Genomic DNA, 119238 nt, shown 5'->3' with positions numbered 1-119238 from the left:
AAACTAGGTACAAAGGCTTTCAAAAACGCAGGAGCCTTGGGACATTGGAACATACTCCCCTTTCCCCATTCACATTTTCTCTGGGTTAGGACACTAATAAAGAAGGGGAAATGGCAGCAGCTTTGGGAGAGCCTGCAGCAGCTCCAGAGTTAAACTGGAACCCAGTACTCAGTCTGCTCCGACTGCAGTCACCTAGCCAGATACAGGCCTTCAAGACAGGCACATGCCATATCCTGGAGGGACCTGTGTGCCAGGGCATGCACAGGGCTCGCAGACAGTGCTCCGGGAATCTCATGCACCTGCACATTCTCTCCCTTGCCCCCAAAGACTTCAAATGTAGGTCCCCAGAACATACTTGGGGCTTTCCCTTGCTCTGCCCCTTTCTCAGCCAATTCCTCTTGGCCCTTGCCTGTCCCAGCCACTATGTCTTCAAGGGGTAAGCAGGTTAGCTAGCCAAGACACGTGACCTGAGCTTTTAAGTTCCCACCTGTCACACAGCAGAGATGATGGGAGGGAAGGCTCTGAGGCTGCTGCTGCGACTGCCACCGCTGAGACTTCTCCTTACTGCAGCCGTTGAGAGGTTACTAGCAGTCAAACCTCTCCACTGCCAACCACCTCGCCACAGCCCTAAAAGCTGGTGGTCCCTGGAAGATTTCTCTAGGCCCCGCCCTGAAACAGTGAGGTTTATGTGGGGTTTGGATCCAGTCTTTCCTGTCTTCCCCCAACTCCATGCCCCACCATCACCACCATTCCTCAGGACCAACCTCCTATTCTCCAGATGGACCCTCCATTCTCCAAGTCAACCTCCCACCAGCTACTATAGACCTCCCATCCCCCAACAGTTGCATTTATTAACTACTTTGTACTAGGCATTATCTCATTTAATCTTCACAATATCCCTATGAGACAGGTTTTACAACCCCCCTTTAGAGATGAAAAACTGAGGCATAGGGAGGTTAAGCAATAGTTGGTGGCAGAGCAGGGCTTGAACTCCAAAGTCCCAGCTTTTACCCACCCTGCTAATTGGGCCTCTCAGAACCTTATTCCCAAAGGGACTGTCTCCCTCTGTTTTCTAGACAGGCTCTTCATCCTCCTGATATAACCTCCATGTCTTAATACCACCCAGTTTTATTCTTTGGCACACAACTTTCTTTTTCCTTCCTTCCTTCCATCCTTCTTTTCTTTCTTTTCCTTCTTTCCTTCCTTCTTTTCTCTCTCTCTCTCTCTCTCTCTCTCTCTCTCTCTCTCTCTTTCTTTCATAGTCTCGTTCTGGCACCCAGGCTGGAGAGCAGTGGTGAGATCTCAGCTCACTGCAGCCTCTATCTCCCGGGTTGAAGTGATTCTCCTGCCTTAGCCTCCTGAGTAGCTGGGACTACTGGCACACACCAGCACACCTGACTACTTTTTGTATTTTTTGTAGAGATGGGGTTTCACCATGTTGACCAGGCTGGTTTCGAACTTCTGACCTCAAGCGATCCACCCACCTCAGCCTCCCAAAGTGCTGGGATTACAGGCGTGAGCCACCACACTCAGCAGATTACAATTTTTCATTCTCAAGAATAGACTATGGCCAGGAATGGTGTCTCACGCCTGTAATCCCAGCACTTTGGGAGGCCAAGGCGGGTGGATAACTTGAGGTCAGGAGTTTGAGACCAGCCTGGCCAACATGGCGAGATCCCATCTCTACTAATATTAGAAAAATTAGCCAGGCATGGTGGCTCATGCCTATAATACTTTGGAGGCTAGGGCACAAGAATCGCTTGAACCCGGGAGGCGGAGGTTGTAGTGAGCCAAGATCATGCCGCTGCACTCCAGCCTGGAAGACACAGCAAGACTCTGTCTCAAAAAATAAAATTAAATGAATAAGTAAATAAATAAATAAATAAGCCAGACGTAGTGGCACATGCCTGTAGTCCCAGCTACTCGGGAGGCCAAGGCAGGAGGATCACTTGAGCCTGGGATGTTAAGGCTACAGTGAGCCATGATCATGCCACTGCATAGACCATACATTCTTACTTCCAGGTCACACCATGGTTCAGGCTCATTTCCTTCCCCCAGATGAATCTTCCTTTCCTTAGCAAAGAGGGGAAACTACATTTACTGGATGCCTACTACTTGCTAGGCACATAGCATAGAGCTATGGTTGATATCTGAGTCAAGGGCTGGGCCAGTCTCTTTCTCCACTATGTTCCTAGAACTTGGACACAGAAATTGCACTCAAAACCAGGTGTGGTGGCTCATACCTGTAATCCCAGCACTTTGGGAGGCTCAGGCAGGAAGACTGTTTGAGCCCAGGATTTTGAGACCAGCGTGGGCAGTATAAGGAGACCCCATCTCTACAAAAAAAAAAAAAAATTAAAAAATTAAAAATTAAAAAAAAGAAAATGAACTCCATAAATACCCATTAACCGAACAGTCTAACCAGTCCTTGTAACAATGTTATGAAGTCAGTATTATTCTTCCATGTTTTAGATAAGGAACTGAAGCTCAGAAATGTTAAGTACAAGTATGAAGTACGTAGCTAGTGTGATGGATGTAGGGATTCAAATCCAGGTCTCAGTGATCCTAAACCATGGCTTTATGTATGATGTCAGACTTCCTCATTACCTGTTGTCACCTTCCCACTTTATAAAGCAGATTTTCTCAGTTCCCCTCAACAGACCTTTCTCATTCTAGGATATAGAACCTTTCCAGCCTTCCAGAGGTCCACTAGCACAGACCCTTTCCATCCTAGAGATACTCCCCACTCCCACCACGTATCCCCCAGGATGGACCTTTGATTCCTGAGAACACACAGTTCCAACTCCTAGAGTAGACCTTGTAACTCAAGAGCAGTGGTCCTCAAATTTGAGCGCACATCCACATCATCTAGAGAGCTTGTTAAAACACTGATTAGATTACTGGGCTCTACTCCCAGAGTTTCTGATTCAGTATCTGGGGTGGAGCCAGAGAATTTACATCTCTAATAAGTTCTCAAGTAATGCTGATGCTGCTAGTCCAGGGACCACCTTTTGAGAACCGTTGCTTAAAAGAACCTTCTTTCCTTAGTCTAGATCTCCCATCCCCAGAACAAGCCCCCTATTTCCCACCACAGACTTTCTCCAATGTCCAGGTGGATCCTCCTCTATTCCTCCAAACAGAACTCCTCCCATTCCCTGAGATGGATTCTCCCCCTCCTCTAGGATTCTCCCAACTCCCACCCCAGACCTCCTCACCCCCACCACCAAGACAGAGCCTCCATCCAGGGCATGTTTCCCTAGGCCCAGACATGACATGTAAGGGTTGATGATAATTGGCTTAAGAGGAGCAAGGCAGAAGCAGAAAATTCCCATCTCAGCTTAGTGCCAGGAGCTAATCTAACAGACGCAGGCTGCTCTGGGCAGGGATTTGTGGGAGAAGCAGTTGGTAAGCAGCTTTGTGGGCCTATGGAAAAAAGGAGGGTTACCAGGGTCCTATGGGAGCTGGAAAGGAATTCGACTGGGGGGATATTGTAACTGACCAGTTCTGCTTCCACCGTCCCAGGTCCCTCTTCTACTGTGCCTCCCTTGAGCCCCATGACAGTCTGTCACCTCTGGACAGAATGGTTTTGAAGTGTATTTGTTAATGAAGGCCCCTCTGCGGGTCACTTGGAGACATGCAGCCCAGGACCAGGAAGGAGAGGGGTGGATAAAGAGGAGACTGAGGACAAACCCCCACCCTGCCCCACCCAATCAGCTGGCTTCAGGGTTCCTGCCAGTATGTAGCAGCAAAGCTCTCCAGTCCTCCTGTGGCTCCTCAAGGCAGGAAGGAAAAATGTGCATAGGCGCTGCATGGAGGCTGTGGAGGGGTAACTATTGATTGCCTCTCCTGACCCCTTAGAGACTAGGCAGAGTCTCTGCTGTTGCTGTTGCTTTTTTAAAAAATTATAGGCTGGGCGTAGTGGCTCACGCCTGTAATCCAGCACTTTGGGAGGCTGAGGCGGGTGGATCACCTGAAGTTAGGAGTTCGAGACCAGCCTGGTCAACGTGGTGAAACCCTGTCTCTACTAAAAATACAAAAATTAGCTGGGTATGGTGGCACATGCCTGTAATTCCAGCTACTTGGGAGGCTGAGGCAGGAGAATCACTTGAACCTGGGAGGCAGAGGTTGCAGTGAGCAGAGATCGTGCCATTGTACTCCAGTCTGGGTGACGAGAGTGAAACTCCATCTCAAAAAAAAAAAAAAAAATTATAAAAACAACGAAACAAAATGAAGCAATTTTAAAGTGAATTTTTAAAGTGCAGTGTTTGTCTCTCCCTCTCTCTCCTGCTATGTACCACCATTTCCTTTGATAAGAAGAAAGTGGGGTTCTCCAAAGCTGCAGAATGCCAAGGGTCTCTGCCCAAGTCTCTTATCTCTTTTTCTTCCTTCTCTTAAAACTTGAACTCGCACCACACCTCTTGGTTGTATCTTTTGGGTGGAACCAGCTTTACAGATCAGGTGTCTCCCCAGCTTTTCTCTGGGCCCTGTTCTCCTATCCTTAATATGGGTTGAGAATATACAGAAATAAACAAACTCAGTTTCTCTCACTATATTCTCACAACACACTTCTGACGCCAGATGTGTGGGTGTTTTGCCCTACACTTTAAGCAAGCAATCAGTTCTGCAGTGGACGCCAGCTGGTTGTCCTCCAATTCAATTCCAACACTACCTGCCTGGAGATCGTGTCAGATGCCACAGGTTGAGGGCTCCGTCCCACAGACTACCCCCCACTTCCAATGCCAATCACAAGCCGCAGGTTGTTTCTGTTCATGCTTCTGACCAACTGGCTATAAATCATGGTTCCCTCAACCCTCTCGTTTGGTTTGATTAATTTGCTAGAGTGGCTAATAGAACTTGGGGAAACACTTTACTTACACTTATCAGCTTATTATAAAGGATATTACACAGAATACAGACAAAGAGAGGCAATAGGTGAGGTACGTGGGAAGAGGGTGGAGAACTTCCTTTTTTTTTTTTTTTTTTTTGAGACGAAGTCTCGCTCTGTTGCCCAGGCTAGAGTGCAGTGTTGCGATCTCGGCTCACTGCAACCTCCACCTCCCGGGTTCAAATGATTCTCCTGTCTCAGCTTCATGAGTAGCTGGGATTACAGGTGTATGCTGCCACACCCGGCTGATTTTTGTATTTAGTAGAGACGGGGTTTCACCGTGTTGCTCATGCTGGTCTCAAACTCCTGAGCTCAGGCAATCCGCCCACCTCAGCCTCCCAAAGTGCTAGGATTACAGGCATGAGCCACCGTGCCCAGCCAGAGGGTGGAGAACTTCTATGCACTCTCCAGGAACTCTCTAGGAACCTTCACAAGTTCAGCTATCCAGAAGCTCTCTGAACCTCCTTTGAGTTTTTATGGAGGCTTCATTACATAGGCATGATTGATTAAATCATTGGTCATTGGTGATCAACTCAACCTTCAGCCCCTCTCCCCTTCCTGGTGGTTGTGGGGTGGGGCTGAAAGTCTCAACCCTCTAATCCTGCCTTGTTCTTTCCAGTGACCAGCCCCCATCCTGAAGCTACCTAGGTGCTGCCAGCCCTCAGTCAACTCACTGGGTCACAAAAAGACACTTACACTGTGAAGCGTCCAAGGATTTTAGAAGTTGTATGCCGGGAAATGAGGGAAAAGACCAAATATTGTACATTTGTACAGTCATCCCTCAGTATCTGTGGGACATTGGTTCTGGGACTCCCTTCGGATAATCGAAGTCCACAGATGTTCAAGTCCCAATATAAAATGGTTTAGTATTTCCATATAACCTATGCACAGCCTCCCATATACTTTATTATTTTTTTTTCTTTTTCTTTTCTTTTCTTTTTTTTTTTTTTTTTTTTTTTTTTTTTTTTGAGACGGAGTCTCGCTCTGTCGCCCAGACTGGAGTGCAGTGGCCAGATCTCAGCTCACTGCAACCTCCGCCTCCCGGGTTTATGCTATTCTCCTGCCTCAGCCTCCTGAGTAGCTGGGACTACAGGCGCCCGCCACCTCACCCGGCTAGTTTTTTGTATTTTTTAGTAGAGACGAGGTTTCCCCAGGTTAGCCAGGATGGTCTCGATCTCCTGACCTTGTGATCCACCCGTCTCGGCCTCCCAAAGTGCTGGGATTACAGGCTTGAGCCACCGCGCCCGGCCTTCTTTTCTTTTTTTTTTTTTTTTTTTTTTTTTTTTTTTTTTTTGAGACGGAGTCTCGCTCTGTCGCCCAGGCTGGAGTGCAGTGGCCGCATCTCAGCTCGCTGCAAGCTCCGCCTCCCGCGTTTTACACCATTCTCCTGCCTCAGCCTCCCGAGTACCTGGGACTACAGGCGCCCACCACCTCACCAGGCTAGTTTTTTGTATTTTTTTTAGTAGAGACGGGGTTTCACCGTGTTAGCTAGGCTGGTCTCGATCTCCTGACCTTGTGATCCGCCCGTCTTGGCCTCCCAGAGTGCGGGGATTACAGGTGTGAGCCACCGCGCCCGGCCTCTTTTTCTTTTTTTTTGAGACAGAGTCTCGCTCTGTCGCCCAGGCTGGAGTGCAGTGGTGCGATCTCAGCTCACTGCAAGCTCCGCCTCCTGGGCTCACGCCATTCTCCTGCCTCAGCCTCCCGAGTAGCTGGGACTACAGGTGCCCACCACCATGCCCAGTTAATTTTTTGTATGTTTTTAGTAAAGACGGGGTTTCACCGTGTTAGACAGAATGGTCTCGATCTCCTGACCTCGTGATCCGCCTGCCTCAGCCTCCCAAAGTGCTGGGATTACAGGCGTGAGCCACCGTGCCCAGTCTATACTTTATTTTTTTAAATTTCATGTATTAAAGCAGACTTTGCAGTAGTTTTGATCTGATCATTGAAAGCTGGCTTTGAATTCCCTGCACACTTACATAAATATTATATATAATATATACTTAGATAAAAATATATACTTATATATTTTGTATATACTTATACATAGGTAAATATATACTTACATATTTATATATACTTAAATATATACTTATATATAATATATATTTATACATTATATATGCTTTTATATATGTGTGTGTGTGTGTGTGTGTATATATATGTATTTTTTGAGACAGTCTTGCTGTGTCACCTGGGCTGGAATGCAATGGTGTGATCTTAGCTCACTGCGATCTCAGCTCACTGTGATCTCTACCTCCTGGGCTCAAGCAATCCTCCTGTCTCAGCCTCCCAAGTAGCTGGGATCACAGGCATGTGCTGCCATGCCCAGCTAAGTTTTGAATTTTTAGTAAAGACGGGGTTCTGCCATAATGGCCAGGCTGGTCTTGAACTCCTGGCCTCAAGTGATCTGCCCGCGTCAGCCTCCCAAAGTGCTAGGATTACAGGCATAAGCCACTGCGCCCAGCCCTTCCCATATACTTTAAATCATCTCTAGATTAGTTATAATACCTCATATTAGGTAAATGCTATGTGAATAGTTGTTATACTATTCTGTATATTTTCAGGGAATAATGACAAGGAAAAAAGTCTGTACACGTTCAGTACGGATGCAACCACCATTTTTTTTTCTGAATATTTTCAGTCTGAAGTTGGTTGAATCCATGGATGTGGAACCCATGGATATGGAGGGCCAACTGATACGTTTCACAATATCATAAAGATCCACCCCACTGATGGATGGGTCAGAAAGGTCACTCCTAGTAGGCATTCAAAATGCTTTATTTCTCTTGGTCTATTCTACTCCAATGACCTGGCTCCACTCAGCAGCCTACTTCCCTGCAGACGTACTCTGGACTCTGAATAGCTCCATTTAAAAATGTCCCCTTTCTGGGAACGCTAGTACACTGTCGGTAGAAATGTAAATTAGTACAGCCACTATAAAAAACAGTATGGGCCGGGCACGGTGGCTCATGCCTGTGTTCCCAGCACTTTAGGATGCCAAGGCGGGCAGATCACTTGAGGTCAGGAGTTTAAGACCAGCCTGGCCAACATGGTGAAACTCCTCTTCTACTAAAAATACAAAAAATTAGCCAAGTGTGGCGCCACATGCATGTAATCCCAACTACTTGGGAGGCTGAGGCAAGAGAATTGCTTGAGCCCAGGAGATAGAGGTTGCAGTGAGCCAAGATTTGTGCCACTGCACTCTAGCCTGGGTGACAGTGAGAATCTGTCTAAAAAAAAAAAAAAAAAAAAAATCAGTATGAACGTTTCTCAAAAAACTAAAAATAGACCTACCATATGATCCAGCAATCCCACCGCTGGGTATATATCCAAAATAAAGGAAATCAGTATATGGGGGAGATATCTGCACTCCCATGTTCATTGCAGTACTATTCACAATAGCCAAGAAATGGAATCAACCTCAGTGTCCATCAGTGGATGAATGGATAAAGAAAATGTAGTACATACACACGGTGGAATACTATTCAGCTATAAAAAAGAATGAAATTTGGCCAGGCACAGCAGCTCATGCCTGTAACCCCAGCACTTGGGGAGGCTGAGGCAGGTGGATCAATTGAGGTCAGGAATTCGAGACCAGCCTTGCCAACATGGTGAAACCTTATCTCTACTAAAATACAACAATTAGCTGGGCGTGGGAGGCTGAGGCAGGAGAATTGCTTGAACCTGGGAGGTGGAGGTTTCTGTGAGCTGAGATTGTGCCACTTCGCCACTGCACTCTATCCTGGGGGACAGAGCCAGACTCTGTCTCAAAAATAAAAATAAAAATAAAAATAGGTCAGACGCGGTGGTTCATGCCTGTAATCCCAGTACTTTGGGAGGCCAAGGCAGGTGGATCGCCTGAGGTCAGGAGTTTGAGACCAGCCTGGCCAACATGGTGAAACCCCATCTCTATTAAAAATACAAAAAATTAGCTGGGTGTGGTAGCAGGCGCCTGTAATCCCAGCTACTTGGGAGGCTGAAGCAGGAGAATTGCTTGAACCTGGGAGATGGAGGTTGCAGTGAGCAGAGATCACGCCATTGCACTCCAGCCTGGGCTATAGAGCGAGACTCTGTCAAAAAAAATAAAATAAATAAATAGATAAACAAATAAATAAATAAAATAAAAATAATGAAATTCTGTCATTTGCAGCAACATAGATGGAACTGGAGGACATTGTGTTAAGTGAAATAAGCCAGGCACAGAAAGACAAATGTCTCATGTTCTTACTCATATGTGGGAACTAAAAAAGTTGATCTCATGAAGGTGGAGAGTAGAATTATGGTTACCAGAGGCTAGGAAGGAAGGGTAGTGAAGTAAAGGGTAGGGGATGAAGAGATTAGTTAATGTCTACAAAAATGTAGTTAGATGGAAGGAATATGTTCTAGCATTCCACAGTACAGTAGGGTGATTCTAGTTAACAGCAGCTTATTGTGTATTTCTTTTTTTTCTCTTTTCTTTTTTTTTTTTTTGAGATGGAGTCTCGCCCTGTCGTCCAGACTAGAGTACAATGGCGCGATCTCGGCTCACTGCAACCTCCGCCTTCTGGGTTCAAGCAGTTCTCCTGCCTCAGCCTCCTGAGTAGCTGGGATTACAGGCACACGCCACCATGCCCGGCTAATTTTTTGTATCTTTAGTAGAGATGGGGTTTCATTGTGTTGGCCAGGCTAGTCTCGAGCCCCTGACCTCGTGATCGCCCGCCTAGATCTCCCAAAGTGCTGGGATTACAAGAGTGAGCCACTCTGCCTGGCCGCTTATTGTATATTTCAAAACAGCCAGAAAAGGATTTGAAATGTTCCCAACACGAAGAAATGATAAATGTTTGAGATGATGGATATCCTAATTACCCTGATTACACATTGTATGCAAGTATCAAAATATCACATATTACCCATAAATATGCATACTTATTATGCATCAATTAAACAGAAGTCCCCTTCTTGACCACAACCTTTCCTGTCTGCCCACTAATCTTCAGAAGCCTCCCTGGAATCTCCAGTGGTGTGACTAACTGCTGTACTACCTTCAGATTCCCAGGCCCTCACCGTCCAGTCTGGACTTGATGATCCATCTCTAGCTGCTCTAATTGCCTTGCTCCTTGGCCCTGTGCAACCCATGTCCTGGCCACCACGCCATTGCTGTGATACACCCAGTGGTCTGTCTTCTGTTTTTGTTCCAGGGGTGCTCCTGTCTGCTAAAAAAAAAAAAAAAAAAAAAAAAAAAAAAAAAAAAAGGCTGCGTGCGGTGGCTCAAGCCTGTAATCCCAGCACTTTGGGAGGCTGAGACGGGCGGATCACGAGGTCAGTAGATCAAGGCCATCCTGGCTAACACGATGAAACTCCGTCTCTACTAAAAAATACAAAAAACTAGCCGGGCGAGGTGGTGGGCGCCTCTAGTCCCAGCTACTCAGGAGGCTGAGGCAGGAGAATGACCGGAACCCGGGAGGCGGAGCTTGCAGTGAGCTGAGATCCGGTCACTGCACTCCAGCCTGGGCGATAGAGCGAGACTCCGTCTCAAAAAAAAAAGAAAAAGAGAATTGTATGGTTGTATTGAAGTTGCCCCTGTCTGATCTTGGTCTTCAACCTCAGCTGGGTGGTCAGGTCTTCTATCTCATTCTTATATCTGTAAATGGCATTTCTAAAATGTGTCAATTCATATAAATCCTTAATCCAACAAATTATCCTCAATAACTTTAATTCCTACTTTATCAATGAAATAGAGACCACCGAGCATGAAATCCACCTTATGTCTATGAATAAAATCCATATCCACTCCCACTCCTACCTTCTTCTCTGTACTCCATTCCTTTCCAAGTTTTATTTATCTACTTGTTCTCTATATTCTTCCCACCCCAAATCTAGGGGCTTTACCCTATCAATATCCTCTCTCCTGTATTTCTCCTTTTTTGTTGTTGTTGTTTGTTTTTTTAGACAGAGTCTGGCTCTGTTGCCCAGGCTAAAGTGCAGTGGCATGATCACAATTCACTGTAGCCTGGACCTCCCAGGTTCAAGCCATCCTCCCATCTCAGCTTCCCGAGTAGCTGGGATTATAGGCACGGACCACCATGCCCTGCTTTTTGTAGTTTTTTGTAGTCTGGGTTCTGCCATGCTGCCCTAGCTGGTCTCGAACTCCTGGACTCAAGCAATCCTCTCACCTCTGCCCCTGCCTCTGCCTCTGCCTCCCGAAGTGCTGGGATTACAGGCATGAGCCACCGCACCAGGCTTCTCTTGTATTTTGAAATCTTCTCTCACTGGCTTCTTCCCTTTGGCTTCTAGTCTCTTTCCCTCAGGAAATTAGCCTTAAGTTCCACGAGGGGAGGGACATCCCCATTCCTTTCCAAGTTTCATCTACTTACTTGTCCTCCACATTCCCTCCCCAGCCAAGAAATCCAAGCTATTTAGCATAGTATGAAGAAGCTTTCACCATCTCCTCCACCCTTCCCTCAGCCTTAAGTCTCTCTGCTACTGTACATGAAGTGGATATGTTCCTCATTTGATTCTTGGTCTTGAGCAAAATTCATTGATTCATTTAACATGCATTGAGTGTCCAAATTCACTAGGTCATAATCTTACAGTAATGATTTATTCCCCATGACCATTCATCATTCCTCTCTCTTCTCATCTTGGAGAATCATTTTTCTTTTTCTTTTTCTTTTTTTTTTGAGACACTGTTCTGTCATCCAGGCTGGGGTGCAGTGGCACAATCACAGCTCACTGCAGCCTCGACTTCCCTGGGCTCAGGCAATTCTCTCACCTCAGCCTCCTGAGTGGATGGGACTACAGGCATGCACCACCACGCCTGCGCTAAATTTTTGTATTTTTTTTTGTAGAGATGGGGTTTCGTTATGTTGCTCAGGTTAGTCGTGAATTCCTGGGCTCAAGCCATCCACCCACCTTGGCTTCCCAAAGTGCTGGGATTATAGACATGAGTCACTGCACCTGGCCTGTTTTTGAATTTTCCTTTTTAGTTGACACTTTTTTGTTTGTTTTGTTTTGTTTTGAGACAGAGTCTTGCTCTGTCGCCCAGCCTGGAGTACTGTGATGTGATCTCGGCTCACTCCAACCTCTGCCTCCCAGGTTCAAGCAATACTTCTACCTCAGCCTCCCGAGTAGCTGGGACTAGAGGCATGTGCCACCATGCCCAACTACTTTTTGTATTTTTAGTAGAGACAGGGTTTCACCATGTTGGCCAGGCTAGTCTCGAACTCCTGACCTCAAGTGATCTGCCCACCTCAGCCTCCCAAAGTGCTAGGATTACAGGCATGAGCCACCATACCCGGCCATAGTTGACATTTTTTTATATCCACCCAGTTATTCTAAGTCATCTGTGGTTGTGGACTTGTCCCAAATAAGAGAAAATAAGTTATCTGCTTCCAACTCCTGGACCGCCTGCCTTCTCTCCTATCCCTACTCACTTTAAGGAACACTAAGACAGGGTGTCTTCTTAATCTTCAGACACCATGATGCTGGGACCAGGGTTGACTTTAGGTGAAACTCGAAGGTAACCAAATTAGTATCATCACCCTGCTTCCTCCAGGAGCCCACTGTCACCCACCACAGCCTTTAGTATCCTTCCAGAGGCCTTTGGCTGCCTACTCAACAATGACCCCTCACTCCTGGCCCAGTACTTTCTAAGCCATGCAAACTGAGTCCAGGATCCCAAGTCACCCCTCCTCCTAGGGAATGGAATCACATGGTAACAGACCAGAATCTCTTCTTCTGTCTCCATGGTCCAGATAGAGCAATGGGATTTGGTGTGGGCATGACTGAGACTAGTAGGGAAGGCCCTTTTCATAGAATGCTGGCCTGTTCCCAAAGACACTGCTCATGGAAGAATGGATAAAGTCACTAGTGTGGTATTACTCAAAGGGCACGCCACGTCAGTGCTTAGAACACCAGCAAAACAGGGGAACTGAAAAATAAAGGAAAAAATTAGAAACAGAATTTGATAGTCAATCTATACAGAGCATATGTTTTAAGTATAATCATGTTGAACTTGAAATATGTTTCAGGGCTTAATATTTTCATTCTGATTACATATGAAAAATGGGACGCCACAATCTTTTTGGAGTTTAGAACCTTTAAAGTCTTCATCTAGTCTTGGTTAGGTGGAAGGTCTCTTCCTGGATGAAACCTTTCCTGATTCCTTGCCCAGGTAATACCATCTACTCCTATTTGGAGCCTTCTAAATGTACCCTGATAAACTTCTATCACTCAGCTTACCTAGTCTTTCCTTACTTCTACATTGCAAGTCCCTCCAGGGAAGGTCCTGGGTTTTATTCATCTTTGTATCCTTAGCACCTGTGCCTGGACTATAGTAGGAACTCAGTAAATGGCTGATGGGATTAATGAAGATATTTTTTTCTTTCCACAAATAGACACACAGTTTTTCTTTCTTTGTCTGTTTGAGATAGAGTCTCGCTGTGTTGCCAGGCTGGAGTGCAGTGGCATGATCTCGGCTCACTGCAACCTCCGCCTCGCGGGTTCAAGTGATTCTCCTGCCTCAGCCTCCCAAGTAGCTGGGACTACAGGTGCACACCACCATGTCCAGCTAATTTTTATATTTTTAGTAGAGACAGGGTTTCACCATGTTGGCCAGGATGGGCTCAATCTCTTGACCTTGTGATCCGCCCGTCTCAGCCTCCCAAAGTGTTGGGATTACAGGCATGAACCACCACACCCGACCTTAAGTTTTTTTAGTAATAGAATTGTCTTTAAAAAAAAAAAAAAAAGGCCCAGAGATCCTTTTTGGGTAGCTTCCTGTCCACCCAAGACTATTTCCTTGACCTCTCTAGTATAGCAGTAGACCATAAAAATGGACACAGGGTGCTGAGAAGTAGCTGAACCAGACTAAATGATTCTTATTTTGCAAGGTTTCAATCTCTTTGAGAATCCAGCAAAAAACAGATCCTTTCCCCAGGAAAATGCACAGACACATAATTTTTTAGTTTGGTTCCTGGACCATTTGATTGCCTCCCTTCCCTAGGAGGCTTTCCAATCCACTCTGTACCCCCAGCTTCCTTCCCACTCCCAGGTAAAGAACCCCTACCCTAGAGGCACTGGGTTCTAATCAGTATTCAGAGTGAGGCCACGGTCAGCTGTCCTATCCTCCTGGTGAGCCCATTCCTGTTCATTCTATAGTACCACTACTGCCCACTCACAGCCAAAGACCTGGGACCTCCATGGAAATGGCATATACTCTAAGAAGAAATAGTGAAGTTTCACCAAGGGGAGGAGGAGAGGACAACAGGACAGTTAAGCCAACAAAAAACCAACCACCTGAGTCACCAGAAGGGGAACAAGCCTAACTATTCAGCTCCTCTTCTGGGTGGCTATTCTCCTCATTACCTTTTAAACTGCCACCAAACGTAAGAAGAAATGAGTAAGAGTCCAAGCATTTCTTTTATTACCAAAAACAATTTGTTAATAAACACGCTCAATGCCTCCTATCCTGTCCCTGAGGATAATCATGAAAGTCCTTGGGGTTGTAGAGGAAACCTTAAGAGGAAAATGGCTAATTGGTTCTCAATGCCTTGGCTGGCGACAAAGAAAGGACCCTTGTAGGGACCAGTCACATGCCATCTTTGGGCCTAAGGAGCCCTAAAGATGGGAATGGATGTGAGCTAAGGATTTAATCACCGTCAAGCATGTCTTGAGGGTTATGGTTAAGCCTGATAACAGCCTCTTTAACAAGAACACACACACACCTAGGATCCCCTCAAAGAATCCAAAGTCCTCAGGCTCCCCACAAAATGCAGTCTGGCAGAAAAGGGAAGTCTTTAGAGTCCATAGAATGATGCAAACCCAGACCAGAGTGGACCACACTGCTCTCAGCACCACTCCTAAAGGCATCCATTGGCAACGGCTGTCCACTAGGGGCACAACCACTTGCCTGGCTCAAACTCCAGGACCTGGAGAAGAAATGGTCTGGCTCTGCGGCCTTCAAACCATCTGGATCTCTGGCTCCTCAGCTATTCCTTGAAGCTTTTCCATGATGCCCCCTGAGGGTGGCTCAGGGGCTGGGGGAGGCTCTCCTGGGGCTTCAGACAGCACATAGTAGACAATCTCTTGCTGGCCTTGGGCATTGGTCTGATTCACCACATGGATGACAGAACTGGGGTTGTCCTGAGAGGCTGAGAGGGCTGTCCCGTCGCCAACCTTGCCCTCCTCTTCCTCTTCCTTACGTCCTGGCTCCCCTGGCACTGTTTCCAGAATAATGCCCTGCAGGCTGCTCTCGTTCAGCGACGTTCCCAGGCCCGATCCCTCCTGTGGTTGCCGCAGCAGTTGCTGTGTCAGCTCTACACTCTCGTAGCGAACCAGCTGCAGCCGCATATAGCCATCTTCATGTTCCTTGTACCTGGTGAGGTAGGAGCATAAAGGGCAGCAAATCCAGGCAGGGGGATACAGAAATGGCGTGGAGGCTGGCAAAGTAAGGAACAAACATGAGGGATGGAAGAAGTCCTGGATTCCAAATGACAGGAGTTGAAGACAAAAAAGGTCTTTATTGGAATATGTAGAAGAAAAGGCAAGAGGGAAAGATCATTACTCAAAATGGAAAGTTTTATGTAGAAACCCAACCAGAGAAACAGAGACTGACTGTGTTGAAGGGTGAAAGTGTCAAAGGATTTATGGGAAGGCCTTGGAGCTAAGGATCAGAACCCTTAGACTCTAGCTCTAGTTCCGGCTGCAGGATTTTTTGGCACGATTAATTGGGTTTGGCACCATGCCTTACAATCAAAAAACAGAAAAATAAGCTTTGCTCCACCATCATTCTTAGGATTCTTTGCATCTAAATGGAAATGGTAGACATAAAACCACCATCAAATTAAGGTTTTCACAACTTGTTGGAAAGGTATAAAAACAAGTGTGTTAATCTGGGAAGGAGGGCTGAGAGACATACCGAAAACGGGGATGCCCTGAGGGCCACTTGAACTGGTGCTTCTTGCGAAGGTGCACGGTGAGGTTGTTGCCCCGTGTGAAGCATTTGTCACACACATGACATTTGTACCTTGGCTCAGAGTCTCCCTGATGGGGAAGGAAGGGTAAAATGATACCAGTTCTTCACCCCAGGGTCCCCCATACTTCCACTAGCCCTTCGCACCACCAGCCCCACTCACTTCGTGTACTTTGCGGTAATGGGACTTGATAGAGCAGAGGGAGCGAGCAGTGAAGGTGCAGTTCTCAAAATCACACCTGTAGGCTGGCTCCTCACTGTGGGTATCCAGGTGCTTCTGGAGGTCAATAAGATTCTTGCAGCTGCCATGAGAAATCAGGAGGGATTGGAGGACATGGGGAACACAGGAACACGAGCTGTTTTCTGGTCCCTGGTCCCCCTTACCTGTAGTCACAACAGTCACATTTAAAGGGCCGGTCCTCACTGTGACGAAAGCGCATGTGGTTGCGGAGGGAGGAAGGCAGCGGGCAGGTCATGTCACACAGAGGGCACTTATAATGATTCACTGCGAGAAGCAGAGAGGAGGCTGTGATGTGAGAACTTGTGGAAGCTTGGAGGGTAGTAGGGAGGCTGGGGGCCGCAGGCCACTCACCATGGTTGCGCATGTGGTCCCGCAACAGCCGCTCCGTGGCAAATCTCTTGGAACAGTGAGAACACTGGAAGTGCTGCTCTGGGGTGGGGCAGGCAGAAGAAAGGAGGGCTGTAGGGGATAGTGGACAGGCACAGAAAGGAGAGGGGAACCATCCCAGGCAGAAGGGAACCACCCAAGGAGAAAAGGAGAGCTTAGGGAGCTATGAATGGACCAGTATCATGGAAAGAGCATGGGACTTGGAGAACCTGAGTTAGAATTCCAGCTTCACCACTTACTAGCTGTGTGATCTCAGGTAAGTGATTTAACCTCTCTGAGCCTCAGTTTCCTCATCTGCAAAAAGGGGGATAAGAAGCCTACCTCATGGGGCTGTTGTGAGGATTCCCTGAGTAACTGGTAATACACACAGTAAGTACTGAATAACAATGTCTACGAATCTGAATCAGCAAAGAGACTATGGGAGGTACCTGAGCCCAAAAAGAAGAGGGAGCCAAGAGGCAGGTCTCTTCAGCAGCCACCCCCGCTAGAAACATGCCCCTAACCCATTGCAAGCAGGATAGCCTGCATCTACCCCACTTCCTCTGACTACTTACGATCCAATGAGGTCTGGCGACGGATGTGATCTAAGAACTTGGTATTGTTGGCAAACATGCCCCCACAGGTGGGGCAGGCTACCACTTTCTCCTGGGTATGGCTGCGGAGGTGCTCCCGAAGTTTACTGCGGTCCTTGAAGGTGCAGGTACAGCCTAGAAAGGAAGCCCTGTCAGTCTCCAGCCACAAAACCCGTTTTGCCTAGGATCTGGTACCCCTGAGTCCCTCCAGCCAGCAGCCAACCTTGCCCCTGTAGGACCCCTATCCCTTTCTGTCCTAGCTCTTCAGCAACCCCAGGGTTTCTTCCAGAGACCAGAAGTTAAGGAGTAGCCCTACCTTTCCAGCCACACAGCACCACAGGGTTGTCCTTGCCGACTGCTTCGTATTCACAGCACAGACTGTGTGCTTCCACATGCCGATAAAACCACTCAGGATTGTCGAAGGAACTCTGTGTCAGGGCAACTTGGGGTGAGGACTGAGGGTGGGTAGAGGGACTCACCCCTATATGCCCAAAGAATTATTGGCTCTCTCCCAAATTAACTTGATGGGGATGGGAAAGTTTGAAGAAAGGCACTACACAGAAATGGAGGAGTGGCCAGGTGCGGTGGTGGCTCAACCCCATAATCCCAGCACTTTGAGAGGCTGAGGCAGGAGAATCACTTGAGGCCAAGAGTTCGAGACCAGCCTGGGCAACATACCCAGACCTTGTCTCTACAAAAAATTTGGAAGTTAGCAGGGCATGGTGGTACATGCCTGTAGTCCTAGCTACTTGGAAGGCTGAGGTGGGAGGATTGCTTGAGCCCAGGAGTTAAAGGTAACAGTGAGCTGTGATTGCACCACTGTACTCTAGCCTGGGCTTCAGACCAAGAGCCTGTGTGTAAAAAATAAATAAATTTTAAAGAGAGCAAAAGAAATGGAGGAGAGATACTAGCAGGAATCTTGGAAATAGAAGGCATCCCTGAAAGGGACAAGGCTTCAGAGTTAAGACCCCCAGCTTCCTTCCACCCCAATTACTGGCACTGCCTGCTGACCTCACAGTGCTCCCACAGACACAGGAAGTGGTCAGGGATATCAGGGATGACGTTCCGGCTCTGGAAGTCCAGGATGCAGGGGCCGAGGTCAGCCTGGCTTTGCAAGGCCTGCAGCCCCCACTGTTTCAGCTTGGTGTGGTAGCAGTGGAAGTAGACATGGCGGATGAGGTCAGCAGAATTGTCCAGAGAACAAAAGCCACATTCCTGCCACAAGCAGGAGAATTCTTCCTCTGCAGAAAGGGGTTTAAAAGGAAGAGTCGGACACTTTCCAAGGCTCAGGTCACCTTCCCCCTGCAGCACTAAACAGAGAGTAAGGAGGCTGGACTCTAACCCAATTACCTGGAGTTCATTTAGCAAATACCAGTATTTAATGAACATAAATTGTGTGCCAGGTAGAGGGACTATAACAAGTAAAAAGTGTCCCACTCCTTGCCCTCACATAGCTTTCAGTCAGGGAGAAAGCATATTCATCAAATAATCAGATCTATAAATATAAAACTGCAACCAGTGATGAGTGTTACAAAGTGGGGATATACGTGGTGCTATAAAAGTATTAAACAGAGATAATTTGATGTAGACATGGTGCTCTGAGTAGCGTCCCCATGTTGAACTCTGAAGGACGACAGATGAGTATCTGTAAATAGGTGAAGTGTGGTCTAGGCAGAGGTGAGAGTGTGTGCAAGGCCTATGCCAGAAACAGACAGCAGAAATGGCCGGCATGCAAGACCTCTGACATGTGTTTCTGCAGTTCCTGATGAAGATGCTGCCTCTCAATCTCAGACACCTCCCACTTCTTGTAAAACCACCAGTCCTCCTTCCCCTCATGTTTTGCTTAAGATCTGCCTTCTCCAAGAAGGCCCCATCAACTCTTCCAATCCATTTCCTATCTCTCTAGCATCTCTAAATACTGTATTTTCAGTGCTTTATGGAAGTTAACTTGTTTTGAAACACAGATACCTTAGAAAATATAATCATGTCCCAATTTTTCTTTTGTATAAATATGACTTGAATTTTGAAACTATCACTTATGGTTCACAGTCACCAGACTTAAAACAGAATTTGGGGTGGGAGGAGGAGAGCTGCCTCCATATTTCCTGTAGAATACAGTTTCTCAGACTGTGTCGTGACCCACTAGTGGGTAATGAAATCAGTTCAATGAACTATAAACCACATTTTTGGGCTGGGTGTGGCGGCTCATGACTGTAATCCCAGTACTTTGGGAGGCTGAGGTGGGCGGATCACCTGAGTTCAGGAGTTTGAGATCAGCCTGACCAACATGAAGATACCCTGTCTCTACTAAAAATACAAAATTATCCGGGCATGGTGGCGCATGCCTGTAATCCCAGCTACTCGGGAGGCTGAGGGAGGAGAATCACTTGAACCTGGGAGGCAGAGATTGCAGTGAGCAGAGATTGCAGTGAGCCGAGATTGCGCCACTGCACTCCAGCCTGGGCAACAAGAGGGAAATTCTGTCTCAGGAAAAAAAAAAAAAAAAAAAGAAAGAAAAAAAAAAGCCACATTTTCTTTTTAAATAAAAGAGAATAGGATAGAACATTGCAGAAAGCATTCAGTAAAAAAAGTATTATTTCAACGTTTTTTTTCTTTAACTTTGGTGTACAAGGTTGTAATACAAAATGTATTCCTTCGATACATGTTCTCAGAACCTCCTGAGGGCTGAGTCACAGGCAAAATAAAAACATTTAAAAAATAAAACAGGCTGGGCGCAGAGGCTCAAGCCTGTAATTCCAGCACTTTGGGAGGCCGACACGGGCGGATCACAAGGTCAGGAGATCAAGACCATCCTGGCTAACATGGTGAAACCCCATCTCTACTAAAAAATACAAAAAACTAGCCGGGCGAGGTGGTGGGCACCTGTAGTCCCAGCTACTCAGGAGGCTGAGGCAGGAGAATGGTGTAAACCCGAGAGGCAGAGCTTGCAGTGAGCTGAGATCCAGCCACTGCAAGGCAACAGAGCAATTCTCTGTCTCAAAAAAAAATAAAAAAATAAAACGCCGGGCACGGTGGCTCACGCCTGCAATCCCAGCACTTTGGGAGGTCAAGGCAGGCACATCACGAGGTCAGGACAAGAACATCCCGGCTAACACAGTCAAACCCCGTCTCTACTAAAAAATAAAAAAAAAAAATTAGGCGGTGTGGTGGTAGGCACCTGTAGTCCCAGCTACTAGGGAGGCTGAGGCAGGAGAATGGTGTGAACCCGGGAGGTGGAGCTTGCAGTGAGCGGAGATGAGCCACTGCACTCCCGCAAAAGAAAAAAAGAAAAGAAAAATGTATTCCTGCCAGATGCAATGGTCTATGCTTATAGTCCCAGCTGCTCAGCCTGCTGAGGCAGGAGGATTACTTGAGGCCAAGAGTTTAAGATCAACCTGGGTAACGCAGCAAGACTCTGTCTCTAAAAAAAAGTTGTTTTGGCCAGGTACAGTGGCTCACACCTGTAATCCCAACACTTTAGGAGGCTGAGGCGGGCGGATCACAAGGTCAGGAGTTTGAGACCAGCCTGGCCAATATGGTGAAACCCCGTCTCTACTAAAAACACAAAAATTACCCAGGCATGGTGGTGGGCACCTGTAATCTCAGCTACTCGGGAGGCTGAGGCAAGAGAATCACTTCAACCCAGGAGATGGAGGTTACAATTAGCCAAGATTGCACCACTGTACTCCAGCCTGGGTGACAGAGTAAGACTCCATCTCCAAAAAAAAAAAAAAAAAAGGTTTTTTTCCTTTTTCTTTTAAATCCTGCCACTTATTAGTACCATGACTTCGGACAAGTTATTTTATTCCTCTGTGCCTCCATTTCCTTATTTGTAAAATAGACATAATAATAGTACCTATCCCATCCTGGCTAACACAGCGAAACCCTGTCTCTACTAAAAATACCAAAAAAATTAGCTGGGTATGGTGGCATGCACTTGTAATCCCAGTTACTAGGGAGGCTGAGGCAGGAGAATTGCTAGAACCCAGGAGGGGGAGGTTGCAGTGAGCCGAGATCACACTACCACACTCCAGCTTGGCAACAGAGCAAGACTCAGTCTAAAAATAATAATAAATAATAAATAATAATAGTGCCTATCTCATAGGCTCTTTGGGAAATAGTGCTTTAATGTAGGTTTAAAAAAGTACTGGCCAGGTGTGGTGGCTCACGTCTATAATCCCAGCACTTTGGGAGGCTGAGGCGGGCGGATCACCTGAGGTCAGGAGTTCAAGACCAGCCTGGCCAACAGGGCATCCTGGCTAATATGGTGAAACCCCGTCTCTACTAAAAATACAAAAAAAAATTAGACGGGCGTGGTGGCACGCGCCTGTAATCCCAGCTACTTAGGAGGCCAGGGCAGGAGAATCACTTGAACTCAGGAGGCAGAGGATGCAGTGAGCCAAGATCGCACCACCGTACTGCAGCCTGGTGACACAGCAAGACTCCGTCTAAAAAATAATAATAGGGCCGGGCACGGGGGCTCAAGCCTGTAATCCCAGCACTTTGGGAGGCCGAGACGGGCGGATCACGAGGTCAGGAGATCGAGACCATCCTGGCTAACACGGTCAAACTCCGTCTCTACTAAAAAATACAAAAAACTAGCCAGGCGAGGTGGCGGACGCCTGTAGTCCCAGCTACTCAGGAGGCTGAGGCAGGAGAATGGTGTAAACCCGGGAGGCGGAGCTTGCAGTGAGCCGAGATCCGGTCACTGCACTCCAGCCTGGGAGACAGAGCGAGACTCCGTCTCAAAATAATAATAATAATAATAAATAATAATAGTGCCTACCTCATAGGCTCTGTGGGAAACAGTGCTTTAATGTTGGTTTAAAAAAGTACTGGCCGGGCGAGGTGGCTCACATCTGTAATCCCAGCACTTTGGGAGGCTGAGGCAGGTGGATCACCCGAGGTCAGAAGTTCGAGACCAGCCTGGCCAATATGATGAAACCCCGTCTCTATTCAAAGTACAAAAATTGGCCAGGTGTGGTGGCGGGCACCTGTAATCATGGCAAGAGGCTGAGGCAACAGAATTGCTTGATCCCGGGAGGTGGAGGTTGCAGTGAGCTGAGATCGCACCACTGCACTCCAGCCTGGGCGACAAGAGCGAGGCTCTGTCTCAAAAAAAAAAAAGTACCCAGCAATACTTGACACACAGTAGGTACTACAGAAGAGTTCACTATTGTTATTGTTTTCAGATTGGATTTTATTAAAATCCCAGTTATTTGCTATTGATAAAAGGCATACCTAAAACATAAGTCAGAGAAAGGTTAAAAAGTGTGAGATAGGGCTGGGCGCAGTGGCTCACGCCTGTAATCCCAGCACTTTGGGAGGCCAAGGCGGGCGGATCACGATATCAACAGATCGAGACCATCCTGGCCAACAAGCTGAAACCCCATCTCTACTAAAAGTACAAAAATTAGCTGGGCGTGGTGGCGCACGCCTGTAGTCCCAGCTACTCGAGAGGCTGAGGCAAGAGAATCGCTTGAACCTGGGAGGCGGAGGTTGCAATGAGCCGAGATTGAACTACTGCACTCCAACCTGGCAACAGAGCAAGACTCCGTCTCAAAGCAAAAAAAAAAAAAAAAAATTGGGAGGTGGGAATAGGGTTGGACTTGGTGGCACACGCCAATAGTCCCAGCTACTCAGGAGGCTGAGGTAGGATTGCTCGAGGCCAGGAGTCTGAGATCCGTGGGCAACATAAGCAAGATCCTGTCTCTAAAAATAATAAAAATTAAAAAAAAAAAAAAATTGGCGTGTGGTGGTGGTACATGCCTGCAGTCCTAGATACCCGGCATGCTGAGGCAGGAGGATCCCTTGAGTGTTGAAGGCTGCAATGAGCTATGATCATGACACTGGACTCCAGCCTGGGTGACAACGTGAAGAAGCCCTGTCTCTAAAAAAATAAGATGCATTTCTGACTGGTTGCAGTAAAAGAAAAAAAATTGGGAATACTAGCAGAGTAAAAAAAAGAAAAAAAAAAGAAAAAAAAAACAGGTTGCCAACAACTTGTACAGAATTATCTTTTAAAAAAAGCATATTCATCTGTATTTAAATATATGTAAACACATGCAAAGAGATGTCAAAAATAATGTTCAAAAATAATGTTCACTAAAGTACTGTCAGCAATTACTTTTTGATGGCAGGATGGCAGATTTATTCCTTATATCCTTGTTGACTGAGTTTTCTATAAATGAGTTTACAATGTTTTTATATACAACAAAAACACAATCAGGAAAATAAATCACCATTCTCTCAGGCCGCCTTCTTCCTGTAAGGAAAAGAAAGTCAGATTTTCCACCTTTCTTTGAGCTCCTCCCCTTCCTGTGTCCTGCTGTCTTACCAAGTGGGTCATCCTCCTCTTCCTCTTCCTCCTCCTCCCCAGGGCCGTGCAGGTGCTGCTGCAGGTGCTGAGTGACATGCTCGAAGAACTTTTCCATGGCTGAGCACACAAAGGAGCAGGACCCCCACTCACACTGGAGCCACAGATTCTCCTTCCGAGGAACTTTCCCAGGAGGCGGCATGGCCTTCACCCTAGAGGAAGAGGAAGAAATCCACAGCTGCAAGAATTCCACCCAGGTGCTGCTGGGGGCAAAAACCTGGGCAGGCAGCCTGCCTAGAATCAGCACGTGTTGTTCCAGTGACCCATGAGAAACCCTGCACTTTTACAGTAAGGATGGAGTAATTCCTTAAATCCCTGGAGGATGTCTGGTGTTTGTGGAAGGGAAAACAAAAACTAACACTACTGAGTGTGTGCCAGGCACTGGGCTAAACGCTTTAACAGACATTTTCTCATGAAGCTTCAGAGCAACCCACCAAGAAGGAATTATTCCTATGTGAGGAAGAACAATGCTCAGGTTCAAACAGATGGCTTTTGAGAAAGATCAGCGTTCAAATCCTGGCTCCATTGTTCACCACCTACTAGCTGTATGACCTTTGTCAAGAACTCAACTCATAACTCTGAATACTCTCATCTGCAAAATGAAGATAATAAATCTTTTTGTTTTTAATTTCACACTTATTATATGTCAAGCACCCTAGTAAGCATTTTATTTGCATTATGTCATTTAATTACCAACACCACCCTTTGGGGTAGGTGCTTTTTTTTTTTTGAGATTGAGTTTCACTTGTCTCCCAGACTGGAGTGCAATGGCTAGATTTCAGCTCACTGCAACTTCTGCCTCCCAGGTTCAAGCGATTCTCCTGCCTCAGCCTCTCGAGTAGCTGGGATTACAGGTGCCTGCCACCACGCCTGGCTAATTTTTATATTTTTAGTAGAGAGAGGGTTTCCCCATGTTGGTCAGGCTAGTCCCAAACTCCTGACCTCAGGTGATCCACCCGCCTTGGCCTCCCGAAGTGCTGGGATTATAGGCGTGAGCCACCACGCTCAGCTGGTAGGTGCTATTTTTAACCTCATTTACAGATAAACACCTGAAGTTCCAGAGGTCAACTGTCTTGCTCATAGCCACACACTAGTGGTAATGGTAGGGTCATGTTGAGCCGACTCTAGTCCATATATGGTTCTACTCCATATAGCCTGCAGATGAGCCCAGAAGCTCCTTATTTCTTACTGAATCATAAGTCCCCTGCCAGACTTTCAAAGTGCCATACAATCTGCCTTTACCTAACCTATCCAATGGTTTACTCCACCACTCTGCTAATACCTTGTTAAAATGTAGATTCCGTTTGAACATAAAAAGTCATTATCTATGTAGTTTATACGGCACCTTGGGTGTCTACACGCCGCTAGACATGCTTAGGCATTAACAAATTTTTTTTTTTTCTTGAGACAGAGTCTCACTCTGTCACCCAGGCTGAGTACAGTGGCACAAAAATCACAGCTCACTGAAGTTTCAACCTCCCTACGGTCAGGAGATCCTCCCACCTCAGCCTCCCAAGTAACTGGGACCATAGGCATGCGCCACCACATCTGTCTAATTTTTATTTTGTTTTTGCCATGTTGCCCAGGCTGGTCTCGAATTCCTGGACTCAAGCAATCCATCTGCCTCAGCCTCCCAAAGTGTTGGAGTTACAGGCATGAGCCACTGCACCCAGTCTGTAATAAATATTTATTGAAGAAAGATAAACACAGAACTGAAGGTTCTTGGCCAGGCGCAGTGGTGCACACCTGTAATCCCAGCACTCTGGGAGGCCAAGGCAGGTGGATCATCTGAGGTTAGGAGTTCGAGACCAGCCTGGCCAACATGGTGAAACCCTGTCTCTACTAAAAATACAAAAATTAGCCAGGCGTGGTGGCATGGTGGCACAAGCTACTCAGGAGGCTGAGGCAGGAAATCGCTTGAACTTGGGAGGCAGAAGCTGCAATGAGCCAAGATCGTGCCACTGTATTCCACTGTACTCCAGCCTGGGTGACAGAGTAAGACTGTCTCAAACACACACACACACACACACACACACACAAACTAAAGGTTGTCAATTTTATTTTATTTTTATTGTTTGAGACAGAGTCTTGCTCTGTCGCCCAGGCTGGAATGCGGTGGCACAACCTCAGCTCACTGTAACCTCCACCCACTGCAACCTCCACCTCCAGGGTTCAAGCGATTCTTCTGCCTCAGCCTCCTGAGTAGCTGCGATTACAGGTGTGTCACCACGCCTGGCTAAGTTTTGTATTTTTAGTAGAGACGGAGTTTCACCATGACGGCCAGGCTGGTCTCAAACTCCTGACCTCTGGTGATCCACCCACCTCAGCCTCCCAGAGTGCTGGCATTACAGATGTGAGCCACCGTGCCCGGCCGGTTCTTAATTTTAGATCTGCACCTGAATGTAGAGTTATCCAGCGCCTGCCTGAGAAGTTCAGATTCAGGAAGGCAGAGGTTAAGCCTAGAAATGTGCCCTTTTTACTCAGCACCCCAGTTGTGATACAAGCAGTTCCAGAAGCATACTTTGAGTAACAATAAAGACTAAACAAAATACAGAACAGAGGGTGACATTGCAAGCAAACTTTCTGGTAGACAGAGGACACTAGCTGGCCTTGGCTCTGTCTCCTGAGTGTCACCTTCTCCTCAGGAATTCTCACTGATTCTTGCTGACCCCACCATGTTGCTCTCTCTGGCCTACCTGAGACAGGTGGGGACTCTGAAAAAGGCCTTTACTGAATACTAAAAGGAAAAAAACAGAAAATACAAAAAAACAGAAGATCCTTCATGCCTCCAATACAGGCTTTTCTGAACCTACTATACCCACTATACCTACATAGCCTTTTCTCCTCCCCAGAGAAGAATCTAGTCATCCTTAACACTCTGGGGTGTATGTGGGGCTGCTGAGCTGCTCACAGACTAACAGTGAATCCCTATTACAAATGTTGACTGCTGGGCCGAGCGCAGGGGCTCACAATCTTAGCACTTTGGCAGGCCGAGGTGAGCAAATGGCTTGAGCTCAGGAGTTTGTGACCAGCCTGGGCAACATGGTGAAACTCTGTCTCTACTAAAAATACAAAAATCAGCCAGGCACAGTGGCTCATGCCTGTAATCCCAGCACGAGGTGAGCGGATCATAAGGTGAGGAGATCGAGGCCATTCTGGCCAAATACAAAAAAGCAGCTGGGTGTGGTGGCATACGCCTGTAGTCCCAGCTACCAGGGAGGCTGAGGCAGGGGAATCGCTTGAACCCGGGAGGCAGAGGTTGCAGTGAGCCGAGATCGCACCATTGTACTCCAGCCTAGCGACAAAGCAAGATTCCATCTCAAAAAACAACAACAAAAAACAGCCGATGTGGTAGCATGCACCTGTAGTTTCAGCTACTTGGGAGGTTGAGGTGGGAGGATGGCTTGAGCCCAGGAGGCAGAGGTTGCAAAAGAGCCAAGATCACACCATTGTACTCCATCCTAGGCGGCAGAGCCAGACCCTGTCAAAAAAAAAAAAAAAAAAAAAAAAAGAAGAAGAAGAAAGAAATATTGAACATTGACTGCTTTTATAATGTTGGGGTAAGAAAAGTAGAAAAAAAGCTTCCAAAAGTCATAAAATTCCACACCTCCTCTGACTCTCTATTACAGTATGAAATGCAAGGCTCTTCTCAAAGTGGTCTCATTTTTACTTCTCCAGGTCTAGGTAGGGAAACGAACATCTATTGAGAGGCTACAGTGTGTCAGCCCTGTGGTGAGTCCTCTCTACACTTCATGTGATGTAAGAGCACCCTCATTCCAATCCAGAGATCATGCTCTTTCCCCCACACGATGCTGTTCTCTGGCTTCCTCACCCATACTTCATTCCTTCTTCCTCCGATTCCATCATCTTTGTCTCTGAATACCCTACATTCTCCTATAACTCTATGCCAATGCAAGTTCTTTTTTTTTTTTTTTTTTTTTTTGGAGACGGAGTCTTGCTCTGTTGCCCAGGCTAGAGCGCAGTGGTGTGATCTTGGCTCACTGCAACCTCCGCCTCCCAGGTTCAAGCGATTCTTGTGACTTAACCTCCGACGTATTATAGCTGCGACTATAAGCACGCACCAACACGCCCGGCTAATTTTTGTAGTATTAGTAGAGATAGGGTCTTGCCATGTTGGCCAGGCTGGTCTCAAACTCCTGACCTCAAGTGATCCACCCGCCTTGGCCTCCCAAAGTGCTGTGATTACAGGTGTGAGCCACCGTGATAGGCCTGCCTATGCAACTTCTATTTGCCCTTCAAACCCAAAAGCCCTCTCTTTGATGACCCCTTTCCCAATTCATCCAGGTACAGCTGGCATATCCCATCTCCTGCCCACAGCATCCATCCACATCTTTGCTATCACTGCAATGAAACTTGTTTCCCCTAGACTAGGAGTTTCTCAGGATAGTAGCCATCACTTATTCATTTCTCGTTCCCAGATTCAGCACAGAGCTTTGCACACCCCAGGTACTCAATAAATATCAGGAGGTAATCACATTCCGGGAAGCATTCCTAAACTACCCCATCCTTGGATCTACTTCTGCTCCTTAGTTCTATGGCTGGCACAGCTGACACCATAAAACCTCAACCCTATTTTTATGTTGCCACGGTCGTTTTATATGTTCTAGTCTCGTTTACCCAACTGGACTATAAGAAGCTTCTGAGCAGAAACCATATCATACCTGCCTGTGTCCCTATACTGTGCCGAGCACAAATATTCTAAACATACACCTGCTGTTAGACTAGTGGGTAAGACCAAGGAGGCAAGCTAGCTGGAGATACAGAATGATCTGAAACCTAGGCAAAACTCCCTGACTCTCTCTGACTGTGCTCCTGTCTTCTTTAATTTCTCTTCCTGTGTCGCTTGTTTCTACTCTGAGGAGACAGGGGCATGATTATCACTCCACCCTCTTAACACTTAAGAGAGCATATATTGTAATGCAAGACAATGAATGAACTGTGGTATTCAAGAAAAAGAGGGTCCTAAACGCCTAAGAACTCATAATTTGGCCAAAGACATAAGACTGATATGTGAAGACAACGACCAAAACAAAGTACCCGATGAGGGAGACCAGGACAGAAAGAAACCTCCGCGGTCAGGCGAAAAGGAAGGCTCCCCTAAGCGATGGGGCCCGCACCAAGCCTCGAACGATAAGTAGAATTTAGACAGAAGGAAGGAGACCGTCCCGTTGGACAAAACCTCTCCACTCGCAGTCTCGCAGGCTTCCCGGAATCCTTCCCCCCAAGGCGTGGCAGCGACCGACCCTCAGCCGCAGCGAAGCCCCTCGACTAGAAAGTAGGGAGGTTCAAGTCGGGGTGAGGGGACCGGACCAGGGCAGACCAGCGTGGCCAAGCGGCAAGAAGACTCGCCGAAGCGGCTCGGGATGAGCCCGGCCTCCTGCAGCCTCTGCATAGCACATACCCGCGGTTACCATCCGTCGGCTCCGGGTCTCTTCAGCTCTTCTCCCACCTCAGACCATCTCCGGGGAGGTGCTTGAGGGACGGTCAAGGAAAGCCAATCGTCGTTCTCGGATCCGACTGACAGCCAATGGTAGTAGTGTCTGGCGGAACCCGTGCGCACCAAAACACGGAAGGGGCGGGAACGGCGGGTGGGGCTAGGCGTCCCGGGCGGACAGAGGGACGACCCGATACGTGCAAAAGGTAGCACATGACCGCGCCTCGATGCTCGGGGCGACGCAAAGGCGGGGAGCGTTTGGGCCTGAATTCCCCTAACTGCGCAGACTCGGCCTCCGGGACCCAACGGGCATGCGCAGGGCTCGCGCCAGGTGCCCAGTGGGGTCTCCCTCACGTGGTTCTTCGGTTTAGTTGGCCGGTTGCGTGGGCCTCGCGGAGGAAAAGGCGTGGGAGGCTGCCCAGCGGTGTCGGCCCTGCTCGGCTCAGATTGAAGGTTCTACCCTTTCCTTCAGCCTCTTAGTCTTACTATGTTTTAAATGTTGGTATTATGTTTCTCTTTCCCCCCAAAACTCGGCTTCCCTTCATCCATCCACTCGTTCAGGTCGGAAACCTGGCAGTCATCACTGATTCCTCTCACTTGTCACATCCAATCCATTGCCAAGTTCTGTGGATTCTACCTCCTTTTAAAACAGGATATTTCAAATTCATCCCCTTTTCTTTATCTTCACCGCCTCCTCCACCTCCCCTGTCCAGTGATGACCTCCAGGCAGGATTTATACATTAGTCTAACGGGTCCCGCTGCGTGCACACTTGCTTCCTTCCAAAGCATTCTCCACTTTGCAAAAAGTAGACCTGATCAAGTTACCACCTGCTTCAGACAATTCAAAGGCATTCTATTGCCTTCAGGGCAAAGCTCCAAAACCTTACTGAGGCTTTTTAGACCCTTCAGCATCTGGGCTCTCCCTACTTTTTTTTTTAGTCCCTCTCGACCATATTTCTTGCTCTCCAGTCACAAATTTCTTTCACCTTTTCCACCACACCAAGCCACCTTTTACCTCTCAAGCCTTGGACTTGTTTTCTTTACCTGGAATAATCCCTTTCTCCTCCTCCCACATTTATTTGACTGATTCCTACTAATTCTTATGGTCTCAGTGTAGACACTTTTTCCAAAAAGTCTTCCTGATAGTTCTTTCTTGTATTTAACAATACAGCTCAATCACATTGTATTCGTCTGTTTACTCTGCATTCTGCGCTAGACTAGTTCTTCACCTTTATAACTCCATCAGTGGGCCGGGTGTCGTGGCTCACGCCTGTGATCCCAGCACTTTGGGAGGCCAAGGCGAGTGGATCACATGAAGTCAGGGGCTCAAGACCAGCCTGGCCAACATGGGGAAACCCTGTCTTTACTAAAAATACAAAAATTAGCTGGGCATCGTGGCGGGCGCCTATAATCTCAGCTACTCAGGAGGCTGAGGCAGGAGAATCGCTTGAACCCAGGAGGCAGAGGTTGCAGTGAGCTGAGAGCTGAGATGGCACCACTGCACACCAGCCTAGGCGACAGAGCAAGACTCTGTCTCAAAACAAAACAAAAACCCATCACTCAGCCCAGTGGCTGAAACTCAGTAAGGGTTCAAGACATACTTGTTAAATAATATACCTCAGTAAAGTTCGTTAAGATTGATATTTTATTGCATTGTAGTTTTCTGTATCTTCTAATATAAAAATAAACCTCTATAATTTGTATAATCAGCGAACACATTAAATGTTGAATATATATAAAATAAAATTTTAAATGCCATTAAGATAGTAAAGTCATACTTGTGCATAAATTTTGGCTTTTGGTTTTAACAACAGTGAGTTGTAACTTGGTCCCTATTTTAAAATAGGGTTTTGCCGGGCGCTGTGGCTCATGCGTGTAGTCCCAGCACTTTGGGAGGCCGAGGCGGGTAGATCATGAGGTCAGGAGCTTGAAACCAGCCTGGCCAACATGGCGAAACCCCATCTCTACTAAAGATACAAAAATTAGCCAGGTATGGTGGTGGGCACCTGTAGTCCTAGCTACTCAGGAGGCTGAAGCAGGAAAATCGCTTGAACCCGGGAGGCAGAGGTTGCAGTGAGCCAAAATCACACCCCTGCACTCCAGCCTGGGCAACAGAGACACTGTCTCAAAAAAAAAAAAAAAAAAAGTTTTAAAAAATGTAATTCAAAAGTAACAGAATATATCTTACCAACTTTATTCATTCAAAAATGCATATAGTAGTACTTCATGAAATGCCAACCTCATTTTAATTCAGATTTGCTCCACTGAAAATAGCTTTTAGCTTTATTTAGCAATTTTATGAAGAAAAAGTTCATTCACAGAGCTGTGTAAACTCAAACATAGGTTACAGAGCAAAAATTTCAGGATTGCTCTGGGATCCATATATATGTTTCCAAAATTTAAAGCAGTGTCATGCTGTCTAGCATAGTTTACTTCTATCTCAATCTGCTTCTCTTGAAAACAAGCCACAATTTTGGCTGGGTAATTCAGACATATCCCGAGATTTGTTCTTTAAAAGCTGCCACAAAAACTGAAAGCATAATTCATACTCATTAAAAGCTGTGGATCTCTTCTGAAAGTGTGAAATGGATTAAGTTGATGAAAATATGTTTCGTATTTTTTTCATTCATTTAAAAATTCCCTATTTTTGAAACGTGATCAGGCTCTTCTTCACTAAAATATGTCATTCCATGGAACTCTGGGCAGCTCAGCACTGGAAGCTCAATACAGATTCCAGTTACCATCTACTCAGTCCCCAGGTCTTGTAGAAATCTGAATACCTGTTCTTCCATCAACAAAAGTTTCTTGTGCAATCACAAGTTCATTGTGTTTGGCTGTCCTGTCATACTGGTAGAAAAACTGTTCCTCTGTGAACCACTAGAGTTACATTTCTTAGATTAGGGGAAACAGCTTGAAAAACCTCTTTGAATTTTCATGACCTAGAATTGAACATTTCACTATATAAAAATCAACCAAATCGATGTGTCCATCAATGGAGGATTGGATAAAGAAAATGTAGTGAATGTAGTGAGTGATAAAATGCAGTTTATAAACTCCAACTTGACTTTAATAAATTAAATTCCAGGCTATCACACAGCAATGGACATCATGATCATCTCCCAACACACACACACACACACAAACACACACACAGTGGAATACTACTCAGCCATAAAAAAGAATGAAATCATGTGTTTTCCAGCAACATGGATGGAACCAGAGACCACTATCCTCAGTGAAATAACTCAAGAAACAGAAAGTCAAATATGGCATATTCTCACTTATAAGTGGGAGCTAAATAATGGGTATACATGGACATACAGAGTGGAATAAAAGACATCGGAGACTATGAAAGGTGAGAAGGTGGGAGGAGGGTGGGGGTTGAAAAACTACCTATTGGGTATGATGTTCACTATTTGGGCAATGCGTACACTAAAAAAAGCCCAAACTTCACCCCTATGCATGCAGTAAGTGCATGTAAGAAACCTGCACTAGGCTGGGCGCGGTGGCCCACGCCTGTAATCTCAGCACTTTAGGAGGCTGAGGCAGGTGGGTCACTTGAGGTCAGGAGTTTGAGACCACACTGGCCAACACAGTGAAACCCTGGCTCTACTAAAAATCCAAAAATTAGCCGGGTGTGGTAGCATGTGCCTGTAATCCCAGATACTCGGGAGGCTGAGGCAGGAGAATCGCTTGAACCGGGGAGGCGGAGGTTGCAGTGAGCCAAGATCGCACCACTGCACTTCAGCCTGGGAGACAGAGTGAGACCCTGTCTCAAAAAAAAAAAAAAAAGAAAGAAAGAAACCTGCACTTGTGCCCCCAAATATATAAAACTAAATTATCTAATTGAAAAAAAAACCAAATATCTATACTCTCCATTCTTCCCAGATATCTCATATTTGGTTAACAGTGTGGGCAGGAACATGGGGAACAGTAACAATTTCCACATGCTATCTACCCAAAGGCATGTGCCCTAAACACCCTGAGATGTAGGTAGCCATAGGATGTCAAGGCTGGAAGTGAACTGAATGATTATCCAGGTCACCCTTATTTTAGAGATGAGGAAGTTGAGGTCCCCAAAGGAGAAGTCGCTTGCTCAAGATCACTTGGTTTGTTTGTGGCAGACTCAGTTTTCTTGCTTTCTGGTCCTGCATTCTGCCCAATATCCTGCAGCAGCTTACCTGGTTCAAATCCTGTATAAGATCCCAAGCACAGGAACCAGGGACACAAGAGTTTGCTAGGATCTATCAATCCCTGAAATTTGCCCACATTTCAGAATGAGAGCTTTTCTATGTTGAAACACTTCTAAGACTTCCCCCTCCCAGTTTTTTCTGAGGCAACAGTTAACACTTACTCAGCACTTCATTAACTTCTCATCCACAGCCAAATGATAGCTATGATGATTGAAGTTCCCATTTTACAGATGAGAAAACTGAGGCACTTAAGAGGTTACATAACTTGCCCAAGGTCACACAAGTAATTAAAAGAGCTGGGACTCAAACCCAGGCAGTCAGTCTAGTTACAGGGTCCAAGGTCTGATCTCCATTACATCCTAGAAGGAGGAGCGTGTTCCAGAAAGGGGAATGAAGACTAACCTGTACTAGTCGATTGACTTTTTTGCTACAATTTCACACTCCAGAGCCTCCTGTCTCTTCCATTCTTTCTCTGCACGCCCCTTCTTCCCTGCAGGAACTTCTTAGCAGATCCACAATCTGTGTCATCTACCCAACCTCATTATCCGGGCCCCTGTCTCTCATCCTCCCACAACATCCATGTCACAGCCTGGCTGCCTACTGCCTTTCAAAGGATACCCAGTTGTCCAGTTTATAAACTCCAATTTGACTTTAATAAATTAAATTCCAAGCCATCACACAGCAATGGACATCATCATCGTCTCCCAACACACAGAGGTGCAGCCTTGCGTGGCTCCATCATCACAGTCTTTAAATAAAGCCCCTAAAGCCATCTCTCTGGGGAAGGCTTCCCAGCAGGCTCCTGGCTCCCTCCTTCCCACAGAGCCACTGCTCACAGAGAAGGCATCAAGTACAAAAAACGGTAAGAAAGGGGGAGGGAGGGATGAGGAGCAGGGAGGGAGGCAGAAAGGTGGGGAGTACCTGCCCCCCATCCTGGGCCGGCCCTGCTGTCTGTGAGCTGCCAACATTCTCAGAGGCAGACACTGGTGCTGGTCTGAGTGGGGACCTGAGGGAGGTGTGGGAGCCCCATCTTGAAGGGAATTACCCACCCTCCTGGGACAGAAAAGAAGGGTCACCTAGGAGAGATGCCCTCTATCATCATCTGTTCATGGAGGGTCCTAAGCCACACATATAAATAGAAAAGAGAATAAATAAGGGAGGAAGGGTCAGCTGAAGAGCTGAGCACCCTGGGACTCCACTAAGGGACCAGGCTCAGCAGGAGGCAAACGCTTCTGGGGAATGCCCACACATGCCAGACAGGGCCCTTCTCTCCCTCACAGCCACCAGTCCCTCGTCTATGTCCTCGGCAACGGGTGCCCACCTCTCATGTGCTTCCCATTCCAAATATCCTTCCAACCGGCCCCGTGGCCCAGGGTGGACAGGGCTTCCTGGAACCCAGAGGACGTTCCTGGCCCAGGCGCTGGAGATCCAGGAAGGGGTATGGAAGGGGAGGTGGGGAATGGGCTAAGAGAACTTGTGCCCTTTCCTAGCTCAGGAAGTGAGGAGGGTCCTCAGAGCTGGGGGCTGGGGTTACCATTGGCCTTGGGTTTGGATTTGAAGGAAAAGCGCTTGATAAGGCGGCGAGAAAAGCTGCCGGCCTTCTTTCGGACACTGGGCGTGGCCGTTGCGTTGGAGAGGTCATCGTGTGATTGGCTCAGGCCAGCTTCCTTCTGTCGAGGCCTCCGGCGGAAGATGAGCTTAGTGCCGCTGCGCAGGAAACTCACTGCAGGGGAAGAGGGGAAACTAAGGCAGAGAGGGGCACGGGGTGGGGTGAGACGGGGGCAGAGACATGACCGAGAATGGAGGGATCAAGGATGTGGACAGGATCAGTCCCGTGGCCCAGAAGCCAGGCTTCCTCAGGAAAAAAAGCAGAAACATACTTCTCCAAAAGGCTTCGTGGAAAAAAAGAAAAAAGAAAACGAAAGCATAAACAAACATGTGCTTTATCCTTCCTGAGGCAAAAATCATGGTACTTGTGGAGATCTGTGTACACTCCTAACTCTGCCCGCAAAAGAGTTATCACGGGGCTGGCTGCTTTGTGAGGACAAACTGGGATTGGGCCTCTTTCCTATGGGAAGACAAAAGCTACCAGAAGGTACTCCCAAAAGCCTATAAATCATGTAGGGAAAGGTGGGTTGACACTGACTTGTTAACCGAATTCCAGGCTGTGAGCAGGAAGTGGTGCATCTAGAAACTTCAAAGAGGTAAATTCAGAATCCGTATAATGAGCAAGGTGCTCACCCAGCAGGCTTTGGAGGTAGAAACCTCATTATCTCAAGAAGTGATGCAGGCTTAAAAAATAGATCGATCCATGGTTGATAGTCTCACTGGTAGAGGAATGAAGATGTTTTAGGGTGAGCCTCTCAACTTTTAAAGTTAGAAGAACTACCACCACTGGTCACAGCCTGTCTTGCTGCCAGAAGGACAATCCAAGGGTTGGCCTGGGGTAGGATTTCTTATACTTATGGGGGAGAGGGTGCAGAATGAAAGGGAAGAATTTTTTTTTTTGAGACGTAGTCTCACTCTGTCACCCAGGCTGGAGGGCAGTGTCATGATCTCGGCTCACTGCAACCTCCTCCCCACCGCTTCAAGCAATTCTCCTGCCTCAGCCTCCCGAGTAGCTGGGAATACAGGCGCCTGCCACCACACCTGGCTAATTTTTGTATTTTTAGTAGAGACGGAGTTTCCCCACGTTGGCCAGGCTGGTCTTGACCTCCTGATCTCGTGATCCACCCACTTTGGCCTCCCAAAGTGCTAGGATTACAGGCATGAGCCACCGCGCCCAACCACGGAAATTTTTTTTTTTTTTTTTTTTTCTTTGAGACAGGGTCTCACTCTTTGTCATCCAGGCTGGAGTGCAATGGCACAATCATGGCTCACTGCTTCAACCTCCTTGAACCTCAGCCTCCCAGGCTCAAGGAATCTTCCCACCTCAGCCCCCTGAGTAGCTGAGATTACAGGTGTGTGCCACTGTGCCCGGGCAATTTATTGTATTTTTAGTAGAGACAGGGTCTTGCCATGTTGCCCAGGCTAGTCTTGAACTCCTATACTCAGGTAATCCGCCTGCCTCGCCCTCCCAAAGTGCCAGCGTGAGCTACTATGCCCTGCCTGGGAATAAATTTTTATAATTTTTTTTTTAAAGGGCAGGAAAACTGGCACTTAGACTCAGGAAGAAAGAACAATGGAGGTAAAGGGAAATAATCTGGCATCCCTTCCTATCACAAGCATGTCAGATCTAGGCCAGGAACCAAGGCACCAAGTTCCCTCCTCTAGGCTAGCTTGGCTGAACTAGGCTGGGAACTCCGGCTGTCTCTTAGGGGAGAAGAGAAGGCACGTTGGCTTGAGGTCCCCCAGGTCATGATATGTGTATAAAAGAAGAGATGAGGGGCACCCTGCCAACGTCCCCCTACCTTTGTGATCCTTGAGGCTGCGGGTCTCCAGGGCACCAGTGGACCCCGTTTCTGACTCAACATCATCCACAGATGGCCTCTCAGAAATATCTGAACGGGTTGTCTCGTCTGCTTCCTGGACACTTGTAGGACTAGAGAGGGCATCTAGGGGTCCTGGAGACATGGCTGGTGGGTCTGAGGGAGGTGAAGAGGGACCTCCACTGGTCCCTGCATCATCCTGCATTGAGGCTTCCAGGGATGCCGCATAGCCCAGGGATAGTGCCAACTCGTCCTGAGCAATGGGCACCTGGCAGGAGGGATGAGTTTAAATGGGCAGGAGTGACCGACTCATTAGGGCTTTCTCCCTATCCCAGCTCCTCTCCCCAGAGCCCTGTTACCTTGGAAACACCAGAGATGATGAGAGTGCTGCGCTTGGTGGGTGTCTTCTTGGCCGCCCGCCCGCTGGGCTCTGTCAGCTGGCGAATCGCTGTCTCTGCTACAGGGTCCAAGCCGTTGGAAAGGTGGCTGTCCCCTGCTGGGGGTGCAAAGGATGGATAACCTGACTTCTCCCTGGCTCTTTCTTGGATTGGAAATCAAGAGTACTTTTTGATGCTGGGGCACCAGGGCCAACCCATACTCATGCACCCCATTCCCCACTCACGGCTGCTGCTATGGGAGGCATTGCTGGGGCCACTGCTCTCACTCAGCACAGTCGTCGTCTTCTCGGTCACCTCCACCTTGGACGGGGAGCGGGAGGGGGAGTCTGGTGGGTGGGGGAGGGTCAGTGAGCTGGGAGGTGCTTCAGAGTGGCCCCCACCCCTACTGTCTTTGTTGAGATGCAGACTTTGGGTGACTCAGAGGGCAAGAATGATTGAGGGGTGATTAATCACAAGGGTGATTAAGAAGATGCCGTGGGGACTAAAAGACACCCCAGGAGCTAATGGGAGTGTAGGAAAGTGCCATGGGGCCTGCTGAGGGTGTGGGGAGATGCTATGAAAATATGGAGGGGGGACAGTGGGGGTACTGGGGTCCCCTGAGGTTGGGGCAATTCCATGGGGGCCCCTATAATGGCCGAAGTACCATGGGGGCCCACTGAGTGGGGCAGAAATGCCACAGAGGCCTCTGGGTTAGCTGGAGGAACCCAGGGGGTACTGGAGGACTGAGGGTAGCAGGATGGACATTTATAGTCAGCTAGGGCTAAGGACACCTGTGAAAAGCCAGAGGGGAAGCTGGAAGGTGGGAGTGCAACAGTCCTGTGTGAGGAGGGGCACGAGGATCCAGAAGGGTGGTAGAGTGAGAGGAATTGCTGGGGAAATGGCAGAAGGTAAGAGAAAGTTTCAAAGAGACAAAGATTGGGAGGAAGATGTGGTAGGACTGGAATGGAATATCTGAAAACAGGGGGAGTTGGAATTAAGGCTTTTTCTCCTCTTTCACTGTCCCGCCTTGGGTCTGCAGTCCCAGGCCCCTGGTTAGAGCTGGGCTCCCAGGCTCCTTCTCTTTACCTAATTTGCCATCTATACGGGGCCGGGACTGGACGGTGGTGACTGTGGTGACAATGGTGCCATCAGGCATGATGGTCCGGTCAAGCTCAATCTTCTTGGTAGGTGTGATGCTGGGGCGTGGAGTGGAGGAGGTGGGAGTACCCAGGTTCCGGGGAGAGCCCTCCTCGTACTGAAGCTGCCCAGGGGTGGGAGAGAGAAGAGGCAGAGCCTCAGAGACTGCCCATCCCCTGTGTCCTCCCACTGCCCCAGGGGTCAGCTTCTTACCTCCACTGCCATGGTGGCTGCTGGTCCCAGGGCTTTCCCTGGCCCTGGGGTGAGTGGGCACACCTGTCTTCGAGAAAGTGGTCTGGAGGGGGAGCCCACAGGCAGTGTGGCCTGGCCTAGGAGTTCGGCTGGGGAAAGGGATGGCACTGTGAGCTGGACGCACGGCCAGGCTCCACTCTGTACCCACCCAGGGGTGCCCCTCCCGCCCCTCACTCACTGTCTCCACAGCTGCTGCTCCTCAGCACTTTGAGGGTCAGCTCCCGGCTCTGGGGGCCCAGATCCCTGTGGGACAAGAGGAGATGGGGCAGGAAGGGGAAGATTAGCAAGCTGAACCCACACTTGAGTGGATCACAGGCCAGAGGCAGAGAGCTGTGTACATAAATAAAACAGCACAAATGCTCCAATTCCAAATTCTCTCTCATCCCAAGAGAAAGGGACAGGGCCTGAGTGGGAACCATGCTCCTCAGCTGTGCATTCAAATCCTCCCTGGCCCTGTTCCTCCTGTCTTGCCAGTCTCTCAGTTGCAAGCCACCCTCTTTCATTTGCTCCAGCTCTTCCCTCTGCCGAGAATACTTTCACACTCTGATGAAATCCTACTGTTGCTCTAAAGTGTGGTTTAAATGCCATCTCCTCCATGAAGCCTACTCTGATCCTTATTCCCTCATGGGAATTAATCTCCCCCCGACCTAGGCACTGCAGTGACACATTATATAAACCTCAACTGGAGTGGTTATACCATCTTCTTTGTTTATACCCGTCTCTGCCTCAAGCTTGTCATTGACCCAGGGGTAGGGGTCAAGTCTGTATCCCTAAGACCCACGCCAGGACCTGGCATACAATAGGGGCTCACACCAAAGGCTACTGAAAACAAGAGCTGATTCCTGCAAGGGCTGTGCTGGAAAGGTTTGATCCTTTCTGCTCTGGAGCATGGGGTCGGGGCAGGGTTACTCCTTACAGTGCCAGGTCTTCTGTCCACTCCACCTGGGGTCCAGCCCTCGTAGGCTTGGTCCACTTCTGCTGCATGGGGTTGTCAAGTTCAGCTACACAGCACAGTTCCTCGGTGCCTGGGAGGAACCAGAAGTTAGAAGATGCTCAGATCAAAGATGGAAAGTCAATGCAGAATAAAGAGGCTGCACCCTTGGCAGAGGGGCAGAGAGCACCTGCAACCAGCCATAGCCTTGGCAGTCCCGCAGCCACTTCTAGCTCTCACCTTCCAGCTCATTTCCCAAGTGAGATGCCCGAAGCTGCCGTAGGAATAACCGGGTAGGTCTGGGAATGGCTGGCTGAGCCTGGGGCAACATGGGTGGCTTCTCACTGGGTACCTAAGAATAGAAGAAGGTCCAAAGAGCAAGAATCGTGACATAGCACACTGGGGACAAGGTGCATGCAAATCTTTTGCTTTGGGTGCCAACTCACCAGGCCTCCTGGGGCAGAGCACGCCCTGAGGTTGACCATCATGGCTGGCTGGGTGCTGACTATGGCATCCTTGATCAGTTCCTCAATTGTGGAGAGCTCTACTTGTTCCTCACCTCTCTGTAGAGAGGAGAAGGGAACAACAAGGAGGTGGATCCCCCACCTCTGCCTCCCTCCCTGTTCTGCCTCTTCTCTGCCACCCCTGTCTCCTTACCTCCTTGGCCTGCAGCTTGGGAAGCACCATTAGGCTGAGATCTGGGCGATCAGTGAAGGCCCATGATATGAGCAGCCCCTCACCAGGGATTTCTTCCAGGTTGACTTCCAACTACGGACAGGAACAAAATGACTGGACTGACTTGCCCCATTTCCCCAAGGACTCCTAATTCCTGAGGACCCTCCCTTCCTGAATTCCATCCCAGTGAGGAAACAAATGGAAGAAGCCGAGCCAATGGAACCGCCCCCTGCCCAACTCAGTTTCCCACATCCCCTTCTACCTGTGTTGGTGGCAGTGTCAGAGTGACGTGGTAGGTCTCCATGGAGACGGCAGCGGGGGACTGCTGGGTCACAGAGACTGGGAACCGCACCTCCTCAGCAGAGAGCTGGCAACGCAGCACCTGAGACCGGCAAGGTGGGTCAGATGTGGGGGAAGGGTGCTCGCCCTGCTTTGTCCTGCCCTATAATAGTTCAGCAGACCACTCCCCACTTCCATTTTCCTAGGGACTTCATGTCTTCAGAATCATAACTCCCTAAAAGAATCAGATAAATGCCAAAGACTCCTCCCCCCAGAAAAATGCAGATAAACACACATCCAACATTTTGTGCATAACTTCAATGGGATTTTCAGACTTCCTGAAGTCAATCCTTAGATCCAAAAGGCATTCACAGACTCCAGGTTAAGAACCTCTGGACTAAAGGGAGCCCTTGGGATCAGTCCTTTTTGGACCCCAAAGACTGCAGTGCCCATCAGACCCTTACCATGGTATGCTCAGATTGGTCTACGCAGGTCACATGACTGATGCTGGCTCTGGGTGGGAGTTGGGGCACCTCCTCAAAGGCGATTTGGATGGAGCTCTGAAGGAGTAATGTGGGCACAGGATCAGGTTTCTGGAGCTGCCCCCACAGGGCTGGCCTGCTCAGTTGCTGGCTGGACTCTGCCACTGCGGAGGCCTCAGCTGCAGGCTGGCTTCTGGCCCCTCCTTGGCTCAGGGCTTTAGGACAGGAGGTAGTCCCCTCAAAGCCTGCCTCTCCAGGGGCCTGTAGCTGCTAGAAGCCACTGAGCAATGGGGAGTTAGTCCACCTCAGAGACTAGATCACCTTGAGCTGAAGACCCTGGCTTCCTCCTGGAATACCAGGAGCTTCCTTCTTCTTCTCGCCACCATCCCTTTCATCCCCTACCCTACACCTAAAAAAGGTGTACATAGAAAAAAATTAAGGTGCTGGTTGCCACCTATATATAATAGCTGGGCAGAGAGGGAAAGGGCTAAGCCACGGGTAAAGGTGGTAGAGCCACCTTGTCCAAGATAAGAGCTGGAGAAATGAAGCTAAGCCTTCTTCCAAATAAATAGGATGTGGAGGCTCAAGAGTATGATGCTTCATATTCTTGGAGATGAAGACTATCATGGCCTTGGGGATCTGTACCGGGGGACTGGGAAAAGATACAAGCTCAGAGGACTCAAGAGTCCAGGGGCCTGGCTAATTCCTCAAGGCAGATAGCAGGAAGGTATTAGAGAACAGAAAGCTGCTTAGATCTCAAAAGAGCTGCTCCCTAATTCTTCCACAGTAATGGAAGCAACCTACCGCAGCCCCACCTGGATGGAGAGCAGTGCGGACACAGAATTGAGGAAGGAGCACAGAATTGGCTGGCAACTCTTCCTTGAGTCTTGAGATGGAGGAAACAAATCCACAGGGTTCATTTGCCTGGCAAACCAGGGGAAGCCAACTCCTTTGCTCTGGTAGCTGTCTCATTCAAAGGCTAGGCCAAGGAAGATGGGGAGACAGATGCTTGAAACCTCAATCTCCCCACCCTCTGCAAGGGAGGCCAATGTCCAGCTGAGTCAGCTATCCTGGGGAGTTGCTTCTGACCGAAGGGACAAGGTACAGGGAGAGTTGGATGAAGAGGTGGGTACAAGGTATTAACTGACAGATGCCATCTGGCTTTCAGCCCACCAGCTGGACAGAGGAAATAGAGCAATTTCTTCTGGCCATTTCTGTTTCCAGGCATCTGGGGAACTAGTAAGGTAAAGCCTCCAAATTCATAGTGACTGGAAATAGAGAACCCTCTGAGCAAGGAGCTGATGGACTGTGAGAGCAAGGAGAGATTGCTGGGCCAGGATGGGAGGGAGCTCCAGAAAAGAGAGACTTCTACCTCCCACCTTATCTCCGTCTCATGACCACGCTTCCTGCCCCACTTCCTGGGAGGCCAGATGCCCATGGTGCAATGGGAGGAAGTAGGCTGGACTGGTTTGTGACTGACCCTCAAGGGGCAGCTGCAAGCTCATCTACTGGTAAGGGTACTGTCAATCTGTTCTCCACCTGAACACTCCCCCACCCCCCAAAGAACCACAGGCCAGCATGGAGGATGTGTTTGACTGTAGCAGTGAAATTACTGTGGGGTAGGGGAGTGATTCAGGCTCTTTGGGGATCTGCCCGACCACACCAGGGATTTGGGGCATGAAATGTTAAATGGGTGTGGTGGCATGAGAAGCAGGCAAATTCCTTCTGCAGGTGCACCTGTCTCCCACGCCCCAACACAACCAGCACCCAGGCAAGGCGGAAGTGCCCTCAAGCACAGGGATTTGCGTTGCTATGAGAACAGCAACTTGTGCATGGGTTTGGAGCCAGAGTACCTTGCCCACAGAAATGGAGGTCTGGGAACCCACTTGGATTTCTACAACCCCCAGTCTTAGCGGCACCCTTTTCTCTGATCCGGGAGGGGAAGAGAAGCCATGGGGTTCCCCCGTTAATGCCCACCCCCAACTGGCCTCCTAGCATGAGCAGTCAGTCCCTCCCCTGGAAGGAAAGGCTGAAGGGACCACCCAAGCGCTTGGTCCAACTCACCCCGTTCCTGCAGGCCTGCTCGTTCAGCGCTCGCACCCAAGCCCGCTGCCAGTTCTCCCGGAAAGACTTGAAGGCGAAGAGTGACGCCAGGAGGCCCCGGACTCCTGGCTCCTCGGCGGCGCCAGCCCGAGTCGCCCGCAGCCTCAGCAGCGAGCGCCACACGCCCAGCTCCCGCAGGGAACCCGCGGGTTCCCCCGCTAAGGCGGGTCCCGGGCCCCGGTTCCCGCGGGCCCGCGCCAGCCACAAGCCCCGGGCATATTGCAGCAGCCAGGCGAACACCGTGAGCAGCGAGGCTGCGAAGAGGATCAGGAGGGCCACCCAGCCCACGTCCCGCTGCCCCCAGCCCGGATCCATGCTCCGCGCGGGCTCCGGTCCCGGTCCCGGCTGAGGCTCAGCCGCTACCCCGGGGGAGCATGGCCCGGGCTGGCCGCGGGGCGGGGGCGGGCTCCCCCGGGGCTGGGCGCGCGGGGTCGGGGGCTCTCCGCGGTTGAGTGCCCAGGACTAGTGTATGCCACAGAGCGAGGAGAGGAGGTCCTCCGGGGTCGCGACGCCGGGGTCTCTGTCTCCGTGGTCCGGGTCCCTTCTAGCTTGGTCAGCAGTCGGACCCTAGTTAGTTGCCGGCCAGTGGCCGACTCCTCCCAACGCGCGGGCCCCGCCGGACCCGGTAGAGGACTGGTCTGCAAAGACGCTGGGGCTCGCGGGCCGGCACCGGCTCCGGGAGGGCTGCGTGCGCAGAGCTGACACTGACAACACCGCCGGCGCCCCGCCCCCACCCGCCCTTAAAGGAGCCGCACCCGCGCCGGGCGGGGCCACGACAGCCTGGCGCTCCCTCGCTGGAGGAGGGCGGGAGGGCGAGCAGCCAGCGGAGGAGGTTCCGGGGTTGAAAATAGGCGGGATCTTTGATCACCTCGCCCCATCTTGCTATCGCGGTGCTCCCACACTCAGCTCAAGGCAAGAGTAACTTCACTTACCTAAGATCCTGCCTTTGCTTTCCCCTGTGCTTGTTAGATTTCCACAGGTCGGACGCCTGTGAGGTTAAGAAAGAGGTGACCCCTGTGGAAATCACCGCCCGCTTCTCCCAACACCCCCAGACTCAGCGACTTCTAGCTTCCCATTTCCTGGGGGAAGCGAGGCCCAGGGTAAGAAGGTGCAGAACATCCCTCCCAGATAGAAGTGTCTGGCAGAGGTTCAGCTGATGTCAACAGAGAGAAAGCAGAACTTGAAGCTGGGAGAGGTTGAGAGTAGAACGCCGAATTTTGAATTCCCCCCACCATCATCACCCTCCTTCCTCTTGGAGCTTGGACCCAGAAACAGCCCCATTAACCTACTTGCCCGTGTAGGTTTGTTCTGGAGATTCCCAAGCCCAGGCTGTGTGTCTGTTTTTAAAAATAATATATTTCCATAGTAACAGCTCCTGCCTATGGAGCACGTGCAGAGGGGGTGGTAATGACAGGGGAGCTGGCAATGTAACACTGGACTGAATAGATTCAGCCACAAGACCTTGCCACTCCGAGTATGTGATATCCCAACAAGCTCCCAAGAAATGGTGCTGTAGGTACACTGCCCAACCTCTGGCCTCAGGAGCCATCTTTTCCTAGACTCAAGGAGTTGATTCAACCTCTACAGGACTGGAGCTCATCAATGTTTGCTGAGGACAGGGGAAGGAAATACCTGCAAAAGGATTCAAAGGAATCCTGTGGGAATTCACTTTCTCCCATGAGCCCCTTCTTCATACATGTGGGAAGGTCTTTGGCACACAGTCCCTTTCTTAAAGAGGTAGGATGGAAAGGTGTTAAGTATCTTTCTCCCAAACCCAAATAGTTGTCCGAGGAATGAGCACATGAAAATAAGAGAATAAACAATGCCTTCTAAAGTGTGGGGTTGCAGGGCTAGGTAGAACCTGACAGGTCAGCAACAGGTTTGTCTAAGCCAGAGGAGGTGGTGGGGTAGGCTGGGCCTCCCTGGATTTCCCTGTAAGGAATGATGGGGAGAGGTGGGGATGAATGAAGTAACCTCCTGTGGCCTGCCCATGTACTGTCACTGGACTGCCAAATCAGTGGAGATTCCTAGAGTCTGGGTTTCTAATCTCAAAGGGAGGAGAAGGCATGAAATCAAGGGAGGAGAGAACTCAGGGCCAGAACCCAGGGATGCAGGAGGAAGCTGTCAGTAGGGAGAGCAGCTAGGGTTTAGGGGAGCAGGTTATGCAGGAAGTTGTCCAGGTAGAAGGTTTCCCTATGAAGACCCTCTTCCCCCAAGAATCCTTCAGGAACCCTCAGAACCCCAGTGATCTCCATTCTCCGACTTCTTTGATTTATTCCCTTAACTTCTCCACTGAGTGCTTGGTCCTATGCTGCCAGATACCACTTCATAATTCAGTCTTACATGAGTCTCCCTAGTTAGTCCTCCCTCTTTTTTTTTTTTTTTTTTTTTTCTTTTTTTGAGACAGAGTCACTGTTGCCAAGACTGGTGTGCAGTGGCGAGATCTCATCTCACTGCAACCTCCACCTCCTAGGTTCGAGTGATTCTCCTGCCTCAGCCTCCCAAATAGTTGGGACTATAGGCATGAGCCATCATGCCTGGCTAATTTTTGTTATTTTTAGTAGAGACAGGGTTTCACCATGTTGGCCAGGCTGATCTCAAACTCCTGACCTCAGGTGATCCTCCCGCCACTGCACCCAGCCTAGCCCTCCCTCTTTCATCCATTACTTGGACATCTAGCACTTACTTCTTTCTGCCTTAGAGTCTAGCTGATTGTTTATATGTCTGCTTTTTCCATTCATCAGGAAGCTGCCTAGGGGTGGGAACCATGTCTTAGTCATATCTCTTCCCTCAAATTCAACCAAGATGCTCTAAATATGCTGAGGTAGACTCCTTGGGGACAAGCAACTATATCAGTTTGTATCCTCCACCATACTGAAGAGCTTCCTATGCACATAGTAGGGATTAATAAACTTTGTAATTTTAAGAAGTCTAGCCAGGCGCGGTGGCTCACGCCTGTAATCCCAGCACTTTGGGAGGCTGGGGTGGGCGGATCATGAGGTCAGGAGATCGAGACTATCCTGGCTAACATGGTGAAACCCCGTCTCTACTAAAAATACAAAAATTAGCCAGGCGTGTTGGCGGGTGCCTGTAGTCCCAGCTACTAGGGAGGCTGAGGCAGGAGAATGGTGTGAACCTGGGAGGCGGGGGTTGCAGTGAGCTGAGATGGCGCCACTGCACTCCAGCCTGGGCTACTCCGTCTCAAAAAAAAAAAAGGGGGGGACTAACAGAAGAGAATTTCTATGCCATTTCTGTCTTTTGAAATATCATTCATGCCATACCAGTGGAATGGGAAATCCTGGGGCTTGCTTTTAATTAACAACTTTTTTTCTAGACTAAGAGAGGAGAGGTGGGAGGAAAAGGAAAAAGAGTGATTCAGCTGTCTGGACAGAGCCACAGATAGAGTCCTGCAAGTGTCACAGCCCCAGACTATCCAGAGGAGTCTCATTGTCTTTGTGGCACTATGAAACATTTTTGGGACAGGCTTTGTCTAGCAATCAGATTTAGTGGATTGACCTTGCTCATTGGGAGCCACTTAGGGCTACTTAGAAGAGAGGTGCATCTCAAACACTGTCTGCTCAGTCCAGGGCCACTGACAAGTCAGCTGGTCTGTGAATTCTAGGGCCTGCGTCAGCATTCAATAAAATGCTTTGAACTTTTACCAGGAAAGGCACACAACTTCAAGTGAAGCCAAAAATCATGTGTTTGTTTGTTTCTCCTTCTGATTAGTCTGATAATCAACTGAGCCTTTACCATCATGGGAACAAAAATACTCAGATTATCTGACAAGCATCTTAGTAACTATTTTCTGATGGTAACTTGTATATGTGGATGATGAATCCTTAGTATCTCTTGTCTTTGATTGTGTCCTCCCGCCCTCCCCAGGAGGGTGATGGTAGGGAGGGCTAATGATCTCTGGAGAAGAAAGAGACAAAGCTTCCCAATACCGGCCTGGGAAGGAAGATTTATTAGGATTGGCCTCCTAATAAAAAAGGAAATAGATACAGACTGGCTCTCAGACCTCCAGGGAGTCTCAGTATACTCATCATCAACAGGATAACTGAAAGCTGCCTCCTCTGGGATCCCACAAGCTCCTCCTTTCCACCTGCTTCTGGCGTCTCACTGTCGCCGCCTGTGAAAGGTCCTTCTACTCTTATAATCTACTGAAATGATACTTCTCTTCCTCAAGACCACTTAACTGTGGTCACAACTGATTGCTCCCTCCATATGCACCTCAGTGCTTCTTTCAGACTCAGCCTCATTACGTGTGATGATGCCTTCCTTGTACACAGATGTCTGTGTTCCTAGCCCCATGGGGACACCCTGTGGAAGAGAAAACACTTGCCTCCTGGGAGTTTCTAGTTCAAGAGGGGCACACGTGCATACACACAACACACACACAGAAAAATAGCAGTGGGATAAGTACTGAAAATCTGGTGGAATACCAGCAAGTAAATTATGAGAATGTATGTATTTTATACATATCTGGGTTTTTGTTGTTAATTAGAGCCATTTTCAAGTAGAAAAGCCATTTCACATCTGAGTTTGTTTGTTTGTTTGTTTGCTTGTTTTGAGACAGTTTCCCTCTGTTGCCCAGGCTGGGGTGCAGTGGCATGATTTCGGCTCACTGCAACCTCCATATCTTGGGTTGAAGCGATCCTTCTGCCTCAGCCTCCTGAGTAGCTGGGATTACGGGCATGCGCCACCATGCCCGGCTAATTTTTGTATTTTCAGTAGAGATGGGGTTTCACCGTGTTGGTCAGGCTGGTCTTGAACTCCTGACCTCAAGTGAGCCACCCACCTTCGCCTCCCAAAGTGCTGGGATTACAGACATGAGCCACCACGCCCGGCCTCACATTTGATTTTGAGGGAAAGAAGGAACTATCTTCGGCTTAAAAAGAGTCAACATGACCCTGACTCCTGGAACATGCCAAAGAGGGAAGAGTGGACAAAGTGCTAGGCTACTGGAGTCCTTTCCCTAACTCACTGGTAGTGACTTCCTCTCTGACGAATGGAAATCATTTACCCCCTAAGAGCCTGTGGGGGAATGAAAGGTAATAAAGATGCTGGTGGCCAGGCACGGTGGCTCAAGCCTGTAATCCCAGCACTTTGGGAGGCCGAGACGGGCGGATCACGAGGTCGGCAGGTAGAGATCATCCTGGCTAACACGGTGACACCCCGTCTCTACTAAAACACACACAAAAAACTAGGCGGGTGAGGTGGCGGGCGCCTGTAGTCCCAGCTACTCAGGAGGCTGAGGCAGGAGAACGGGGTAAATCCGGGAGGCGGAGCTTGCAGTGAGCTGAGATCTGGCCACTGCACTCCAGCCTGGGCGACAGAGCAAGACTCCGTCTCAAAAAAAAAAAAAAAAAGAAAAGAAAAAGAAAAAGAAAAAGATGCTGGTGAACTGGCTGGGCGTGGTGGCTCAGGCCTGTAATCCCAGCATTTTGGGAGGCCAAGGCGGGCAGATTGCCTGAGGTCAAGAGTTCGAGACCAGCCTGACCAAAATGGGGAAACCCCGTCTCTACTAAAAATACAAAATTAGCCGGGCGTGTTGGCGCATGCCTGTAATCCAAGCTACTGCCTGTAATCCCAGCTACTCGGGAGGCTGAGGCAGGAGAATCGCTTGACCCTGGGAAGTGGAGGTTGCAGTAAGCCGAGATCGCGCCATTGCACTCCAGCCTGGGCAACAAGAGCGAAACTCCATCTCAAAAAAAAACAAAAAAAAAAACACAAAACAACAACAACCAAAAAAACAGCTGGCGAATTGTTGTTTGCAGGGGAACAGGCCAAGCAAAATGCACAGCGACCTGCAGGAGGCCAAGCAAAATGCACAGTGACCTACAGGAAGAAACCTGACTGGGAGTTCCTCAGACTCACAGGAAGTCAGTTGTGGGTCTGATTCCTCTGCCTCCTTAGCTGTTTCCAGAGCCTCAGCCTGGAAATCTCCGTCTCCTCCTTGTGGGCGCTAAGTACAATGGATCCGGGGCCAAGCTGAAGTCCCGAGTTAAATCCAAGACCTGAGGGTACTCCCAATCCCTGAGTGAGGTGCTGCGCTGGGTTGCCGGGCAACTAACTGCTACAGCTGGGGCAGAAGGTGGGTGGGATGCTGAGAAAAAAATACCAGGATCGAGGACAAGAAAAACAGAGTGGGAGGGGCTTTTCAAGGATCTACGCTTCAGAATTTACACCATCCTTCCAAACCGTAGCTGCGTTTCCGGGAACTGAGTTGTGTTTACCTTGGCTTCTGACTATGTTGGCAAGAGGTTTCCTGCAAGGAACAGGCGCGGCTCCACACCATCGTCCCTCCTCCCCAACCCTGCCTTTCAATAGCCATTTTCCTGAAGCCGGAGGCATCCCAGATTAAGGGCAAGGTACGGGCCCTTTAAACTTGACCTACGGAGGCGGACTGAGCTAAAACTGACGTGCAACTGGAATGTGAGCTGTATCAGACACGTGGTACAAGGAGGCATTCATCTTGGAACCGGGCAACTGGCATTTCCGCTCTGGGTAGTACATCTTTAAAATAATGTTAGGGAAGTATCCGTTCTTGGCTGCTTTTCTTTAATTGCGTTTCCAATACTCTCTCGGTGATTCTACTCTCGAACATAGGATAAAATTTAGAATCACACTTCTTTTTCACCTCCACCCCCACCTCTAGTGCCCATATTAAAAATGGCGGCTGCCGCCTTCCGCAGTAATAGTTGTGCAGCGAACAAAATCCGGGCGGAAACAGTAGGTAGGCTGGTTCAGCGGGGGCAGAACCTAGGTTGCCTTAGAGAGGTTCTTCGAGGTCCCGAGGGCAGCTCAAGTCAGAGTTGTTGGGTTCTGCTCAGATTGGTGTGGGAAGAGCCTGCCTGTGGGGAGCGGCCACTCCATACTGCTGAGGCCTCAGGACTGCTGCTCAGCTTGCCAGTTACCTGAAGAGGCGGCGGAGCCGGGCCCCTGACCGGTCACCATGTGGGCCTTCTCGGAATTGCCCATGCCACTGCTGGTCAATTTGATCGTCTCGCTGCTGGGATTTGTGGCCACAGTCACCCTCATCCCAGCCTTCCGGGGCCACTTCATTGCTGCGCGCCTCTGTGGTCAGGACCTCAACAAAACCAGCCGACAACAGATGTGAGCAGCGGCACACGGTTCCGGGCAGGGGGCAAGGGCTAAGGAAGGAGTGGCTAGGGCAGGGGCGGGGACCGGGGTGCTTGACCACACGTGAAAACTCAGAACTAACCCAGGCAGCCTGGAACTCGGAGAGGTGATGAGCAGAACTTATTCGCATTGGGGAAAGGATGGGTAGGGAACCTTGGGTATATCAGGGACTCTAGCAGTGGTGCTTTCCTCCCTCCGCCCCCCTCACCACTTCCCAAAATAAAAAACCAGGAATGAGAAGACCGCTTTGGGTTATTGTAACACCTGCACTAGTGAGTGACCACGCCCCCTTTCCTCTTCCCCCTCGCCCCCTTGCTGCTGGGCCACAGCCCAGAATCCCAGGGAGTGATCAGCGGTGCTGTTTTCCTTATCATCCTCTTCTGCTTCATCCCTTTCCCCTTCCTGAACTGCTTTGTGAAGGAGCAGTGTAAGGCATTCCCCCACCATGAAGTAAGTGGGTTCGTGGGGGTGGTTGCCTGTGGCTGGGACCTGGGAGGTACCTGAGAGAATTGGTGCTATTTGGGCTTGTGGGGAGGGGCTAAGAAATGATAAGAAAAGACAAGAATTCTTAAAAGGTGAAATGGGAGCAGGCTTGAATCATGGACCTGCCCTAGCCTCCCCCAGTTTGTGGCCCTGATAGGTGCCCTCCTTGCCATCTGCTGCATGATCTTCCTGGGCTTTGCGGATGATGTACTGAATCTGCGCTGGCGCCATAAGCTGCTGCTACCCACAGCTGCCTCACTACCTCTCCTCATGGTCTATTTCACCAACTTTGGCAACACGACCATTGTGGTGCCGAAGCCCTTCCGCCCGATTCTTGGCCTGCATCTGGACTTGGGTAGGTAGTCCTGCCACTGCTGCTCCTATGGCACCTACTTCAGGGCACCCTTCCTGGTGCTTCACATTCTCCTTCAAGTGTTCCTTTTCTGTCTCTGTGTCTTCCCAGATCCTTTCTGGTAGCCCTTCATCGTATCCTCTGTCCTCACCACTTTTCTAAATCCTCCTCCCCTAGGTGGCACTACTTTTCCTACCATCTCTCCCTTCAGGAATCCTGTACTATGTCTACATGGGGCTGCTGGCAGTGTTCTGTACCAATGCCATCAATATCCTAGCAGGAATTAATGGCCTAGAGGCTGGCCAGTCACTAGTCATTTCTGCTTCCATCATTGTCTTCAACCTGGTAGAGTTGGAAGGTAGGTGGGATTGGGGGTGGGGAGAGAGAAGTCTGAATGTTAAAGGTGTGGCCTGATATATGACTTTGGGAAATTCAGGGAAAAAAATCAATATGCGTAGTAATTATAGAAGATAAGGGAGGCTACTTCCTTTGCAAATAATGCAGATTTATTGAAAGTGAGAAAGAAAAATAGCAGCCCTGTCATTTATAGCTGGATTGGCACTAACAGCTAGGCCATGATCTTCTCCCATTGAATATAAACAATTTCACAGAACCTCAACGTTACACAGGGTCATTCTGTGACCATGATGGAGGAAGACCAAAACTAGACCTCTCCCTCTATAATCCTGTTTGAGCACAGATAAAACCACAAAAACACTGAGCAACCCACAAAATGGCCAAGATCCTCTCTCTCGGTTAACATGAGCCATGAGCGACTGCTGCTGTTTTCCAATAACAACTCAGTTCCTACCACCTTTTTTTTTTTTTTTTTTTTTTTTGAGACAGGGTCTCCCTCTGTCACCCAGGCTGGAGAGCAGTGGCACGATCTTAGCTCACTGCATCCTCTGACTCAAACGATCCTCCTGCCCCAGCCTCCCAGGTAGCTAGGGCTACAGGCATGCGCCACCACACCTGGCAAATTTTTGTATTTTTTGTAGAGACAGGGTTTCACCACGTTGCCTAGGCTGGTCTTGAACTCCTGGGCCGAAGTGATTTGTCAGCCTTGGCCTCCCAAAGTGCTGGGATTACACTCTTGAGCCACTGTGGCTAGCCAGTTCCTACCACTTCTTAGATAAACATTAAAATGCTTGATCATAGAATTATTGTTGTTTTCTTTTTTTTTTTTTTTTTTTTTTTGAGACGGAGTTTCACTCTTGCCCAGGCTGGAGTGCAATGGTGCGATCTCGGCTCACTGCAACCTCCGCCTCCCAGGTTCAAGCAATTCTCCTGCCTCAGGCTCCCTAGTAGCTGGGATTACAGGCATGTGCCATCACGCCCAGCTAGTTTTGTATTTTTAGTAGAGATGGGGTTTCTCCATGTTGGTTAAGCTGGTCTCAAACTCCAGACCTCAGGTGATCCTGCCTTGGCCTCCCAAAGTGCTGGGATTACAGGTGTGAGCCACCGCACCCGGCCATGAATTATACCTGCTTTCTAACAGCACCCAATCCAGAGCAAAACTCTTACTTTCTTTTACCCTCTCCCAAAATACCCAAAACTACAAGCCCCTCCTAACACTCTCTTACTGAGACATTCCATGGTTCCCAATGGTGTGTGATTTCTGAAGTCTCCCTTTTTACAACAAGTCATTAAACCTAGCTTCGAACTATAGATGTGTTTCTAGTGGTCTTTGGCTGATGGACATCAACAAATGTTTATTAAAGCTAAGTACTTTTTAAACAGGATCTTATTTAAATCTTGTAATGGTTTTATGTGGCATATGTTATAATCAGCCCTGTTTTACAGATGAGTAAACAGATTTAGAGAAGTTAAATGTGTCATGATCAAGATCAAGGTCACAAAGCTAAGAAGTAAAGTTGGTGTCCAAACTGACATCAGAATGGGCTAAACCAAATTTAAGACAGTAACTAGTTTGGAAGGCTGCATGAAAGAGGTGGAATATTGGGAATTGCCTTGGGTGACATAAAAGGGGTATTGAGTTCTTGAAAGTGACTTGGGTGAGGTGGATGATACAGCTGTAAACAGAACTTAGACAAAAATAGGACCAAGGTATGCAGAAGAAGTGGGTATTAATTTTCCCTTCTTTCTTCCTTGCTTCCAAAGGTGATTGTCGGGATGATCATGTCTTTTCCCTCTACTTCATGATACCCTTTTTTTTCACCACTTTGGGATTGCTGTACCACAACTGGTAAGTAGGCCTATGGATAAGGGGAAAAGGGGAAAACTACCCGAACACATGGCAAAGATGGCCCTTATCATAACCCACCTTGTGGTGGAGAGGTTAAACCTGTGCATACCTCTATGGAATTTTCTGTGTCTTCAGTTGGTCATATTCTGAAATTTCTCTCTACCCAACAGTAGTTGGGGATGAGTGCGTGGAGGTCCCAGGAACAGATGAATTCAGGGCCTTGGATCCTGCAGAGTTGCTGCACAACTGGAGTCTCCTCTAAGTCAGAACTAGGGTCAGGGCTAGTCCAGTGCCCATAGGGTGTGATGTGAGAGAAAGGATTGGTAATGCCTCTTGCCACTGGCTCGGATCCTCTCCCCCACACAGGTACCCATCACGGGTGTTTGTGGGAGATACCTTCTGTTACTTTGCTGGCATGACCTTTGCCGTGGTGGGCATCTTGGGACACTTCAGCAAGACCATGCTACTATTCTTCATGCCCCAGGTGTTCAACTTCCTCTACTCACTGCCTCAGCTCCTGCATATCATCCCCTGCCCTCGCCACCGCATACCCAGGTAGCCGCTTTGGGGCTTGAAATGGACATCATAGCCTTTTCACTTGGGATATCTAATGCCAGCCTTTACATTGCTGTGCAAAGGGAGTGGGCCCAAAGAAGGGCTATTTCCATGTGAGTAACCCTTTATAACTTCCAAAGCACATTTATTTGCATCATCTGATACTCACAGTGGTTCTGATAACAGCAAGCAGCAGAGCCAGAAATAGATCTCAGGTTGACTCCACATTCAATGCTCTTCCTGTTGATTAGCCACAGGGAGGAGGGTTCAAATAGTGGCCCAGTCACATGAAGCTGTCTTCCCCCCGCAGACTCAATATCAAGACAGGCAAACTGGAGATGAGCTATTCCAAGTTCAAGACCAAGAGCCTCTCTTTCTTGGGCACCTTTATTTTAAAGGTAACAGGGTAACAAGGAGGTAAGGCCCTAGGCTGCCATCCTGACCTTGAGGAATGGGGAACCTAGGCCTACATCAGATCCAAGGGGAACTTGGAAGCATTAAATAGATCCACATTCCTAAAGCATAGGTATTAGCTGAGGTTCTCTTCACCTCTGGTCCCTCCAGGTGGCAGAGAGCCTCCGGCTGGTGACAATACACCAAAGTGATACTGAGGATGGTGAATTCACTGAATGTAACAACATGACCCTCATCAACTTGCTACTTAAAATCTTTGGGCCCATACATGAGAGAAACCTCACATTGCTCCTGCTGCTGCTGCAGGTGAGGATGGGGATTGGGTTTATACCTCCTTGTCTCCCTTTCTCCGTGATTCTTACTCCAGTCCATTTCTCCTTGCAGATCCTGGGCAGTGCCTTCACCTTCTCCATTCGATATCAGCTTGTTCGACTATTCTATGATGTCTGAGTCCCTTGATCATTGTCCTTTACCTCACAGTCTCTAGGATTCCTGACTCAGGCTGACCTCTCTCTGGTCCCAGACTGCCTCCTTGCCCAGGCCTCTCTCACTCTTCATACTCTTCCAGATTTTGTTCTCAGCATTTTCTTTTCCCTGTGATCACTGGCATCCTGGGCGTTTCTTGCCCCCTACTGTCTACTGATTGGATTTTACTTATGACTTTCTGCAACTTGCTACTCTCCCTCTCCATCCTGTCTTTGCAGCCTCACAGGGTGGGATACAGCAGTTTTTTTGCAGTTATCCACAGTCACATTTCAGAGTCCTGACTCTCAGGAACTACTGGTTTTTGGGATAGAACTTGGGCCAGGGCTAGGGACACAGGCTCCACAGTGACCTGTTATTTGATTGTAAATTAAGTGTTCTGATTAGTAAGAAGTAAGCAGGGGGCCACATGCTCTCAATGGAGACAATAAAGTGTTGTCTATTTCTTATTGTTCCTGTAGGTATATTTCCTATATGGGCATTTTTGGGTGGATTGGGAGGGTAGGTGGGGGTACTTCCTCCAACAGGATGCCTATCTCTCTGCCCCACCAGACCCCGTCTAACAAGAAGTGAACAGAACTGAGACCAAACAGAACATATTGAATAAACATTTAAATCCTGATACTTCAGGTGGCATGGAGGGCCACAAAATTGAAGTTATCCTATTTCCTGGCATGGGGTCAAACTTTCAGAGACACCGGGTACAGTGGCTCATGCCTGTAATCCCAGCACTTTAGGAGGCCGAGGCAGGAGGATTGCCTGAGCCCAGGAATTCAAGACAGCCTGGGCAACAAAACGAGACTCCGTCTCTACAAAAATAAATAATTAGCCCACTGTGGTGGAGCATTTGTAGTACCATCTACTCGGGAGGTTGAGCAGGAAGGATCCCTTGAGCCCAGGAGTCCGAGGCTTGCAGTGAGCTGAGATCACACCACTGCACTCCAGCCTGGGTGACAGCAAGCAAGACCCGGTCTATTAAAAACAAGAAAGAAAAGAAAGAAAGAAAAAGAAAACTTTAAGGGGTCTAATTTCTTCCCTTTTCCACTCTCCCTTTGTCAGGTAGGAGAAGGGAGTGTGGAGTGACCGGACCTGGAAAGGGTAGCTATAGTATTAGTATAGCTTTAAACATCCTACGCCAGCACAGATTTCCCAGACGCTCTCTAGGTGGCCTCAGACTCCACCCCTTTTGTCTTCCGGTTCTGCCTTCCGACTCTAGTGTTTAAATCTCGCGCGCTTTACAAGGATTGGCTACATCAGCGGGTGTTTGGCCGTCTGCGTGCTACCCCGCCTCCTCGCCTTTTCTCCCCGGGCAAAAGGTTTTCAAACTCGACCAATCAGCGGGCGCGCTCCCTCAGCCGAGGCGCGACACCCAAGGGTTAACCGCAACCAACCGGAGGCGGGTATTGGAGAAAAGAGCCAATCAGGAGGGCGCAGAGGTGTGTCCTGGGGGCTTATAAAGGCGGCCTCACGGCGCGCGCGCGACAGCAGTTACACTGCGGCGGGCTTCTGTTTGGGTGTCTGAACCGTTGTACTTCACCGGTCTACCTCGTTATCATGTCGGGCCGCGGTAAGACTGGCGGCAAGGCCCGCGCCAAGGCCAAGTCGCGCTCGTCGCGCGCCGGCCTCCAGTTCCCAGTGGGCCGTGTACACCGGCTGCTGCGGAAGGGCCACTACGCCGAGCGCGTTGGCGCCGGCGCGCCCGTGTACCTGGCGGCAGTGCTGGAGTACCTCACCGCTGAGATCCTGGAGCTGGCGGGCAATGCGGCCCGCGACAACAAGAAGACGCGAATCATCCCCCGCCACCTGCAGCTGGCCATCCGCAACGACGAGGAGCTCAACAAGCTGCTGGGCGGCGTGACGATCGCCCAGGGAGGCGTCCTGCCCAACATCCAGGCCGTGCTGTTGCCCAAGAAGACCAGCGCCACCGTGGGGCCGAAGGCGCCCTCGGGCGGCAAGAAGGCCACCCAGGCCTCCCAGGAGTACTAAGAGGGCCCGCGCCGCGGCCGGCCGCCAGGCCTCCCCATGCCACCACAAAGGCCCTTTTAAGGGCCACCACCGCCCTCATGGAAAGAGCTGAGCCACTTCAGACTGCGGGGCAAGCGGGCCGCGGCTCCCGGCTCCTTTCCCCTCCCAGCGCCCGCCTTTGCCGCCCGGCCTCGAGTCCCCGCCCGCCCCCCTCCTGGCCTGCACCGCCTGCCGCGTCGGCCTCGGGCCCTGCCCCATCCGCCGGCCGCCCTCCGGTAGGGCTCGGGCCCTCTGGACGCGGCTTGGGCACTCTTCGGGGACCACCGTGGCGCGGAGGACCCGAGCCTGCCGGGGGGAGGCCGGCGGCGCCGCACCTGCCCGCCTCGGCGCTCGTGACTCAGCCAGCTGCCCCATCCTGAGTCGCTAAGGGGCTGCGGGGAGGCCGCAGCACCTTCTGGAAGACTTGGCCTTCCGCTCTGACGCAGGGCCGAGGTGGGCAGTCCAGGCCGAGAGGCCGGCGGCCCTGAAGGTGAGTGAGGCCCGCGGCAGCTGCAGCCAGGGTGTCCGGTACTCCCCCGGCGTGGTGCTTAGCCCAGGACTTTCAGACGGGGCCGCTGGCCTGGAGGTTTTGGTGGGAGAGACACGATCGCTGGTTTCGGTCTGGCGCCCCCTCTGCGGCCAGGACCCAGGCCTTTCACATCAGATCTCCCTCCATCTTCATTCATAGGTCTGCGCTGAGGCCGGGACGAAGCACTTGGTAACAGGCACATCTTCCTCCCGAGTGACTGCCTCCTACGAGGACATTTAGGGGAGGGCAGAGGCCTGCAGTTTGGCTTCACGGCTGGCTATGTGGACAGCAAGAGTCGTTTTCGCGGAAGCCGACTGGCAGCCAAGCCTGTCGGGCCTCCCCATTTCCCTTCCAGCAAACTCAACTCGGCAATCCAAGCACCTAGATACCAGCACAAGTCGGTTAATCCCTGTCTGGACTGAGCCTCCGTTGGCTTCCGAACTGGAATTTTGCAGCTAACCCTTCCAAGACTAGAACCTTAGGCATTGGGGAGTTTTAGATGAACTAATTTTATTAAAGGATTGTTTTTCTAAAAATGGAGCCTTTGTTTTCATTTTGCAAGAGAGTTGTAGGATTAGTGACTTTCTATACTTTCCTGATAGTGGGGGTGGGAGGGGCATGCAATATAAATAGGCTCTACTGTTAACCGAAGAAGGGGCAAACCATAGGAATTTAAGATTATGGCTCTGTTTCTTGGTGTTCCTGGGAGACAATTTATTCTGTGTGAAATGAAAACTATTGAGGCAGAAGCAGAAAGGATGTACCAGGAGAACTTTGGGCAAAAGTCCCAGCCTCCGAGGTAAGGATGAAAGGGCTTTGTGTTTGTTCATATCTTCCCGCCAACCCCCCCCCACCCACACACAAAAACACCTTCAGAGCTGGTTTATTAGTAGAGTTGGTTACATTCAAAGGCTGTGGCTTGGACTTCTCTAAAGAGATGAAGCCCCCACATACTGAGGAGGCAAGGCAGTCATCAAGGCCCCAAACTGAGGCAAATCCCCGGAAGGCTTGAACCCTGCAGTTCAGTCTTCTGAGGTAATCACTCCCCAGACAGCAGTGAGAATGGGGCACTGAGGGCCGGGATGTAGGCACTGGACAGCAGCAACCGAGGCATCTGTGCCCCACAGACCAGTTAATGGGCATCGTTAAGCTGCCGTGCAACATCCAGGATGTTTTTGGCTCCTTTGCTCAGCAACAAGTTGGCCAGGCTGATGCCCAAGTTCTGGGCAGCCAACTGGGGCCCTCGTGGAATGTTACGAGCAGTGATGCCTACCAGCTGTGGGTCATCCTCAGGGCCATCTTCATGCTGTATGCGGGAAGGAGGTGGGAATTGGTGAGAACAAATGAGATTATATGCACTCTTGTTTATTACCCCCTCACCCTCCAGCTTTGGTACCTGGGCAGGGACATGGATGGTAGCCTGCATGGTGTCTTGTATGCTATCTGAGCCATCTAGACTCCAGACTCCTCCAGTCAGGTACAGCTGGGGAAGAAAACAGTTGCCTCAGCACAGTCTGAGAGCGGACTGCTTAGAAACCTGGGATGCACAGGAAGAAATGCCACAGTCCTCCCTTCCCTGGCTTCCCACCTATTTCCCCCCACTTACTTGCCCATCCTTCATAGCTGTATGCACGGCTACTGGCACGCTGCAGCCTCCTTCCTGTAATGAGAAGTTCTTGTGAGCTCCAAGGGTTCTTAACACCATCCTGTGACCACAGACCTGGTCCTCTCCATACACAACATTCAACAAGAATGAGTTAGCACTATATACAGAGCATTCATGTGAGAAATCGTCCCCACCACCTTTCCCAGCTCTCCAAGTCCCCAGCCCTCCACAGGTGGAGCACAGGCCCTACCAGGTGCCTCAGGAAGGCCCTTTCAGCGATGCAGCGAAGCAGAGTCTCGGGATCGTGCAGCACACCCACCAGATCCAAGATGTCCTGGTCCTTGGCTCGGACTTCCACGCCCAAGGCCCCCTGATGGAAAAACAGCCTAGGACATCAGGCCTGCTCTTTCCCCAACCAATGGCGCAAAGCATAGGACCATCTCTATCTACTTGCTCCCCAGGGCCTTTTGGACCAGTAGCATCCCAAGGCCTGCCCCTCCCTGAGAATGCTATTCTGGGGTAGCAGATGCAGAAGGTTGTGAGACCAGCTTCTTGGTTGAGAACAAAGAGAAGGGATATGTCACCATGTGGCTTCCCTGGTCAAGTATACCTGGCCCACAGCATACATGCATTCCTCAGGGTGCAGGATCTGTGGAGGCAGAACAGGTAGTCAAAAGGGTGGACACAGGGATGTCTGAAAACACTTGGCAGTGAGATGATTCCTATCATCGAGAAAGCCTGGGTAGGCCTAAGTGCAAGTCTGGCCTCTTTTTTTTTTGGTAAATTTTCTCCATGAAGGCCTAGAGTCTGGCCTCTGATTCACAATCTTCCCAGCCTGTGGTGTTAGAGGTGGGGTGGTCAAGAAGTGAAGACAGATGGTCCTTGACTTACAATGGGGTTACATCCTAATAAACCCATTGCTAAGTTGAAAACACAAGCTGAAAATGCATTTAATATACCTAGCCTACCTTACATGTGCTCAGAACACTTAACATTAACCTATTATAGTTGGACAAAATCATCTAACACCAAGCCTATTTTACAATAAAGTGCTAAATATCTCATGTAATGAATACTGTACTGAAAGTAAAAAACAGAATGGCTGTATGGGTACTAAGTACAGTTTCTACTGAACGTATATCACTTTCACACAATCATAAAGTCTAAAAATCCTAAATTGGGGATGACTATAAGGCAGAAAGGAGATGCAGATGAACTGGGGATAGGATAGGGGCAGCCCCTACCTGCCCCACCCGGTTATGCCAGCCCATGCGCTGCAGGCCAGCTGTTGCCAGGATGATGGCACTGAACTCCTGCTGCTCGTCCAGCTTCCGAAGCCGGGTGTTGAGGTTTCCCCGCTGTGGAGAGTTGCTAAGGACCACAGTGTTGGGCAATCTGGGGCCTCATGAGATTCCCTCTGCCTGAGTCTGTCTTTCCTTCTCTAGCTGGCTGACTTTCACTCATCTTCCAGCTCTCAGCTTAATGGTAAGAGCTAACACTTACATCATACTTACTACATGCCAGACACTGCTCTAAAAGTACTTTCCATATGTCAGATCATTTCATCTTCACAACAACCCTGTGAGGAAGGTAGTATTATTATCCCCACTTTACAGATAAGGAAAATGACATAGGGAGGCTAAATGACTTGCCAAGGTTACAAGACCTCTAACAAACCTTCCCTGAACCCCCAGACTTCTGTGTTTAGATGTTCCAACTAGAAGTTTCCAGAAAATTCCCAACTTCACTTATTGGAGCACTTCGCACATACTATTTTTAAATTTAGTTTTATGAAATGTACTACATATTCATTGTAAAAGTCAAAACAATATAGTAGCATATAAAAATGGAAGTACTGGCCAGGCGTGGTGGCTCAAGCCTGTAATACCAGCCCTTTGGGAGGCCAAGGCCGGTGGATCACCTGAGGTCAGGAGTTTGAGACCAGCCTGACCAACATGGTGAAACCCCATCTCTACTAAAAATACAAAAATTAGCCGGGCGTGGTGGCAGGCACCTGTAATCCCCACTACTTGGGAGGCTGAGGTAGAAGGATTGCTTGAACTCAGGAGGCAGAGGTTGCAGTGAGCCTAGATTGCACCACTGCACTCCAGCTTGGGCAACAGAGTGAGACCCTGTCTCAAAAAATAAAAATAAAAAATAAGGAAGTACTCCCTATCCCTCCAGAAGTAGTCACTGTTCAGTATAACTGCATTATCCCTAAGTAAAAAGTAAACTCTACATATGCAGGGGAATGTTTATCTTGCTCACCATTTTCCCCAATGCCTTGCACTCCAAACACTTGTCTGGGACTAAGAAAACATTAGACTATAAATGAGTGGACAGATGAGTGGATAGAAGGACAGACAGGCCACTAACCCCACGGGCTGCTTGCTGGAAGCCCCTTCCACTCTCAGGACTCCCAGAGCCCTCTAGACCTTGCCTTTTTCCTTGGCTGCTGCCCCCGTCACTCTTTTAAAAGGATACAATACTCCTGAACTCCAGATGTGAGAACTTTCTCTGCAGCTGGGCCGCTCTCCGCAGGGAGCTGGTTCCCACCACACTGCCCAGAGAGAGGTTACAATGAGATTTTAACTCTAGGCAGTCACTGTTCCTTTCCTCCTCCTCCCATCCCTGCATCTTCTGGGCACATCCCACCAAGCTGCCTATCCAGGCCCCACTTACCTCTTCTCTGGCAAGGTTTCTAGGGTCTTCCCAACAAATTTTGGGTGAAAGACAACAGCATCATGGGGGTTTTCCCGCCTGGAGGAGGAGGGAAGGGCATAGAATGAAGGAAGAAATTTAAGTTCAGATCACCACCAACTCACTGGTACTTCCTGAGTTTTCTGCCAGCAGTCAACACTCCTCAGGGCAGAGGAGATAACCCTGGAGCAGAGGGTCAGATCCCAAAGGGAAAGGCAAAGTTTTACCTGATGCCTACCCCTGCCCAAGCCCCTTACTTGCAAAACTCTTACTTGCAGATGGCTCCGATGGTGAAGCCAGGAGGAAGCACTGTGGGCAGGTCCTTCAAGGAGTGAACAACCAGGTCCACTCTACAGAGATGGGAGATGGGGGCGAAGAGAAAGGGAATGAGCAGCCAGCCTTCACCCCTTCTCCACCCACCCCTGCCTCCACTTCAGTGGTGGAGCCTAGGGCAGTTCAGGAAGCACGTCTTCCCAAAATCTCAGGAGCATGAAACCTGCCCTCCTCTCACTCTCCCTCCTACCCTCCCTCCCCCAGCCATTCTTGCAGTCCAGGCAGCTAGCTGGCTCAGAACCAGACTCTCTCCTTTTCTGAAGCCTGAAAAAACCCACCTATGCGCCGCCTTCAGCCTCTCTGAGGGTTTAAGCCCAGCAGCCTATCTGACACCCGGGGTCCCAGCAAGAGACCTAGCATACTAGGTTCCCAGCAAGAGACTGGGGGGGCACCACACTCTCCTATCTTTACTTACTCATTCTTCTCCAGGGCATGTTCAAGCTCCTTGGTAAACAGGCTCTTCTCTCCAATCTGCCGGACAAGAAAGAGCCTGAGTGAATCCCTTCAGGGAAGGAAAGAAGAGTGGGGACAAGAACTGGGGAAGAAGATGTTGTTACCTTAGAGAGTGCAGTATCAAGAATCTTGTCCCCTGTGGTGGACATAGCAACTGAGGAGAGAGTCAATCAATCAGGCGCTCATTATTGATCAGCATTTACTGAGCCCAGCACTGTGCTACGATTCATGATGAGGACAGAGGCACATAATCCCTGGTCCCTGCCCTCTGAGTATATACGATCGAGCAGGAAGACCAGAAACACTCCTAAAAAGACCCAAAGCTTAAGATGTTAAATGCCAGGCTAACCCAGGTAGTCAGAGCTGGAGGTATTCAGAGGAAAGCACCTTCGGAACTGGGAGCAGCCCAGAGGGATTCTCAGGGCAGCGAGACAGGCTTTAGCTATAGGCAAAGCCAGAAATGCTGTGTTCTCCCCTCTCGGGGTACCAGGCTTCCCATTAGCTTCCACTCCTTTCCAGAAAACTCACTGATTTCAAACTGCAGGCCAGGGTACAAGGCTTTCAGTGTTGCCACCACACTGTCCGTCTGTATGCGAGCAAGCTGCGGGTAGAGATTTGGATTAGTCCTGCCCTTCCCAGCCACTGCTCAGACTCTCATAGGTTAGGCAGATCCTGAAGGGACTGGAATTTCCATCTGAGAATGAGAAGGGGCGTGGGAGCCCTCTGTACTCCAACAATTTTCCCAGCCTAGGGACGATCTTGCCATAGAATGTAATCTGCCATTCCCCAAGGAACTTAACGCCCAGCCACCCCATCTCCTCCATACTAGGAATTAACCCTCTGAGTCCCCCAATTTGTGATGCTGTGAACATCACAACTGTTCTGACAAACCTCTTCCACCCGGGCTCCTGCACCCACCTGGCTCTTGCGGGTACCCACGCGAATCACTCTCATCTTTGGGCTGTTTTCTTCCTGCAGAAAAAGTCCCCAGGTCACAGTCCCCTCTGTTCCTTGTGTTCCTCAATACCTTGTCCAAGATCCAGAATCACTGGCTTGGAAGAAAGGAACTTCAGAACCTGGCCTGTGGCTAGCTGGGGCTCAGAGTGGGGAAATACTTGGGCTGGTCCCTTTCACCTTCCTCAGTACCTTCTGCCCTCCTCAGGGATCCAGAGAAGCAGAGACTAGAGGGAGGCAACAGTAGGACCTGCTGTTGCTGCCACTACAGTAACCAGGACACTGAGCCCTGAAGCCCACCTTGGCCAAGGAAGTTGTCAGTAGGAGTGCTGTGCACAGCCAGGTGGATAAAGAGATAAGGCCCATCAGCCTGGCCACAGGAAGGGTGGGGCCTGCAGCTGGCAGGGGCAGGGCAGCCAGGACCACACTGGGGAACCTGTGCTGAGTCACTGGAGGATAGATTCATTATCTACAACAGACGAGGCACTTGAGAAAATTTCAGTGCCATCCAGATGCCACATGGAGTAGACTACAGTCTAAGAGCAGCAAGCTGCCACCTTCTCCAGCAAGAGGCCCAGATGTCTGGCTGCAAAAGAACTCAAGAGGATGAAGATCCCACAGCGGGGAAAGCTGACAGTATTAACAGTCACTTAATCTGGCTGGACTGCATGCATTAAGGACTGAGATCAACAGATCTGATGTACAGTCCTGCTCAGCCTCTTGGCTGGGTGACCTTGGGTACATTGTCCCATCAGGATCTGTTTGTTCATCTATAAAATGAAGAGGTTGGACTCAGGTTTCTTCTGCCTCAGATGTTCCATAAGACTAGGAGGCTGCGCTGCCTAAAGTTCGTTCACCTAGAGTGTTGCCTCCAGTTTCACCAACAAGGAAATATTGGGAGGCCAGAGCCCAAGTCAAGAACTCAAGAGGACACGCCTCTTCCTCCTGCCAGAGTACCTTGGACAAAAATATTCACTGCCAAGCAGGTAGAACCGAATTCTACAGTCTAAGACAGACATCCCATTTCTCTTTTTTTTTTTTTTTTTTTTTTGAGATGGAGTCTTACTCTTTTGCCCAGGCTGGAGTGCAGTGGCATGATCTAGGCTCACTGCAACCTCTACCCACAGGGTTCAAGCTAAAGGCATGCACCACCATGCCCAGCTAATTCTTGCATTTTTAGTAGAGATGGGGTTTCACTATGTTGGCCAGGCTGGTCTTGAACTCCTGACCTTGTGATCCTCCTGCCCCAGCCTCCCAAAGCGCTGGGATTACAGGCCTGAGCCACCACATCCAGCCTGATCCCATTTCTTTCTACATCAGACAGTAGCCACTGTAGATACTGATACTGCCAACAGTCGACATTCCCTGATATGAGATGTTCATCCTATGGAGTTCCTTTTTTTTTTTTTTTCCTTTGAGACAGAGTCTCCCTCTGTTGCCCAGGCTGGAGTGCAGTGGCACATTCTCAGCTCACTGCAACCTCCATCTCCCGGGTTCAAGCGATTCTCCTGTCTCAGCCTCCCAAGTAGCTGGGATTACAGGTGCATGCTGCCACACCAGCTAATTTTTTGTATTTTTAGTAGAAACGGGGTTTCACCATGTTCCCTAGGCTAGTCTCGAACTCCTGAGCTCAGGCAATCCACCTGCCTTGGCCTCCCAAAGTGCTAGGATTACAGGCATGAGCCACTGTGCCCGGCCTAATTTTTATATTTTTAGTAGAGACGGGGTTTCACCATGTTGGCCAGGGTGCTATGGAGTTCTTTTGCACCCAAACATCTGGGGTCTCTATTGTGGGAGCAGGTGACAGTTTGCTGCCCTCAGACTCTGGTCTACTCCATGTGATCACGCCAGTAAATTAACCCTGGGAGACCCTTTGCAAATTAGGCTAGGCTTGAAATACTAAACGTGGCCACCAAAATTCTGGGCCACAGGGAGCCCACAGAAAGGACTCTAAGGTCCCAGAACTACTAGGTTCAAACAATTCCTTAAGTTCCTTGAATGTGCACAGCATATTCAAGTCAACCGTTTCATTAAAAAATAAAACATTGAGCACTTCTATGTTGAAGCTATTGCTTCTGCATATTGTTGTCCTCTCAACAATCCTATCAGGTAGACAAGACAGGCACCTTTGGGACCATGTTACAGAAGCAACGGGTGGCACCAAGGCATGAGGTGACTTGCCCAGGGTCACAGAGATAATAACCGAGAAAGAGTTGGGGCTACAATTCAGATCTTCCTACTCCCAGGGCTCCGGAATGACTGCAGGAGCAAAGATCCCAGCCCTCACCAACTGGCTGGACAGGGGGAGATTAGCAGCTCCCCATCTCTTTCTTATCTCAGCCTGACAGTGGCCTCCACCAACTCTGCAGTTTGTGCACAAGCCCAGGGCTCAGCAAGCAGGCTTGTAATGGGAAGGCCCACAGCGGCCTCCCACCCACGGTAGTAATTCAGTAGGTGTGTCTCAGCTGGCGACTTGGAGAGTTGGTTGTGGCTGGGAGACCACTGTAATACAAAAATAAGGCGCACTTCTAAGACGTTTGTGTGCAGTTCGGAGGCTTGGCTTATGCTCTCTCCTCTGAATCAAAATTGGAACGTGTTTTCCCAAAGGGGCCGCATCTGCATCCGCCTCGGCCCAGCCTCGAATGAAAGGACCCCGTCTGTGTAGACGAACGTTCGCGGTCTGGGTCACTAAATCTAGAGCCGTGCATCCCAGGCCTGATGGGAATCCCACCCAGATGCCCGCAGGGACCGGGGTTCTGTTCCAGACAATCCTTCCACTCTTAACCCAGCACCACCGCTCTCTTGATTTCCCCATTCCTTCCGGAGGGCAACAGAACTACTGGCCCTTTAAAAACTATTCGGACCAAAAAAAAAAAAAAGCCGTTCTGACCAATAGCGACTGAGGATGGCAACCTGGGGCCAATTGCTGCACGGCTCGTCCAGAAGCCCAAAGTGTGCTGGTCACCGGCTCAGCACTCACCGCCGTTGCAGCCGCATTGCCGTTACCAGACATGGCTCCGCTTAGGAAGTAGGCTGTGTTTGGGTGCCGCTAAGGTCCCCCAGCCCCGGGAAGCCGGGGGCTCCGGCCGGCGAGTACCGGGGACACGTGGGGCCCGAGCTTGTCCTACAGTCTGACTCCTGGTCTCCGCAGGGCTCACGTCACTTCCGGCGCCCTCCCTCGAAGGGGAGGTCCCTCCCTCTGGGCGGGAATTGGAACATTGCGACAGAGTGGACCTCCTCATTCGACCTCTCCATTCCCCAGCTGTGGCATGAGCAAGTAGTGCAGCTTCTATGGCACTTCCTTTGCTTTGTTCAAACTTAGCTTTGCTACATCCCTGAAGTAGGCAGCATTTTCTTTTTGATACAGGGTCTCACTGTGTCCCCAGACTAGAGTGCAGTGGATGACCACGGGTCACTGCAGCTTTGACCTCCCGGCTTCAGCGATCCCCCCACCTCAGCCTCCCAAGTAGCTGGGACTACAGGTGCACAGCACCACGTCCGGCTAATTTCTAGATTTTTTTTTTTTTTTTTTTTTTTTTGAGACGGAGTCTCGCTCTGTCGCCCAGGCTGGAGTGCAGTGGCCGGATCTCAGCTCACTGCAAGCTCCGCCTTCCGGGTTCCGGCCATTCTCCTGCCTCAGCCTCCCGAGTAGCTGGGACTACAGGCGCCCGCCACCTCGCCCGGCTAGATTTTTGTATTTTTTAGTAGAGACGGGGTTTCACCGTGTTAGCCAGGATGGTCTTGATTTCCTGACCTCGTGATCCGCCTGTCTCGGCCTCCCAAAGTGCTGGGATTACAGGCTTGAGCCACCGCGCCCGGCCAATTTCTAGATTTTTTGTAGAGACAGCAGGGAGGTGGTCTCACTGTGTTGCCCAGGCTGGTCTCAAACTCCTGGACTCAAGCAATTATCTCACCTTGGCCTCCTAAAACGCTGGGATTACAGGCGTGAGCCACTGGCCCAGCCAGCATTTCAATTCTTAAGATGAGGAAACTGGTTCAGAGAGATTAAAGGTCATGCCTAAAGACAAGTAACTGAAGTGGGAGCACAAACGCTACATACTTGTAGTGAGAAAAGAGCTTATTAGGAAAAGTGCTTTCCCATGAACATAATTAACAATCATGATTAATAATCACCCAGCTGGGTGCAGTGGCTCACACCTATATTCCCAGCACTTTAGGAAGCCAAGGCAGGAAGACTGCTTGAGCCCAGGAGTTTGAGACCACTCTGGGCAACATGGTGAAAACCTCATCTCTACAAAAAATACAAAAATAGCCAGGTGTGGTGGCACACGCCTGTACTCCCAGCTACTCAGGAGGCTGAGGTGTGAGGATCGCTTGAGCCCAGGAAGTCGAGGCAGCTGTGAGCTATGGTGGTGCCACTGCACTGTCGCCTGGATGGCAGAGTGAGACCCCCCCTTTTTTATGTTTTTTTAAATTTTTTTTTTGAGATGGAGTTTCACTCTTGTTGCCCAGGGTGGAGTGCAATGGTGCAATCTCGGCTCACCGCAACCTCCGCCTCCCGGGTTCAAGCAATTCTCCTGCCTCAGCCTCCTGAGTAGCTAGGATTACAGGCGCCCGCCACCACAGCCAGCTAGTTTTTGTATTTTTAGTAGAGACGGGGTTTTACCATGTTGGTCAGGCTGGTCTCGAACTCCTGACCTCAGGTGATCCGCCCACTTCAGCCTCCCAGAGTGCTGGGAATACAGGCATGAGCCACCGCGCCATGTGCTTAGCACTGTACAAAGAACTGGACACCTATTTGCTTGTTAGGCTTTCATAACAGCCATATAGGGTAGGTGTTATAATCCCTAATGCACAGATGAAGAAACAGATTGATGGGGAAAGAGTGGGAGTAGGGTGAGGGATAAGAGACTACACATTGGGTACAGTGTACACTGCTTGGGTGATCGGCACCAAATCTCAGAAATTACTACTAAAGAACTTGTTCACATAACCAAATACCACCTGTTCCCCAAAAGCCCACTGGGAAAAAAAAAAAAAATTAAAAAAAAAAACCAGTTGAGAAGGTAAGATGTACCCTAAGTCAAACAGCACAACTAGGATTCGAATCCAGGTCAGTGGATCCAAAGTCTACTCATAGCAGCTACAATACTGCCACTGTTTTTTGCTTTTTTACTTTTTGAGACAGGGTCTCTGTCACCTAGGCTGGAGTGCAGTGGTGTGATCAAGGCTCACTGCAGCCTCAACTTCCTGGGCTCAAGCAATCCTCCCACCTCAGCCTCCTGAGTAGCTAGGACCACAGGCAAGCGCCACCAGGCTGGGCTAGTTTATTTTTATTTCTTGCACAGACGGGGTCTCACTATGTTGCCTGGGGGGTTGATCTTGAACTCCTGGACTTAAGTGATCCTCTCACCTCAGTCCCGCAAAGTGTTGGGATTACAGGCATGAACCACCGCGCCCAGCCCATGGCCATCCTAAATACTACCTAAACCACAATGTCAAACGTACTTCCTCCAATTAAACAACATAGGAGATGAGATTAGGTGAGGCTGTGCAGAAAAAAACAACATAGGAGCAATTTTCAGACAGGCAGCGCCACCCAAATTACACAGGGACACCTAGCAACATAAACTTTAGCTGACAATTTCAAAGAGGGAAAGGTGTTTCCAGAAAGGACCTTTTCTCCTGTTTATCATCTGGTAGTAAGTACAGCAAGATGCCAACCTACCCATTATTAAGGTAGGTTAAGCCCAAAGCTCCCTACCAGAGTCTGCCTCCTGCTTGAGTATTTTGCCCAAACTACAGCCATAGAGACCAGCAAGAGGAAAGAGCAAGAGTTGTTTTGTGTGTCTTGGTCCAGGCTGCTCCTGGAGCTCAGTCATTAGGTCTTTTGCAGAGTTTCTTCAGTAAATTGAACTGTACGCAATGCCACAGGCCCCACCCATTACCGGAACGAGACTGAGCCAACATGATCTCCAAGAACACCACAGGAGGGAAGTGGAACGCCAGGAGAGCAGAGGGAAGGAAGTCCATCATGCAGTTAAGAATCACCAGGAAGTCCCCAGAAAAAAATCCTTAAGCTCGCAAATCATTATATTCTTTTATTTATAGACTCTGCGAGCAAGGACCCAAGCACAGCCTGGTGCTCTTGGATAGAGAATAAAGCAGCTATTGTCCACACTCAGAGGTTGCTGAGGTACCCTCCCCCACTGATCTGGAATGATCTACACTGCTAGTGAAGAGGAGGGATGGCAGGCTGGCTAAATAAGAAGGCAGGGAAAGAAAGTCTGCTTTAGTTCTGAGGGCTGTGACATTAGATGAGAGTGGAGCCCTGGGCATGTCAACCAGCCTTCTGTGTAACGCCTGCTCAGGTCCCATTGTGTCTGTCCTCTCGGTTCTCCCCTGTTGCCCACATCTTCCTCCAGGCTGTTTAAGTGCCCCTCCTGGAGTGCATGAGCAAGTCGCGCTGCAGCCCAGCCTCCAGGCTGGAGGTCAGTCTGGCTGTGGGAGGGTCGGTCAGCAGAGTCAATTTGTTGAAAACACCTCTGCCAAAGTAGTCAGCAATCACAGAAAAGCTGTCATTGGAGCACTTGAGCTGCAGGAGAAGAGGAGGGAAGGAGTACCAATCAGAATCAACGTGCTTGTTTCTCAAATGAGGAGGAGATAAGGAAACAAGCCCTCCAGTGACTCTGTGACACTAGTGGGAATCCCCTGGCCCATCTAGCCCACTCATCCCCACCTGATGCTGGAATTGATCATGGAGATCTCGTTTCTGTTCCTGGGCCCGGATCATATCCATGACCTTCCGGTTTTCAGGGAGGCAGGTGGGACAGTCAGCATCACTTTCCGAGTAACTCTCAAAGCAATGTTGGTGGAAGGAGTGGCCACACAGGAAGTGGACTGAGGGCAACTCCAAGGCACTGTTACAGATGCTGCACTTGGTCTTTTGGAAAATCTTAGGACTACAGGGAAGAAAGACCAGAAGTGAGTGGCAAAAGTGAGGGTAAGGTCAGGAGTCAAGGATAAGAAAGAAGGCAGCTGAAGTGGGCGGGGCAAGATCCCTGGTAAGGCCCCTGAAGGCCCTGCCCTGCTCTTCTTATGGGAGAAGACTCCTTAGGGGAGTCAAATGATTATAACAGCCCTGGACCTGTAGTGAGTCTTAGCATGCTCCCAACAAGGCCAACTCAGCCTGGGGATCATTTCCTCTCTCTCCATTTTCACAACTGCCACTAAATCAATTTTCAGGTCTGTAGTCAGATGTGACCCTTTCAGTGAGGCCTTTCCTGGCCACCTTCTCTAAACTTGTTGACACACTTCTTCCCCCGCTCCCCTTGCGCAATTTATTTTCCACCGAGAACTTATCACCACCTAATGTACTACAAAAGTTTGCCTATTAGTCCGGGCGCGGTGGCTCACACCTGTAATCCCAGCACTTTCGGAGGCCCAGGCAGGTGGATCACCTTGGCCGGGCGCAGTGGCTCACACCTGTAATCCCAGTACTTTCAGAGGCCGAGGCAGGTGGATCACCTGAGGTCAGGAGTTCTAGACCAGCCTGGCCAATATGGCAAAACCCTGTTTCTACTAAAAATATAAAGATTAGCCAGGCATGGTGGCAGGCACCTGTAATCCCAGGTACTCGGGGGGCCAAAGTAGAAGAATAGCTTAAACCCAGGAGACAGAGGTTGCAGTGAGCCGAGACCTCACCATCGCACTCCAGCCTGGGGGACAAGAGCGAGACTTCATCTCAAAAAAAAAAAAAAAAAAGTTTGCCTGTTTGGCTAGGCGCGGTGGCTCATACAATCTCAGCACTTTGGGAGGCCAAGACAGGCAGATCCCCTGAAGTCAGGAGTTCAAGACCAGCCTGGCCAACATGGTGAAACCCTGTCTCTACAAAAATACAAAAATTAGCCAGGCATGGCAGGAGGCACCTGTAATCCCATCTACTCAGGAGGCTGAGGCAGGAGAATTGCTTGAACCCAGGAGGTGGAGGTTGGTGGAGGTTGCTGTGAGCCGAGATCGCAACATTGCACTCTAGCCTGGGTGACAGAGTGAGACTCCATCTCAAAAAAAAAAAAAAAAAAGTTTGTCTATTTAACATGTTTGCTCTCTGTCTCTTCTAAAACATAAAGCTCCAGGAAGGCCAGGCTTTTTGCCTGTGCTGTTCAGAATAGTGCTTGGGACATCACAGAGACTCAGAATTTGTAGAATGAAGAAACTGTTGTTCTCTAATAAATATTTTACAGAATGTTAAGGGCAGATAAGATTTCAGAGTTGGGATTATGGCTGGGCACCGTGGCTCATGCCTGTAATCCCAGCACTTTGGGAGGTCAAGGCGGGAGGATCACTTGAGGCCAGGAGTTCGAGACCAGTCTGGCCAACACTATAAACCCCATCTCTACTAAAAATACAAAAATTAGCTGGGCTTGGTGGCACACGCCTGCAATCCCAGCTACTCTGGAGGCTGAGGTGGGAGGATCACTTGAGCCCGGGAGGTCAAGGCTGCAATGAGCCGTGATCACGCTCCTGCACTCCAGCCTCAGTGACAAGATCCTGTCTCAAAAAAGAAAAACACCAGAATGACTTCCAACCACAATATGGATGTGTTTAGAAAAGGTAAAATACAGGCATATAAAGAACAAAAAGTACCTGCTACAAAATAATATCCTCCAAAGCCCAATAAATAATGATCTGTGTAATAAACCATTTTTTGGAATTCCTCCATTAAAACACACCTTGAAGAATCAAAATGCTCAAAAGTACTCCATAAAATCCTCTATGGAAAGTACTTAGTAATAAATACCCTGTGAAGGGCAAGTTATCCCCTGGACTCCTCCACATATCCATGCCCTGGGTACCTGGCCTTGAGCTCTTGGATCTCCTGGCGGATACGGGTGGTCTCCTCTCGGTACCGCCGCACCCGCAGCTCATCCTGTGCAATCTGCTGGCTCTGTTTCTGTAGTTTTTGGACCAGGTAGTCTCTGATGACGGACAGTGTGGCTGTGGAGTTGTGGGCCAGGGTCTGCACCACTGAGATTGGGGTCCAAGAGGAAACAAGACAATGAGCTGCGTGCGGCACTCTCTGGATAGAGCTGAAGGGCCCCTGCCACAGAGCCCAGCTGTCAGCAGCTTGTCACCCACCCATCCTGTCTTCCCAAGTACCTAGAAGAGGTGGCATGAGGTTCTTGTTCTCGATATGCTTGAGGACAGCTGCCACATACTCCTTGCAGTCCTCCTCCTTGCGAGCGAAGTAGCTGAGGGCCTGCTCCCACAAGGAGGGGTCCTGCTCCCCATGGCGCTCACACACGGTGATGACCTGCCGGTACTGCTCGTGCTGCATGTGGTAGTGCATGATCTGCTGGAATCTGTGGCCGGGGCAAGGGCACACCTCAGTGGCTGTCTCTGGAAAATGACTTGGATTCTTCCCCTTTCCCTGAAATTCCCCAAACTCTTACAGCTTCCCCTGCTCATAGAGGTAAAGGACACCATCCTGGAAGTCATGCATTTGGCACAGGACCAGGGCCTTGTCAAAGACGTCGCAGAAGCGACCACTCTTCAGCAGGGAAATGGCCTCTGCGTGAAGCTTCTCTTTGACCTGGAGAAGAAGGAGGGCAGAGTTGCTGGACAAAAGGGGAAAATCACAAGGTCTCTTTGGACAAGGCCAGTCAACTCTTTCCCTCAGTCCATTCCCTCTTCACAGAGGACCACTGAGCCCCGTGGTAAGGTGTTACTGGTCTAAGGAATGCAGTGAAAGGCAGCCACCAAGACGGAAGAATGGAGATGGCATGAACTGTCTTTTCTCCTGCAGCCCTGGCCAGGCCTCACCTGTGGGTCCTTTTCATGAGCCCAGTTCTGCAGTCGCAGCTCAAGGAGTGTGTCGTAGATGCCCTGGGGTGAGTCTGGCTGCACTTCACTCATGTGCTCTAGGAAGGCCTTCAGCTCTCGCGGGTTATTGGCAAAGATGGGGATGAACTCCTCAGAGTTGGCCTAGGATGGCAAGGGAGGAGAAAGGAGGCTGAGTGAGTGGGCATGATATACAGGAAGCCCCTGAAGTGATCCCCACTGTCTGAAGCTCTTTTCCCTGCAGCCTCACCCTGCATCCTGGGGCCTCCCTATCGCTGCGGCCTTCGAGGCTGGGCCGATAATCAGTACAAAGTCCCTTCAGCAACTGAGTTGTCTGCTCTGGTATATGGTGCATGAGGATCTTGCCATAGCGCTTCATGTTGCTCTCTGCCTGCTCAAAAGGCAGCTTGCCGATGTACCGAAGGGCTTCCTGATAATTCTGTGGAAAAGTAAAGGGCAGAGTAGTGCATACTCCTGCCTCAGCCACCAGAAAGCACTTTCATCATTCTGGGGATGTCTTCAAAAACAACACGGCTCGGCCCAAGTTAAGAGTCTCACCTCTACTCAGAAGGATGGGGTGGGAGGATCACCTGAGCCCAGGAATTCAAGTCCAGCCTGGGCAACATAGCGAGACCCTGTCTCTTGGGGAAAAAAGACAGAGTCTCACCTACCTTAATGTCCTCTAGCTGGATCTTCAGGTACCACTCATGATGTGCATGGTTCTCTGCCAGGTACAGGGCATGGGAGTAGTAACCAGCCTGCCGGAGGACCTTGATGGCTGTCTCCACATCAAAGTGGACTTCACTCTCACTTTTTGTCTGCCAAGGAGACATGAGACAAAATCATTTACACAGACGTAGCTAGAGAAGGGAGAGGAAACAGGCATCTGACTTTCAGACAGATGCCTAAGGTGATACCATAAAGTCCACGCTTTGAAAATATTATGCTAGTCAGCCTGTGGGAGTGTCTGACTAAAGTTTTCCTCTGCCCCTACCATTAGAGGGACACCGCTAGGGACAGGGCTTCCCCAGTGCCACCACCCTAGGCTTAGATACCATGGGAAGTTCTAGAGTCATAAAACAAGAGGGAGACGGCACAGAACTAACAGGAACAGCTGCTCCTCTAAATAAGGTCAGCCCTTTCCTCTCCCTATGTCTTGCTGAAACGAACAAGTCCCGGTGGAGCCACCTCATGCTCAGTGGGGCCTCCAGGACTCTCCCACCAACACCATCCTGCACCTTGATGAACTCCTCCAGCTTCGAGCTGTCCTTGAGCTTGGTATAGCAGTTGAGGAGCAGGGTGGTATGGTCAGCATTGGCCAGGGATTGTCGGTGCAGGGTCTGCAGGTAGGCAGTCAGGTTGTGAATGCGCTGGGCATCTAGAAACTTGCGGATCACGTAGGATGGCTCCAACTTTCCAATGGTTCTAGGGAGACACGTGCACCAGATAGCATCTGAATCACTATACGTGTCCAACTCATGTACACAGGAATCACTTGCAGATCTTCTCAAAATGCTAATTCTATTTCAGTGGATCTGGGGTGGGGTCTGAGATTCTACATTTCTAACAAAGTCCCAGGTAGTATCGGTGCTACTAGACTGGGACCACAGTGGGTAGCAAGGCTCCAGGGCACTGCTCCTTAAAATTTGGCTAAAAATAGGAATTCTAAAGAGAATGGGGAAGAGGCTAGACAGGTTTCTTTTTATATTATTATTTTGTTGTTGTTTTATTGTTGTATTTTTGTTCTTTTCCTTATATATATATATATATATATTTTTTTTTTTTTTTTTTTTTTTTTGAGACGGAGTCTTGCTCTGTAGCCCGGACTGGAGTGCAGTGGCCGGATCTCAGCTCACTGCAAGCTCCGCCTCCCGGGTTTACGCCATTCTCCTGCCTCAGCCTCCCAAGTAGCTGGGACTACAGGCGCCCGCCACCTCACCCGGCTAGTTTTTTGTGTTTTTAGTAGAGACGGGGTTTCACCGTGTTAGCCAGGATGGTCTCGATCTCCTGACCTCGTGATCCGCCCGTCTCGGCCTCCCAAAGTGCTGGGATTACAGGCTTGAGCCACCGCGCCCGGCCTTTTCCTTATATATTATTAATTTTTAATTTAATTAAAAATTTTTTTTTTTTTTGAGATGGAGGTTTGCTCTTGTTGCCCAAGCTGGAGTACAGTCGCACAATCTCGGCTCACAACAGCCTCTGCTTCCCAGGTTCAAGTGAATCTCCTGCCTCAGCTTCGCAAGTAGCTGGGATTACAGGCATATGCCACCACGCCCAGCTAATTTTTTTTTTTTAAGCTAGGATTACAGGCGCCCGCCACCATGCCCAGCTAAATTTTGTATTTTTAGTAGAGATGGGGTTTCACCATGTTGGCCAGGATGGCCTTTAACTCTTTTTTTTTTTTTTTGAGACGGAGTCTCGCTCTGTCGCCCAGGCTGGAGTGCAGTGGCCGGATCTCAGCTCACTGCAAGCTCCGCCTCCCGGGTTTACACCATTCTCCTGCCTCAGCCTCCCAAGTAGCTGGGACTATAGGCACCTGCCACCTCGCCCGGCTAGTTTTTTGTATTTTTTAGTAGAGATGGGGTTTCATCGTGTTAGCCAGGATGGTCTCGATCTCCTGACCTCGTGATCCGCCCGTCTCGGCCTCCCAAAGTGCTGGGATTACAGGCTTGAGCCACCACGTCTGGCCTTGTATTTTTTTTTTTTTTTAAGTGGAGACAGGGTTTCACCATGTTGGCCAGGCTAGTCTCGAACTCCTAACCTCAAGTGATCCACCCGCCTCAGCCTCCCAAAGTGCTGGGATTACAGGCATGAGCCATGGCGCCCAGCCATATTTTGAAATCTATGTATTTATTTGTTGTTAGAAATGGGGTCTTGCTATGTTGCTCAGACTGGGCTCAAGCAATCCTCCCACCTTGGTCTCCCAAAGGGATAGGATCACAGGCACATGCCACTGCACCCCAGCCTTAGACAGGTTTCTTTTATTTATTTATTATTTTTGAGACGGAGTCTCGCTCTGTCGCCCAGGCTGGAGTGCAGTGGCGTAATCTCAGCTCACTGCAAGCTCCGCCTCTGGGGTTCAGGCCATTCTCCTGCCTCAGCCTCCCGAGTGGCTGGGACTACAGGCACCAGCCACCACACCCGGCTAATTTTTTGTATTTTTTAGTAGAGACGGGGTTTCACCATGTTAGCCAGGATGGTTTCGATCTCCTGATCTCATGATCCGCCTGCCTTGGCCTCCCAAAGTGCTGGGATTACAAGCGTGAGCCACCGCACCTGGCCACCTTAGACTGGTTTCTAAAACCCCTTCTCAAGGCAGAAAATTCCAAGAATTAGTACTGAGGGAAGGAATTATGGAAGCAAGAAATGAATATCTTTTCCCCCTTAAAGAACCAGGTCAAAGTAAGTATTTACAAAGGCCAAGCTAAAGGTTAAAATGAGAGGTAATCATCAGCTGAACTGCATACTGGTCATATAATATTTGACCCTAAAATTCTCTTTTCAACAAGGAATCTTGTCCTCTCATTTAAGGCATTATAGTTCCTGTAAAAAAAATTAAAAAGGCCGAGCATGGTGGCTCATATCTGTAATCCTAACACTTTGGGAGGCCAAGGCAGGTGGATTGCCTGAGCTCAGGAGTTCGAGACCAGCCTAGGGAACACCGTAAAACCCCGTGTCTACTAATAATACAAAAAATTAGCCCGGCATGGCGGCATGCACCTGTAATCCCAGCTACTCGGGAGGCTGAGATAGGAGAATCGCTTGAACCCGACGCAGAGGCTGCAGAGAGCTGAGATCACACCATTGCACTCCAGCCCGGGTAAAAGGTGAGAATCCATCTCAAAAAACAAAACAAAACAAAACAAAAACAAAAACAAAAAAACGCTGGGCGCGGTGGCTCATACCTATAATCTCAGCACTTTGGGAGGCCAAAGCAGGCAGACCACCTGAGGTCAGGAGTTCATGACCAGCCTGTCTAACATGGTGAAACCCCGTTTCTACTAAAAATACAAAAAATTGGCTAGGTGTGGTGGCATGCACCTGTAATCCCAGCTACTCGCGAAACAGACAGGAGAATCACTTGAACCCGGGAGGCAGAGGTTGCAGTGAGCCAAGATCGCACCATTGCACTCCAGCTTGGGCAACAAGAGCGAAATTCCATCTCAAAAAAAAAAAAAAAAAAAACTAACAAAAACAAACAAAACAAAAACAAAAGCAAAAACAGTTCCTGGTAGAATTCTAGCCCCTACCTGGAGCATGGATGGGCTTTAGCTATCTAGCTGCCTGTCCCTGCATTCACAGCTATATCCCAAAGTGCCTCCTGACTGACCGGATATACTGCTGGACAGCCCCATCATGGTTGCCCTTGCTGTAGAGATGGTCTCCATACTGCATGAAAATCTGGGCCAGCCCATCACTGTCCAGATGTTGGCTCTTGGCAAGATTAATCGCCATCTCAAATAGATTCTTCTTAAACAGCATCTAGAAGGGAAGAGAGATTAGAAAATTGGTAGAAGCGGTCCTGGTAAGACACTTTCCCAAAATGTGCCCACAACATGCAAAACAGAAAGTCCTGGATTTCTGATCTGCCTAGATCCTAGACAAACCTAGAGCTCCCAGAAATCCCCAAGATCAGTATCACCTTATTTCATAAGGTGCTCTGGAAACAAAGTGAACCCTTAGAGTGGGCTCAGACTCCCAGCCATTATTTCCCTCTAAAGCCCCATCCCAGGCCATTTACCTTATAATCCTACCCTAAGGAAGTTGAGTAAGGCTGTGACCCACAAGGAGGGAAACACCCTAGCCAATATGACTTGGGGAACCTGCTCCTGCAGCTGCTTCTAGGTGCCTATGGCCAGCTCTGGGAGCCTGGTGGCCTTGCCTCCAGTTTGGTCTGTGTGTCCTTCTCCTGCAGTGCGTGGACCCGCCCATCCCGCGTCAGCACGTACAGGGAGCCCCACTCAGCAAGCACATCCACTACATCCTCAAAGACAGCGCTATAGGCTATGAACTTGTTGCACAGGTCATAGATGTTTAGAATCTGCTTGTCGGAGCTCTGTGAGTCCCTGCTGGTAAACTCTGACCTGCATAGGAAAGAAAAAGCACCAGATATTTGAACATCTCTGTCTTATCTCCCCTTTATTTCCTTTCCCATGATAACTTTGGTGCACATTCCATCCAGCACAAATCACCTCTCTGGTCCCTCACATCCCATAACATGCAGCACTATGCTGGTAGTTGTAGAAAGAGAACATATAAACCTGACCTTACCCTTTAGGATCCTACAATTAACCCAAGCAACAGATGAGAAAATTAAGTACATTCAGATATCCATTCATTTAGAAAATAATCATCCAATACATGGTATATTTAAAACATTGTGCCTGGCACTGAATGAAAGCAAAACAAACCAGCATCTAACAGGGAGTACTTTCATCATGCAGAAGACCCCACCTACCCCTTAAAAAAACAAAACCAAAACAAGACAAAAAACTTGCATCCCACATTTCCCAGCACTTTCTAATTTCTCCACTCTTGAATCCTTTGTTCCTCTGCCCAACTTATTTTGACAAAAGAGTTAAAAAACAAAACAAAGGACGGGCGCGGAGGCTCACGCCTGTAATCCCAGTGCTTTAGGACGCCAACGCGGGCAGATCATGAGGTCAGGAGATTGAGACCATCCTGACTAACACAGTGAAATTCCATCTCTACTAAAAATACAAAAAATTAGCCGCGCATCAGGGCAGGCACCTGTAGTCCCAGCTACTCGGGAGGCTGAGGCAGGAGAATGCCGTGAACCCAGGAGGCGGAGCTTGCAGTGAGCCGAGATCGTGCCACTGCACTCCAGCCTGGGCAACAAAGTGAGACTCTGACTCAAACAAAACAAAACAAAACAAACAAACAAACAAAAAAAACAGGTCCAAATTCCCTGGAGCATTCTAGTATACTAGGGCTATGTAGCAAACACCTGCAGCAAAAACACCCATTTTTCATTTAAAAAAAAAGTTATAACCAACTCTAGATATAAGTGTCACCAGCTGGGTGCGGTGGCTCACGCCTATAATCCCAGCACTTTGGGAGGCCGAGGCAGGTGGATCACCTAAGGTCAGGAGTCTGAGACCAGCCTGGTCAACATGGTGAAACCTTGTCTCTACAAAAAATACAAAAAGTAGCCGGGCATGGTGGCACATGCCTGTAATCCCAGCTACTCAAGAGGTTGAGGCAGGAGAATCACTGGAACCCAGGAGGCAGAGGTTGCAGTCAGCCGAGATCATGCCACTGCACTCCTGGGTGACAGAGCGAGACTCCATCTCAAAAAAAAAAAAAAAAAAAGAAATGTTATCTACATAACGCCAGAGTAGGAGTAGGAGACTGGCAGGATCCAGGCATTAGGATTTTAAAATCAGGCAGACTCTGGGGAACAAGTCCAGCCCTCTCCCTGTCCCTTCTCACTAGAGTCCTTACTTGGGAGAAACCTTCCGGTCACGGGAGACAATGACAAGGTAGCCTCTAAACCAGTGGGCAATGAGCTTGTGGCCCTCAAAGGCGAAGCAGGGCCCACGTTCATCAGGCTGGTACAAGTAGACACACTCATCCCCGGCCACAATGAACTGCAGGTCCTGAGAAGGGTCACTTAGGGCTGAGCAGCGCAGGCCACAACCATGGGTGTCCAACTCCACGCGAGGGTAGTCTTTTCCGGAAACTATATAGGACTGCCAGAAGTAAGAAAGGGGTTAACAGGCTCCTTTGAGGAGGTAACACTAAGCCTTCACGAAGGTATTCTCATCTCCATACTGGCTCTTTTTTCCCTCTTAGCATTCTAAGTCTTTCTCTTGGCTGCTGACCTTCTTCATTAACCATCACCCATCTATTAAATATATAACAGGGACCACCATTTCTTTCTCTGTATATGTTATTTCTATCTAGTACAGAAATTCTACAAGTAAGAGAAATGCAATAATCTACTGTTTTATCAACAGTATTCCTGAGAGAGTAGACTGTTGTAAATCTGGGGCACCAGGAACAAGAAAAGTAAAGATACTTGTCCATTGTCATTTAAAAAATTAGTTAGAAATAGGCCGGTGCAGGCCAGGCACAGTGGCTCAAGCCTGTAATCCCAGCACTTTGGGAGGCAGGGACGGGTGGATCACGAGGTCAGGAGATCGAGACCATCCTGGCTAACATGGTGAAACCCCGCCTCTACTAAAAAATACAAAAAAAAATTGCCGGGCGAGGTGGTGGGCGCCTGTAGTCCCAGCTACTCGAGAGGCTGAGGCAGGAGAACGGCGTAAACCCGGGAGGCAGAGCTTGCAGTGAGCTGAGATCCGGCCACTGCACTCCAGCCTGGGTGACAGAGCCAGACTCCGTCTCAGGAAAAAAAAAAAAAGAAAAAAAAAAGAAAAAAGAAATAGGCCGGTGCAGTGGCTCATGCCTGTAATTCCAGCACTTTGGGAGGTTGAGGCAGGTGGACTGCTTGGGCCCAGGAGTTTGAGACCAGCCTGGGCAACATGGTGAAACCCCATATCTAGAAAAAATACAAAAATTAGCCAGGCATGGTGATGCATGCCTGTAATCCCAGCTACTCAGGAGGCTGAGGTGGGAGGATCGCTTGAGCCCAGGAGGCAGAGGTTGCAGTGAGCTGATGCAGTGCCATTGCACTCCAGCCTGGGTGACACAGTAAGATCCCGTCTCAAGGGAAAAAAAAAAAAGCTAGTTAGAAATAAAATTCAAGGCCGGGCGCGGTGGCTCAAGCCTGTAATCCCAGCACTTTGGGAGGCCAAGACGGGTGGATCACGAGGTCAGGAGATCAAGACCATCCTGGCTAACACGGTGAAACCCCGTCTCTACTAAAAATACAAAAAACTAGCTGGGCGAGGTGGCGGGCGCCTTAGTCCCAGCTACTCCCGAGGCTGAGGCAGAAGAATGGCATAAACCCGGGAGGCGGAGCTTGCAGTGAGCTGAGATCCGGCCACTGCACTCCAGCCTGGGCGGCAGAGCGAGACTCCGTCTCAAAAAAAAAAAAAAAAAAAAAAGAAATAAAATTCAAGGCCAGGCGCGATGGCTCATGCCTGTAATCCCAGCACTTTGGAAGGCCAAGGTGGGTGGATTACCTGGGGTCAGGAGTTCGACACCAGCCTGGCCAACATGGTGAAACCCCGTCTCTACTAAAAATACAAAAATTAGCTGGATGTGCTACTGTGCGCCTGTAATCCCAGCTACTCAGCTACTCAGGAGGCTGAGGCAGGAGAATCACTTGAACCTGGGAGACAGAGGTTGCAGTGAGTCGAGATCTCACCACTGCACTCCAGCCTGAGCAACACAGTGAGACTCCATCTCAAAAAAGAGAAAGAAAATTCACGTCTTTTTACTACAAGCCCAGAGTCTAACTCTTCCCAGCTTCCTAGGCAAAGAAATAAAATACAAAGCTAGGCAAATGATTCGAATTATATGATTAAAATTTTAACAATCCCACCTTTCCTGTCACTTCCTTACCCTATCCCCCTGAGCAATGGAGAAGCCCTTCCTGCCTGCTCCTAAGAGTGGAGGCCTTGGTCATACCTGGACATTCTCTGTTGTCACAACAAACAAGTGAGTGGTCTTTCCTGCTTGGCGAAAGGCCAATCCAGTTACAGGATAGTTGCCCTTGTGCAAAATCTGGGTCTTGCTATGCCGGTCTCGGGTGATGTCTCCTTTGTTCAATGTAACACTGCCATCTGTGAAACCTGTAGGATAACAAGAAAATTACTTCAGTGAGGCTGAAAAGATCAGGAAATGGAGAGGGAAAAAAGACCCTTGAGGCACTCAGAAGTGACAAGCTTTCTCCATATACCCAACCTCTCTAATTAATGGTTAACCTGAATATTGGCACTCACTGACACATTTTCAAAGAACAAAATTAAATCCCTTCCCATTCCAAACTTTATTTATTTTATTTATTTATTTATTTATTTAGAGATTGAGTTTCCCTCTTGTTGCCCAGGCTGGAGTGCAATGGCGCAATCTCAGCTCACTGCATATAACCTCCACCTCTCAGGCTCAAGCGATTCTCCTGCCTCAGTCTCCCTAGTAGCTGGGATTACAGGCATGTGCCACTACGCCCAACTAATTTTGTATTTTTAGTAGAGATGGGGTTTCTCCATGTCAGTCAGGCTGGTCTCAAACTACCTCAGGTGATCCGCCCGCCTCAGCCTCCCAAAGTGCTGGGATTACAGGCGTCAGCCACTGTGCCTGGCCCCCATTCCAAACTTTAATATCTCAAAGGCCTCAGTTCAATACAAAGTGGTCTCACAAAAACAGTAAAGATGAAAGGCAGAAGCAACTCTGAAGAAAATATATAACGAATCTAGGAGTGTTAGTTTTGCCTTCTGTTTACCAATGGCCATAAAGTTGAGATTTTCATGGACAGTCAAACAAGATACAACAGTTGGCTCTGTTCCTGGAATAGCAGGGAAGATTCGAGTGCAGAGTGGATTGCCACCATCTCTCTTCTCCAGGTTCCAGATCTTAACCTGTGGACAGACCTCAGAAGTGTAAATGCTAGTCATTCTCCAAGAAAAAATCATTTCCAGGCTTCCGGATCTTTCCCATTTCCCTGCTGGGACTCACCAAGGGGTTGATGCCCTCTTCATCTTCTCCAACAGATGCCAGAATATTGTGCTGCTTCAGTTGGTACAGGTGTGTCACCCGTAGTTTGTAGGCCTGGAAGCCTGTAAGCTGTAGGGAACGTGGCAAGAACCAGATCTGGCCTTCCATATGTGCAGGGTAGTCAAGGAGCCTCCTTTCCAAGGAGAGATACTTATATTCAGACCAGAACTCAGATAACAATTACATGCATATAACTCTAAAATTTTCAAGGATTTTCCTACATATCATCTCATAGAACTCCCTATCTTAAAAAGAGTAGGGCCAGGCACGGTGACTCACGCCTGTAATCCCAGCACTTTGGGAGGCCAAGGAGGGCGGATCACCTGAGGTCAGGGGTTCGAGACCGGCCTGGCCAACATGGCGAAACCCTGTCTCTACTAAAAATACAAAAATTAGCCGGGCATAATGATGTGTGCCTGTTAGCTACTCACGAGGTTGAGGCAGGAGAATTGCTTGAACCCGGGAGGCGGAGGTTGCAGTGTGCCCAGCTCACACCATTGCACTCCAGCCTGTGCAACAAGAGTGAAACTCCGTTTCAGAAAAAAAAAAGAAAGCGGGCCATCCCAGCACTTTGGGAGGCCAAGGCGAGTGGATCACGAGGTCAGGAGTTCAAGATCAGACTGGCCAATACGGTGAAACCCTGTCTGTACTAAAAATGTAAAAAATTAGCCGGGTGTGGTGGCGCAGGCCTGTAATCCCAGCTACTCGGGAGGCTGAGGCAGGAGAATCGCTTGAACCCGGGAGGCGGAGGTTACAGTGAGCCGAGATCGTGCCACTGCACTCCCGCCTGGGCAACAAAGTAAGACTGCGTCTCAAAAAAAAAAAAAAAAAAGAGTGAAAAAGACCAGAGTTGAGTACCAGCAACATGAAGAAGAAAGCAACAAACTGCTAGCCTCATTTACCTCCTCGCCAACGATAACGGGCAGGGGAGAGCATGTCACTTTACATATTCATCTTTTAAAGCCAACTTGCTTTTTTTTTTAATTGATCTCAAATTAAGCTTGTCAAATTGGCATGTACACTTCTCTTACAGATAAGGAAATTAAAACCCAGAGAGGTTAAATGACTTGCCCAGGATTGCTCAGTTGATAACAAGTTAGGAAATGGACTTCTTTCTTCCCGTAGATCACAGAACGACTCTGGATGACCAGCTAAAGGAAAGAGGCACGCGGCACTGACCCCTCCAACAAACAGATTTCATCCTAACTCGATCTCTTCGGGATCCCGGGAGGGAAAAGACAGCTCCAAACGAAGGATATCTCCAAAGACCAGGCTCCCTCGGCCTGAGTCGCAGACAGTGATGCCAGGAGGGAGGCAAAGGAACTTGGAAGCAGCGGATCCAGAAGCAGGTGTGGCCCCGGGAGCGGCCCCATCATTGCCCAGCGGCTCCTTCACCAGCTCCTTGTCGAAGAAAACGAAGCGCCGCCACTGCAGGTAGGCCGCCATTTTGGCCAAGGGCCCCCACCTCCGGGAGCTTTGTCACGTGAGCTGAGCCAGCGAATCACGTGGTCGGCAGCTTCCGGGAGCCGTTGGGCCCAGGATCTCTAGAGTCCGGGTGACAGCTTCCCGCTGCTGGGAAAGTGGGCGGGGCCGCGCGCGGTAGTCCTAGTTCCGCAGTGTGCGACTTTGCCGGATGTGACTGTAACTTCGCTAGCTAAAATGGTTGAGAGCGGACCCTTCATCCCTTTGAACGTGTTTCTTCCTAAAATGCGCGGGTACCGGGAGATCAAGATGAGCGATGTCATGCGCCTTGTGGACTGTAACCCGTCGTGCCTAAGTGAATGACGTTTTGACCTCACAGGACTGTTTTGGGGCATAAATGAAACAGTGTATGTTAAACCAGTTTTTCGGCTGTATGAGAGGAGAAATAAAATTAGAAGTTTGTGTCTGCCACCACGCAGATTGTGAACCATAGTCAATGTCTTACATTCGTTGTTGTTCCCCCTGTCAGAGCGTATGACACCTAACAGACGCTCAAAACGTTTCCCAAGGAAACGGGCTGGGCGCGATGGCTCATGTCTGTCTGTAATTCCAGCACTTTGGGAGGCCGAGGTGGGGGAATCACTTGAGCCCAGGTGTTCGAGACCAGCCTGGGCAACATGGTGAAACCCCATCTCTACAAAAATTACAAAAATGAGCCAGGCGTGGTGGTGGACACCTGTGGTCCCAGTTACTTGGGAGGCTGAAGCAGGAGGATCGATTGAGCCCCGGAGGTGGAAGCTGCAGTGAACCGTGATTGTGCCACTGCACTCTAGCCTGGGTGACAGAGCAAGACCTTGTCTCAAAAAAAAAAAAAAAAAAAGGAAACGGAAATACTGATGGGGCAGGAACTCCCAAGGCCCTGGGCTTTCTCCCCCTTTCCATAGTGGCAGGGTATGGGACATAGAACTGAGCAAAAACCTGGAAGTGGCGGCTTTGAGAGCTGAGTGTTTTAATGATAAGTGGCAGGTGTCCAAGATATTACATGGCCATTCTCCACTCCCAACTCTGGCTAAACCAGCTTTGAATGCAAGCAAGATCTATCCTCATGGACAACTACTGTAGGTTTACTGTTTGTGTGCCATGAGAAGCTATACACAGAAGTGACATAGCATCATTTTGAGATAGTAGGGACATATGAAAAAGTGACTCTGTGGTATTTGTGAAGTTTATTTTTTGCACTCCTCTAACATCCTTTTTTTTCTTCTTTTTTTTTTTGAGACAGAGTCTCTCTCTATCCCTCAGGCTGGAGTGCAGTGGCACAATCTCGGCTGACTGCAACCTCCACCTCCCGAATTCAAGCGATTCTCATGCCTCAGCCTACCGAGTAGCGGGGATTACAGGTGCCTGCCACCATGCCTGGCTAATTTTTGTATTTTTAGCAGAGATGGGGTTTTGCCATTTTGGCCAGGCTGGTCTCAAACTCCTTATCTCAGGTGATCCACCTGCCTCGGCCTCCCAAAGTGCTGGAATTACAGGCGTGAGCCACCGCATCTGGCCCTCCCCCAACTTATTTCAGAATATTTGATGCCGTATTTCCACCAGCCAGAGTTCCCTGAGAGCAGGGGCTACGTCTTGTTTACCGTGAACGAGGCCTAGCAGAGCCTGGTAGAAGTCCCATGTTTGGTTGGAGGAATGAATGTGGATGATTCCCTTCTTATCCACTCCTCTCCTCAATCTGGTTGATGGGCAGGTGGTGTCCATTTGTCTGAAGAGGTAAATGATAGAAAGAAACTCTAGCCACCACCATGCACACAGATTTCCTGACTTCCAACTAACGTTTCTTTCCTCTTCATGACACAGGATATCTCCAATTCATTGGAACTGTTTCAGGATACCAACTCTTGGGCAGAAGCACAAATGGGAGCAGATTGAACCCACTTTCACCTACTGAGCATATTCCATACTAGTCATCAGAATGTTTAGATGGTATGTTAATATGTCAGTTGTTAAGCCTATGAAGAATATATGTTAAAAGAAGCAATGTGGCCAGGCAAGCTGGCTCACGCTTGTAATCCCAGCACTTTAAGAGGCTGAGGCAGGAGGATCCCTTGAGGCCAGGAGTTCAAGACCAGCATGGGCAACAGACTTCAAAAAAGACACAATGTAAAAGCAGAGATGTGAACAGGAGATAGAGTGCATCTCCGTTGCTTGGGTGCTCCCCCTGCTGTCCAATGGCAGAGGCTCCACATCTTCTTCTGAGGGCTGAATCTGGTTCTACCTGTGCCAATTGGATCCTCTTATTGATGAGGGATACAAAGGCTGAGATTGGCCTGCCAGAGAGACCCACAACACCTCTTCAGACTTACTACCTTCTTTCCTGTCCTTCTTTTGACAAATGTGTATTGAGCACTCCTAGTCCAGGAATTATACCAAATGCCCAGAATATAAATGAACAAGACATGGTCCTCAACCACCACCCTAGGGACAGGCATAAAAAGAACTGACAGTAACAAGCCCCTAATTTCGTGTAGTAAATTATATCTAATAAAGTGCCTTTGCTTTTCACGGAATCTTCATAGCAACCATCTGCAGAAGAGGTATCATTATCCCTGATAAGAAACGGAGTCTCAAAGAGTTTAACTTAAAGTGGCTCTCTCTGGGCAAAAACTGCAAAGTTCTTTGGAAACAAAATGAGTAATTCAGCCCCCTACCCTCTAATTAGATAGTTTGATGGGTGTAAAGCTAGATTATGCTTGTCAGAACATACACCAGGGTTTGTCTCTTAGTTACACTGGTCTGAATCCAGGAATTTCAGGATAGTGAGGAAGATAACCAAGCAAATTACACAGAAAATGACTGTTCACTTACAGTTAGTTCTGCATACTGAGAACTCAAGTTCTAAAGGGACTAAAGATAAAGAAGAAGTATGTCTTTAGTTTCAAATTAGAGAGGTCATAACTCAGAATCAAGAATGCAAGAATTGTCTTGCAGTATTCTCTCTTTTCCCTTTAGCAAACTGCTGCCCATAATATAAACAGTTATATCCACTGGAACAAAACAAGAAAACTTCTTGTCCCAAATGCAAACTTTAATATATATATATATATATATATATATATATATATATATTTTGAGATGGAGTCTCGCTCTGTCGCCAGTCACCAGGCTTGAGTGCAGTGGCGCGATCTCAGCTTACTGCAACCTCCACCTCCTAGGCTCAAGTGATTTTCCTGCCTCAGCCTCCCGAGTAGCTGCTTCAGCAAAATTTAATTTTCTGTTTTTCTCGTCTGGCTCTCCAGGTAGAAACTATCTTCTTTTTTTGGCCAGGTGCAGTGGCTCACCCCTGTAATCCCAGCACTTTGGGAGGCCGAGGTGGGTGGATTACGAGGTCAGGAGATCGAGACCATCATGGCTAACAAGGTGAAACCCCGTCTCTACTAAAAATACAAAAAAAAAATTAGCCGGGCGTGGTGGCGGGCGCCTGTAGTCCCAGCTACTCAGGAAGCTGAGGCAGGAGAATGGCGTGAACTTGGGAGGTGGAGCTTGCAGCGAGCCGAGATCGCGCCACTGCACTCCAGCCTGGGGGACGGAGCGAGACTCTGTCTCAAAAAAAAAAAAAAAAAAAAAAAAAACAGAAACTATCTTTTCTTTTTTGAGATGGAGTCTCCCTCCGTCGCCCAGGCTGGAGTGCAGTGGCACAATCTCAACTCACTGCAACCTCCGTCTCGTCTCCCAGGTTCAAGTGATTCTTGTGCCTCAGTCACCCAAGTAGCTGAGACTACAGGCGCACGCCATCATGCCCAGCTAGTTTTTGCATTTTTTGTAGAGACGTGGTTTTGACATGTTTCTCAGGTTGGTCTCAAACTCCTGGCCTCAAGTGATTCGCCCGCCTCTGCCAACAAAGTGCTAGGATTACAGGCATAAGCCACCACACCCGGCCTGTTGTTGTTTTAATGTTCTTCCGGCCGGGCGCGGTGGCTCAAGCCTGTAATCCCAGCACTTTGGGAGGCTGAGGCGGGCGGATCACGAGGTCAGGAGATCGAGACCATCCTGGCTAACACGGTGAAACCCCGTCTCTACTAAAAAATACAAAAAACTAGCCGGGCGAGGTGGCGGGCGCCTGTAGTCCCAGCTACTCGGGAGGCTGAGGCAGGAGAATGACCGGAACCCGGGAGGCGGAGCTTGCAGTGAGCTGAGATCCGGCCACTGCGCTCCAGCCTGGGCGACAGAGCGAGACTCCGTCTCAAAAAAAAAAAAAAAAAAAAAAAAAAAAAAAAGTTCTTCCAGTTTTCGTCAATAATCACATATTTCTTTCATTCTTTTTTGTTTTGTTTTTTGAGACAAGGTCTTACTCTGTCACCCAGGCTAGAGTGCAGTGGCACAATCACAGGTCACCACAGTCTCCACCTCCTAGGCTCAGGTGATTCTCCCACCTCAGCCTCCCCAGCAGCTGGGACTACAGGCTCACGCCACCAGGCCCAGTTAATTTTTTTGTCGTTGTTGTATTTTTAGTAGAGACAGTGTTTCGCCATGTTGCCCAGGCTAGTCACGAATTGCTGGGCTCAAGCACTCCACATGCCTCAGCCTCCCAAAGTACTAGGATTACAAGTGTGAGCCACCATGCCTGGCCACATATTTCTTTCTTTTTTTTTTTTTGGAGTGGGGACCGGGGGACACAGGGTCTCACTCTGTCGCCCAGGCTGGAGTGCAGTGGTGCGATCTCGGCTCACCCCAACCTCCACCTCCTGGGTTCAAGTGATTCTCTTGCCTCAGCCTCCCAAGTATCTGGGATTACAGGCGCACGCCACTACCACCCAGTTAATTTTTGTATTTTTAGTAGAGACCGGGTTTCACCATGTTGGCCAGGCTGGTCCAAACTCCTGACCACAAATGGTCCATGCGTCTGGGCCTCCCAAAGTGCTGGATTACAGGTGTGAGCCACCATGCCTGGCCCTAGCCATGTATTTCTTTCGTTAATTCTAAAAATATTGTTATAAAAGTAGGAAAAAACTTATCTTGGTTCCTCTCCTGCTGAAAATGGGCTCTCTCCTGCCTAGGGTTACAGCAAAGTCAAACCCAGAGTCTCTCGAGGCCAGTCAAGGTGGCTCATGCCTGTAATCCAGCACTTTGGGGGGCCAAGGTGGGAGGATTACTTGAGGCCTGGAGTTCAAGACAAGCCTGGGCAACACAGGCAGACCTCATCTCTACTAAAAATAAATAAATAAATAAGTAGCCAGATGTGGTGATATACACCTGTAGTCCCAGCTACTTGAGAGGCTGAGGAGGGAGAATTGCTTAAGCCCAGGAGATGGAGGCTGCAGTGAGCTGTGATCACACCACTGCACTCCAGCCTGGGCAAGAGAGTGAGGACCCTGTCTCAAAACAACAACAACAACAAACCCTAGAGGCATTTGTATGACAGACAAAATAATTTTAAAATGTTTTATTGAAGTAACAACATACAAAAAGTTCTATAATGCAGCCCACTGAAATTCCAGAAACTAACTGGACACTCCCATCGTAACCAGCAATGAGAACACAGCTAGCGGCCAGGCACCGTGACTCATGCATGTAATCCCAGTATTTTGGGAGGCCGAAGCAGGCAGATCACCTGAGGTCAGGAGTTTGAGACCAGTCTGGGCAACAAGGTGAAACCCTGTCTCTACTAAAAATACAAAAATTAGCTGGGCATAGTGTTGCATGCCCACAATCCCAGCTACTTGGGAGGCTGAGGCTGGAGAATGGCTTGAACCCTAGAGGCAGAGGTTGCAGTGAGCTGCGATTGTGCCACTGCACACAAGCCTGGGTGACAGAGTGAGACTCTGTCTCAAAAAAAGGGGGAACATATCTAGCACCCCCAGAAGCTTGCCTTATGTCCTCTTCTAAACCCTCCAGCTTGGGCAACAGAGCAAGACCTTGTATCTAAAGGATAGCAGCATCCTGACTTCTATCCCTGTAGCTTAGTTTTGCCAGCTTTTAAACTTGATATAAGTTAAATCATACAGTAATATTTGGGCTTCTTTCACTCAGTATTATGTTTGTGGAATTCATTTAAGTTGTCCTATGTAATAATAGTCCACTCATTCTTATTGCTATGTAGAATTCCACTGTATGAATCTGTGATTCATTTATCTATCCAATTGTGGATGAGCATTTGGATAGTTTTCAGCCCGGGGCTGTTATAAAGCTATTACCAACAGCCTCTGGGTGAACATATGTTTACTTTTTTTTTCCGACAGAGTCTCACTGTGTTACCCAGGCTGGAGTGCAGTGGCACGATCTTGGCGCAATACAACTTCTACATCTCGGGTTCAAGCAATTTTCCTGCCTCAGCCTCCCTAGTAGCTAGGATTACAGGTGTGTGCCACCACACCAAGCTAATTTTTTTTTTTTTTTTGAGATGGAGTCTGGCTCAGACCCTAGGCTGGAGTGCAGTGGCGCGATCTTGGCTCACCGCAACCTCCACCTCCCGGGTTCAAGCAATTCTCCTGGCTCAGCCTCCTGAATAGCTGGGACTACAGGCACGTGCCACCACGCTTGGCTAATTTTTTGTATTTTTAGCAGAGACAGGGTTTCACTGTGTTAGTCAGGATGGTCTTGATTTCCTGACCTCATGATCCACCCACCTCAGCCTCCCAAAGTGCTGGGAATACAGGTGGGAGCCACCCCCGGCCAACAATTAATTTTTTAAAATTCTTCTGATGTAGGATGTTCTCTCTGATCAACACTGCCCTCAGCCCATCATGTAATTTGCATGGTTTATGTACACATATACCCTTACCAATGTGTCTGTTTTACACCTCTGTCAGTTTGGCATGTGTTCTGCAAGAGAGCAACTTTCTTCCCTTGGGTTTCTGCAGTGTAGGGGAAGAGATATAGTCCTCAAATGTTAACAAGTTATTCTGGAAAAGAACCAATGAGTTCACCTGCCTAGGTCAATCTAAATCAGGTGTTCTACATTAAAAATTTCCCATTGTTCTTCAGCTTGTTCTTGTGAAATGCTGTTCTCCCCTCTGGTCCCAGAACAAAACAGCTGACTCCTCAGAGCACTTGAACCTGCTTCACTACCCAGGGGGACAGATACCCAGTTGAGAACTGTTCTTTTTTTTGTTTTTTTTTTTAGACAAGGTCTCACTCTGTCGCCCAGCCTGGAGTACAGTGGTACAATCTCGGCTCACTGCAGCCTCTACCTCCCAGGTTCAAGCAGTTCTCCTGCCTCAGCCTCCTGAGTAGCTGGGATTACAGGCATGCCCCACCACGTCCGGCTAATTTTTTTGTATTTTAGTAGAGATGGGGTTTCACCATGTTGCCCAGGCTGGTCTTGAACTCCTAAGCTCAGGCAATCTGCCTGCCTCAGCCTCCCAAAGTGCTAGGATTACAAGCATGAACCACTGTGCCCGGCCCCCCAAATAGGTTTTTAATAAGCGCATGAAACGATGAACATGTTTGTTTCCCAACACATTATGACTTCTTTGAAGGTAAGGACAAGCTCATACCCATCTCTGGATTAGCAGCACCTGGTCCAGTGCTTGCATATCAGAGTGGCCCAATAAGTGTTAAAAATGCATGCTCTCTGTTTGAAATGAATGGAAAGGCTCGCACTGTGATCCCAGCACTTTGAGAGGCCTAGGCAGGCAGGTCACCTGAGGTCAGGAGTTAGAGACCAGCTTGGCCAACATGGTGAAACCTTGTCTCGACTAAAAATACAAAAATTAGCCAGGCATGGTGGTGTGTAGTTCCAGCTACTTGGGAGGCTGAGCCAGAAGAATCGCTTGAACCCGGGAGGTGGAGGTTGCAGTGAGCCAAGACTGCACCACTGCACTCCAGCCTGGGTGACACAGACTCTGTCGGGAAAAAAAAAAAAAAAAGAATGGATGGAAAGAATCTACTTGGATAGTTGGTCAAAAGTGGAGTCAATTACTGAGAAACAAAATCATTCCCTGTGGAATTGAATTGACAACTTATATGTCCATCATTATGGCAGAACAAACCCCATGCTATGGAATGTTCTACAGCAGTAAATGAGGAAGTGAATCACAGTGACATGGAAAATGCTCCACACTTTATTATTAGTTTAAAAAAAAGACAAACAATGTAATTGTATAACATTTTATGGTTTTAAAAAAGATAAAATGCAAGCAAGGTGCTGGTTGCAAAAAACAAAAAGTGTATATTATGGAAAGATAAAAGCTACAAGTTTCTAGAGACATATATATGTGTAAAAGAGGGAAAGACCTGGAAGCTTATACACCGCACCAACAATAGCAGGTACCCCCACAAGAGAGAGTGGGGGTTTGGGTTGGTGTCAAGGAAATTTACCTTTATGTAGACTGAATTTTTTTTTTTTTTTTTTGAGACATAGTCTGACTCTTTCGCCCAGGCTGGAGTGCAGTGGCGCGATCTTGGCTCACTGCAAGCTCCACCTCCCAGGTTCATGCCATTCTCCTGCCTCAGCTTCTCGAGTAGCTGGGACTACAGGCGCCCGCCACCAGGCCCGGCTAACTTTTTTGTATTTTTAGTAGAGACGGGGTTTCACCGTGTTAGCCAGGATGGTCTCCATCGCCTGACCTCGTGATCCGCCAGCCTCGGCTTCCCAAAGTGCTGGGATTACAGGCGTGAGTCACCGCGCCCGGCCGTAGAATGAATTTTTTAATGATTACATTTGTGTATTATTTGTGTAATTAAATTCTGGTAAAATCTTTTTTTTTTTTTTTTTTTTTTTTTTTGAGACGGAGTCTCGCTCCTCTGTCGCCCAGGCTGGAGTGCAGTGGCCAGATCTCAGCTCACTGCAAGCTCCGCCTCCCGGGTTTACGCCATTCTCTTGCCTCAGCCTCTCGAGTAGCTGGGACTACAGGCACCCGCCACCTCGCCCGGCTAGTTTTTTGTATTTTTTAGTAGAGACGGGGTTTCACCGTGTTAGCCAGGATGGTCTGGATCTCCTGACCTCGTGATCCGCCCGCCTCGGCCTCCCAAAGTGCTGGGATTACAGCCACCGCGCCCGGGCGACTGCGCACATTTCTATGGAGCTGTAAATTAAAAGAGAAGGCAGTGAAGTGCTTCTGTCATTCTATGGCAGAAACAGCTAAAGAGCGGACAAATGTTCACAAGATTTAATAGAATAGAAATAGGAGAAGGTGCACACATGCTAAACCAATAGCCCCACAAATAAAAGTGTCTTTTGCGTGTAGCACTTAAATTTGGAATATTCTTATACAAATGAGTGGGGCTTAACCTAAGAAATCCAGGCCAAATTCTGCGACGAATGCATCGGTTATCTCTGACCCATCAACAAACATCTTTTCCTGTGGCTTCAGTTTCCTCAGTAAAACAGAGGGGATTGCGGCGGACTCAGTTGGAGGCACAGCCATTCTCCAATGTCTATCTAAAGCCTAGGGCACCTCAATACCAACCGGCAGGCAAGCGCCTCCTCCGCGGGGCTGCGGACGGGACGCCTGTCATCCCGTTCCTCGGTCGTGCTCTCCAGGTGACCGGAAGAAAAGCCCCGAGTGCGGGACTGCAGTGCGCCCGACGGGCTCCAGGCGCAGGTCACTCCCGAACACCGGCAGCGAAGCATCCAGCGCCGGAAAAGATCCCGCCGTCGCCCCGGGGCCGGCGGTGGGGAGGAAGGAGTGGAGCGCGGTGGCCCCGTGACGTGGTCCAATCCCGAGCCGACGCCGGCGGTTTTTGTCCAACCGGTGGCTGGTCCCCTCCGCCGCCCCTAGGACAAGGCAGGCAAAGGGAGGGGGCGGGGCCTGGGACGTGGTCCAATGGATACGCGCGCCGGGGCGGCAGGGGCGGGGCCGGGCGCGCGGCGCAGGGCCGGGCTGCCGAGGCGCCAATGAGCGCGCGCCGCGTCCGGGGCCGGCTGGTACGCGAGACGCCGCCAAGAGGTTGGTGGCTAATGTAACAGTTTGCAAACCGAGGGGAGTTGTGAAGGGCGCTGCCGGTCGGGGGTGCTGCCGGCCTCGTGGGTACGTTCGTGCCGCGTCTGTCCCAGAGCTGGGGCCGCAGGAGCGGAGGCAAGAGGTAGCGGGGGTGGATGGAGGTGCGGGCCAGCCACCCCTCCTAGGGGAGACAGCGTGCGAGCTCCGGGGGCGGGTCGGGAGCGCAAGGGAGGGCCGCGCGGACGCCGGGCACTCGGCCTCGCACCGGGCTGCTCGCAGCTCGGCCCCCCGGTCTGTCCCCACGCGCTGGGGCGGGCGGGATCTGTTTCCGGGAGTGGGAGCCGCCGCCTTCGTCAGGTGAGGCTTAGGTGAACACCGGGTACCGGATACCTGCCGGGCGGGGAACCTTACCGCCCCTGGCACTGCGTCTGTGGGCACAGCGGGGCCGGGGAGTGAGGTGGGGAAAGGGAGGGGGCGGGACAACCGGCAGGGATGCCGAGGAGGAGACAGGCCTTTCCTCCATCCTAGTCACCCCCAACGTCATTACCTTTCTCTTCCCGTCCAGGCCCAGCCTGGCTTTCCCCGCCAGCGGGGGAGCTCCAGGTGTGGGGAGGTGGTTGTGCCCTGGGCGGGGATCCCTGGCCGCACCCCAGGTGTCTGACAACAGGCACAGTGCTGCGGTGCGCCACTCACTGCCTGTGTGGTGGATGAAAGGCTCGGGTCTCCTTCGTCTTGTCCTGTTAGCTTCTCTGTTTAGGGATGTGGCATAGCTGAGGACCCATGCTCTTTCGCTTGGGCCTTTGTGTGGGCGCTGCTGGGATGATTAGAGAGTGGTTAGTACCCATCAGGAGGGAGAGGGGGAGAAGTAGGCTGCTTTGCCCTGGGTGAGAATGGAGTAGGTATGAATCTTACAGCTTCTCCGTTCTGGGATGTGGTTCTGTCTCCTTCACTCCCGGCATCCAGTTTGAAGTGTTTTCTTTCTTCGCCTCCCCCAGGGGCACAATGACAGTCAAAGTTAGGAGGCAGAGGCCGAGGAGGCGAGTCTTTTGGGCCTTGGTGGCTGTGCTCTTGGCAGACCTGTTGGCACTGAGTGGTATGTACCCAGGTAGAGGGAGCAAATGGATAAATGATGACTGAAGGATGCGTGATGGGAAGCAGGCTTGGGGCTCTTGGTCAGAAGTCTCTTGAGTTGTTAGGTCCAGACCTTTTTGTCTTTTGCCATCTTCGTTTACCTATGGAAAGTGGTATGCTTTGATTAGAGGGGGTCTCAGGAAGGTGGGGGAAGGGAGAGCTAACTGACAAACCTCTTTTCCCTTCAGATACCCTGGCAGTAATGTCTGTGGACCTGGGCAGTGAGTCCATGAAGGTGGCCATCGTCAAACCTGGAGTGCCCATGGAAATTGTCTTGAATAAGTGAGGGTGGCTCCTGTGTTAAGGGTGGGGAACAAGGGAGTCTGGGCTCCAAGTGTGAATGTGTTCGTCATAGTGCCCACAGCAGACTTCGGCGTCTAAGTGGTTAAATGTGTGTGAGTGTCGAGGCTTCTGAGTCCTTCTGCTGCAGGCACCTGGGCCCAAAGTCTCTTTTCCTCAGGGAATCTCGGAGGAAAACCCCAGTGATTGTGACCCTGAAAGAAAATGAAAGATTCTTTGGCGACAGTGCAGCAAGCATGGTGAGCTAGCAGTTCCCCTTCCCAGAGCTAGCAGTTCCCACCAGAGTGGTGGGCAGAGGAGAGGAGATGGCAGCCCCCGGAGTCTGTTTCCTTATCAGTCTCTGTGATGTAAGAGGTAGGTAATGGTGGACTTGGGAGCCTAATACTCTGCTCCTTCTTCACCCCTCAGGCCATTAAGAATCCAAAGGCTACGCTGCGTTACTTCCAGCACCTCCTGGGGAAGCAGGCAGATAACCCCCACGTAGCTCTTTACCAGGCCCGCTTCCCGGAGCACGAGCTGACTTTTGACCCACAGAGGCAGACTGTGCACTTTCAGATTAGCCCGTGAGTGTTCTGTTGGGGAAGGTGGTCTCAGCAACTCTGCTGGGCTCCTCATTGGTGTGTGTTCCTGATTGTGCCGCCTTAATGCCTGACTTTCCTTGGCTCCAACTACCTTCCCTCCCCTCAGGCAGCTGCAGTTCTCACCTGAGGAAGTGTTGGGCATGGTTCTCAATTACTCTCGTTCTCTAGCTGAAGATTTTGCAGGTGAGTGGTCAAGGTGGGGCCCTTCGTGGCCAGGCTCCCCAGGATCTAGGGCAGTGATTCTCAAACAGCGGCAACTTTGCCTCCCAGGGAACATTTAGCAACATATGAAGATACGTTTTGGTTGTCGCTTCTAAGGGGTGCAACTGGTATCTAGTGCGTAGAGGCCAGGGATGCTGCTAAACATCCTATAGTGCACAGGACAGCACCCACAACAAATAATTACTTCGTCCAAAATCATTAGTGATGAGATCAGAAGCCCTCATCTAAGGTGTGGAGCCGGTGGGACTCTTTTCTATTGTCATCTGTAGAGCAGCCCATCAAGGATGCAGTGATCACCGTGCCAGTCTTCTTCAACCAGGCCGAGCGCAGAGCTGTGCTGCAGGCTGCTCGCATGGCTGGCCTCAAAGTGCTGCAGCTCATCAATGACAACACTGCCACTGCCCTCAGCTATGGTGTCTTCCGCCGGAAAGATATCAACACCACTGCCCAGGTGAGCCAGGGGGCCTGACCAGACATACAGGGTGACTGAATCTAAGGACGGAGGCCACTTGGTCCCTTTTGCATCTTGTTTGCATGGGCTGGCCCTTGGCAAAATGTACCAATAGCCTCCTCCCAGCCTCTCTTGGAGCTGTTTAGCTTTGTGTTAAGAGTCAGACAGCCCCTTGGAAGCAGGCGGGTGGGCAGGCAGGCACCCTGGAGTTTGAAAAGGTTCCTGTGACAGTTGCTTTGATATCTCTACAGAATATCATGTTCTATGACATGGGCTCGGGCAGCACTGTCTGCACCATTGTGACCTACCAGATGGTGAAGACTAAGGAAGCTGGGATGCAGCCACAGCTGCAGATCCGGGGAGTAGGGTAAGTGGGTACTTGGCAGGGAGGGCTTCTTGTGAAGACCCTCAAGTCAGGGGTTTCTTCTTGGAGAAGAAACACTGCTTTGCTGTCCTGCATGCTGCAGGAGTGCTCTCCCGATTGAGCCGTCAGTCATTGTAGGGGACCACTCACAAAGAGTAAGGGGAAGCTGGGGCGCAGGGGAGGACAGTTTGGGAAAATCGGAAGACATGAACTTTCGAAACGTATTCTAAGGAAATCCATGGAGCTGCAGGCCATATGTAGGGTGTCAGATTCAATCATGTTTTTGTTCTCTTGTCATTTCCAGTTAAATAATTTACCACTCTTGTTGTGTTGTTTTTTAATTTTTTTTATTTTTATGACCTGTGACATAGCCTTCAGGAGATCCTGAGAACATGTGCCCTGTTGTCTTATTTCTTGAAGCCATCTTTTTCTGACTTCACCATTACCACCCAGTCCAAGTTACCATCAGCTCTTATTTGCAGAGTTAAAAACATCTCCCTGTTTCTGGTGACGTCTCCTTTCACTTCTTTCTTTTTTTTTTTTTTTTTTTTTGAGACGGAGTCTCGCTCTGTCGCCCAGGCTGGAGTGCAGTGGCCGGATCTCAGCTCACTGCAAGCTCCGCCTCCTGGGTTCACGCCATTCTCCTGCCTCAGCCTCCCGAGTAGCTGGGATTACAGGCGCCCGCCAACTCACCCAGCTAGTTTTTTGTATTTTTAGTAGAGACGGGGTTTTGCCGTATTAGCCAGGATGGTCTCGATCTCCTGACCTCGTGATCCACCCATCTCGGCCTCCCAAAGTGCTGGGATTACAGGCTTGAGCCACCGCGCCCGGCCTCCTTTCACTTCTTTCTTCATATTAGAGGGTTCTTCTTAAAATCCAACCTGATCATTAACCTGTTTCTTTAAAAACCTGTCATTGGCTCCAAAACTTTCCCTGCGCCTGTCTCAACCCTGCCTTCTGCAGCCTGTCTGAGCCCTGAGCCCTCTCGCTCTTTGAGCCCCAGATGCTTGCCCTCCTCTGGAACTTGCTATGTACTCTCCCGCTTCAAGGTCTTTATGAACATTGTTGCCTCTGTCTAGAATGTTCTTTCCCCTCCAGCTAGTGAACTCTGAACTCTTCAGTTCAAGGGATGCTTACACTGAGCTCATCCTTCAGGTTTCAGTTCAAGCATCACTTTTTAGGGGACATGTTCTTGGGCCTCCCTCAGTAGCTTGAATCTCCCCCTGCATGTTCTTCAGGCATTGTCCCCTGACCTTTACAACATGTGATGTAGTGATAGTTTCACATTTATGCGACTATTCAACTTTTCCATAGCAGGGACCCTGTCTCTCTCCCTGCTGCCACATTTGTATTCCCAGAGGGAAGTACATAAGTAATGCTCAGTAAACACTGTCAAATGAATGAGTGGAAGAAGGGTCACTGTGAGGTGTCAGCTGTGCTGTAGAGAGTTGAGGGCAGAGTGTGTGTCCACACATGGGGCACTGGAGATGAACAAGGTCCCCTGAGATGAAGGAAAGGTGCCATGTGGGGATGAGAGTCAGGCTGCTATGCAGATGTGGGGACCCCATGTTTTCTTCACTTTTTTCTCTGCTCCCTTTTCTCAACAGTTTTGACCGCACCCTGGGGGGCCTGGAGATGGAGCTCCGGCTTCGAGAACACCTGGCTGGGCTTTTCAATGAGCAGCGCAAGGGTCAGAGAGCAAAGGATGTGCGGGAGAACCCACGCGCCATGGCCAAGCTGTTGCGTGAGGCTAATCGGCTCAAAACCGTCCTCAGTGCCAATGCTGACCACATGGCACAGGTGCCCACAAGTGGCTGGTTGAGGCTATATTTGTCCCACGTAGAGGGTGGGGGACCCTGCCACTGAACTAGACTGCTCGTTCCTGGCATGGCCCATGCTCCACCCTCCACCATCCTCCCCAAAGACCTATTCTTTTTGTTTCTGTCCTACTCACCAAGAGAGTGGGACCTGGGCAAGAACTCCCTGACAGTCCCCATCCTTCCCCAGATTGAAGGCCTGATGGATGATGTGGACTTCAAGGCAAAAGTGACTCGTGTGGAATTTGAGGAGTTGTGTGCAGACTTGTTTGAGCGGGTGCCTGGGCCTGTACAGCAGGCCCTCCAGAGTGCCGAAATGAGTCTGGTGAGCGAGTAGGGGAAGGTGGGAATGCCCCGTAGGAAAGGGCATAGGAAACCCATGGGACGTCAAGAGATGAGTCAGTGCTGCAGAAGAGCACTAAGTGCCTGCTATTCCACCTCTCATTCTTACCCACTGCAGGATGAGATTGAGCAGGTGATCCTGGTGGGCGGGGCCACTCGGGTCCCCAAAGTTCAGGAGGTGCTGCTGAAGGCCGTGGGCAAGTGAGTGTGGGGGCTAGAGCGCTGGGCTGACTTCTGCCTGGGGCACAGCTTTGGGCTGAGCAGCTGGAGGGCTGAGGGGAGGGAAGTCCCAGTTGCATGCTCCAGGGTAGGCCGTTCTGAGGCTTGGGATTTTCCCAGGGAGGAGCTGGGGAAGAACATCAATGCAGATGAAGCAGCTGCCATGGGGGCAGTGTACCAGGCAGCTGCACTCAGCAAAGCCTTTAAAGTGAAGCCATTTGTCGTCCGAGATGCAGTGGTCTACCCCATCCTGGTGAGTGAGCCTGACTGAGCAGGTGACAAGCTCCCTTTACCTCTCCCAAGTGGGGCTTCCCCTTCTGTCTGCTCTGTCTCATCCCTTTGTCTTTCTGCTAAGAGGTATTCCCCACCCTACCCCCATCCTTACCCCAGAACCTACTTGGGTTCTCTAGTGTGCAACAGTATGCCTCTGTCTGCCTGCTGTGTAGGTGGAGTTCACGAGGGAGGTGGAGGAGGAGCCTGGGGTTCACAGCCTGAAGCACAATAAACGGGTACTTTTCTCTCGGATGGGCCCCTACCCTCAACGCAAAGTCATCACCTTTAACCGCTACAGCCATGATTTCAACTTCCACATCAACTATGGTGACCTGGGCTTCCTGGGGCCTGAAGATCTTCGGTGAGGGGCGGGGGTGCAGGATGGGAGCTCCAGGGACAGGGAGGCGTGGCTGCTGGACAATGAGGACTGAGGGTGAGGGAGGATGTGGGCCTGCAGGGCTGAAACAGGGCAGCTATGAGCAACTTCTCTGGAGAATGCATCCATCCTCCTGAGTGTGCCCTTGGGGAGTGCCCCTGACACCTCATGCCAGGAGGCCATGTTGTCTAGAGGGGGAGATGGGCTGGAATGGGTCCCCCTGAACTCCCCTTTCCTCCCCAACCAGGGTATTTGGCTCCCAGAATCTGACCACAGTGAAGCTAAAAGGGGTGGGTGACAGCTTCAAGAAGTATCCTGACTACGAGTCCAAGGGCATCAAGGCTCACTTCAACCTGGATGAGAGTGGCGTGCTCAGTCTAGATAGGGTGAGAGCTAAAGGAGACCTTGGGTGCAGGGCAGGGGCTCAGGCCCTGCCAGCCATTTCCAAAGCGGGTTCCACATGGCATTAGGATATGGTAACCAAAAGTTTAGGAATCAGAAAAATGTTGGCTCTAAACAGCTAAGCAGTGATCTGGTGCAGACCTCCTTATAGCCTATAAATGCTTATAGGCATTGTAAATTTCTTGGAACTATTGAATGGTTTGAATAATCCACTCTTTTTTTTTTTTTTTTTTTTTTTTTTTTGAGATGGGGTCTTGGCTCTGTCACTTAGGCTGGAATATAGTAGCATGGTCATAGCTCATTCCAGCCCTGAACACCTGGCTGGTTAAATGATCCATCTCAGTCTCCTGAGTAGGTGAGATGATATGCATGTGCCACCACATCCTGCTAAATTTTTTTGTACTTTTTATAGAGACAGGATCTCACAATGTTGCCTAGACTGGTCTCTAACTCCTGGGATCAAACGATCCTCCTGCCTCAGCCTCCCAAAGTACAGGGATTACAGGTGGGAGCCACTGTGCCTGGCCTCAGGAATCCACTTATCATTATTATTACTTTTTTTGAGACAGAGTCTGCTTGTCTAGGCTGGAGTACAGTGGCGCAGTCTTGCAACCTCCGCCTCCCGGGTTCAAGTGATTCTCGTGTCTCAGCCTTCTGAGTAGCTGGGATTACAGGCGCCCGCCACCACGCCTGGCTAATTTTTGTTATTTGGAGTAGAGATGGGGTTTCACCATGTTGGCCAGTCTGGTCTCAAAACCCTGACCTCAAGTGATCCACCTGCCTTGGCCTCCCAAACTGTTGAGATTACAAGCATAAGCCACTGTACTTGGGCAGGAATCCGTTTTTGAAGAACAAATCTGGGAATATGGATGTAATGGCTCATACAGTTACTGAGTGGAGAAGTAGGGGGCTCTTTGGGGAAAGAGGAGCTGGGACCCTATTCGTGGAGGCCTCCTAATCAAGAGATGGGCAACCAACTCCAAGTCCTTAGAAAAGGCAGCTGAGAGACTAGGCCTGCAATGGCGTGGAGTGTGCATAAGCAGACACCCACTTTGGCAGGATGTTTGTGGAAAAAAGGTGGATTAGCCTGTGTGTTTCTTGATTTTGAACGTGTTTTCAGGTGGAGTCTGTATTTGAGACACTAGTGGAGGACAGCCCAGAAGAGGAATCTACTCTCACCAGTAAGATGGGCATGCATGTGTGTACAGGAGAGAATGTGTGAGGGTTCGGGAGGTGGACAGGGCATGGCCCTTGGGTTAGAAGGTGGAGTCACTGCTGTGGTCTCCTTTTGAGTCTTTGGGTTTTCCTCCCCCTAGAACTTGGCAACACCATTTCCAGCCTGTTTGGAGGCGGTACCACACCAGATGCCAAGGAGAACGGTACTGATACTGTCCAGGTGAGTTCAGGATGGAGCCAGGGGAGCATGGAGGACAGTGGGGGATGCAGGTGGTAGCAGCAGAGGAAGGGGGTGAGGGTAGGCCACACCTGCCCCTGTTATGTTAACCATTCACTCCCCAGGATCTTCTAGGCTCTCAACTGTTTCTTGACCGGTGCTCCCAAGGCCCATTCCCCTTGTTCCAGATTCTCTTCCTTTGTCCAGCTAAATTGTCACAGTCCAAGCAGGCCATTAACCATTTGCATATAGCGGTCACCTGTATGGAACCCCCATGGGGTCAGCGGTGCTCAGCCAGGCCTGCCTGGAGGCTCTGCTCCTGATCGTTCCGTGGGGCGCCTGCGGTGTTTCCCAGGAGGAAGAGGAGAGCCCTGCAGAGGGGAGCAAGGATGAGCCTGGGGAGCAGGTGGAGCTCAAGGAGGAAACTGAGGCCCCGGTGGAGGATGGCTCTCAGCCCCTGCCCCCTGAACCTAAGGGAGATGCAGCCCCTGAGGGAGAAAAGGCCACAGAAAAAGAAAATGAGGACAAGTCTGAGGCCCAGGTGAGCTGTGGTGGAGGAAGGCCAGTGTGGATCCAGAGACTAAGGGAGTGGGCAACTGCCTTGTATCTGACCCCATGGAGAATGTAGGAGGGCAGAGGCTTTTCCTGACACGCCTGACTCTTCCCACCCAGAAGCCAAGTGAGAAGGCAGAGGCAGGGCCTGAGGGCGTCGCTCCAGCCCCAGAGGGAGAGAAGAAACAGAAGCCCGCCAGGAAGCAGCGAATGGTTGAGGAGATTGGGGTGGAGCTGGTCGTTCTGGACCTGCCTGACTTGCCAGAGGATAAGCTGGCTCAGTCGGTGCAGAAGTAAGTGAGGACAGATGGTGTGTACATGTGTGGGCAGGGTGGGCAGGGTGTGGGATGGCGCCCTGGGAGGGAGGGCTGTCTGACCCAGAGTCTCAAGTTCTCACTCGCTCTCTCCCTCATCCCTTCCCCTCCTTCGTCCCATAGACTTCAGGACTTGACACTCCGAGACCTGGAGAAGCAGGAACGGGAAAAAGCTGCCAACAGCTTGGAAGCGTTCATCTTTGAGACCCAGGTCAGTGGGCAGGAGGCAGCAGCCCCTGCAGGCTTACGCCTGGCTCTGCGGGCCTTGCCCCTGGGCTTGCGGGTGCATGTGTTTGCATGTCCCCCACCCAGGACAAGCTGTACCAGTCCGAGTACCAGGAAGTGTCCACAGAGGAGCAGCGTGAGGAGATCTCTGGGAAGCTCAGCGCTGCATCCACCTGGCTGGAGGATGAGGGTGTTGGAGCCACCACAGTGGTGAGGGGCCTCTCAGGACATGGCAGGTGGAATGGGAGCTCTCCTTCCTCTCCCAGGGTCAGAGAGAGAGAGAAGAGCCGGGGCTTGAGCCCATAAAGAAAGACAGGGGGCTGACTCCAGGCTCTGCTGTCGTCCCTCCACCCCTCTGCCCAATCCCACATCCATCAGATGTTGAAGGAGAAGCTGGCTGAGCTGAGGAAGCTGTGCCAAGGGCTGTTTTTTCGGGTAGAGGAGCGCAAGAAGTGGCCCGAACGGCTGTCTGCCCTCGATAATCTCCTCAACCATTCCAGCATGTTCCTCAAGTAAGCAGCCCCTGAACCCTGTATGCAGTCCTGCCAGGCCACTGGTTCTCATTCCTCCCAGCTTCCCACTCCCCACACCCCAGACTCCTCTCCGTCTGAGGTTAATGGTCTCCTTTCTGCCTTCCAGGGGGGCCAGGCTCATCCCAGAGATGGACCAGATCTTCACTGAGGTGGAGATGACAACATTAGAGAAAGTCATCAATGAGACCTGGGTAATCACTTCATAAATACTTAACCAGATACTTAGCTGCCATCCTAGGTACTGTGGGAGAGGCGGAGAGAGGAAGCCACAGCAACCCCTGCCTCCTGGCTTAGCATCTAATCTGAAGACAAAAGATGTTTGTATTTGAGCCCACATCTGATTAGTCCCAAGCAAGAGCCATGGCCATAAGAGTCATCAGACTGGAGGAGCAAAATGCCCATTCCATGAGGATAGAAAAAGCTGCTTTGAGGGGCTGGGATTTGACCTAGGTCAGAACATGGTCCAGGGTTTGGCTAGGTGAGACTGATGTGGCATGTGAAGTAGAAACTGTTTTGGATGTGTGGGGACTCTTGAGCCACAGCTCAGAAGTGGAGAGTCAAGAAAGGAGTATTCAGCCGAGCACAGTGGCTCATGCCTGTAATCCCAGCACTTTGGGAGGCTGAGGCAGGTGAATCATGAGGTCAAGAGATCGAGACCATCCTGGTCAACATGGTGAAACCCCATCTCTACTAAAAATACAGAAATTAGCTGGGCGTGGTGGGGTGTGCCTATAGTCCTAGCTACTCGGGAGACTGAGGCAGGAGAATTGTTTGAACCCAGGAGGCAGAAGTTGCAGTGAGTTGAGATCGTGCCACTGCACTCCAGCCTGGCAACAGAGCGAGACTCTGTCTCAAAAAATAAAAATAAAAAAGGAATATTCAAGGGGTTTGTTCAGTTGCAGTCACTCCAGAGTAGTAGGATGTAAGCCAGAAACATGCAGGTTGGGACTTCGTTGTGGAGAACCTTTATAATACCCTTCTGAGGACTCTGTTAGCCTCATGGGACTGAGGCCAGGGGTGGCAGTGATTTGCAGTCTGAGGGAAGAGGCTGGTTGAGGGTGTGATTCCATCTGGGACAGAGATGTCTGCTCTCTCCATGGCTAGCTCGGAGCCTCTCCTGGTCTCACCCACAGGCCTGGAAGAATGCAACTCTGGCCGAGCAGGCCAAGCTGCCCGCCACAGAGAAGCCCGTGTTGCTCTCAAAAGACATTGAGGCCAAAATGATGGCCCTGGACCGAGAGGTGCAGTATCTGCTCAATAAGGCCAAGTTTACCAAGCCCCGGCCCCGGCCCAAAGACAAGAATGGGACCCGGGCAGAGCCACCCCTCAATGCCAGTGCCAGTGACCAGGGGGAGAAGGTCATCCTTCCAGCAGGTGAGGACAGGGTACCTGGCTGCATGTTCTGCTGGACAGGGAGATGGCCTCCTTTCCCTCCTGAGGCTGTGTCTTACCCCTGGTTTCCTTCCAGGCCAGACTGAAGATGCAGAGCCCATTTCAGAACCGGAGAAAGTAGAGACTGGTGAGTTGGAGCAACCATGGTTGAGCACGTGGATGTTGCATTAGCCCAGGGCTAGGCAAACTGGCAGGCACAGCCTGTTTCTAGACAGCCCATGAGCTTGAATGGCCTTTGCGTTTTTAAAGGGTTGTTTAAAAAAAAAAAAAAGGCGGCCGGGCGCGGTGGCTCAAGCCTGTAATCCCAGCACTTTGGGAGGCTGAGACGGGCGGATCATGAGGTCAGGAGATCGAGACCATCCTGGCTAACACGGTGAAACCCCGTCTCTACTAAAAAATACAAAAAACTAGCCGGGCGAGGTGGCGGGCGCCTGTAGTCCCAGCTACTCGGGAGGCTGAGGCAGGAGAATGGCGTGAACCCGGGAGGCGGAGCTTGCAGTGAGCCGAGATCCGGCCACTGCACTCCAGCCTGGGCGGCAGAGCGAGACTCCGTCTCAAAAAAAAAAAAAAAAGGCTGGGCGCGGTGGCTCACACCTGTAATCCCAGCTCTTTGAGAGGCTGAGGCGGGTGGATCACCTGAGGTCAGGAGTTCGAGACCATCCTGGCCAACATGGTGAAACCCCATCTCCACTAAAAAATGCCAAAAAAATGAGTCAGGCATGGTGGCGCACACCTTTAATCCCAGCTACTCAGGAGGCTGAGGCAGGAGAATCCCTTCAACCTGGGAGGCGGAGATTGCAGTAAACTGAGATGGCGCCACTGCACTCTGCACTCCAGCCTGGGCAATAGAGACTCCGTCTCAAAAAAAAAAAAAAAGAGTAGGCAAAGAGACCAAATGTGGTTCATGTATCCTAAAATATTTACTAGGTGGCTCTTCATGGAAAAACTGGCCCAGCCTTCCCTTAGCCTCTTCTTCCCTTTTGAGGAGACTAACCTGTTCCTTTCCAAAGCAGGATCGGAGCCAGGAGACACTGAGCCTTTGGAGTTAGGAGGTCCTGGAGCAGGTGAGGGTGGAGCTGGGGCTACAGTGGGAAGCCTGGTGGGGTCTCAGGAAATCCTCTGCAAAGAACTGGGGTTGGTTCCTCTGTTTCACCTGCCGTGATTCCTTTGCTCCCCCAAACTCCCAACAGAACCTGAACAGAAAGAACAATCGACAGGACAGAAGCGGCCTTTGAAGAACGACGAACTATAACGCCCACCTCTGTTTTTCCCATTCATCTCCACCCCCTTCCCCCACTACTTCTATTTATTAAACATCAAGGGTGGGGGGAGGGGTAGGTCCTGCCCTCGGCTGGAGTTCCTTTCTCACCTGTGATTGGAGGTGTGGAGAAGGGGAAGGGAGAGACAGCTCACTGGTTCCTTCTGCAGTACCTCTGTGGTTAAAAATGGAACCTGTTCTCTTCCCCAGCCCCACTCCCTGTTCCCTACCCATATAGGCCCTAAATTTGGGAAAAATCACTATTATGTCTTAATTTGCCTGTGGGTAGGGAGAGAATGGCTGCCAGTGGTTGATGGGTCCTGGTGATGGGAAGGGTATCTGGGGTTGCTGGGGAGTTTCCACTCTTCTCTGGTGATCCTTCCTTCCCTCCCTTCCTCTCCCACCATGCGATCAGCATTCTTTCAGGCCAGTGTCTTCAGAGCCTCGGTTACCAGGTTTGGTTTCCGAGTGCCTATCTGTACTCTTTCCTCCCTCTGCGGGCTTCTCTTTCCCTGAGCCTCCCTCCCCCATTCCCATCCAGCTTCTTTCCCCCTGGGTTTCCTTGGCTTCCTGCTGCAAATTGGGCAGTTCTCTGCCCCTTGCCTAAAAACCTGTACCTCTGGATTTGGTGGAAGTAAATCTGGAAGGATTCTCACTCGTATTTCCGACCCCTAGTGGCCAGAGGAGGGAGGGACACAGTGAAGAAGGGAGTCCACCACCTCTCCAAAGAGGAAAGCCACATAGAGTGGTTGGCATGGGGTGCCCACATCCTGCAAGCTCTGTCATAATCTGCATCTTTCCAGCAGCCTGGTACCCCAGGTTCCTGTAACTCCCTGCCTCCTCCTCTCTTCTGCTGTTCTGCTCCTCCCAGACAGAGTCTTTCCCTCACCCCCGACCCCTGGGCTGACCAAATGTGCTTTCTACTGTGAGCCCCTATCCCAAGGTCCTGGGGAAAGGAGAGACCATGGCGTGAATGTAGAGATGCCACCTCCCTCTCTCCGAGGCAGGCCTGTGGATGAAGGAGGGTCAGGGCTGGCCTTCCTCTGTGCATCGCTCTGCTAGGATGGGGACCCCTGACCCACCATGCCTATGCCTAGGGAGCCCGTCTCCAGTATTCCGTCTGTAGCAGAAGCTAGGGCTGTCACCCCAGGTCCACGACAAGAATGAACCTGGCTGTGTCAGTCATTTTGTCTTTTCCTTTTTTTTTTTTTTTTTTTTTTTTTTGCCACATTGGCAGAGATGGGGCCTAAGGGTCCCACCCCTCACCCCACCCCCACCTCTTCTGTATGTTTGAATTATTTCAGTAGCAGTTGATGCTGGTTGGACAGGTTTGAGTCAAGTTGTACTTTGCTCCATTGTTAATTGAGAAACTATTTCAATAAAATATTCTTTTCTACAGTTTTTGTGCTGTGAGTTTTTAAAAATAGAAAAATTTGCCGGGCGCGGTGGCTCACGCCTGTAATCCCAGCACTTTGGGAGGCCGAGGCGGGCGGATCACAAGGTCAGGAGATCGAGACCATGGTGAAACCCCGTCTCTACTAAAAATACAAAAAAATTAGCCGGGCGCAGTGGCGGGCACCTGTAGTCCCAGCTACTCGGGAGGCTGAGGCAGGAGAATGGCGTGAACCCGGGAGGCGGAGCTTGCAGTGAGCTGAGATTGCGCCACTGCACTCCAGCCTGGGCGACAGAGCGAGACTCCGTCTCAAAAAAAAAAAATAAAAATAGAAAAATTTTTAAATAGAAACTTTGGGCCAGGCATGGTGGCTCATACCTGTTCATGTTAACATTTTGGGAGGCCAAGACGGGAGGATCGCTTGAGGCCAGACCAGCCTGGGCAACAGCGAGACCCTGTCTCAAAAAAAAAAAAAAAAATCTGAGTGTGGGGATGTGCGCCTGTAGACCAAGCTACTTCGGAGACTGAGGCTGGAGGGTGGGTCCCCCGGGCCCAGGACTTTGAGGCTTCAGTGAGCTATGATCGTGTCACTGCACTCCAGCATGTGTGACAGTGAAAACCTCAAAAATGTTTGAATAATTATCAAAATGTTATTAACACTTTGGACTTAGTTGAGATTTGTATATGTATTTTTTTCATGGGAACAAAATACTGGTTTTATTTTACTGCTAACATTATTTGGACTCCTATATCCCAGGCATTTTTAGGTAACTTTTTTTTTTTTTTTGAGACTGAGTCCTGCTCTGTTGCCCAGGCTGGAGTGTAATAGTGCGATCCAGGCTCACAGCAACCTCCGCCTCCCAGATTCAAGTGATTCTACTGCCTCAGCCTCCCGAGTAGCTGGGATTACTGGCACCTGCCACCATGCCCAGCTAATTTTTTTTGTATTTTAGTAGAGACGGGATTTTGCCATGTTGGACAAGCTGGTCTGGAACTGACCTCAAGCGATCCACCTGCCTTGGGCTCCCAAAGTGCTGGGGTTACAGACGTGAGCCACTAGGCCCAGCTGGTAACATTAATTTTTAAAATAGCAACCTCATGGTACAAACAAGGTACCAGCTCATAGAGATTTAGTAAGTAATTGGTCCAAGGAATGAATCAATGTTGAGTGCTTCAGCTAGATTTGAGCTTAATTCGGACCCATTCACCCTTGTTCTTTCTACTTAGCCAAGGGAATGTGTTGGTAGAGATTCACCATTTGTAGCACAGTTTCAGTTGTTCATCAGTTTGGGATGGAGCATACCTAACCCAAATTTTCTATTACCAAGGAAGGATCCCTTTTGTCTTTAATCATGTACATATCTAAGCAGTTGTATACAGTATACAGGGTGGTGTTCTGTCACCCAGGCTGGAGTGCAATGGTGCTGTCTTGGCTCACTGCATCCGCGACCTCCCAGGCTCAAGCAATCCTCCCACTCAACCCTGTAGCAGAGACTACCTGGCTAATTTCTGTATTTTCTGGTGGAGATGGGGTTTCACCATGTTGCCCAGGCTGGTCTTGAACTCCTGGGCTCAAGTGATCTGCTTGCCTTGGCCTCCCAAAGTGCTGGGATTACAGGCATGAGCCACTGAGCCTAGCCCCGTTGTATTTACATTTAATAACCATGAAGGCCCAGCCAGGTGTGGTAGCTCACGCCTGTAATCCCAGCATTTTGGGAGGCCAAGGCAGGCGGATCACGAGGTCAGGAGATCGAGACCATCCTGGCTAACACGGTAAAACTCCGTCTCTACTAAAAATACAAAAAGTCAGCCGGGCGTGGTGGCACCCGCCTGTAGTCCCAGCTGCTCGGGAGGCTGAGGCATGAGAATCAAATGAACTCGGGAGGCTGAGGTTGCAGTGAACCGAGATCGTGCCACTGTACTTCAGCCTGGGTGACAGAGACTCATCTCAAAAAAAATAACAATTACCATGAAGGTTGTCTTTTTTCTTCTCTAAAAGTTGAACAAGTCACATAAGTTTTGAATGTGGAAGTTTTGTTTTGTTTTGTTTTTTGGATGGCATTTAGACAGTTTCAGATTCACAGCAGAAAGCAGAATTGAGCAGGAAGTACAGAGTTGCCATATACCTCCTGTCCCCACATATTGGATCTCCCCCAGAGTGCTACATTTGTTACAATCACTGAACTTACAGTTTATTATCTCCCAAAGTTCTGTATGACACCATAATGGTAGGTACATATACATTTGTCAAAACCTATGGAATGTGCAACACCAAGACAACTGAAACTGTAGACTTGGGGCAAATATGATGTGTCAATGTAGGTTCCTCAGATGTAACACCTGTAGACCTCTGGTGTGAAATGTTTATCATGGGGGAAGCTGTGAGTGTATGGAGGAAGGGAATATACAGGAACTCTGTAGTTTCCCCTCAAGTTTGTTGTGAACCTAAAAGTGCTCTTTTAAAAAAAGGCGGGGCTAAGTGCAGTGATTCATGACTGTAATACCAGCATTTGGGGAGGCAGGAGTGGGAGGATCACTTGAGGCCAGGAGTTTGAGACCAGCCTGGACAACATAGCTAGACCTCATCTCTACAAAAAATAGTAGTCCTAGCTACTCAGGAGGCTGAGGCAGGAGGATCACTTGAGACTAGGAGCTCAAAGCTGCAGTAAACTATGATCGTACCACTGCACTGCAGCCTGGGAGGCAGAGACCCTGACTCTTAAAGAAAAAAAAAAAAAAAGGCCCAGCACAGTGGCTCACGCCTGTAATCCCAACACTTTGGGAGGCCGAGGAGGGCTGATCACCTGTGGTCAAGAGTTCGAGACCAGCCTGCCTGGGCGACAAAAGCAAAACTCTGTCTCAAAAAAAAAGGGGGGAGCTGGGCGCGGTGGCTCAAGCCTGTAATCCCAGCACTTTGGGAGGCCAAGACGGGTGGATCATGAGGTCAGGAGATCGAGACCATCCTGGCTAACACAGTGAAACCCCTTCTCTACTAAAAAATACAAAAAATTAACCTGGTGAGGTGGCGGGCGCCTGTAGTCCCAGCTGCTTGGGAGGCTGAGGCAGGAGAATGGCATGAACCCGGGAGGCAGAGCTTGCAGTGAGCCGAGATCTGGCCACTGCACTCCAGCCTGGGCGAGAGAACGAGACTCCATCTCAAAACTAAATAAATAAATAATTAAAACATAGAAAAAAATAAAAAATACATTTCATTTCTTTTGAAACAGGGTCTTACTCTGTCACCGAGGCTATTTATTTATTTTATTTTATTATTTCTTTTTTTGAGCTCTCAAAAGGGTACCTGTAGTCCCAGCTACTCGGGAGGCTAAGGGAGGATAACGGCATGAACCCAGGAGGCAGAGCTTGCAGTGAGCCAAGATCACAACACTGCACTCCAGCCTGGGTGACAGAGTGAGACTCCATCTCAAAAAAAAAAAAAAAAAAAAAAATTAGCCGGGCATGGTGGTACGCGCCTGTAATCCCAGCTACTCAAAAGGCTGAGGCAAGAGAGTTGCTTGAACCTGGGAGGCTGAGGTTGCAGTGAGTCCAAATTGTGCCACCATACTCCAGCCTGGTGACAAAGTGAGACTCTGTCTCACAAAACAGAAACCCCCACAGCTAACAGCATACTCCATAGTAAAATATTGAAAACTTTCCCTCTAAGATCAGAAATAAGACAAGATTATTTTTAATCTTAAGAGCTAAAACTATAAAACTCTTAGAAGAAACTATATGGGAATTTGGATTTGGCAATTGATATGGGTCTGGAAATATGTCCCTTCCAAACCTCATGTTGAAAACTAGTCTCCAACGTTAGAGGTGGGGCCTGGTAGGAGGTATTTGGGTCATTGGAGTGAATCCCTCATGCATGGCTTAGCACCATCCACTTGTGATGTGTGAACTCTTGCTCTGAGTTCACACAAGATTCTGGTTGTTTAAAAGTGTGTGGCAAGCCTCCCCATCCCAACCTCTCACCACTTGCTTACTCCTGTTTTTGCCATGTGACAAGCCTATTCCCACTTCCCCTTTTGCCATGATTGAAGGCTCCCTAAGGCTTCGTCAGAAGTGGAGCAGATGCCAGCAACACGCTTCCTGCGAAGCCTGCAGAACCGTGAGCCAATTAAACCTCATTTTTTTTTTTTTTTGAGACGGAGTTTCGCTCTGTTTCCCAGGCTGGAGTGCACTGGCGCGATCTCAGCTCACTGTAGCCTCTGCCTCCCAGGTTCAAGCGATTCTCCTGCCTCGGCCTCCCACGTAATCGGGATTACAGGCGCACCCTACCACACTCGGCTAATTTTTGTATTTTTATTACAGACAGGGTTTCACCATGTTGGCCACGTTGATCTCGAGCTCCTGATCTCGTGATCTGCCCACCTCGGCCTCCCAAAGTGCTGAGATTACAGGCATGAGCCAGCATGCCAGGTCACAAACCTCATTTCTTTATAAATTACTTGGTCTCAGGTATTTGTGGATAGCAATGCAAGAATGGTTTAATATAATAATGATTTCATAAATATGACACTAAAAGTGTAACCTATTAGCATAGCATCAAAATGCATTTTGAAACATTTTTAAATTTTATTTTTAATCTTTTTCCTAGTATAATAAAATCCAGTTTTATAAAACTGTTTTTAGGCCGGGTGCAGTGGCTCACACCTGTAATCCCAGCACTTTGGGAGGCAGAGGTGGGCGGATCACGAGGTCAGGAGATCCCCACTCCAAAAAAAACCAAAACTGTTTTTAACGTTTCCTTCTTAATCTCAGAATATAGCCTTAAAACATCCTTGAAAACTCTTTGAGCCGGGCGTGGTGGCTCACGCCTATAATCCCAACACTTTGGGAAGCCGAGGCAGGCGGATCACAAGGTCAAGAGATCGAGACCATCCTGGCCAACATGGTGAAAACTTGTCTCTACTAAAAATACAATAAATTAGCTGGGTATGGTGGCGGGCGCCTGTAGTCCCAGCTACTCAGGAGGCTGAGGCAGGAGAATTGCTTGAACCTGGGCGGCAGAGGCTGCAGTGAGCCAAGTGCTACTGCACTCCAGCCTGGAGACAGAGCGAAACTCCATCTCAAAAAAAGAAAAGAAAACTCTTTGAGCCGGGCGCGGTGGCTCACGCCTGTAATCCCAGCACTTTGTGAGTCCAAGGCCGGCAGATCACAAGGTCAGGAGATCAAGACCATCCTAGCTAACATGGTGAAACCTCATCTCTACTAAAAATAAAAAAAAATTAGCCGGGCGTGGTGACACACGCCTGTAGTTTCAGCTACATGGGAGGCTGAGGCAGGAGAATTGCTTGAACCTGGGATGCAGAGGTTGCAATGAGCCAAGATGGCACCACTGCACTCCAGCCTGGGCGGCAGAGCGAGACTCTGAGACTCAGTCTCAAAAAACAAACAAACAAACAAACAGTTTGTTTCCCTCCCCACCAGGCACTCCCATGCACAACACTCACTTCTCTAATTATGTGCTTGCTCAGAAAATCCAGTGGCTACTTTTTTTTTTTTTTTTTGAGGTGGAATCTCGCTCTGTTACCCAGGCTGGAGTGCAGTGGCACGATCTTGGCTCACTGCAACCACCACCTTCCAGGTTCAAGCGATTCTCCTACATCAGCCTCCCAAGTATCTGGGATTACAGGTGCTTGCCACCACGCCTGGCTAATTTTTTTGTATTTTTAGTAGAGATAGGGTTTTGCCATGTTGGCCAGGCTGGTCTCAAACTCCTGACCTTAGGTGATCCGCCCGCCTCGGCCTCCCAAAGTGCTGGAATTACAGGCATGAGCCACCATGCCTGGCATTTTTTTTTTTTTTTTTTTAGTAACAAGGTCTTACTCTGTCACCCAGGCTAGAGTCCAGTAATGTGATCATCACTACAGCCTCAACTTCTTGGGCTCAAGCAATTCTCCCACTTGAGCCTCCAAAGTAGCTGGGACCACAGGTGTGTGCCACCATTTTAATTTTTAGTAGAGACAAGGTTTCTCTATGCTTCCCAAGCTGGTCTCAAACTCCTGAGCTCAAGCAATCCTTCCGCCTCTGCCTCCCAGTGTTGGGATTGCAAGCATGAGCCATCTTATTCGGACAGGGCCTAATTTTGAAACAAGCCAGGAATAAAGACTCAGCTACGGAATCCTCCTGTTTTGGGGGAGTCATGAACAATTAATCCAAAACCACCAGGTAGGAATCAAGATGATGCCAGCTGGGCTTTCAGACAAGAAATTACTCAAGAGAGCTATCAGAACAAGACACACAGACACCCTCCTGTACCACTCCCATGTTTCCCATACCAAGTTTTTCTTACAAAATCTCTTCACTGAGCCCAAAAAGCTGAAAGAGTCTTTTAAAGGCGTGAGTCTGGCCATATCCTAACTGTTAGCATTTGATTAATAAACCTGCTCTCTGTAGGCCAGGCGCAGTGGTTCACATCTGTAATCTCAGCACTTTGGGAGGCTGAAGTGGGTGGATCACTTGAGGCCAGGAGTTTGAGACTAGCCTGGCCAACATGGTGAAACCCTGTCCATACTAAAAATGCAAAAATTGGCTGGGCGCAGTGACTCATGCCTGTAATTCCAGCACTTTGGGAGGCCGAGGCAGGCGGATTACCTGAGGTCAGGAGTTCGAGACCAGCCTGGGCAACATGGTGAAGCCCCCCCCCCCATCTCAATTAAAAATACAAAAATTAGTTGGGCGTGGTGGCACACGCCTGTAATCCCAGCTACTTGGGAGGCTGAGGCAGGAGAATCACTTGAACCCAGGAGGTGGAGGTTGCAGTGAGCCAAGATCACACCACCATACTCCAGCCTGGCAACAGAGTGAGACTCTGTCTCAAAAAAAAGAAAGAAAGAAAGAAAGAAAATAAAAGATAAAAGAAAAGAAAAAAGAAAACTAGTGTTGATGAGGCTGTAGAGGAATTAAAACTCTCACATGGCTGGGTGTAGTGGCTCACGCCTATAATCCCAGCACTATGGGAGGCTGAGGTGAGAGGATCACTTGAGCCCAAGTGCTCGAGACCAGTCTGGGCAACATAGTGAGACCCCTATCTCTACAAAAAATAAAAATTAAAAATTAGCCAAGCATGACAGCTGAGATTATTCTGGTGGTTACTCTTTAATTATTAAGACTTATTCTTATGTTTATTTTTTCTGTCAATTCCTTAAGCTTTCAAAATTGATATTATCCCCCTTTACCAAATAAATTCCTTAGTATTAATTTATCAAGTTACCTCTCCCATATTGATACCATCTCTAATTTTCTTCCTTTGTTTTTTTTTTTTGAGATGGAGTCTTGCTCTGTTGCTCAGGCTGGAGTGCAGTGGTGCGATCTCAGCTCACTGCAACCTCCACCACCAGAGTTCAAGCGATTCTCTTGCCTCAGCCTCCAGAGTAGCTAGGCTAACAGGCGCATACTACCATGCCCAGCTAATTTTTGTATTTTTAGTAGAGACAGGGTTTCACCATGTTGACCAAAATGTTCTCAGTCTCCTGACTTTGTGATCTGCCTGCCTCAGCCTCCCAAAGTTTTGGGATTACAGGCGTGAGCCACCGTGCCCGGCCTATATATATATATATATATATATCTTTTTTTTTTTTTTTTTGAGATGGAGTTTTACTCTTGTTGCCCAGGCTGGAGTGCAATGGCACGATCTCAGTTCACTGCAAACTCCGCCTTCTGGGTTCAAGCGATTCTCCTGCCTCAGCCTCCCGGGTAGCTGGGATTACAGGCATGCACCACCATGCTCAGCTAATTTTGTATTTTTTTCAGTAGAGACGGGGTTTCACCATGTTGGCCAGGCTAGTCTCGAACTCCTGACCTCAGGTGATCTGCCCACCTTGGCCTCCAAAAGTGCTAGGATTACAGCATGAGCCTCTGCACTCAGCCTTTTGTTTGTTTTTTTAAACAGAGTCTTGCTCTGTAGCCTGGGCGCAGCGCAAAGTCTCAAAGATGGCTCACTGCAGCCTCAAACTCCTGAGCTCAAGTGATCCTCCTGCCCCAGCCTTCCAAGTATCTGGTGATACAGAGCTGGCAAGTCTCAAAACTGGGGCTTAGCCCAGAAGGGATCTTGGCTTCTCCCAGGAAAGAATCAAGGGCAATATGGTGGTAAAAGAAAGCAATTTCAACTTCATCGAAGCAGCAGAGTACAGCAGCAATAGCAAGGTGCTACTCCTTGCAGAGCAAGGTTAACCCACACGCAGTGTGCCCAGAGTAGCAGCCTATGGGCTGTTGGCAGCTGTATTTCTACCCACTTCATGTGTCTGTGTGTGTGTGTTTTTAAGTATATATCCACTTTTAATTACTTGCAAATTAAGGGTGGGTTATTTAGAGCTTTCTAGAAAAGGGGCAGGAAGTGTATGAAACCACATATAGTAACTTTCAAGTCGTTGCCATGGCGTGTTGCCATGGAATTTGTACACTGTCATGGCGCTGGTGGGAGTGTCTTTATGTTAATGAGCAGTGAGGGCAACTAGAGGTCACTTTTGTCACCATCTGCTGATTTTGGTGGGCTTCTTCACTGTACCTTGTTTCTATCAGATCCTGCTCCAGCCAGCAGGGTCCTGGCCAGGGTCATGACTAGGGTTGGGAAAACAAGTCCTGCTGATTCCTACCTCCCTGGAACTACAGGCACATGCCACCACAGCCATTCAGTTTTTAAATTTTTTATCTATAAGAGATCATGTTTTGTTGCCCAGACTGGTCTCTAACTCCTGGCCTCAATCACAATTATTTTAAAATCTATTCAGCTCTAAGGCCGGGCACAGTGGCTCACGCCTGTAATCCCAGCACTTAGGGAGGCAGAAGCTGGCAGATCACTAGAGGCCAGCAGTTCAAGACCAGCCTGGTCAACATGGAAAAACCCTGTCTGTACTAGAAATACAAAAATGATCTGGGCGCTGTGGTGCACGCCTATAGTCCCAGCTACTTGGGACTCCTGCTGAGGCAGGAGAATCCCTTGAACTTGGGAGGCAGAATTTGCAGTGAGCCCAGATTGCACTACTGTACTCCAGCCTTGGTGACAGAGTGAGACTGTCAAAAAAAAAAAAAAAAAGATAATTTGAGGTTTTGGATTATGTTATCTTCCTTCAGAAAGAAATTACTTTTGCTGGCCAGGCGTGGTGGCTCACGCCTGTAATCCCAGCAGTTTGGGAGGCCAAGGCGGGTGGATTACCTGAGGTCAGGAATTCAAGACCAGCCTGACAAACTTGGTGAAACCCCATCTCTACTAAAAATACAAAAATTAGCCAGGCGTGGTGGCTCGTACCTGTAATCCTAGCTACTCAGGAGGCTGAGGCAGGAGAATCTCTTGAATCTGGGAGGTGGATGTTGTGAGCCGAGATTGCACCACTACTCCAGCCTGGGCAACAGAGTAAAACTCAGTCAAGAAAGAAAGAAAGAAAAAGAAAAGAAAGAAAGAAAGAAAGAAAGAGAGAGAGAGAGAGAGAGAGAGAGAGAGAGAGAGAAGAAAGAAAGAAAGAGAAAGAAAGAAAGAAAGGGAGAGAGAGAAAGGAGAGAAAGGAAAGAAAAGAAAGAAAGAAGGGAGGGAGTGAGGGGAAAGTGGCTGGGCGTGGTTCACGCCTGTAATCCCAGCACTTTGGGAGGCCAAAGTGGGCGGATCACAAGGTCAGGAGATCGAGACTGAGTCTTGCCCTGTCACCCAGGCTGGAGTGCAATGGCACCATCTTGGCTTACTGCAACCTCTGCCTTTCGGGTTCCAGCAATTCTCCTCCCTCAGCCTCCTGAATAGCTATGATTACAGGTGCATGCCACCACGCCTGGCTAATTTTTGTGTTTTTAGTAGACAGGGTTTCACCATGTTGGCCAGGCTGGTCTTGAACTCCTGACCTCATGATCTACCCACCTCGGCCTCCCAAAATGCTGGGATTATAAGTGTGAGCCACCGCACCCGGCCAGGAGTGTCATTTTTTTTTTAATTTTAAAAAAATTTTATTTTGAGACACTGTCTTGCTTTCACCCAAGCTAGAGTACAGTGGTGCGATCGTACTTACTTCAGCCTTGACCTTCCTGCCTCAAGCAATCCTCCCACCTCAGTCTCCCAATTAGCTGGGACCACAGGTACAAGCCACCACACCTGGCTAATTTTTAATTTTATTTATTTATTTACTTATTATTTTGAGATAGAGTCTTGCTCTGGGCCCACGCTGCAGTGCAGTGGTGCGATCTCAGCTCACTGCAACCTCTGCCTCCCAGGTTCATTCAATTCTACTGCCTCAGCCTCAGGAGTAGCTGGGATTAAAGGCACGTGCCACCACGACCAGCTAATTTTTGCATTTTTAGTAGAGACTGGGTTTCACCATGTTGGCCAGGCTGATCTCGAACTCCTGACCTCAGGTGATCCGCCCACCTCAGCCTTCCAAAGTGCTGGAATTACAGGCATGAGTCACTGCGCCTGGCCCTGGCTAATTTTTAAAATTTTTGTAGAGATGGGGGGGGGTCTCCCTATGTTGCCCAGGCTGGTCTTGAACTGCTGGACTTAATCAGCCCTCTTACCTCAGCCTCCCAAAGTGGTTGAATTATAGCATGAGCCACTGTACCTGTGCAGGATGTCCCTTTTATCATAGTTAAAATCATACATGCAATAAAAGTTTTTTTTGAAACAAGGTCTTTGTTGTAGCCTAGGCTGGAGTGCAGTGTTGCAATCATAGCTCACTGAGGCCTTGAACTCCTAGGCTCAAGTGCTCTTCCCGTCTAACCCCTTAATTCCCGTCTAAGGACTAGATGCACATGCCACCACACCTGGCTAATTTCTAAATTTTTTGTAGCAATGGGGTCTCACTACGTTGCCCAGACTGTTTTCAAACTCCTGACCTCAAACCATCCTTCCAAAGTGTTGGGATTGTAAGCATAAGCCACTGGGCCCAACCTCAGATGATATTTAAAATACTGTTGTCCATTCATTTCATTTTTTTTTTTTTTGAGACGGAGCCTCGCTGTATCGCCCAGGCTGGAGTGCAGTGGCGCGATCTCGGCTCACTGCAAGCTCCGCCTCCTGGGTTCACGCCATTCTCCTGCCTCAGCCTCCGAGTAGCTGGGACTACAGGCGCCCGCCACCACGCCCAGCTAGTTTTTTTTTTTGTATTTTTAGTACAGACGGGGTTTCACCATGTTAGCCAGGATGGTCTCGATCTCCTGACCTCATGATCCACCCGCCTCGGCCTCCCAAAGTGCTGGGATTACAGGCTTAAGCCACCGCGCCCGGCTTTGTCCATTCATTTCTATGGACTCTGAAAAAAAAATGACTTTGTCCAGTTTCCAACAAATTCTGTTGGGATATAGATTGGGATGGTTTTAAAATGCCAAACGAATTTTGAATGAATTGACATTTGGACAGTATCAAAGTCATAGCTTGTTTTTCAGGCAGGTAGCACAATTTACATTTGTTCAAATTACCTTTTATTATCCCTTAGTAAAGTCTTTGTGCTGTATTGGGATGTCATCTTCTCATTTCTTTTTTTCTTTTTTTTTGAGACGGAGTCTCACTCTGTTGCCCAGGCTGGAGTGCAATGGCACCATCTTGGCTCACTACAGCCTCTGCCTCCCAGGTTCAAGTGATTATCCTGCCTCAGCCTCCTAATTAGTTGGGATAACAGGCACACACCACCACGCCCAGCTAATTTTTGTATTTTTAGTAGAGACAGGGTTTCACCATGTTGGTCAGGCTGGTCTCGAACTCCTTATGATCCTCGAGCCTCAGCCTCCCAAAGTGCTGGGATTACAGGCGTAAGCCACCACGCCCAGCCTATCTTCTCATTTCTTAACATTCTTGGGAAATACGGTGAGCAAACTAGCATTTGAGTCCCTACTATCCTGATCATAAAGTGCTTTAAAATGTTTTTTCACTTAATTCCCACTGGCTGGGTGCAATGGATCATGCTTATAATCCCCGCATTTTGGGAGCCTGAGGCAGGTGGATCACCTCAATTCAGGAGTTTGAGACTAGCTTGCCCAGCATGGCGAAACCCCGTCTGTACTAAAAATACAAAAATTAGCCAGGTG

The 119238-nt window shown here is 49.4% G+C and overlaps 7 protein-coding genes across 22 annotated transcripts; 3 read left to right on the top strand and 4 right to left on the bottom strand.

Moving 5' to 3' along the window:
• Window positions 1-14265: 14265 nt before the first annotated feature.
• Window positions 14266-28956, bottom strand: HINFP (histone H4 transcription factor). 4 transcript variants are annotated; one of them, XM_073021634.1, is made up of 11 exons: window positions 28835-28915; window positions 26775-26893; window positions 23374-23564; window positions 18048-18277; window positions 17353-17464; window positions 17019-17171; window positions 16429-16506; window positions 16221-16341; window positions 16000-16138; window positions 15783-15907; window positions 14266-15239 (listed from the first exon to the last, which is right to left on the bottom strand). In XM_073021634.1, the coding sequence occupies exons 3-11, from the start codon at window positions 23552-23554 to the stop codon at window positions 14825-14827; spliced, it is 1554 nt and encodes a 517-aa protein (XP_072877735.1). In that variant the 5' UTR covers window positions 23555-23564; window positions 26775-26893; window positions 28835-28915; the 3' UTR covers window positions 14266-14824. The 4 variants fall into 4 exon arrangements, with proteins under 4 accessions (XP_072877735.1, XP_072877742.1, XP_008019356.1 ...); XM_073021641.1 differs by lacking the exon at window positions 28835-28915 and adding an exon at window positions 28471-28798; XM_008021165.3 differs by lacking the exon at window positions 26775-26893 and having other exon boundaries at window positions 28835-28956.
• A 2569-nt stretch (window positions 28957-31525) lies between these two features.
• On the bottom strand, window positions 31526-49082 carry C2CD2L (C2CD2 like). 4 transcript variants are annotated; one of them, XM_008021158.3, is made up of 15 exons: window positions 48964-49082; window positions 42686-43712; window positions 40604-40699; window positions 40123-40242; window positions 39843-39953; window positions 39632-39748; window positions 39426-39537; window positions 39171-39279; window positions 38433-38497; window positions 38216-38343; window positions 37952-38126; window positions 37111-37212; window positions 36848-36984; window positions 36471-36756; window positions 31526-34783 (listed from the first exon to the last, which is right to left on the bottom strand). In XM_008021158.3, the coding sequence occupies exons 2-15, from the start codon at window positions 43037-43039 to the stop codon at window positions 34572-34574; spliced, it is 2124 nt and encodes a 707-aa protein (XP_008019349.1). In that variant the 5' UTR covers window positions 43040-43712; window positions 48964-49082; the 3' UTR covers window positions 31526-34571. The 4 variants fall into 4 exon arrangements, with proteins under 4 accessions (XP_008019349.1, XP_008019350.1, XP_008019351.1 ...); XM_008021159.3 differs by having other exon boundaries at window positions 36848-36981; XM_008021160.3 differs by lacking the exon at window positions 48964-49082 and adding an exon at window positions 41426-41600 and having other exon boundaries at window positions 42686-42793.
• Window positions 49083-49138: 56 nt separating this feature from the next.
• On the top strand, window positions 49139-54812 carry DPAGT1 (dolichyl-phosphate N-acetylglucosaminephosphotransferase 1). Of its 3 annotated transcripts, XM_008021163.3 has the most exons (9): window positions 49139-49843; window positions 50200-50320; window positions 50495-50708; window positions 50917-51063; window positions 52827-52911; window positions 53278-53466; window positions 53777-53864; window positions 54031-54186; window positions 54265-54812. In XM_008021163.3, the coding sequence occupies exons 1-9, from the start codon at window positions 49683-49685 to the stop codon at window positions 54328-54330; spliced, it is 1227 nt and encodes a 408-aa protein (XP_008019354.1). In that variant the 5' UTR covers window positions 49139-49682; the 3' UTR covers window positions 54331-54812. The 3 variants fall into 3 exon arrangements, with proteins under 3 accessions (XP_008019354.1, XP_037861026.1, XP_008019352.1); XM_038005098.2 differs by lacking the exon at window positions 50495-50708 and having other exon boundaries at window positions 50883-51063; XM_008021161.3 differs by having other exon boundaries at window positions 54031-54812.
• Window positions 54813-55834: 1022 nt separating this feature from the next.
• On the top strand, window positions 55835-57432 carry H2AX (H2A.X variant histone). Its single transcript, XM_038005099.2, has 2 exons — window positions 55835-56857; window positions 57056-57432. The coding sequence occupies exon 1, from the start codon at window positions 55918-55920 to the stop codon at window positions 56347-56349; it is 432 nt and encodes a 143-aa protein (XP_037861027.1). The 5' UTR covers window positions 55835-55917; the 3' UTR covers window positions 56350-56857; window positions 57056-57432.
• Window positions 57433-57763: 331 nt separating this feature from the next.
• HMBS (hydroxymethylbilane synthase) lies at window positions 57764-66030 on the bottom strand. 2 transcript variants are annotated; one of them, XM_008021151.3, is made up of 14 exons: window positions 65923-66030; window positions 62907-62960; window positions 62517-62589; window positions 62093-62142; window positions 61951-62006; window positions 61475-61552; window positions 61185-61262; window positions 60987-61062; window positions 59747-59860; window positions 59113-59151; window positions 58753-58872; window positions 58503-58556; window positions 58293-58379; window positions 57764-58202 (listed from the first exon to the last, which is right to left on the bottom strand). In XM_008021151.3, exons 1-14 carry the CDS (start codon window positions 65953-65955, stop codon window positions 58029-58031), a joined length of 1086 nt encoding a protein of 361 aa, XP_008019342.1. In that variant the 5' UTR covers window positions 65956-66030; the 3' UTR covers window positions 57764-58028. The 2 variants fall into 2 exon arrangements, with proteins under 2 accessions (XP_008019342.1, XP_008019343.2); XM_008021152.3 differs by having other exon boundaries at window positions 65833-65967.
• Window positions 65922-85556, bottom strand: VPS11 (VPS11 core subunit of CORVET and HOPS complexes). Its single transcript, XM_008021150.3, has 17 exons — window positions 85451-85556; window positions 83648-84191; window positions 82350-82498; window positions 82117-82252; window positions 81303-81466; window positions 79209-79456; window positions 77626-77827; window positions 77074-77225; window positions 73982-74168; window positions 73415-73561; window positions 72994-73182; window positions 72726-72887; window positions 72356-72495; window positions 72063-72265; window positions 71759-71930; window positions 69643-69865; window positions 65922-69498 (listed from the first exon to the last, which is right to left on the bottom strand). Exons 2-17 carry the CDS (start codon window positions 83832-83834, stop codon window positions 69334-69336), a joined length of 2826 nt encoding a protein of 941 aa, XP_008019341.1. The 5' UTR covers window positions 83835-84191; window positions 85451-85556; the 3' UTR covers window positions 65922-69333.
• Window positions 85557-93630: 8074 nt separating this feature from the next.
• Window positions 93631-107237, top strand: HYOU1 (hypoxia up-regulated 1). Of its 7 annotated transcripts, none has more exons than XM_008021142.3 (26): window positions 93631-93700; window positions 94690-94787; window positions 95014-95107; window positions 95286-95364; window positions 95534-95688; window positions 95813-95889; window positions 96198-96379; window positions 96631-96746; window positions 98351-98543; window positions 98751-98885; window positions 99021-99103; window positions 99242-99374; window positions 99568-99755; window positions 100018-100156; window positions 101293-101353; window positions 101489-101568; window positions 101921-102106; window positions 102238-102410; window positions 102555-102642; window positions 102744-102866; window positions 103035-103168; window positions 103296-103380; window positions 104323-104563; window positions 104658-104708; window positions 105592-105645; window positions 105772-107237. In XM_008021142.3, exons 2-26 carry the CDS (start codon window positions 94697-94699, stop codon window positions 105831-105833), a joined length of 3003 nt encoding a protein of 1000 aa, XP_008019333.1. In that variant the 5' UTR covers window positions 93631-93700; window positions 94690-94696; the 3' UTR covers window positions 105834-107237. The 7 variants fall into 7 exon arrangements, with proteins under 7 accessions (XP_008019333.1, XP_008019339.1, XP_037861029.1 ...); XM_008021148.3 differs by having other exon boundaries at window positions 93632-93700; window positions 105595-105645; XM_038005101.2 differs by having other exon boundaries at window positions 93648-93836; window positions 105595-105645.
• Window positions 107238-119238: the final 12001 nt, after the last annotated feature.

The sequence above is a fragment of the Chlorocebus sabaeus genome, chromosome 1, assembly GCF_047675955.1.
Source record: "Chlorocebus sabaeus isolate Y175 chromosome 1, mChlSab1.0.hap1, whole genome shotgun sequence".
NCBI classification, from domain to species: Eukaryota; Metazoa; Chordata; class Mammalia; order Primates; family Cercopithecidae; genus Chlorocebus; species Chlorocebus sabaeus.
This window is presented reverse-complemented; position numbering and strand designations above follow the sequence as displayed.

What these genes read in the sequence shown, in the direction of transcription:
- HYOU1 (XM_008021142.3), top strand. Translation starts at nt 94,697, where the DNA reads ATGACAGTCAAAGTTAGGAGGCAGAGGCCGAGGAGGCGAGTCTTTTGG. An exon ending in CTGCTGAAGGCCGTGGGCAA is followed by an intron (nt 99,104 to 99,241) that starts GTGAGTGTGGGG and finishes GGATTTTCCCAG; the next exon opens with GGAGGAGCTGGGGAAGAACA. An exon ending in CATTCCAGCATGTTCCTCAA is followed by an intron (nt 103,169 to 103,295) that starts GTAAGCAGCCCC and finishes TCTGCCTTCCAG; the next exon opens with GGGGGCCAGGCTCATCCCAG.
- DPAGT1 (XM_008021161.3), top strand. Translation starts at nt 49,683, where the DNA reads ATGTGGGCCTTCTCGGAATTGCCCATGCCACTGCTGGTCAATTTGATC. An exon ending in CCTCGCCACCGCATACCCAG is followed by an intron (nt 53,467 to 53,776) that starts GTAGCCGCTTTG and finishes TTCCCCCCGCAG; the next exon opens with ACTCAATATCAAGACAGGCA. An exon ending in TGGGCACCTTTATTTTAAAG is followed by an intron (nt 53,865 to 54,030) that starts GTAACAGGGTAA and finishes TGGTCCCTCCAG; the next exon opens with GTGGCAGAGAGCCTCCGGCT.
- HINFP (XM_008021165.3), bottom strand. Translation starts at nt 23,554, where the DNA reads ATGCCGCCTCCTGGGAAAGTTCCTCGGAAGGAGAATCTGTGGCTCCAG. An exon ending in AGAGGAGGATGACCCACTTG is followed by an intron (nt 18,278 to 23,373) that starts GTAAGACAGCAG and finishes CCCTTTCTGCAG; the next exon opens with AGGAAGAATTCTCCTGCTTG. An exon ending in TGTGACTGTTGTGACTACAG is followed by an intron (nt 16,139 to 16,220) that starts GTAAGGGGGACC and finishes TTCTCATGGCAG; the next exon opens with CTGCAAGAATCTTATTGACC.
- HMBS (XM_008021152.3), bottom strand. Translation starts at nt 65,955, where the DNA reads ATGTCTGGTAACGGCAATGCGGCTGCAACGGCGGTGAGTGCTGAGCCG. An exon ending in GCCATCCTCAGTCGCTATTG is followed by an intron (nt 62,961 to 65,832) that starts GTCAGAACGGCT and finishes CTTTTTCTGCAG; the next exon opens with GAAGAAAACAGCCCAAAGAT. An exon ending in GAAACCTTGCCAGAGAAGAG is followed by an intron (nt 61,063 to 61,184) that starts GTAAGTGGGGCC and finishes CTCTCTGGGCAG; the next exon opens with TGTGGTGGGAACCAGCTCCC.
- VPS11 (XM_008021150.3), bottom strand. Translation starts at nt 83,834, where the DNA reads ATGGCGGCCTACCTGCAGTGGCGGCGCTTCGTTTTCTTCGACAAGGAG. An exon ending in TCCAGCTAGAGGACATTAAG is followed by an intron (nt 73,183 to 73,414) that starts GTAGGTGAGACT and finishes ACTTTTCCACAG; the next exon opens with AATTATCAGGAAGCCCTTCG. An exon ending in ATGATCAATTCCAGCATCAG is followed by an intron (nt 69,499 to 69,642) that starts GTGGGGATGAGT and finishes CTTCTCCTGCAG; the next exon opens with CTCAAGTGCTCCAATGACAG.
- C2CD2L (XM_008021158.3), bottom strand. Translation starts at nt 43,039, where the DNA reads ATGGATCCGGGCTGGGGGCAGCGGGACGTGGGCTGGGTGGCCCTCCTG. An exon ending in GCTCTGCCCCAGGAGGCCTG is followed by an intron (nt 39,538 to 39,631) that starts GTGAGTTGGCAC and finishes TTCTATTCTTAG; the next exon opens with GTACCCAGTGAGAAGCCACC. An exon ending in CTTGGGAAATGAGCTGGAAG is followed by an intron (nt 39,280 to 39,425) that starts GTGAGAGCTAGA and finishes GGTTCCTCCCAG; the next exon opens with GCACCGAGGAACTGTGCTGT.
- H2AX (XM_038005099.2), top strand. Translation starts at nt 55,918, where the DNA reads ATGTCGGGCCGCGGTAAGACTGGCGGCAAGGCCCGCGCCAAGGCCAAG.